Source organism: Pezoporus flaviventris, unplaced genomic scaffold (genome assembly GCF_033815535.1).
Source record: "Pezoporus flaviventris isolate CSIRO_AGI_PZ_B2104156 unplaced genomic scaffold, CSIRO_AGI_Pfla_v1 ptg000037l, whole genome shotgun sequence".
Classification (NCBI taxonomy): Eukaryota; Metazoa; Chordata; class Aves; order Psittaciformes; family Psittacidae; genus Pezoporus; species Pezoporus flaviventris.
In genome coordinates, this window is record NW_026892585.1 from 16351905 (window position 1) to 16496083 (window position 144179).

At 39.6% G+C, this 144179-nt stretch overlaps 2 protein-coding genes across 4 annotated transcripts in view; one reads left to right on the top strand and one right to left on the bottom strand.

The window, feature by feature from the left end:
- The first annotated feature begins 33621 nt into the window (after nucleotides 1-33621).
- On the top strand, nucleotides 33622-92876 carry TAX1BP1 (Tax1 binding protein 1). Of its 3 annotated transcripts, XM_061464837.1 has the most exons (18): nucleotides 33622-33738; nucleotides 36594-36777; nucleotides 51751-51853; nucleotides 55651-55838; nucleotides 57464-57622; nucleotides 68054-68202; nucleotides 68358-68448; nucleotides 70071-70256; nucleotides 72659-72886; nucleotides 73908-74054; nucleotides 75357-75450; nucleotides 76609-76727; nucleotides 78004-78129; nucleotides 79521-79592; nucleotides 82941-83115; nucleotides 83473-83621; nucleotides 91027-91112; nucleotides 91739-92876. In XM_061464837.1, exons 2-18 carry the CDS (start codon nucleotides 36601-36603, stop codon nucleotides 91938-91940), a joined length of 2451 nt encoding a protein of 816 aa, XP_061320821.1. In that variant the 5' UTR covers nucleotides 33622-33738; nucleotides 36594-36600; the 3' UTR covers nucleotides 91941-92876. The 3 variants fall into 3 exon arrangements, with proteins under 3 accessions (XP_061320821.1, XP_061320819.1, XP_061320820.1); XM_061464835.1 differs by lacking the exon at nucleotides 70071-70256; XM_061464836.1 differs by lacking the exons at nucleotides 70071-70256; nucleotides 75357-75450; nucleotides 76609-76727.
- Nucleotides 92877-94914: 2038 nt separating this feature from the next.
- Nucleotides 94915-144179, bottom strand: part of JAZF1 (JAZF zinc finger 1) — a 189308-nt gene continuing 140043 nt past the window's right edge. Inside the window, exons 3-5 of the mRNA XM_061464856.1 lie at nucleotides 124132-124328; nucleotides 103572-103741; nucleotides 94915-96066 (exon numbers count right to left, since the gene is read on the bottom strand). Coding sequence (XP_061320840.1) covers nucleotides 95890-96066; nucleotides 103572-103741; nucleotides 124132-124328 — 544 coding nt within the window. The 3' untranslated portion in view covers nucleotides 94915-95889. The remainder of the gene's footprint in view (nucleotides 96067-103571; nucleotides 103742-124131; nucleotides 124329-144179) is intronic.

The following is a 144179-nucleotide window of genomic DNA, read 5'->3' on the forward strand; positions in this document are numbered from 1 at the left end:
GGAGTTATGATTATCTCGAACTTTTGGTCACCTTGCTCTTTGGGTTACCTTGGAGTTTTGGTTACCTTAGACTTCAGGTTACCATAGATTTTTGGATACGTTAGACTTCTCGATACCTTAGAATTTAGTTTAGCTTAGACTTTTGCTTAGCTTAGGCTTCATCTTAGTTTAGACTTTACCGTAGATTAGACTTTTGGTTACCTTAGACTTTTGATTAGCTTGGACTTTTGTTTACCTTGGAGTTTTGGTTACCTTAGAGTTTTGGTTACCTCAGACATTCGGTTACCTTAGATTTTTGCTTAGTTCAGACTCTAGCATAGCTTAGACTTTTGGTTACCTTGTTCTTTTGGTTACCTTGGACTTTTGGATACCTTTGGTCTTTTGGTTACCTTGGACTTTTGGATACCTTTGGACTTTTGGTTACCTTAGACTTGAGGTTACCTTACACTTTGGTTGCCTTAGGCTTTGGTTTGGCTTAGTTTTTATCTTAGCTTAGAGTTTAGCTTGGCTTAGACTTCAGCTTAGCTCCAGACTTCAGTTTAGCTTAGAGTTTAGGCTTCATTACGATTTCAGCATAGCTTAGACTTTTGGTTACCTTGGACTTTTGTTTACCTTGAAGTTTTGGTTACCTTAGACTTTTGGTTACCTTGGACTTTTGGTTACCTTGTACTTCTGGTTACCTTAGGCTTTAGTTTAGCTTAGACTTTAGATTAGCTTAGACTTTAGCGTAGCATAGACATGAGTTTAGCTTAGAGTTTTGGTTACCTTACACTTTCAGCTTAGCTTAGACTTTTGGTTACCTTAGTGATTAGCTTAGCTTAGACTTTTGGTTACCTTAGGCTTTTGGTTACCTCAGACTTTTGGTTACCTTAGCCTTTGGGTCCCTTGGACTTCTGGTTACCTTGGACTTTAGGTTACCTTAGACCTTTGGTTACCTTGGACTTTAGGTTACCTTAGACCTTTGGTTACCTTGGACTTTAGGCTACCTTAGACCTTTGGTTACCTTAGACTTCTGGTTACCTTTGACATTTGGTTACCTTGGAGTTTTTGATACATTGGACTATTGATTATCTTGGACTTTTGGTTACCTTAGACTTGAGTTTACCTTAAACTTTTGGTTACCTTGGAATTTTGATTACCTTGTACTTTTGGTTACCTTAGAGTTTTGGTTACTTTAGACCTTTGATTACCTTAGGCTTTAGCTTAGCTCATACTTTTTTTTACCTTAGAATTTAGCTTAGCTTAGACTTTTGGTTAACTTAGACTTTGGTTACCTTAGACTTTCGGTTACCTTGGAGTTATGATTATCTCGAACTTTTGGTCACCTTGCTCTTTGGGTTACCTTGGAGTTTTGGTTACCTTAGACTTCAGGTTACCATAGACTTTTGGATACGTTAGACTTCTCAATACCTTAGAATTTAGTTTAGCTTAGACTTTTGCTTAGCTTAGGCTTCATCTTAGTTTAGACTTTACCGTAGATTAGACTTTTGATTAGCTTGGAGTTTTGGTTACCTTTTAATTTCGGTTACCTTGGAGTTTTGTTTACCTTAGAGTTTTGGTTACCTCAGACATTTGGTTACCTTAGATTTTTGCTTAGCTCAGACTCTAGCATAGCTTAGACTTTTGGTTACCTTCGAATTTGGTTACCTTAGACTTTTGGTTACCTTGGAGTTTTGGTTACATTGGATTTTTGCTTACTTTAGGCTTTACTTTAGCTTAGACTTTATCTTAGCTTAGACTTTTGCTTAGCTTAGACTTTAGCGTAGCACAGACTTGAGTTTAGCTTAGAGTTTTGGTTACCTTACACTTTCAGCTTAGCTTAGACTTTTGGTTACCTTAGACTTTTGGTTACCTCAGACTTTTGGTTACCACAGACTTTCGGTTACCTTGGACTTTTGGTTACCTTGTTGACGTTGGACATATGGATACTTTTGGACTTTCAGTTACCTTGGGATTTTGGTTACCTTAGAGTTGAGCTTAGCTCAGAATCTAGCTTAGCTTAGACTTTTGGTTACCTTCGAATTTGGTTACCTTAGACTTTTGGTTACCTTAGGCTTTAGTTTAGCTCAGACTTTTGTTTACCTTAGAATTTAGCTTAGATTAGACTTTTGGTTAACTTAGACTTTGGTTACCTTAGACTTTTGGTTACCTTGCAGTTATGATTATCTCGAACTTTTGGTCACCTTGCTCTTTGGGTTACCTTGGAGTTTTGGTTACCTTAGACTTCAGGTTACCATAGATTTTTGGATACGTTAGACTTCTCGATACCTTAGAATTTAGTTTAGCTTAGACTTTTGCTTAGCTTAGGCTTCAGCTTAGTTTAGACTTTACCGTGGATTAGACTTTTGGTTACCTTAGACTTTTGATTAGCTTGGACTTTTGTTTACCTTGGAGTTTTGTTTACCTTGGAGTTTTGGTTACCTTAGAGTTTTGGTTACCTCAGACATTCGGTTACCTTAGATTTTTGCTTAGTTCAGACTCTAGCATAGCTTAGACTTTTGGTTACCTTCGAATTTGGTTACCTTAGACTTTTGGTTACCTTGGAGTTTTGGTTACATTGGATTTTTGCTTACTTTAGGCTTTACTTTAGCTTAGACTTTAGCTTAGCTTAGCATAGACTTGAGTTTAGCTTAGAGTTTTGGTTACCTTACACTTTCAGCTTAGCTTAGACTTTTGGTTACCTTAGACTTTTGATTACCTCAGACTTTGGGTTACCTTGGACTTTTGGTTACCTTGGAGTTATGATTATCTCGGACTTTCAGTTACCTTGGTCTTAGGGTTACCTTGGACTTTTGGTTACCCTAGATATTTGGTTCCCTTTGAGTTTTGGTTTCCTTAGACTTTTGATTACCTTAGACATTTGATTACCTTGGACTTGAGGTTACCTTGATCTTTTGGCTGCCTTGGACATTTGGTTACCTTAGACTTTTGGTTACCTTGTATTTTTGGTTGTCTTTGTCTGTTGATTACCTTAGACTTTTGCTTACTTTGGATATTTGGTTACCTTGGACTTTTGTTTGCCTTACACTTTTCTTTAGCTTAGACTTTTGGTCACCTTGGTCTTTTGGTTACCTTGGACTTTTGGATACCTTTGGTCTTTTGGTTACCTTGGACTTTTGGATACCTTTGGACTTTTGGTTACCTTAGACTTGAGGTTATCTTACACTTTGGTTGCCTTAGGCTTTGGTTTGGCTTAGTTTTTATCTTAGCTTAGAGTTTAGCTTGGCTTAGACTTCAGCTTAGCTCCAGACTTCAGTTTAGCTTAGAGTTTAGGCTTCATTACGATTTCAGCTTAGCTGAGAATTTAGCTTAGCTTAGACTTTTGGTTACCTTGGACTTTTGTTTACCTTGAAGTTTTGGTTACCTTAGACTTTTGGTTACCTTGGACTTTTGTTTCCCTTGGACTTTTGTTTCCCTTGGAGTTTTGATTACCTTGGAGTTTTGATTACCTTGAACTTTTGGTTACCTTAGACTTTAGCTTAGCTTTTACTCTCAGTTACCTTAGATTTTGGTTATCTTGGACTTTTGGTTACCTTGGTCTTTTGGTTACCTTTGTCTTTTGGCTACCTTGTGCTTTTGATTACCTTAGACTTTAGCTTAGCTTAGAATTCAGTTTAGCTTATAGTTAAGGTTACCTTACATGTTCAGCTTAGCTGAGACTTTAGCTTAGCTTAGACTGTTGGTTACATTAGACTTCAGCTTCCCTTAGGCTTTTGGTTACCTTGGAGGTTTGTTTCCCTTGGAGTTTTGGTTACCTTGGACATTTGGTTACCTTATACTTTTGGTTACCTTGGACTTTTGGTTACCTTTGACTTTTGTTTCCCTTGGAGTTTTGTTTACTTTGAACTTTTGGTTACCTTAGACTTTAGCTTAGCTTTTTCTTTCGGTTACCTTAGATTTTGGTTACCTTAGACTTTTGGTTACCTTGGACTTTTGGTTACCTTGGTCTTTTGGTTACCTTTGTCTTTTGGCTACCTTGTGCTTTTGATTACCTCAGGCTTTAGCTTAGCTTAGAATTCAGTTTAGCTTATAGTTAAGGTTACCTTACATGTTCAGCTTAGCTAAGACTTTAGCTTAGCTTAGACTGTTGGTTACACTAGACTTCAGCTTACCTTAGGCTTTTGGTTACCTTGGAGTTTTGATTAACTTGGACTTTTGGTTACCTTGGTCTTTTAGTTACCTTGGAGATTTGTTCACCTTGGACTTTTGTATACCTTGGACTTTTATTTACCTTGGATATTTGGTTCCCTTGTTCTTTTGGTTACCTTAGACCTTTGGTTACCTTGGCCTTTTTGTTATCGTTGTCTTTTGTTTACCTGGGACTTTTGGTTGTCTTGGTGTTTTGGTTACCTTGGAGTTTTCGTTACCTTGGGCTTTAGTTTTGCTTCGACTTTAGCTTAGCTTATACTTTTGGTTAGCTTTGACTTTATATTAGCTTAGAATTGGGTTTAGCTTAGAGTTAAGTTTACCTTACATGTTCAGCTTAGCTGAGACTTTAGCTTAGCTTAGACTGTTGGTTACATTAGGCTTCAATTTACCTTAGGCTTTTGGTTACCTTGGAGGTTTGTTTACCTTGGACTTTTGGTTACCTTAGGGTTTATTTCAGCTTAGACTTGATGTTAGCTTAGTCTTTAGCTTAGCTTAGACTTTATCTTAGCTTTGACTTTAGCTTACCTTAGACTTTAGGTTAACTTAAACTATAGCTTAGCTTGTATTTTAGGTTACCTTGGGCTTCAGCTTGGCTTAGACTTCAGTTTCACTTAGACTTTTGGTTACTTTAGACTTTAGCTTTGGTTAGACTTCAGGTTACCTTAGACTTTAGCTTAGCTTACACATTTGGTTACCTTACACTTTATCTTAGCTTAGACTTTAGCACAGCTTAGAGTTTAGGTTACCTTAGAGTTTAGCTTAGCTTAGTCTTTAGCATAGGCTAGACTTTAGCTTAGCTTAGACTTTAGCATAGGTTAGATTTTATCTTTGCTTAGACATTAGCACAGGTTAGAATTTAGCTTAGCGTAGACTTTAGCATAGCTTAGACTTTAGGTTACCTTAGAGTTTAGCAGCGGTTAGACTTTATCTTAGCCTAAACTTTAGCTTACCTTAGACTCTGTTTTCTTTTTTCTACACCTTGCAGGGCTGATGCCCAGAAGCATTAACCCGATGCAGACATGTAGCCAGCAGCAGGCTGACCCGCCCTTCAGTTTAGCTGGAAAAGCCCTCCCTTGCAGCCCGAGAAAGGAAAGCTGGGGCAGTAGCGGTGCCATGGTGGGTCGAGAGTAGTGCAAGAACCCAGCCAGAATGGGCCAGGGAAGACCTGACAAGGGGGGTTGCTCAATGCAACAGAGGAGAAGCAGCAAGTCCTGGGACCACCCTGCGGCCACCCTGGGAGTGCAGAAGGCTTCCTCCCTCCCGCATGCGGGGCGTGAAGGCCACCTGCGTGGAGCACGAGCAGCTGCCTTTGGGCTACAATAGCCCAAAAGAGCCCCATGAAGGGGCTGTGCTCGGCTGCGGAGGAGGCAAAAAACCCTGGGGACACTTGCTAGTCCAGCCTGGGGACAAAAAAGCCTTCCCCCCCCAGCTGCAGGACACGAGGGGCCACCTTCGTGGTGCATGAGCACCAGGCGATAAGGCAGAGCAGCAGGACCAGAGGAGCCCTGACAAGTGGTCACGCTCAGTGCTCAGAGGAAGGCAAAAAACCCCCGGGGACCGGTGCCAATCTGCCCCGGGGGAAAATTCCTTCCTGACCCCAGTGCTGGCGATCGGCTACTCCCTGAGCACGTGAGCGAGACCTGCTCCCGGTCCCCGGGCTGGTTATGCCTCTGAGGGGACGAGGGGACGCTGGCGCTGCCTTTTCTGCCTGCACCTGGCGCCACCGCAGGGGCTTCCAAGAGCAGCAAAGTGCCGCTGGCCTGATCTAGCCTGGGAGCAAGAACCCTTCCGGTGCCTGGCACCGGAGCTCCAAAGCACTGGGGGAGAGCGCTGCTCTTATAGTGCCCCGGAGCATTGTGATGCTGCGTTGCCGGGTGCTGGCACTATGACACGGGGGTAGACGGGGCCCCCCCCGCAGCCCTGCTCACCCCACCCCAGCCCTGCTGCTGCTGCCCCTTCTCCCAGCACGTCTTGGAGAAAGGCCTTCGGGCTGCTGGCCCTGAGGCAGTGCCTGTGCCCAGGAGGCCCAGGGGGATGGCTCTGCCCGTGGTGGCCACGCACCGGGCACCGCTGCGGGGCGTCCCTGTAAACGCATCTGTGTGTTCAGAACTTCAGGAACCTCTTCTGCGTTTGTTACACGGGGTGCTTAGGTATTTGCTTGTGTTCAGTAACATTCACGTGTCCAGCTTGGGGGTTTACCTCTGGAATTACTACTAGAATGCAACACTTCACTGGCTGCTGCCTAATTCCATGTTCTCGATAGCTCAATAAAGTGTTTTGATCCCAATGTGGTTTGAGCTGCGTGGACTGAGCAGCTTTTCCCTGCAGCGCTCAGGCTAAACAAGTCACTGACTCAGTACTGTAGGACATTTAAGCATCACGTAAGGGCATTGTGTGGAGGGCAGAGATTGAGAGATTGGCAACAAATCCCCCCAGCACGTTTGTTCAGCTCCTCGACACGCAGAATGAGCGCTGGTCTCTCTCCCATGGTCTCATTTCTTGAGTGGTCTGTCGGGGTGGGAAAAGGGAAAGTCACCGAGATTGTTACTGGAGATGCCGGCGCAGGCTGCAGAAGGCAGCCCCAGCTGCGTTCCTGTCTGAAATGAGGGCATTTGGTGTCTTTTTGAGCAAACTGTTTTTTTAGGCAGAACACCTTTGTTTTTCACATGCACTAGTAGAAAATGCTGCTGCCTCTGCCCAGTTCTGGTAGAAAGTGAGCGTAAGCACCTCTTGGAAACAGCAAGGAAAACACAATATACACAAACACTCCCTTCTCTAGCTCTAGCTCTAGCTACAGCTAAAGCTATAGCATCTCTATCTCTACATCTCTACATCTGTATCGACATTTCTGTCTCTGTCTCCCTATCTCCTGGGCTAGTGCAAATAACTCCTCACATCACAGCCCTCCTGGTCAGTGCGATGGAGGGCGTGTGCTGAAGACACCGGTGTGAAACACCAGAGCTGCAGCCCAGGCAGAGGGAGACGAGCTGGAGGGAACTGCAGCAGCGATGCTGTTGCAAAAGCTTTCCTAAGCGAAGGCAGGAAACAGGAGAAGCTGTGCAGGGAGAGCTTGATGCCGGGTTACACGGTGTCCTGAGCTGGCATCAAACGTGTGCTCCGGAAGGAAAGCACCAAGAAATAGTGATCTCCCTAGACGGGAGAAGAGCAGGGCCATGGGGGAAAGGAGGCGATGGATTGAAATCTCTTCTCTGTGTTACAGCCACACATCACATGCTCGGTAAAGGGAAGCACTGACGAGTTTTGCTCTGACAGGCAAAGGACTCGTGTTCTTCTGCACAGGCTGGCACATCCATTCGTGGGCCCGTATGTCAGGCCTGTACCCATGGTCCTCTACAGAAAAAAATTCTCCAATCTAGTCTCACAAGTGTTTGTCTGTTAATGTCGATGGTAAGCAAATCCACTGAACACAGCACCCCAAATTACAGTGCAGTGCACTGTGGGTCCTGGCAGAATCATTAGTCCTCGCTTAGTTCATTGTAACATGCCCTTTAATGTGGAAGTGTAAAACTGACATGCAACTCACGGGTTCACACAGGGAAAGTCCTGTTTAGCTAACTCAAGCTCCTTCTGTGATAAGGTCACCAGCCTAGTGAGTGAAGGGATGGTGGTGGATATAATTTTTCCAGGTTTCAGTGAGGCTTTTGCTGCTGTCCCTCACGGCACCCTGCTGAACACATTGTCCAGCTGTGAGATGAACAGATATAAGGTGCACTGAGTGAAGAACTGGCAGAATGGCAGGGCTCAGAGGGTTGTAGCCAACAGGGCTACATCTGGCTGGCAACTGGTCACTGGTGGTGTTCCTCAGAGTTCAATACTAGTTCCAGTTCTGTTCAATGATCTGGATGCAGGAGTTGAATGCATCATTGGCAAGTTTGCTGCGAGGTGCTGTTGACTCTCTTGAGGGACAAGAAGTCTTGCAGAGGGATCTAGATAGACTGGAGCATTGGGCAATCACCAACGGCATGAAGCTGAACAAGAGCAGATGCTGAATCCTGCCCCTGGGATGCAGGAGTGCCAGCCACAAGTGTAAACTGGCAGAGGGGTGGCTGGAGAACAGCCCTGCAGAAAGGGATCTGGAGGTGCTGGTTGGCAGCAGGCTCAGTGCGAGTCAGCAATGTGCCCTGGCAGCCAAGAGGGCAAACGGCATCCTGGGGTGCATCGCACACAGCATGACCTGCCAGTCAGAAGAGGTGATTGTCCTGCTGTAATCAGTGCTGGTGCAGGCTCACCTTGAGCACTGGGTGCAGTTCTAGGGCCCACCATTTCAGAAGAACATGAAGGTCCTTGAATGCATCCAGGAGGGCAACAAAGCTGGTGACATGGCTGGAAGGCATGTCCTGTGAGGGGCGGCTGAGGACACTGCGTTTGTCTAGTTGGGAGAGAAGGAGGCTGAGGGCTGACCTCATTGCTCTCTACAGCTCTTCCCTATGGAGAGGGAGGTGCTGATTTCTTCTCGCTGGGATCCATTGATAGGACACATGGCAATGGTTCACAGCTGTGCCTGGGAAGGTTTAGAGTAGACAGCAGGAAGCATTTCTTTACCCAGAAGGTGGCCAAAAAGTGGACCAGGCTTCCTAGAGAGGTGACCAGTGCCCTGTGCCCATCAGTGTTTCAGAGGCATTTGGACAACACCCTTAATAACATGCTTTAAGTTTTGGCCAGCCCTGAAGTGGTTGAGCAGTTGCACTTGATGATCACTGTAGGTCTCTTCCAAGTTCCAGTCTTTTTCTCTCCACTTCCTTCTTTCCCTAAGAGTACCTGCTGGGGAAATACCAGAGGACATTTCTTCCCAGCCCTGCACTACTGAAAGGGATCAAATGGGTATCATGTCCCATCATAGGTTCTGTCACTTTGTGGGAAGGAGGCCTGTGCCTTCTGATGGGGGTGAGAGATGTCGATTGTCTCTCGACCATTTGAGCACCTGAAGAGGTTTGCAAAAAACCACGTGTGAACTGGTTTTTGAAACTCTTCTGTGCTCATCCAGTTTAATTGGTTTCCAGAGGGTAGCAAAAGACCACATCTCTGACCTCAGTGAGGCTCCAAGATCGAGCCCTCGGCCTGAAGCAGGGTGCGCTCCTGAACTCCGTGGTTGCAAATCTTCATTATGTGGGCAGTAGCTGCTCATTTCCTTGTGATTTCCCCCCACTCCCAACCCCACCCTTCCCCCAGATGCTGGGTTTTAAAAATGCCTGAGTTGTTTCTTTTGGAGAAACAGAACCAAGCACAAGAGCTTGAGAACAGCAGCGCTCCATAAGGAGTCCCTCTGGCCCAATACTCTCTCTCCAGTGGCACCCCATGCAAGTCTGAAGGAGAGCATTTGAGGAACGCTGGTCTACTTCTGTCAGGATCCAGAGGGTGCTCATAGGCCTAAGTGCCCGGGACCGGCCTTCCTTGGCACCTGCACTGCAGATAGCCCCTCAGACCTAGATCACAGCTTGTCATGCAGAACTATATGCATAACATATCATAGCTCTTCTGTTCTATTCTGCTCTCTTCCATCCAATTGCATCCCATCCCATTCCACCCCAACCCATCCCATTCCATTCTATTCCGTTCCATCCCATCCCATTCTATTCCGTTCCATCCCATCCCGTTCCATTCCATCCCATTCCATTACATCTCGTTCCATTCCATTCCATTCCATTCCATTCCATGCCATTCCATTCAAAACAAATACGGCACAAGTCAGGTTACAGGTGGAAAGAGTATTTTATTTATTTATAAATAAATTTCTTTTATCTTAGTTTATGTTAGTTTAGAGTTTAGCATAGCTTAGACTTTAGCTTAGCTTAGACTTGAGTTTAGCTTAGAGTTTAGGTTACCTTACACTTGCAGCTTAGCTTAGACTTTGGGTGACCTTGGACTTTTGGTTACCTTGTTGACGTTGGACATATGGATACTTTTGGACTTTCAGTTACCTTGGAATTTTGGTTACCTTAGTCTTTTGGTTACCTTAGGCTTTAGTTTAGCTCAGACTTTTGTTTACCTTAGAATTTAGCTTAGCTTAGACTTTTGGTTAACTTAAACTTTGGTTACCTTAGACTTTTGGTTACCTTGCAGTTATGATTATCTCGAACTTTTGGTCACCTTGCTCTTTGGGTTACCTTGGAGTTTTGGTTACCTTAGACTTCAGGTTACCATAGATTTTTGGATACGTTAGACTTCTCGATACCTTAGAATTTAGTTTAGCTTAGACTTTTGCTTAGCTTAGGCTTCATCTTAGTTTAGACTTTACCTTAGATTAGACTTTACCTTAGATTAGACTTTGGTTACCTTAGAGTTTTGGTTACCTTGGAGTTTTGTTTACCTTAGAGTTTTGGTTACCTCAGACATTCGGTTACCTTAGATTTTTGCTTAGTTCAGACTCTAGCATAGCTTAGACTTTTGGTTACCTTCGAATTTGGTCACCTTAGACTTTTGGTTACCTTGGACTTTTGGTTACCTTGGAGTTATGATTATCTCGGACTTTCAGTTACCTTGGTCTTTGGGTTACCTTGGACTTCTGGTTACCTTAGATTTTTAGTTCCCTTTGAGTTTTGGTTGCCTTAGACATTTGATTACCTTAGACATTTGATTACCTTGGACTTGAGGTTACCTTGGTCTTTTGGCTGCCTTGGACATTTGGTTACCTTAGACTTTTGGTGACCTTGTATTTTTGGTTATCTTTGTCTGTTGGTTACCTTAGACTTTTGCTTACTTTGGATATTTGGTTACCTTGGACTTTTGTTTGCCTTACACTTTTCTTTAGCTTAGACTTTTGGTCACCTTGGTCTTTTGGTTACCTTGGACTTTTGGATACCTTTGGTCTTTTGGTTACCTTGGACTTTTGGATACCTTTGGACTTTTGGTTACCTTAGACTTGAGGTTATCTTACACTTTGGTTGCCTTAGGCTTTGGTTTGGCTTAGTTTTTATCTTAGCTTAGAGTTTAGCTTGGCTTAGACTTCAGCTTAGCTCCAGACTTCAGTTTAGCTTAGAGTTTAGGCTTCATTACGATTTCAGCATAGCTTAGACTTTTGGTTACCTTGGACTTTTGTTTACCTTGAAGTTTTGGTTACCTTAGACTTTTGGTTACCTTGGACTTTTGGTTACCTTGTACTTCTGGTTACCTTAGGCTTTAGTTTAGCTTAGACTTTAGATTAGCTTAGACTTTAGCGTAGCATAGACATGAGTTTAGCTTAGAGTTTTGGTTATCTTACACTTTCAGCTTAGCTTAGACTTTTGGTTACCTTAGGCTTTTGGTTACCTCAGACTTTTGGTTACCTTAGCCTTTGGGTCCCTTGGACTTCTGGTTACCTTGGACTTTAGGTTACCTTAGACCTTTGGTTACCTTGGACTTTAGGTTACCTTAGACCTTTGGTTACCTTGGACTTTAGGCTACCTTAGACCTTTGGTTACCTTAGACTTCTGGTTACCTTTGACATTTGGTTACCTTGGAGATTTTGTTACATTGGACTATTGATTACCTTGGACTTTTGGTTACCTTGGAGTTTTGGTTACCTTAGACTTGAGTTTACCTTAAACTTTTGGTTACCTTGGAATTTTGATTACCTTGTGCTTTTGGTTACCTTAGAGTTTTGATTACCTTAGAGTTTTGGTTACCTTAGACTTTTGATTACCTTAGGCTTTAGTTTAGCTCAGACTTTTGTTTACCTTAGAATTTAGCTTAGATTAGACTTTTGGTTAACTTAAACTTTGGTTACCTTAGACTTTTGGTTACCTTGCAGTTATGATTATCTCGAACTTTTGGTCACCTTGCTCTTTGGGTTACCTTGGAGTTTTGGTTACCTTAGACTTCAGGTTACCATAGATTTTTTGATACGTTAGACTTCTCGATACCTTAGAATTTAGTTTAGCTTAGACTTTTGCTTAGCTTAGGCTTCATCTTAGTTTAGACTTTACCGTAGATTAGACTTTTGATTAGCTTGGAGTTTTGGTTACCTTTTAATTTCGGTTACCTTGGAGTTTTGTTTAGAGTTTTGGTTACCTCAGACATTTGGTTACCTTAGATTTTTGCTTAGCTCAGACTCTAGCATAGCTTAGACTTTTGGTTACCTTCGAATTTGGTTACCTTAGACTTTTGGTTACCTTGGAGTTTTGGTTACATTGGATTTTTGCTTACTTTAGGCTTTACTTTAGCTTAGACTTTATCTTAGCTTAGACTTTTGCTTAGCTTAGACTTTAGCGTAGCATAGACTTGAGTTTAGCTTAGAGTTTTGGTTACCTTACACTTTCAGCTTAGCTTAGACTTTTGGTTACCTCAGACTTTTGGTTACCACAGACTTTGGGTTACCTTGGACTTTTGGTTACCTTGGTGACGTTGGACATATGGATACTTTTGGACTTTCCGTTACCTTGGAATTTTGGTTACCTTAGAGTTGAGCTTAGCTCAGAATCTAGCTTAGCTGAGACTTTTGGTTACCTTCGAATTTGGTTACCTTAGACTTTTGGTTACCTTAGGCTTTAGTTTAGCTCAGACTTTTGTTTACCTTAGAATTTAGCTTAGCTTAGACTTTTGGTTAACTTAGACTTTGGTTACCTTAGACTTTTGATTACCTTGGAGTTATGATTATCTCGAACTTTTGGTCACCTTGCTCTTTGGGTTACCTTGGAGTTTTGGTTACCTTAGACTTCAGGTTACCATAGATTTTTGGATACGTTAGACTTCTCGATACCTTAGAATTTAGTTTAGCTTAGACTTTTGCTTAGCTTAGGCTTCATCTTAGTTTAGACTTTACCGTAGATTAGACTTTTGGTTACCTTAGACTTTTGATTAGCTTGGACTTTTGTTTACCTTGGAGTTTTGGTTACCTTAGAGTTTTGGTTACCTCAGACATTCGGTTACCTTAGATTTTTGCTTAGTTCAGACTCTAGCATAGCTTAGACTTTTGGTTACCTTGTTCTTTTGGTTACCTTGGACTTTTGGATACCTTTGGTCTTTTGGTTACCTTGGACTTTTGGATACCTTTGGACTTTTGGTTACCTTAGACTTGAGGTTACCTTACACTTTGGTTGCCTTAGGCTTTGGTTTGGCTTAGTTTTTATCTTAGCTTAGAGTTTAGCTTGGCTTAGACTTCAGCTTAGCTCCAGACTTCAGTTTAGCTTAGAGTTTAGGCTTCATTACGATTTCAGCATAGCTTAGACTTTTGGTTACCTTGGACTTTTGTTTACCTTGAAGTTTTGGTTACCTTAGACTTTTGGTTACCTTGGACTTTTGGTTACCTTGTACTTCTGGTTACCTTAGGCTTTAGTTTAGCTTAGACTTTAGATTAGCTTAGACTTTAGCGTAGCATAGACATGAGTTTAGCTTAGAGTTTTGGTTACCTTACACTTTCAGCTTAGCTTAGACTTTTGGTTACCTTAGTGATTAGCTTAGCTTAGACTTTTGGTTACCTTAGGCTTTTGGTTACCTCAGACTTTTGGTTACCTTAGCCTTTGGGTCCCTTGGACTTCTGGTTACCTTGGACTTTAGGTTACCTTAGACCTTTGGTTACCTTAGACCTTTGGTTACCTTGGACTTTAGGCTACCTTAGACCTTTGGTTACCTTAGACTTCTGGTTACCTTTGACATTTGGTTACCTTGGAGTTTTTGATACATTGGACCATAGATTATCTTGGACTTTTGGTTACCTTAGACTTGAGTTTACCTTAAACTTTTGGTTACCTTGGAATTTTGATTACCTTGTACTTTTGGTTACCTTAGAGTTTTGATTACCTTAGAGTTTTGGTTACTTTAGACCTTTGATTACCTTAGGCTTTAGCTTAGCTCATACGTTTTTTTACCTTAGAATTTAGCTTAGCTTAGACTTTTGGTTAACTTAGACTTTGGTTACCTTAGACTTTTGGTTACCTTGGAGTTATGATTATCTCGAACTTTTGGTCACCTTGCTCTTTGGGTTACCTTGGAGTTTTGGTTACCTTAGACTTCAGGTTACCATAGACTTTTGGATACGTTAGACTTCTCAATACCTTAGAATTTAGTTTAGCTTAGACTTTTGCTTAGCTTAGGCTTCATCTTAGTTTAGACTTTACCGTAGATTAGACTTTTGATTAGCTTGGACTTTTGGTTACCTTTTAATTTTGGTTACCTTGGAGTTTTGTTTACCTTAGAGTTTTGGTTACCTCAGACATTTGGTTACCTTAGATTTTTGCTTAGCTCAGACTCTAGCATAGCTTAGACTTTTGGTTACCTTCGAATTTGGTTACCTTAGACTTTTGGTTACCTTGGAGTTTTGGTTACATTGGATTTTTGCTTACTTTAGGCTTTACTTTAGCTTAGACTTTATCTTAGCTTAGACTTTTGCTTAGCTTAGACTTTAGCGTAGCATAGACTTGAGTTTAGCTTAGAGTTTTGGTTACCTTAGACTTCAGGTTACCATAGATTTTTGGATACGTTAGACTTCTCGATACCTTAGAATTTTGCTTAGCTTAGACTTTTGCTTAGCTTAGGCTTCATCTTAGTTTAGAATTTACCTTAGATTAGACTTTACCTTAGATTAGACTTTGGTTACCTTAGACTTTTGATTACCTTGGAGTTTTGGTTACCTTGGAGTTTTGTTTACCTTAGAGTTTTGGTTACCTCAGACATTCGGTTACCTTAGATTTTTGCTTAGTTCAGACTCTAGCATAGCTTAGACTTTTGGTTACCTTCGAATTTGGTCACCTTAGACTTTTGGTTACCTTGGAGTTATGATTATCTCGGACTTTCAGTTACCTTGGAGTTTTGGTTACATTGGATTTTTGCTTACTTTAGGCTTTACTTTAGCTTAGACTTTAGCTTAGCTTAGCATAGACTTGAGTTTAGGTTAGAGTTTTGGTTACCTTAAACTTTCAGCTTAGCTTAGACTTTTGGTTACCTTAGACTTTTGATTACCTCAGAGTTTGGGTTACCTTGGACTTTTGGTTACCTTGGAGTTATGATTATCTCGGACTTTCAGTTACCTTGGTCTTAGGGTTACCTTGGACTTTTGGTTACCCTAGATATTTGGTTCCCTTTGAGTTTTGGTTTCCTTAGACTTTTGATTACCTTAGACATTTGATTACCTTAGACGTTTGATTACCTTGGACTTGAGGTTACCTTGGTCTTTTGGCTGCCTTGGACATTTGGTTACCTTAGACTTTTGGTTACCTTGTATTTTTGGTTGTCTTTGTGTGTTGGTTACCTTAGACTTTTGCTTACTTTGGATATTTGGTTACCTTGGACTTTTGTTTGCCTTACACTTTTCTTTAGCTTAGACTTTTGGTTACCTTGGTCTTTCGGTTACCTTGGACTTTTGGATACCTTTGGTCTTTTGGTTACCTTGGACTTGAGGTTACCTTACACTTTTGGTTGCCTTAGGCTTTGGTTTGGCTTAGTTTTTATCTTCGCTTAGAGTTTAGCTTGGCTTAGACTTCAGCTTAGCTCCAGACTTCAGTTTAGCTTAGAGTTTAGGCTTCATTACGATTTCAGCTTAGCTGAGAATTTAGCTTAGCTTAGACTTTTGGTTACCTTGGACTTTTGTTTACCTTGAAGTTTTGGTTACCTTAGACTTTTGGTTACCTTGGACTTTTGTTTCCCTTGGACTTTTGTTTCCCTTGGAGTTTTGATTACCTTGGAGTTTTGATTACCTTGAACTTTTGGTTACCTTAGACTTTAGCTTAGCTTTTACTCTCAGTTACCTTAGATTTTGGTTATCTTGGACTTTTGGTTACCTTGGTCTTTTTGGTTACCTTTGTCTTTTGTCTACCTTGTGCTTTTGATTACCTTAGACTTTAGCTTAGCTTAGAATTCAGTTTAGCTTATAGTTAAGGTTACCTTATATGTTCAGCTTAGCTGAGACTTTAGCTTAGCTTAGACTGTTGGTTACATTAGACTTCAGCTTCCCTTAGGCTTTTGGTTACCTTGGAGGTTTGTTTCCCTTGGAGTTTTGGTTACCTTGGACATTTGGTTACCTTATACTTTTGGTTACCTTGGACTTCTGGTTACCTTTGACTTTTGTTTCCCTTGGAGTTTTGTTTACTTTGAACTTTTGGTTACCTTAGACTTTAGCTTAGCTTTTTCTTTCGGTTACCTTAGATTTTGGTTACCTTAGACATTTGGTTACCTTGGACATTTGGTTACCTTGGTCTTTTGGTTACCTTTGTCTTTTGGCTACCTTGTGCTTTTGATTACCTCAGGCTTTAGCTTAGCTTAGAATTCAGTTTAGGTTAGAGTTAAGGTTACCTTACATGTTCAGCTTAGCTAAGACTTTAGCTTAGCTTAGACTGTTGGTTACACTAGACTTCAGCTTACCTTAGGCTTTTGGTTACCTTGGAGTTTTGATTAACTTGGACTTTTGGTTACCTTGGTCTTTTAGTTACCTTGGAGATTTGTTCACCTTGGACTTTTGTATACCTTGGACTTTTATTTACCTTGGATATTTGGTTCCCTTGTTCTTTTGGTTACCTTAGTCCTTTGGTTACCTTGGCCTTTTTGTTATCGTTGTCTTTTGTTTACCTGGGACTTTTGGTTGTCTTGGTGTTTTGGTTACCTTGGAGTTTTCGTTACCTTGGGCTTTAGTTTTGCTTCGACTTTAGCTTAGCTTATACTTTTGGTTAGCTTTGACTTTATATTAGCTTAGAATTGGGTTTAGCTTAGAGTTAAGTTTACCTTACATGTTCAGCTTAGCTGAGACTTTAGCTTAGCTTAGACTGTTGGTTACATTAGGCTTCAATTTACCTTAGGCTTTTGGTTACCTTGGAGGTTTGTTTACCTTGGACTTTTGGTTACCTTAGGGTTTATTTCAGCTTAGACTTGATGTTAGCTTAGTCTTTAGCTTAGCTTAGACTTTATCTTAGCTTTGACTTTAGCTTACCTTAGACTTTAGGTTAACTTAAACTATAGCTTAGCTTGTATTTTAGGTTACCTTGGGCTTCAGCTTGGCTTAGACTTCAGTTTCACTTAGACTTTTGGTTACTTTAGACTTTAGCTTTGGTTAGACTTCAGGTTACCTTAGACTTTAGCTTAGCTTACACATTTGGTTACCTTACACTTTATCTTAGCTTAGACTTTAGCACAGCTTAGAGTTTAGGTTACCTTAGAGTTTAGCTTAGCTTAGTCTTTAGCATAGGCTAGACTTTAGCTTAGCTTAGACTTTAGCATAGGTTAGATTTTATCTTTGCTTAGACATTAGCACAGGTTAGAATTTAGCTTAGCGTAGACTTTAGCATAGCTTAGACTTTAGGTTACCTTAGAGTTTAGCAGCGGTTAGACTTTATCTTAGCCTAAACTTTAGCTTACCTTAGACTCTGTTTTCTTTTTTCTACACCTTGCAGGGCTGATGCCCAGAAGCATTAACCCGATGCAGACATGTAGCCAGCAGCAGGCTGACCCGCCCTTCAGTTTAGCTGGAAAAGCCCTCCCTTGCAGCCCGAGAAAGGAAAGCTGGGGCAGTAGCGGTGCCATGGTGGGTCGAGAGTAGTGCAAGAACCCAGCCAGAATGGGCCAGGGAAGACCTGACAAGGGGGGTTGCTCAATGCAACAGAGGAGAAGCAGCAAGTCCTGGGACCACCCTGCGGCCACCCTGGGAGTGCAGAAGGCTTCCTCCCTCCCGCATGCGGGGCGTGAAGGCCACCTGCGTGGAGCACGAGCAGCTGCCTTTGGGCTACAATAGCCCAAAAGAGCCCCATGAAGGGGCTGTGCTCGGCTGCGGAGGAGGCAAAAAACCCTGGGGACACTTGCTAGTCCAGCCTGGGGACAAAAAAGCCTTCCCCCCCCAGCTGCAGGACACGAGGGGCCACCTTCGTGGTGCATGAGCACCAGGCGATAAGGCAGAGCAGCAGGACCAGAGGAGCCCTGACAAGTGGTCACGCTCAGTGCTCAGAGGAAGGCAAAAAACCCCCGGGGACCGGTGCCAATCTGCCCCGGGGGAAAATTCCTTCCTGACCCCAGTGCTGGCGATCGGCTACTCCCTGAGCACGTGAGCGAGACCTGCTCCCGGTCCCCGGGCTGGTTATGCCTCTGAGGGGACGAGGGGACGCTGGCGCTGCCTTTTCTGCCTGCACCTGGCGCCACCGCAGGGGCTTCCAAGAGCAGCAAAGTGCCGCTGGCCTGATCTAGCCTGGGAGCAAGAACCCTTCCGGTGCCTGGCACCGGAGCTCCAAAGCACTGGGGGAGAGCGCTGCTCTTATAGTGCCCCGGAGCATTGTGATGCTGCGTTGCCGGGTGCTGGCACTATGACACGGGGGTAGACGGGGTCCCCCCCGCAGCCCTGCTCACCCCACCCCAGCCCTGCTGCTGCTGCCCCTTCTCCCAGCACGTCTTGGAGAAAGGCCTTCGGGCTGCTGGCCCTGAGGCAGTGCCTGTGCCCAGGAGGCCCAGGGGGATGGCTCTGCCCGTGGCGGCCGCGCACCGGGCACCGCTCCGGGGCGTCCCTGTAAATGCATCTGTGTGTTCAGAACTTCAGGAACCTCTTCTGCGTTTGTTACACGGGGTGCTTAGGTATTTGCTTGTGTTCAGTAACATTCACGTGTCCAGCTTGGGGGTTTACCTCTGGAATTACTACTAGAATGCAACACTTCACTGGCTGCTGCCTAATTCCATGTTCTCGATAGCTCAATAAAGTGTTTTGATCCCAGTGTGGTTTGAGCTGCGTGGACTGAGCAGCTTTTCCCTGCAGCGCTCAGGCTAAACAAGTCACTGACTCAGTACTGTAGGACATTTAAGCATCACGTAAGGGCATTGTGTGGAGGGCAGAGATTGGCAACAAATCCCCCCAGCACGTTTGTTCAGCTCCTCGACACGCAGAATGAGCGCTGGTCTCTCTCCCATGGTCTCATTTCTTGAGTGGTCTGTCGGGGTGGGAAAAGGGAAAGTCACCGAGATTGTTACTGGAGATGCCGGTGCAGGCTGCAGAAGGCAGCCCCAGCTGCGTTCCTGTCTGAAATGAGGGCATTTGGTGTCTTTTTGAGCAAACTGTTCTTTTAGGCAGAACACCTTTGTTTTTCACATGCACTAGTAGAAAATGCTGCTGCCTCTGCCCAGTTCTGGTAGAAAGTGAGCGTAAGCACCTCTTGGAAACAGCAAGGAAAACACAATATACACAAACACTCCCTTCTCTAGCTCTAGCTCTAGCTACAGCTAAAGCTCTAGCATCTCTATCTCTACATCTCTACATCTGTATCGACATTTCTGTCTCTGTCTCCCTATCTCCTGGGCTAGTGCAAATAACTCCTCACATCACAGCCCTCCTGGTCAGTGCAATGGAGGGCGTGTGCTGAAGACACCGGTGTGAAACACCAGAGCTGCAGCCCAGGCAGAGGGAGATGAGCTGGAGGGAACTGCAGCAACGATGCTGTTGCAAAAGCTTTCCTAAGCGAAGGCAGGAAACAGGAGAAGCTGTGCAGGGAGAGCTTGATGCCGCGTTACACGGTCTCCTTTGCTGGCACCAAACAGGAAGGGTGCGCTTCAGAAGGAAAGCATCAGGAAGTAGTGAAGCCCACGGTATCTATATATAGGTATAGCTATATCATTTATATCACTGTATCTGTATATGTACATTTCTGTTTACATCTCACCATGGGCTGCTCCATGTACTGCAAGGGAATATCTTCTCTAGCACCTCTGTGTTCTCCACTTCTTCCTCACTGATCTTGGTGCTTGCAGAGTTCTTTCTCTTACATACTGTCATTCTTTTCTCTTTTTGGAATTGCCATTGCACAGTTTTTTCCCCATTCTTAAGCATGTTATCCCAGGGGCAGTACCACTGTCACTGACAGGCAGTGGGTCTGTCTTGAGGCCGGCTGGCATTGGCTTTATTGGACACAGAGGAAGCATCTAGCAGCCTCTCACAGATGCCACCTCTGTAGCCCCACCGCTACCACAACCTTGTCACACAAACCCAATACCGTTGCGCTCAGAGTGCAGCTCACAAAGGCCTAATCACAGGGTTAACAACACTAGTTAAGATTTGTATTTGAACAAGCTAGCAAGAGCTGTGCAGCACACCCTGCAGCCCAGCATCTGCCAGGGCCTGGAGACCTTGATGGAATTCCAGGGAGAGCTTCAGGCCCTCACAGGGGTATGTGGGAGCAGGCCCAGTTCTAAGGGAGGGCATCCTGGTGGCCTGTGAATGCTGACTCCTTGGAGCAAGGTTTCAGCTCCAGTCCTGCAACTGCCACACTCAACTCTCTTAACAAAATAATTAATACCTTTCCATCACAGAAAAACTTGCCTTAGTTTGTTGTGGAGGAATGCTGGGTACCCCAGCAGCAGTCATTAGGTTACTATTGTTTGGTCAGAGTTGTGGTATAAATTACAGACTTTGAGGAGAATGTAGTCATCAGGAGTACAGCTCAAGTCTCACAAACTCAGCTATTCACTCAGTTACATATTAGCACAGAAGGAATAGGATCATATAGGATCTTTGCTCGTCTACCAGTACCATGATATATTTTTTTATATTTGCCCCTACAAAGCAATGGGTGATACACAGTTAAATTAACACCGCTCAACATAAAGGAATTTTGTGGGCACTGGAGGAGGCTGTGATGATGTAGTATTTTTACTCTGGCATGCATGAGTACAATCACTCAACTGGCTGTTCTCATACCTTCACCCAGTCGCTCTTCTCTCATTGCCTCTCAGCTCAGCAATGAGACAGAGTCTGACTTGAGAAGAAAAGTCAGATTCCATTGCCTTGCAGCCAAGGCAATGGAAAGAGATACACAAACCCAGAAACACTTTCATTTGTTAGCACTTTGCAAAACATCTGAAGTACCAGAGACTGATACATACCAACATTCTCATAAGCTTGCTTGTCTCTTCCACTTGTGCTGTTTGAAGAGTGCCAAGTAAATGAAGCTACTGAGCTATGTTTGCTTTTCTCCTCAATGAGGCTGATGAGGCTGACACCCACCTTGAGCACAAATTTTGTTGGGATGAGGTGTGATTCCTCATAGAGGCAGCTCTGCTCGCAGAAATCTGTACTGAGGTATAGCCCAAATAAGGTCTTTGGAGGTCATTAAAACATAATCTCACAGAACTTTGAAAACATGTTGGGTTTTTTTTGCCTTTCAGTCTGATCCTTCACTGCCTTACATCTTCAGCCATTGACCCTTTTCCAGCTGGCTATAGGCTGCTGTCAAGTCTGATCTGAGATAGAAAAGTGATTAATTTCATTTTGGTGGAGTTAGGAATAGATAAGTGGATCAAGTGGAGAGTCTAATGCAACACTCATTGTCGTCTCTGCTTTCGGATTTTTAACTCTCATTATAAGATGCAGCTTTACCTGCATAGCTTCTCTAGACCTTTATTATATCTAAGAGGATTTTAATTGTGTAGATATAAATAAAGTGTTCTTTGTTTAAAAGGTGTATAAGAAGAATTTAACTTTGTACCAGCATAATAAAAATACACTATAATCACTTTCAAGCAAAGCACAAGAAACTGAAAAGAGTCCTTTTGATAAAAATGTAGTAGACTTAGTGTTATATTATTTTGCCAATATATCTGTGAATAAACTCTACTGTTGCAGACATATTCACTGTTTTCTTACTATAGTTTTCACTATATGCTTTCATACAGACCATGCTTTTGCAGACAGATTAAATTTCTTGAGATTCAGTTAAATGGAATCTCTGCTCATGTAATGAACCCTGATACAACTGATATTGGTAGTTTAGTACTTCTAAGGTAGTCAGTATGAGATGGAAACATTTCTGGGACCAGATGGTGAAGGGCTACCATACTTCACAGTGTCTGCAGTAGGGAGAAAATGAAACTAATAATGTTGCTGTGTTTTTTATTTTCTCAAAAATGCCCTCTAGTGATGAACTTTTAGTAGCTTTACAGTAAAGTTAGCTCATTTTGTTAAAAATAATTTTGCGCTTTGTAAAAGTTTTATCTCACTATGAATTAAGCATTCCTAGTTACTAGTTAATTTTGTTTTGTGTGTTTCTTTGCCAACATAATCACATTCTTTCCACACAAAATGAAGAAAAAAGCTTTGTTAACTTCAAAATACTTCTGTTTTGATTAAACACACATGAAAGCTTTTACTTAGATTAAAACACAGGATTAAAATGTTGCCTTTTTTTTCAGCAAAGCAGCAGTATCACCTTACTTACACCCAGTAAGGTAGTGTTTCATAAAGATTTGCATGTGATGATTTCTGAAACTGGTAACTAGTTAAAATGCATTATATAGCTTGATTCTACAAATTATTATTTTTTCCTTGTGTTAAGAATGGAGATACATACCTCATTTGAGTGCATACAAGCTCTCCATTTTCAAGTAAAATGCTTTAAAGCAATGTGAGTAAAGTCTAAAATTGTCTATAAAAATAAATTCATTAGCTATTTTAAAATATCTTGAAGTGCCAAAAAAGCTTTCCAGAAATCAGTGATTACACTGCAAACATGCCACAAAGGTGAACTGTTAACAAGTGTGCCTTTGCTAGCGGTAGGAAGATTGCCAACATTTAATTGGCTTTAAAGTTTTGTTCTGTCAATGCTGTATTGTATCTTAGAAGCAGTAATGCCTACCTTATGATTTAGACATGAAATGGGACCTCAAAATATCTGACTGATTATGGCAGGAAGGAACTATTTTCTGAAGGAAACTTGCCAACCTAATTATTGCTTTAGTGTAGGTAGAGTTTGATTTGTACAACACATCAAAAAGAACAGTATAAAAATTGTATATGAGAATGACAAGTAATAAATATATAACTGGTACGTATCTGTTTTCATTGGTAGATCTGATAGTGCTTTATAAAAAAGAGTTGTAAGAACTGATCTTTTAGCTGCCAAACCCATTTAAATCGTTGTTCCTCCCCAAACCTAGGTATACCAGGAGCTGCCCCAGTCAATTCTGTCAGTTAAATTGCTTTTTGGCAGCTTTCTATACTGGACCTGTGAAATGAGCAAGGTCTAGAAAACCCCAAACCACTGCTTTTGTTACAGCTACTCATCCCCATCCTTGCATTACAATTTAGGGCCCTCTCAGGTATCCTGATATAACTGTTGTTAACACATGTCCTTTCACTCATCTCTTTTACAGTCTGCCCCAACAAATGCTTGCACTGCCACGCTGCTCCTCACTCTGGAGGGTCTGAATGGACCAAGCTGAAATGAACGAGTGGGACAAAACCCTTTAAAATCAGCTCCTAAACTACTGAGCATTGGAAATGTAAAATCAGATTCTTGGTAATGGGAAGGCTAATGAGGTTCCCAGTGTTGTACCTCTCATCAGTGACAGAAAAGGGAAAGAAAATACAACTTTCTTGACTCTCATTATCATATAACCATGTCATAACCGTTGTTACCATGTTCATTAAGCCACACTGTCTTGCTATTATTAATGCATAGTTACCATATCATCTTGCTTTGTAGACTGCTGCTACACAGTTCTGTAGGATCTGAGAAATGTGGGGGAAAAGATACAATACCTTTATACTGCATGGTCCTGTATACCTTTATCCCAGCTTGGTACATCATCAGAAACCTGTTTATATTGACTTATATCGTGCCCAATGGTGAATGCTTAGTGACGCTGTAAATCTAGACCTTTGTGTTTAAGTGACAGATTTATTTTCTTACCCTCTAAGAAGCATTGGTAGACCTTAGGGATGCTCCACATTTGTGATGTTGTAACATGAATGTTAAAACGCAAGAACTTGTCACAGAACTCATAATACAGAAAGCAGCTGCTGTTGATGTACTATAGTACATGCCTAAGTCACGTAGGATAGGACATCAATAGGTAAGTAGTTTTCTACCTGTTGGTACATTACACTCACTACCTTCAGAGTATGTAAAAAACCATAAACAAATATGTAAATAAACAGAAAATAATGTAAAGAAGGCTATTCTTCATTCTTGGTATGGAAAATGTGGCCATCTTAGTTTGCTCTAAAGGTCTCTTATAAAAAGGTAAAACAAAGAATTAAAAAAACCCCACCCCTACAACCACAGAATATTTATAGTATTTTTCGTCAATTTGTACTTTCCTAGATTTAATGATTTTTTTTTTTCCCTTTCTGAAATTAAAGGGAAATATATGCCTTGTGTCAAGTTTAACTAAAGATTCCTGGATTCACTTTCAGTGCTTGCCCCTGACTTTAACTCTACTGATGTAGGATAATTTTTAATTTTCCATTACTTCTGGGAGATGTCCTTTTCAGGACATAGAATTTTACAATCTGCCTTGATAACTAAGTACAATTTTCACTGAATTTATTGAGAGTTGCAGGCATATGACACCTATAAAATGGGACCTTCACTGCAGAATGATATTTAAATTCAACATTAACACTACTTAGTGTAGCCAAAAGAAACTACAGTGGATGCAAAAGCACATTTGAGACTTGAGTCAAAATGTCCTGGCAGCCAAGTCAACAATGTTTCATTCCTCCTAACCTTTCATCTTGCACTTGCTGAGTTTACTTCTCTTAATTGGAGAGCTTTCATAATGTTTGTAAAATGTGATAAAAGTGCAGTGGAGCTGCTCAGGAATCCCTAAGCTGCAAATAGTTGGAGCTGGGAGAGCATTCCAGAGAAATATCCCTGCATATTTCCTCTCTGACTGGTTACTGCCGGACACAGACTACAGGGCTAAAGGGACCTTGACTCCACATAGTATGACATTCTTCACTCTTGCAAATATTCGAGTTGGGATTCTCAGAGCAGTGTTCATTTCCAAGCTGTGTGCACTTTGCTAGCTAACTAACTGGAACGTATAAGCAGCAATGCCAGTGGTTATTTTTTGCTTATAGAAAAACCCCTTGTGCAATTGAACGTCTTTATGTCTTACTGAATCATATAATATATTCTGAAGCAGTACATTATTTAGTAATTAACCATGAACTGGGTATGTGTGATATTTGGAATAGTGCATATACTTAAGGGGAAGCAAATTCCAGGCTTCTGTGGGAGTGCAGGGCCCCAGGGGAACATAGAAACTGTTTTAGTATGAAGAGTTACTGTTTTGTCAGAAGCATTTGTACTATAGTTCTAAAAGTGGCTGCATCTAACTGGGACATCAGGTGAATGCAAGAACAGGCAGGTTACTGCAGGGTACCAGTGCATATATATTTGTACTAATTGATACCAAGTTCAGTTAAGCACTGAAGGTTTTGCCCTCTTTTTGGCTCTCATAAATCCCATTAGTTCAGGCTAGACTCTGCTGATAGGGTTTCTCAGAAGAGCTGAAAAGATTCAAGTACCTTGAATGGGTGGAATATTAAAGCATTATCTAGCTGAATTTGATGGATAATACTGTGGATTTCCTAAAGCCCCTGAAGAGATTTAATCCAAAGAACCAGTCCTTTTAATGACAGCACTCTGCTAAATAAAATGTGTTGCAGTTCTGGTCATGAGCAGCCTCAATCACTGCAATCTTTTACAAGGAAGTAGTGCGCTGTATGTGGGTGACTGCATATCGGTTGTACTATGAACAATATAAAGCTGTTCCATTTGGAGAATTCACACACACACACACACACACACACACACACACACACACACAAAAAGTAAGGGCCTGTATAGCAGCCCATAGCAATTTGGGGTTGTGTTTTAGCTAAAAAATATGTATTATTTTAATGGATTTAGAATATGTCAATATTTGTGTACAACAGCGTATTTTTACATGCTTATTTCACATGACATAGAAATGTAAAGAGAAAGATGACTTTGGTTCAGATTTAGGTGAACAGCTTTTGTAAAAGCAACTGAAGAAGGAGACAAATTCCAAAAGAAGTATTGCTACATATGGTAAATATTTGGTATCAGTCATGGTCATTTTATTTTTACTTCTACCTGCAATGTACTACATATAGAGCATACTGATTAGTGTGGGAATTGCACAAAACTGGCACTAAATGCCCTTCTGCCACTTACAGGGTAAAGAAAATTAACATGGTAGGGCAACAGGGAAAAGGAATGTGGGAAAGCTATGTGGTAAGGGAGAAAAGGGGGGAGATGCAGTAATTTGCTTTACCAAAATAAGATAAGGCTAACCTTTTGTAAATGTACAATTTAGTGAAGTTAAAAAGTAGTTTTATTTTTGCTGTCTGAGCTGGGAGATAATGCAAGAGCTTACATTATACACAAAAAGATGTTTTTTTACACTAAAAGTAACCAGTTAAATCTAATTAAGAAATACATTTAAGAGTCTCCCCTAAAAGCACACAATACTAAACTAAAACGTGGCAATGATTTTAAGCCTAATGCTACCAGTAATAATCATTCGTGCCACTAGTAATAATAAAAATAGCAATAGTAATGCCACTACTAATAGCAAATGAATTTACTCAGGACACCTTAAATAGAATTAAATATAACTGAAATACAAGTCTGGTGTGTTTTGCCTGCCTTTTGATATCTGACCAATTCTAGGAAAAACCACATGACTACCTTCCAAAATCCAGAGCTGTTGATTTAGGAGAAGCAGTTTTCTGAGTCAGACTTTCTCATCATTATTATTATTATTATTATGTAAAATCGGCATAGTGTGCCTGCTCATGTATACAAACTGGTGCTTTGATTTATAAATGAGATGAAATAAAAATATTTTCCATGAGAGATTTGTTTGAAAGAAAAATACTTTTTGAATGTTTATTCCCGCCCCTCCCCCTCCACACACACACAATCTTCATTGAACATGAAATCAAACCTTGGCTTGCTACTACTAAAAATCAACATAAATATATTGTTATCACTAGAGTAACATAATGCTATTATTATTTTATTAGATAGGAGTGACAGTTTTGTATTCGCAATAGCCTCCAGAGATACACTAAACCTAGCAGGGGAATGTCAGCCTGGTCCAAGACAGATTGAATGTAGAGAACTGGAATACAGTTCCCAGTAAACAAACACTTTGGGGTCAGGAGGTTGTACTTGCTCAGCTGTTCTTCATAAGCCATATTGGAAATAACTTTCATACCATCACCAAGTATATTTCATGCTACCTAATAATAGTGAGGGCCAAGTACAGTTGTGTTATAAATGATCTCTAAGTGAATTATTGAGTGTAAAGTGATCAAAAAGCAATATGTAAATGGCAAATCAGGATGATGTTAGCCATCCAATGTGTGCAATTCATAAGATCTGCTATTTTGTGGGGAAAAAAATCATCCCACCTGGAAGCTTGTGCAAATACCTGTTGAAAAATTAGCTGTTCTGGCCCTAGCAACCCTGAGATTAATACAACAAAAACTGGAGCTAACTATTTGAATTTAGAAGGGGACTAGGAAGAATATTCAGTCAATGAACTCTTGCTTGCTGGTTGACTAATTGCAGCAGAATGGGGACAGCAAGTCAAGAAAAGTCTGGGAAAGAGAGGGGGAACTAGAGATCAAATTTGGTTTTGGCATCTCTTCTAACAGGGAGAAAAATGTCTGGATTCTGGGAATGCTAAAATAAATATATATATCAATGTGTGGTTTATTATGGGTAGAGTTTTCAAAACTGTTAAGATAACTTAGTGGTTTTTAGACTCATACATCTCTATCACCCAATTTTCAGGAAAAGCTGCAGCTGCACTACTTACAGGCAGTATTAGTAACAGATACCGTTGACAAGCTCAGTCAGGTCTCAGTGGTAGCATTTACGCAGGCAATTTCATAATGACTTAAAAAGTCTGCTTCAGCACAAACATGGTATATTCAAAATATGCATAGATACAGACCAAATGCTGCCCACTGACACATCCTGGTAGAGGTAACAGAAATACACACTAAAAATAGATTTTAATCATGGTGTTTGTGTACAAAACACTTATTACAGGCCCAACAGATCCTTTGCCATGTAGTGAACTAAAGCCATATATCATGCTGTGACATTAACTGTGTTTTTAAAAGAGTTGTTACCCATATTAATGATGTAAATTATACTTTGATTGAAAGACTCCAGTTCTAAAACACAAGAACACACAGCCACACTTTGGACAATATTGCTGACTTGCTACCTTATAATATAAAGTATTTATTAGCAAAAGACAAAGCCATTTATTAAATATGTTTCTTTTTGTAGAAAGTTGTAGAAATGCAAGCACTGCAGTAGTTTGCCTTTTAAAAATATTCCTTATACAAAGAAATTCTTTTGTGAAATAAGAAAAAGTATGGAAACTTGAAAAAAATGATAGGATATGTGCAGTAAAAATATAGTTTGCATTTCTAAGTGGTGCTGTTCAAATAATATCTAAGACTGCATTACTTTTGGTATGTAAATTTGCACAACAAATCCAACGTACTCTTCTCTGCACAGTGTTAATAGAACAGAATGACAAATAATCATGGGGGTGGATTAAAAACAAATTTTAATTTTAGCACTGTGCTTCCTAGTGATTGATTTGCACTTAATGTATGTAACAAGATGGCTATTATTTTTCCATAGAATTTAAGAACTCGTAATATAGGCGTTTCAGAATGTGAGCAGTAGGAGAAAGTCGGAACCTACTCTCAAGACGTGCTGCCAGAGATGTTTTCTGTGCAAATAGAAACACAAAAAGTTCAGACCCCGTCCACGCTGAATGTGGGGCTATGGATAAAAGCCGTGTGAGTTGCTCTCTGTCTCCAGTCCCAGGCCAGGCACAACCTCTCACAAGTGCGCTGCATGACCCAACAGCTTTTATTCTGGGTGCTGAGTCACACATGAGCACAAACTCCTGCATCAGTGAGGTGGTATCAGCCTGAGCAGGGAACTATGGGCAGCATCAAGCTCCCCATTTTGAGCACAGCTGCTCAGGGAGCTAAGAAGCCAGAATAGTAAAGCAGTAGAGACACAAGAACTGCCAGAGCCAGGGTAGGAGTACAGGAGACAGCATTAGCATGAAGGCTCAGACATCTTTAGATCCTTTGAGAAAACACATACCATTATGAGAAAATAGGAAAGCTGCCAACTGCTTGCAGATACAGTATACAGACACTTCTCTGCTCTGTCAGCCCTGGCAGCAGTGCTGGAGGGGGACCCAGAAGGGGATACAAGAAGCATGCCTTAGGTAGCTATGGAAAGCTTCTTTCTACTCTCAGTCCCTCAGGGTTAAGCACTGTGCCCTGAGGTACAAGAACTTTGAAATCTCATTGCTTGTTTGTTTCCTGCCACATGCAGTTTTCCTGCCTCTGAAAACAAAATGTTGGTCATTTGGGAGCTTCCTATTACTTTCAGATAGCAAAGATAAAAGGCTGGGAGAAACAGTAAAGCTACCAAAGCATACCAAAAAAAGGTATTTACCTGTCCTATATCTGCTAAGATTTAAGTGACACCTACTCAGTGGTCATTTACATGCAGTTCTGTGTATGCCAGTAAGAGGTATGCTGGAAGGAAAAAAACCCCTTGCAAACATCATAAATAAGAAATGAAACACTCCCCCAGACCTGGGTCTCCAGTGCACATATATTAATTACACACCAGAGAGTAAAGCCTCAGTGTGTGCAAGCATTTAATTCATTACTGGCATTTATTAAAAACATTCCTTTTCACTTTAACAATACAGTAACCCAACAGTGAAATAACAGCAATTCAAATGCGGTCATTTACAGACATGTGGTTTCTTGTGCCCATTGTACAGTGCAGTGCTGCCAAGTCTCACACCTTTAGAGTCAGCTCTTGCTCTCTCCTCTGTCACACACGTACATGCACACACATACAAAATTTACATGTCTGCTCTCACACTCTTTTGGGAAAACCCACAAATTTCATCAATCTCACTCATACAGATTTAAAAATCCTGGCAGCTTTTGAATAGTTTTTCTTCATCAGCTGCAATTAAGTGTAGGAAAAGAAATCCAAAATATACAGGAGAGACTTTCTCCTTAATAGCAAATGTTAGCAATAGTATGTGATTTCTAATATGTTCCAAAGTTTTGCCACACCATCTTACTGTAAGGCAAAGCCTGCATGCCCTGTGATTAGATTTCCTTAAATGCTGGGCAATTCAGTGCTGTCAGCCATGATATAAAACATTATTTATAACTATTTAACTGTTTTAAGAGTATAGTTAATAGCTTTCTGTAACATGATCTTAAAGAAGTTGATTAAGTGTGCTTTACAATGTGACCAGAAAGAGCTTCCGATTAGTGACATCGATATGTTGGGAGTGTTGAAATAGGAGTCAAACCAAAATGAAATCAAATCATTAGAACTGAAGCATTTCCCCACCACACTTCATCAATATCATCATGTCACACCAATAGATTGAATATCCACAACATAAAGTACCTTTCTCTGGTAATAAAATCTAGAAACATAATTTTCCTGTCACTCAAACAAAGCAAAGATGGGTCTTGAGGGGAGAATTCAGGGCTGGATCCAAAACTCATCATGGCTTTGGTTCAGGCTGTAACACAGAAATTAAACAGAAAAAATGTTAGGCTCTGGATCTGAACAGAAGTTCAGATATATCCAAGGTTAAGCAGATGTGATGGGGACCCATGTCTAATTTCAAGGCTATGAATTGCCAGAGGAGCTCACAGGTTTAAAAAGATAGTGTAGTTATGAAAATAGTAAATGTTTTCCAAACATGCAAGAACCTGTTGCCTGGGAGCCCACAGCTGCCCCATACTTCCTTTTGCAGTTCTGGTTAGCTGCTTACTTAGTTCTTATTCAAATCTAATCTGAAGAAACTTTTCCTAAAATTGGAGTTTTTAACCACTGGAAGAGGTCTTCTAAGTGACAGTGGAATCTCCGTCCCTTGAGACATCCAAAACACAGCTGGGCAAGGCCCTGAGCAACATATTCTATTTTGACCTGCTCTAGAGAGGTCCCTTGCAGCCTCCATGGTTCTAATTCTATGACATATATACGGAGAATTGCATGAAAAAGATACTTGACATTCACCATTTTTTCCTTTAAAAAAACACCCAAATATTGGCTAAACACCAGTAGTACATGCTTAAGAGTACAATTTTGGTATACACGAGGAGTATGCCATTTGTCAAAAAATACTGGCTTGACTGAAAACAGTTTCCTGTTACTGCAGTCAGTGGGGTTGGAAAGCTGAAAATCTAGTCAGAAGGAGCTGGGATCATTGCCATCACACCTGTAATAAGCTTTTCCAATTGAATTAGTGTATTAGTGTTAGCGAGTCTCACAAGACTAAGGATTCACTACAAATGCTGATTATCAAACTTCTTTTTTTTTATTTTACAATTTTACATGTTTTGTGGAGAATGTAAGCAAAGATAGAGAAATAGTGTTTTTTTTTGTTTTTTTTTTTGTTTTTTTTCCTATTCAAGGGCAAGTTTCCCAAAAGATTTATATCACATGGATGAATTTTAGGAGATAGTATCTCATGATCCCTGCCTAGAAAATCCAGACCGATTAAGGCACTCAGCCATTAGTTCTCAGAGCAAGTGCAATTTTCACCAGTTCCAGTCACATTTTTCTTGATTCAAATCTTTGTTTGTAGCAGTACGAGCATATTGATTGTTGATCCTGGAATCACACTGCACAGCTTGTCCATTTGGGTGAAGTACTTCATTTCTCAAAGGGACAATAACAAAATGAAAAAAGGCTACGCACCATTTTCTGTAGCATAGCTATGAATTCTGGAGGGCTAAGACTGGTATTTAGGCTTAGAATACAAATACACATATGAGAACACTTGGTACATCACACACTTATTCCAGTAAGAAATGTTCTTGAGTAATTGAAATACTTGAATGTTATCTATATTATAACCACTATAAATATGTGGTTAAGATATAGAGTTTAAAAATCATTTTTTCTTTAAAATTGTTAACATAAATACAAAAAAAAGGCAAGATTATTCTAATTTGTCCTAATATTTATACAATATATATGACAACCAGCCTATGTAGTTTGTTTTACATCTTATATAGATATTAAGCGGTAGAAATAAATAACTGAATACTGAATTACAACTAAACCATAACTAACTCTTTTAATGGAATAAATATTTATGAACTGAGCATGGAAACACCTCAGGTTTCTTAAAAACCTCAGAACTGGGGTCAATTAGGTTGTTTTTTTAAATTGGGAAACAGGTTTTTTTTCCAGGCATTCACTATAAAAACTTTCTTGGTGGCCAATGAACCATTTCAAACTTCTCTTTATATTCCCATAAACTAGCATTATCATGGTGCTAAATGAAAGCAAAACTACTTAGTCTCACCAGCATTGTGCCCAGTCACTGCCCAGCTAGTGACTGTAACCTCCAGCTCATGTGAGAAGTGACTTGTGACTCTTATGACAGCATTTTATCATGTCATACAGAGCAAAGAGCAGAGAGGCACAGAAACAGAGGATAGAGATAAGAGGAAATAGCTCTCCCCACCTCCTTAGAAATATTTATTGCTTCTCTGATTAAGGTACTAGTTTCATTTTCCACTGCAAAAATTGATCTGGTCTTACAGGAGAGAGTGTTGCACATACACTTCTTGCATTTTCTAAAGTGATCTACTAGTACAATGCAGGGAATTTTTTGCTTTCCAGGGAAGATTAAATATATGGATGATATCAGAGATTATTCATTGTGTATACAAACAGAAAGATTACTTAGTAACCTGTGATACACGATGATCTAAGGTTGTTTTAGAAACAAGAAGCACAGACCAGAAGCAAGTACAATGAATAACCTCAATTTACTAAAAAGGCCAGTTTCTATGCTTTAATGTTTCTATGATTTCATTTCTTCTAGGACTCACCATGAAAAGCTGGTGAACTTGTCAAAAACCAAAATGAAGAATTCTAGTAATTAATGCTGCAATGTTCTATAATATTAATTCTAATAATGTCTCTCCACATAACCTGTTTGTTGAGAATATAGATAAAAACGTGATGAACAGTAGTAGCAGAGAGGTAAATGCGATCTTGAAGGCAGGTTGTGGTAGTACCCAAGGCTGGGTGTACCGGGACAAGTCCCCCATACCAGTAACAGTTACTCATCACCGTTGTTACTCAATCCCAATACTCTGGTAAGCGATCTATGACTCGACTTTGGATAAAAATCAAGTCGAGTCAGTGTATTTACGAGGTAGTGTACTCTCATGGCCATCTGCCGACGTATGCAAGCAGGAAAACTGTGTGTAAACATTTACTGCCACTCTTATCTCACCCCTCTGTTAGCCTGGGAAGACCTGCAAAGGCTGGGAGATTAATGGTGCCAATTTACAAGCTGCAAGCACGCCAGCGTTTTGGAAATAGGACCAAGGAGGAGCGCTTTGTCCCTGTCCATGGCAGGGGGGCTGCAACCAGCTGGTCTGTAAGGTTCCTTTCAACCCAAACCATTTTACGGTTAAATGAGGGTATTACAGAGGTAACGTTGTAATAACGGACATGAAGGGCAGTCAGTGCGATAGGGGGCAGATCCCCTTCATGGCGGTAACAGCCGCACGGCTCAAACACGCTGCGAATTCAGCGCCGGTTGCCCCTCTTGGCTCTCCTGAGCGCGGGAGGCTGTGGGAGAGCTCGAAGGCCTTGAAGGGCCTCACGCAGGGCGGGCCTGTACGGACGTACCTCCGCGGCCGCGGCTGCGGCCCGCCCCACACGGCCAGGGCCGGGCTGGAAGTGACGCAAGCGGGCGGGGTTGTGCGGCGCTGATGGTGGAGGCCCCATGTTGATGTCCCCGGCGCTCTCCGCGTCTGTCTAGGTAAGAGGCCTTCCTCGTCCCAGGCCTGGCTCGGTGGGACGGGTAAGCCTGGCACCCCGTTTCCTGCCGGCCTCCGGCGGCTCCTGGGGCGGGCGGGGCCGTTAGGCCGCGGCCTTCAGTTCTGCGCCACTGGGAAGCCGCCTCCCCGCCCCGCTCCTAGTTGTCTTGGGCCGGCCGTAGTCGGGAGGAGAAAAAGGGGGGGAGCGGCGGCCGTTGCGGGGGACCCGGGCGGCCGAGCTGTGGGAGGCGGTGGGGCTTCCCACCCAGCCGTGGCAGCGTGTGCACTGCGAAGGCCCGGAGCAAAGGTGATAGGCGGCGGGCAGCTGAGGCCGCGCCGGCCGCTGCGGAACAGTTTAGAGTAGGAAAGGGTCTAGGCTTCCCCGCGGGGCGGGGAGAGGCAGTGCACGTAGGGCCGGGGGTGTCAGGTGCGCTCTGTCCAGCTGGGGCCGCAGCTGGAGGAGCTGGCTAAGGCGGCGTGGCTCGTCCTGCGTTGCTTTTGTGTTTCCTGCCCGACGAGCTTTTCGTCCTCCCGTCCTTTGCGGTGCATAAAACTAAACGCGTCAGTCAGCTTCCCGGAGGGAATCGCTTGTCATGTCAGTAATGAAGCCAAATCGTAGCTCTTCCTCCTCCTGTCCTATTTGCCAACTGGGATCTGTGAGCTAAGTAAGCAAGCACCCAGCATCCCCTAAACTATCCTTGAACTGTAAGTAGATCTCAGCTTCACCTAAACCCCCCGGATTTTCCTGCCGGGGAACAGTAATCCCAGATGATTCTGCTGGTCTGCACAAGTTCATATTAGTGAATAGCTCTGCCTTGGGATTGGAAACCAGCCACCCTTTACTGGTTTCACTAAGGCCAGTACTCAGCTGTGGTAGCTGGCAACCAGTGTGCAGAGAGGAATGTTTGGGTCTTTTTTTTTTTTTGGTTTTTTTTTTTTTTTTTTGGTGGCTTTTCGGTAGTGTTTTTAATGTTTTTTCCTTTTTTTTTTTAATATGTTCTTAGAATAAACTATAATTTTTTAAAAAATACTCCTATTTAAAAAAGTTAAATTCAGTTGTTTTTGTTATTAACGCTTTATTTACTCTTTTTGTACTTACCGTGGGTAATGAAAACTGAAACTATTTCATGTTAATATTTGGCTTTATTTATTAAAAAATAAAGGGCTATTGTATTCCTTCTAGAATTGTAGAAACGGCTGCTTCATCGCAGTTATAGTTATGAGTGGATTGGAGAGATGTCTTAAATGTAATCCTCTGTTTTGAGAGGTGTGGGAGTTTTCAGGGTTTTACTATGCTGTAACATTTCCTACACTCTTCTGGACTCTGAAGCTGGATAACAGATGGGAATTGTGTGTACCCTGTTGCCTCTAAAAATCTGTCTCTTGGTCTTTATCCAGTTTCTGCCTCATGTAATTTCTTGGTTTTGTCCTTTATATATGTTAATTTTTACAACGTTGGCATTTTGTCATGTTGCTGGTGTTCAGGGCACAAAACTGCTTTCATCTAACATCTGATACATCAAAATAATATAATGACTGCCCATGTGTACTTCATGTGTTACACAAAATTGGGTAGTAGTAAGCTGAAAACATTGAGGGTCTAAACCTTACTTACCTTTTCTTTGTTTTGAATGATGTATACCTGTTTAATTCAGAGTGCATTTTATTTCAGAAAATATGAGCTCTTTGCTGCTTGCTTTTTAACTGGTGAAAAGAAACTTTAAAAGGCTACAGGAAATACCTGGACAGCCTTTAATCTTTGAACTTCTTGAGGCTTGCAGTGACCCTTTTTGGGATTGGTTTTCATGTGTATCTTTTAATGAAAATTATTATGTCACATACTTGGCAGTTCACTCATTCAAGGTGTGAATTTGCTTGGTCAGTATAAAATTACTTTTAATAGTAGATGCAAGAATAGGATGGCTTATCTTCCTAGAAATGTGTTAGATGTATAAGGCCCTGATCCTCCTAATACCAAACACATTGACAAACTTGTGATTGTACATTGAAATCAGATACTTGAAACTTCTCGGTTGCTTGTCTTGTATTTTTAGCAAATACTGCTGAATCCAGGGAAGGAGCGTTCTTGTTCTGCTTGTGAAGCGTTTTGCATTGCTGTAATTTTTAGCACGATGTATCCTGCATGAGGTGGTGAATGGAAAGCATGATTAAAAGCTTTTGCAGTCTGACTGATTAGTGTTAATCTGTCAAACTGCATTCATACCTAAATGTTCCCACTATCAATGAAGTCTGTTGTTTATGGTAAGGCAGCTAAACATGTGGGGCTGGGAGCATATGTATTACAGTGAGAACAGTAAAAGATGCCCACCACGGTCTGATAAACAGAAGTAAGAGAACTTTTTTTTTTTTAAGAAAAAACCTCTCTTATTGAGAGGGGAAGAAAGACTTTATGTATAAAAGTATTGTGAAAAGCACTGAGCCGTACAGATTCTGAGAAAAGTTTAAAGTAGGGAAACTGTGGAGCTTTATTTCTCCTTCCCTGCCACTTCCAGAAGCATTGAGAATATTTAATTAAGTTAGAACCCTGCTTTGTTTTCACACCACTGCTTTAATTTCCCACTGTATTTGAGGTATAATACTGAGGGCATTCAGCTAAGCAATGCTTTCTCTCCATCTTGATGTCATTGCTGAATGACTGCCCTTTTATTCTGAGAGGTCATTGTTTTGGAGTGATGCTGAGGCAGTGCACTTCGGAGGACTGAGTCTATGGCTATCTGTTTTCACAACAGAGGAACTAATTGTTAGGTTTCTTTGTCTTGTATATTTCAAATAGATTAATTTTTGTAACTTATTTTCACGCTATATTGAAGTATCAACTTCTATGATTTTGTTACAGATCAGTCATGTCATCCTTTCAAGAAGTGCCATCTTCAGCGAACACTTTGCAGACTTCCAATTTTGCGCATGTGATTTTTCAAAATGTTGCAAAAAGTTACCTTCCGAACACACACCTTGAATGTCACTACACGCTGACCCAGTTTATCCATCCTCATCAGAAAGACTGGGTTGGTATTTTCAAGGTAAGTCAAGCTTGTTCTGTTGCTGTTTCTCAAATATTTACTGTCTTCTCTATTACCAGTTAAAAAAAATTGAAGAAAAACCCCAAACCAGTAAAAGCTCTGTCATAAAATGAAGTGCAGCATCACTTAGGGGATGTATTATATTCCTGCTGTCAGACTGTGAGCTTTTGTAACAAAGCTCAGAACAGAGATCAAGATTAGAGGAATGCGAACACTTTAAGGCTGCTGAAGTTAAGGGAAAGTGTCATGCGGTGGTGTTGTGCAGAGTTAAATGGAGATGATTTGGGAAGATGTGGGCACAGATTGACTTGAGAACAGGACTATATGAAGAGTATGAGCTGCAGGAAGAGTGAAATGTGTGTGGAAGGAACAAAAGCTCATCTGGAGGTATCCTGACATAGGTCCCTGACTCATTTTTTATTGCTAGAACAGGCTGAACAGTATAAATGACTAAAATTATTCAAGACAGACCCTTGAAAAAAGGATGAGGGGTAAGACCACATCTGAGTTACTTGGAGTTATTTATAAAGGTTAATAAAGCTTCATTTATGGGAATACAAATTGATTAATTCTTAGAACAGCTTCTGTTTAGGGCCTTGATCCATGTTTCTTTGTCAGTATAGCTCCTAGTAGAAGATGCTTAAATTCCTTACTTGAATGGTTAATGGAAGTTTTGATTCAGGCTTTAAAGAAGTGGTGCTTTGGTAGTGGGGAGGGGAGAGAGGTAATGGACTATCTCAGTACTGAAGGACCTTTCTCTTTAGAACTCTCTACTGTTTTAAGAATGTAAATGTTTGACTTCATTGTAATCTGCAGGTTACCAATGGATTCTTAGTCTATATTCAAGATAAATTACTTTTCTGCAAAATAGAAGTACTCTATTCTATGTAACAAAGCAGAAGCATTTTCAATGCTATGTGCAATGACTGTACAGTCAGTAAATTGTATGGGGGAGGCTTTAACTCACAAACAGGAACATTGGTGGGAAGTTTTGAAAAGTGTGTGGATATATATCTTGATTATCTGCAAAGCTTTGACAAACAGTGTGAGCACACTTGAATGTTAATGACGTTAATGAAACTTAAAGTTTTGATGATTTTTTTTTAATGAGGGTGCTGCTCATATTGCATATAAGCATTTTGAAGTTATTTAAATTGAGAAGTAAGTGTTGTGGCTTTGTTTATCTCAGTGAGGGAGGCAGGACCCTAAAAATACCAATTAGGGAAATTTAGGAGCATAAAACAGTCTTTCAGTGACTATATGAAATGCTGTATACAATGGACAGGTATCTTTGATATAGTCTTGACTGTGATGATGGATTTGTTAAATTACTGAGGCCTGAGTTTTTATTCTGCTTTAGCAGTGGCAAGTAATGAAGCTTTGGCAGTTATTTGAGGATCATGCTGAGCCGGCATAAGGTAGTACTGTTGCTGAAAGAAACACCTTTTATGCAGAGTGGTTTAATTCCTGTGCTTCCTCTCCTTTATGTGAATCAAGCTCTTGTATGATGAATCAAATCAGGGAATTGATTGAGGTTAAGACCAGCATTTTGGAACTGGATGTTTTGGTTTTGTTTTTTTTTTTAAATGGAGTTCCCCAACTGAATTTCCAGTTCACTTGATTCTTGTCATCACAAGGGAAAGGAGCATTGCGAATTGAAAAAAGGATGAAAATTGTTTTCTTTCTGTGATGTCATCCTGAGAGTAAGCATTATGAATATACTGTCTTATTATAGTACAGTGAGTTAGATGGAGCCAGCTGTCCAGTTGCATCTGTGTCTGCAAATATGTGTATGAGTAATCTTTACAGTAAACTGAATTGTGAAAACGTAATCTTGGGATAGGCAATAGACAGAAGTTGTGCTATACGATCATCTGAGTGTAAAAATGAGTGGCTTCTAGAGAACTAATTGTTCCTGGGCAATCAACAAACCACCTGGAGGTGGTTGGAAAGCTGATGAAACAAGCATAGGTTTTATCATTTACCTTGGATGTGATGCATATTTAGTAAAGTGATTTTCAGCATTTACAAAAAAAAAAGTCTAATCTTTACTAATTGTGAGAACAGTAATTAATGGCTTCTGTGTTGGTGTAGTATGCAAGGAAAGCAAGGCTTCCATGAAAGAACTCAAAGCACCAATTCACTGACTGAAAGAATAGAAGTCCACCTTGTTTTTCTGAGGTGAAAACATTGCATAGAAAACAAACCTGTTTAACTTGGTGTCATTTAACCTTTGCCTGGAATTGCACAGAAAGTTACTAGTGTTGTAATAGAGAATACTGAACTGAGGGAAAAGGTGTCTAGTTTAAAAAGAAACAAAAAACTTCCAGCCAAAAAAATGCAGTGGTAATTCCAGATTGGTATAGAAAGTAAGTATAGAACAACTGATTCCCTCTCTGTACCCTTGCCTCTTTTCCCCTGGTGAACATTCTGTTGGTTTTGGTTCTGATGTTGACTTCTCTTCCATTTTAAGAGGCAGTGACTTCAACTGTATTCTGTCCTGTGTTTGCTCAGCTGGTTAGCTAAGAAATTTTTATTGAACTAACCAAAATTGATCGGTGCTTTTTTAAAGTGAATGGCTTTTATTTAGGTTGCAATTCTAAGTAAATTTCTTGAGCAGCAGTGATGTTTTGAGTAGATACAGATTATTTGTATCCTTGTATTACCCTGTTTGTTTCGGTAGTCTGGCTTCTTATGCAGCTGCACAGTGAAATGGATCAGGAAAGTGATCTGCCAGAAAAACAGAGTTCCTGCTCCTCCAGCTTTTACCACCTTACTTTACAACTGGGTTGGTTCCTCAGCTTGATCACTGTGTGTTGCAATGGGCAGCTCTGCTGGCATCACTGTGATGAAAACAAGTGAGCTAGCAAGGTGTGTGTGAGAAAGGCTACACCTGCTTTATTGGTGTGGCTGCTTAATGTGGGATGACAATTAAAGCTTTTTCAAATCTTTTAAGAATTCCATTCTGAAGAGCAGCTTTTAAAGGTTTGGTTTGTCAGTTTGTTTCCTTTGTAAGTGGAGCTAATAGTACCAGAAGCAAAACCCAATTTCATATATTGACTCCTAATTTCTAGTTTGTGAGTTTTAAAATGTTTATGTAGTATGTACTACATGTATAATAGAATCTTTTTATTCCATGTACATTTGCATTTGTGATTGTTGCAGTTGCTGTTAGTGTTGTGCAGCTTACATAGAAAAGATGTTAGAAGTTGAGTCCTTCGTAGGAGCCATAAACTGCTTTTAAGAGTTTCTTTCTATGTGTTTTACTGTTGTTATTTGTTCAGTTATGTATTTATTACAGAACTTCATTTTGCTTATCATTATATCAGTCTTTTTCACCTTCTGTACATTATTTTTTCACTTGATAGGCTTAATGGATTCAGTTTTTCTTTCCTCACTGGGAATGTTTCCAGTTTTCTGTATCTACTTAGTATGCCACTTTCATCACTGACTATTTTGTACTATGAAAAGGTAATGGCTTTAATGGATGGTACCAAAGCAGATTCCTTCATGTTTGCAGTTGTTTATTTACAGATACCTTCTTCTCAAGGGTATTTTACAAAGCAGCTGAAAATAAGGAGCTAAGGCAAGATAAAGCACTGCCTCTCTGTTCTACATCACAAGCATCAGGAAGGTCTTGTTGGGAGGTAGAACAGGTCTTGAAGTTCAGACCTGAGCTAAGGATTTGTAGCATACAGCATTATGACAAAGAACTGAATAAATTGACAAATAAATAGCAGTCATTGTAAAACTTAAGTTTCTACCAACTTCTCTGTGCATGCTGTTGATGAAATGCTTTATGTTGTTTCCCATGTGATTTAAGTCTCTAAATACTGTGGGTGTAAGGCATGTCATGGTGGTGGCAGCTGTAGGTTTAAAACTCTTACCAAGAAAGTAATTTTTCTACTGTGTCCTGGGCTGCATCACCAGCAGTATGACCAGCAGTTAGAGGGAGGTGATTCTCCTCCTCTACTCTGCTTTTGTGAGACCCCGCCTACAGTCCTGTGTTCAGTTCTGGGGCCCCCAACACAAGAGGGACATGGACCTGCTCAGGTGATTTCAGAGGAGGCCTTGAAGATCGTCAGAGAGCTGGAGCACCTCTGCTGTGAAGGCAGGCTGAGAGAATTGGTGCTTGTTCAGCCTGGAGAAGAGAAGGCTCAGGGGAGACCTTACAGCAGCTTCCAGTGCCTGAAGGGGACCTAAAGAAATCTGGAGAGGGACTTTTTACAAGGGCATGTCATGACAGAGTAATGTCTGAAAGAGGATAGGTTTAGATTAGGTATTAGGAAAAAAATTCTTCACTGTGAGGGTGGTGAGGCACTGACACAGATTGCCCAGAGAAGCTGTGGCTGCCCCATCCCTGGCGGTGTTCAAGGCCAATTTGGATGGGGCTTTGAGCAACCTGGTCTAGTGGAAGGTGTCCCTGCCCATGGCAAGGAGGGGTTGGAACTAGATGGTCTTTAAGGTCTCTTCCAATCTTAACCATTCTATGATTCTAGTTTTCTGTTGTTTAGAAAAATGCAGACCCAGAGTTCATCAACTGAAAGGGCAGTGTTGCATATAGGAGAGTTATTTTGGATATACTAGTTTTCTTACAAACAAGGTATCCAGATGCATACTCTACTTTTGGGATTGGACCTTTTGCAAAAGCTTGGAGGGGTGGGAAGTATAATAATGCAGGTTATATTACCTTTCACAACAGAAGTTCTGAATGTGCATTGTTTTTATTCTTTTTGTATATATTCATCTTTCATTTTCTTCATTGTCCCCTACAGGCGGCTTAAAACCAAGTTCTGACTTGGTCTTCAAATCTGTTGTCTTTCGTTGCTGCTATTTTTGCTTTTCTCACATTCTGGAGGTTCATGGGTAATCAAGTTCCAAAAGATCTTGATCAGTTATGTCCTTGCTTGTTACTAAGGAAAAAAAAAAGGCAGTTTTACAGATAAGTACGTGTCTAGTAGTTGGCATAGGTGTCCTGAGCCTGAGTCCCTCTTCATGCAGTTTTATGGGAACTAGAATATGAGATCAGCTTTCACTTTGGTGAGGGTTTCTGTGCAGAAAATCCTGACAGTTCCTAATTTGGAGTCAGAGGGGAGAAGGCTTATCATTTTTGATCGATTTCACAGGAGATCTGTACTCCAGAATGATTGAAGACCAGTGTCGCCTTTTTATTTTAATTTGCTTATCTCTGATTGATTAAAATCTGGAGAGACCCTTAGACTAATCCAAGTCTAAAACTTTGAAATGAGGAAAAATAATTAGTATGTGCATGACATCTGGTTGCAAAAAGGGTCTATCTGGTAGGTAAGCCTAATCTCCAGATGGGGAAATCTGCATCTTGTGACTTTTATTTCAAATAAAGTGAAATAATCATATGGCCATGTGCTTTGTTTTTTTTTTTTTTTCTTTCCATTATTAATGCATACTGTCCAGATTTGTGGAAGTGTTTGAAAAACCTGCTTGGCCTTTAAGCAGCAGTGCTTACCACTCTCTCTAGGGCATGTGTGTGCGAATAGGTGTGTCAGATCTTCAGTATGAAAGAGAGGCAGGTTTACTACATCTCAAAGGCAGAAGGAAAGAATGTTACAGGCATAGTAAAGATAATGGTTAAAGAGAGTAGTGTTAGAGGTGTGGGTGTTTGTGGGGGATGTCATAATACTTTCTGGTTTTCTGGAGATTTAATTTTGCTGAGGCCAGCATGCTGGAAAGACATGTGATACCAGCAGGTAATCTTGCATATGGGAAGCTAATGACTGGTCTTGCTGTGTAATTAGCTAACTGTTCCTCTGGAACTTTTCTGTTCCTTGGTTCTATTTGGTGTATTTCCCCAAGTAATCTGTACTGCCATTCTTCTAGGATGTTGTCAAGTTAGTACTGACTGCCTCAATATATCCTTAGAGAAGAAATCTTTTAATCTCTTAATGTCCACATTTATTATATTGACAACTTAAAAATCATGATCTGATGTTCCAGTAGCTTAACATTTGGAAAAACTGAATAACCACGGTTGGGAAGGTTCTTAGTAACTTACTTGAACACAAGAAGTGCCTGCTTGCCCTGAGAGAGTACTCAGTATTTAGGAGGTCACACCTGAGCCACTGTTTGTGCATTAGTGCAGTACCTGTATTTACATGCAACTTCATTTCTGACTTTTCAATGCACTGATTTATAGCAAACCTCAAAATTGTGTATGGGGAAAAATTAGTGTATTATAATTTAAGAGTGAATTTGATTCATATAAGAAATAGCTTGGTGGTTGTGCTTTATCAAGACAATATAAATATGTTTTTATATAGTACTCTGGGTTATTTAGTCTCCTTTGGACTGCAGATAACAGTACAACTTGAGTCTTTTCAGTATCCTGATTTTGTTGTAGATTATTTTCAGTTTTTTTCAAGATACCAATTACTTCCATATATGCAAATCATGTTATGAAGTACAGCACAAAAACTGGATTTGTTATTGACCACGTGCATATAGAATTACAGTTTTTCCGACATGGAATTATCACTCCACAGCAGGGCATGATAGAGGATTATGTACTGCACCGTACTTCCTGTTGTTAAAAGAGTTGGGAATACAATTATTGGAATTGGGAATGTTTTGAGAGTTGCCATCCACAAACTAGGGTGAGTCATGGGTTTCTGATTTACCTTCTTTGGAAAGACATGTCGCAAATAACTGAGGTAATCTTTTTCTTAAAAAAAGATAAATTCATGGCAGTGGTGTTCACTGTTTCTGTAGTAGGTGAAGAGAAGGATAATCTGGGTTTACGTGATGTTTCCTTTGAATGACCTATAATTCCAAGTGTAATTTTCTAAAAATAATTGCCATGGTAGATTTGTGGAGTCAGAGACAGAATTGGCATAACAAAGTCATCAGTAGCTGGTAAACAATTTTGAAGTAAAAGACTGTGCTAATTTATAGTTCTCATGTGATGGTAAACAAATATCTCGCTTAAATACCACCCACCCTTTTTTAATACATTTTCATGCTTATCTCTTAAAGGAAACAGTAAGTTTGTTGCTCTTTGATCTGTCATAATATTTCCTTGGACAATCATTTACATATGTAGCAGATTTTCTTTTAGAGAGTTCAGTTTCTATATTTATTTTGATTTATACCTCATAGGAGAGAAAGTTGATCCAATAGTCTAGGCACTCTGTCAATGTCATTTTGACATGTTCCTCTGAACTGTGAGATAGATAATACCTTGATATTGCAACAAATGCCATATGTTCTCAATAGCCCAAGTTAAAAGATTGCCTGTATGTGTTTGTAACATTCTGCAGAGATGGACTTCTTCAGGTCTGAGCACAAGAGAACATTTTAAGATTACAGCCTTTCATAAAGAGTCTAGAGTACCTTGTTCTACCCCAAAACATTGCAGCTTCAGGGCTTCTACTATATAACACATTTTTATCTCAGTGTGAATAGCGAGGTCATGTCTGAAGTGAAGTCTTAAATGGCTTGGACTGGGATAAGTCAAAGTTGCAAGTAATGTAAGGTGACTACAGGCATCCTAAAGAAAATGAGGTTGTAGCTTTGACGTTTTTTACTTCCTTTGAAATGTCTATGCCTTAGTGTTACTGAAGTGTACTTAATACTTTGAGTATTTTTCCTGATGCCCATGTTCTGATTTATTTTTTTTTTTAATAGTTTGGTTCTTTCAGAATTGGCATCTAGATAGTTATTTGATGACAGTGTATGCATTCAAAAGTGTATTGCATGAGTGGCATGTCAGTGTTAACAGTAAACTATGAGTAATTTTGCCCTGTATGAGCTTCTCTGCCCCTAGGTATTTATTTTTTCCATCTATTAACTGACTTAGAGGAACTTGTTACCTGTAGTTGCCTGTAGTAGGCTGTGATGGGCTACAGTAGCACTAGCACTACTGTGACTTTCAACTAATTTTACTTGGACTCAGGGTTATGGCACAAACCAAGCCTGCTGTCAAAAAATCACTTTGTAGGATACTGGGCCCAATTGCATTTTGCTTAGACACCTGTGTTTCCTGTGATTTGGGTCAAGGTAGCTGTTTCTTACCATGTGAAATATGTAAAAGCTGTTGACTTAACAGTAATTATATTGTGTAATGTATGTCCAAAGCCTTGTGTACTGTCTGTAATTTGCTTCTTTCAGAGTAGCTTATTGTCTTCATAGAATCATAGAGTAGTTAGAGTTGGAAAGGACCTTAAGATCATCTAGTTCCAACCCCCCTGCCATGGGCAGGGACACCTCACACTAAACCATGTCATCCAAGGCCTTGTCCAGCCTGGTCTTGAACACTGCCAGGGATGGAGCATTCACAACCTCCCTGGGTAACCTATTCAAGTGCCTCACCACCCTAACAGGAGAGAATTTTCTCCTTATATCTAAACTTCCCCTCTTTAAGTTTGAACCCATTACCCCTTGTCCTATCACTACAGTCCCTAATGAAGAGTCCCTCCCCAGCATTCCTATAGGCCCCCTTCAGATACTGGAAGGCTACTATGAGGTCTCCATGCAGCCTTCTCTTCTTCCTCAGCCCATCTTCATATGGGAGGTGCTCCAGTCCCCTGATCATCCTCGTGGCCCTTCTCTGGACTTGTTCCAACAGTTCCATGTCCTTTTTATGTTGAGGACACCAGAACTGCACACAATACTCCAAGTGAGGTCTCACGAGAGCAGAGTAAAGGGGCAGGATCACCACCTTTGACCTTCTGGTCGCACTCCTTTTGATGCAGCCCAGGATATGGTTGGCTTTCTGGGCTGCAAGTGCACACTGCCTGCTCATGTTCATTTTCTCATCAACGAACACCCCCAAGTCTTTCTCTGCAGGGCTGCTTCTTTGCCCAACCAGTAGCTGTGCCTGGGATTGCTCTGACCCAGGTGTAGGACCTTGCACTTGGCATGGTTAAACTTCATAAGGCTGGCACCAGCCCACCTCACAAGCGTGTCAAGGTCCCTCTGGATGGCATTCCTTCCCTTCAGCATATCAACCGAACCACACAGCTTGGTGTCATTGGCAAATTTGCTTGAGGGCACACTCAATCCCACTGTCCATGTCAGCGACAAAGATGTTGAACAAGACCGGTCCCAACACTGATCCCATGAGGGACACCACTCATTACTGGTCTCCAGCTGGACATTGAGCCATTGACCACAACTCTTTGTGTGCGGCCATCCAGCCAGTTCTTTATCCACCGAGTGGTCCATCCATCAAATTGATGTCTCTCCAATTTAGAGACAAGGATGTCGTGTGGGACAGTGTCGAACGCTTTACACAAGTCCAGGTAGATGACATCAACTGCTCTACCCCTGGCCATCAGTTCCCCATCATAGAAGGCCACCAAATTGGTCAGGCAGGATTTCCCCTTAGTGAAGCCATGCTGGCTGTCACCAAGCACCCTGTTGTTTTTCATGTACCTTAGCATGCCTTCCAGGAGAATCTCCTCCAAGATTTTGCCAGGCACAGAGGTGAGACTGGCTGGTCTGTAATTCCCCAGATCATCCGTTTTTCCCCTTCTTGAAAATGGGGGTTATATTTCCCTTTTTCCAGTCATCAGGAACTTCACCTGACTGCCATGATCTTTCAAATATGATGGACAGTGGCTTAGCAAGTTCATTCGCCAGCTCCTTCAGGACCCGTGGATGGATTTCGTCAGGACCCATGGACTTGTGCATGTTCAGATTTTTAAGATGGTCTCGAACCAGATCCTCTCCTACAGTGGGTGCAGGGTCTTCATTCTCACAGTTCCTGTGTCTGCCTTCCAAGACTTGGGTGGTTTGGTCAGAGCCTTTGCCAGTGAAGACTGAGGCAAAGAAGTCATTCAGAACCTCAGCCTTCTCCAAATCCTGTGTAGCCAGTTCTCCTGATAGCTTCCTGAGGGGGCCTACGCTGTCCCTAATTTGTCTTTTCTTTGCTATGTACGTATAGAAGCCCTTCCTGTTATCCTTTATATCCCTAACCAAGTTTAATTCTACCTGGGCCTTAGCTTTTCTAACCTGATCCCTAGCTTCCCAGACAGCATCCCTGTACTCTTCCCAGGCCGCCTGTCCTTGCTTCCACTTATTATAAGCCTCTTTTTTAATTTGAATTTTCCTCAGCACCTCCTTATCCATCCAAGAAGGTCTCCTGGCCCTCCTGCTGCACTTCCTTCTAGTTGGGATGGAACACTCCTGAGCTTGCAGCAGGTGATCCTTGAATATCAACCAAGAGTCTTGGCCCCCCCTGCTCTCTAGGGCTATATCCCATGGAACCTTACTAAGCAGGTTCCTAAAGAGGCCAAAGCCTGCTCTTTTGAAGTCCAGGGCAGTGAGCTTGCTGCAGGTTCTTCTCACTGTCCTGAGGATCTCAGATTTGACCATCTCATGATCGCTGCATCCAAGGCTGCCCTGGAGAGTCACATTTCCAACCAGCCCTTCCCTGTCGGTGAGCACGAGGTCAAGCATGGCACCTCTCCTTGTCGGCTCCTCTGTTAATTGCAGAAGGAAGTTGTCTTCCACGCAATTGAGGAACCTCCTGGATTGCTTGTGCCAGGCCGTACCATCCTTCCAACAGATGTCAGGGTGGTTGAAGTCACCCATGAGAACAAGGGCCTGTGAGTGTGAGGCTTTTCCTATCTGTCTATAGAGTGCTTCATCCACAGGTTCTCCTTGACCAGGCGGTCTGTAACAGATCCCCACAGTAATGTCTCCCATAGCTATATTCCCTTTAACCCTGACCCACAAACTCTCTTTGGACTGCTCACCTGTCCCCAGAGAGAGTTCCATACTCTCCAGCCTATCCCTAACATAAAGGGCAACTCCCCTTCCCCACCTGCCAGGCCTGTCTTTTCTAAAGAGCCTGTAACCTTTCATTCCAACCCTCCAGTCATAGGAGCCATCCCACCATGTTTCTGTGATGCCTATTATACCATACCCCCTGTAGACGTGCACACATCTCTAATTTCTCTTGCTTGTTCCCCATGCTATGGGCATTTGTATAGAGGCATCTGAGCTGAGCTCCAAATGAAGCTGGCTCATTGGCTGGAGTGGCTGGGATATCTCTACATTGCTCTGAGCATTTATTATAGGTTCTGGCAACTGACTGGGTGTGTTGGGATGGAATGACACCCCCCTCCCCCAACACATCTAGTTTAAAGCTTCCTTGACCAGTCTGGCAAGCCTCCTACCAAAACTGCTCAGACCAGCTTCACCAGCCCCCACTAGACCTGGCCTACAAACTTGGGTCCTGTGTTCAAGGCACCCAAACCCCTGACTATGACACCACCCTTTTAACCATTTATTAACCTGGCTAATCCTCCTTGCTTTTTTTAGGTCCTCCCCTGTATTCTGGAGAATTGATGAAAAGACATCTGAGCTCCAGAGCCCTTAACCACCTCCCCCAGGGCTCTGTAGTCCTTTGTTCCCCAGGCTACTGCTACCTATATCCCTAGCACCCACATGTATCACCAGGAGTGGGTAATAGTCCGTGGGACTAACTAGAGCAGGCAGCCTCTCTGCCACATCCCTGATCCATGCCCCCGCTAGGCAACACACCTCCCTTGAGACAGGGTCTGGCCAGCAGACGAGTGCTTCTGTCCCTTTCAGTGTAGAGTCCCCTACTGCTACGACTCTCCGCTTTTTCCTAGCAGCACCAGTAGAGATCTTCTTTACCAGGGCACCAGCCGGCTGTTTCTGGCTTGAGTGTGTTTCCTCATTAGCCCCATGCAGGACAGCAAAGCGGTTCTGCATGGGGGCAACAGATTTAGGGGGAAGCCCCTTGCTTTTGGTTGTCCTTTTCCTTCTTTTTTTGTTGTGGTTTTTTTTTTTTTTTTTTTTTTTTTGTCACTAATTCCCAGCTTCCCTGCTTAACGGCCCCCTTCATTCCTCCATGAGGTTTGGGCCAGGAGCAAGCATTCCTGCTTCCTCTCAGCTTCCGGGACATCTTGCAGTGTCTTGACAGTATCCCGCAGCTCAGCCACCTGCTGCAGGAGGACCTCCACCAGGGAGCACCGAGTGCAGCCCTGCCCATTGTGCACCCTCCCCTCACTAGACCAGTGCAGGCACTCTCTACACCCCGAGCTCTGCACTGCAGCCTCCCGTCCCCTCTCACCGGCTCTGTCTGGGTGCCTACGCTGCCACCGCCGGGGCAGCCAGTGCAGAGCTCCCGGACCAAGCCCTGGCCATCCGACGAGTGCTCACCACTGTGCTCACCACTGTGCTCACCACTGTGCTCACCACTGTGCTCACCACTGTGCTCACCACTGTGCTCACCACTGTGCTCACCACTGTGCTCACCACTGTGCTCACCACTGTGCTCACCACCCCGCTCGCCTGCCCCCACAAACTGCCTCCACCCGGTCTGGTCGCCGCGCTCCCTGGGGCAGGTTTTTAACCAATCAGGGCTGGTGCCGCTCCTCCTGGCTCCGCCCCCTTTGAGTCAGCTGCTCGCTCTCGTCAGCTGAGCTGCCGGTTCCTGGGCAGGTCCTGTCGAGGACTTGAGGCTCCCTCGGTGGGAGGCTCTTGTCGCTCTGAGTTGAGGCTCCTGGACGCTGATCTCCCCCCCCCGCTCCGGTGTTGAAGGCGTCCTCTCTCGAGCTGCTCACCTCAGCAGTACTTGCAGTCTTCTTGCAGTACTTGGGGTACTGTGCCAAATGATTTTCTAAACTGTAATTTACTTGCAGAATTGCAAAAAGGGCATGTTTTACTCTGCAGAGTTTTCTGGTTGGGTTGTGGTGTGGCTTTTTTATTCTTTTCTTTTTTTTAAATTGTGTCAGATGTTTACAATAAAGGCTCATTGGTTATGCCTCAGTTGGTTCAGCTAAACCAGTATTTCCTGGGTTTGCTTCTTTGATCTGCCAGTGTATGTGCTGTGTAGATAGGTGAAACCTGTTAATGCATCAGAATGAGCACTGCTGTTCTTCTAGTTGCATAATGGCTTTCTGAGGCCAAGGAAGAGGATGCCAAGTGAGCTCTCCTTACAGTGGTGGTTCTTTAAAGCACCCTCTCTTAAGGTTGAGTTGGCTTTACCGAGGCGTTACAGAAAGAAAGAAATGGAACAAAATAGAAAAATAGAAAAGTTTTCCATGTTCATCTCATACATGAAACTCAAGAAATTATTAAGTTTGAAATAATTTTCAGATTGTAAACACTCTGCAGTTGTAAGGCAGAGCTTTCTTCTTAGAAAAGCTTACATTCCTTTTAAGATGGACCAGATGAGAGTTTAAGGAGATACAGCAGAAGAAAATGTTTATTGTTTTTCCTCAGTAATGTATTTGATAACTCATTATTGGCATACAGACAGGCACGCAAATTGTATTCTTTCCGCTCCCCACCCTCCATTTATTTTTCTAGTCAGCTAATTCTAGTGATCTTATGGAACCATACTGTAAGTGAAATGCATGTATGGGGAAGCTAATTGCCCTGTGTGGCATTTTAGTAAGAAAGGGCTTGTATGTGTGGTGCAACAAAGAAGAAGAAGGAACTTTCATGACGGCTATATGCGTATTTATTAGTATCAGGTAAACCTGTCTGGTATGAGTGTTGAGGACAGTTGACTGTCCCTACATGCCCAGCCAAATTGCATACTACCTGGTCTTAGATATCTTAGATATCTTAGCCTTTACCAGACTTCATCATTTCCACTGTGGAGTTGGTTTATATGACTAAGAAATAATTCATGATGTCCTAATTGAAATAAACCTTTATGCTCAAAAGTAGGAAATAGGAATATCATGAATGGATTACTCTGTAATGGCCTATTAAAACTTTCTTTTTATGAAGGGACAATTAAATGAAGGGGGGGTGTTTGAGTAACACTTTGTACATAGTAGCAATCTGGATATGACATTTTTGTAGGAGACTTGATGTTTAATAATGTTTTTGGCTTAAAAATATGGGTTGAGAAGGTGAAGGTAGGACTTGGTTTCTGGATTATTAATCTGTTGGTTGACATCAGTGGAGTTCAGGAGAATTAAATGTAGGTAAATGGGGAAGAAGAAGAAGATTGCGATGAATACCAGGTTAGCAATGACTTTATTTCTTCTTCTTCTTATAACATGGGTTATTTTTTTTTTTTTTCTGTTGGTTTAGGGAAGTTGCATCATACAAGTTTTATGTGCTCTTTGTCTAAGAAATAAGGATGTTAACATTTCTTGTGTTTTTAACTCTGAGCAAAATGCTACTGGAGTTTTTTATTGCTTTACAGTAGTTGCTTTGGGTTTCAGGTTTGGATGTGTGTATTTCAAACTTGGAGTAAGTTTCTTCAGAGGATAGCATTTCTTATTGTACAGAACAGCACTCTTATGAAAAGTCTGAAAGTGTATGTTTACTGAAATCAGTGGGAGGACTGCACCAACTTAGCTCAGGTTTTCATGCAGTTTTTTTTCTCTTGCAGACACAGTGTATATGTAAGTAAGAGTTAGCATTCCAGTGAAATGGAGGTGTTCAGTATTGCAGAAGTTGTCCAAAAAGTGCTAGTTTAGCTTTGTCAGACTTGCCCTTTTCAGAAGAGAAAGCTGTGTATTTTTCATTCCTGCTCTGTGTTTTCTGATGGACCTGTTAGAGTGTGCATACAAAATAATCACCCTTGGCAAAACTTACAGTAAGAAAATCTCACTATAAACTTCAGAATTAATCTTTTTGATGTAGTAATGTGTATCTTTATAGAAAGAAAAAATGTACCAAATAGTAGTTTAATGTATAGTGAAAACTGTCTGCTGTTTTAATTTATATAGACCATTTTATTGCCTTAGACCCATTTATTGACTTAGGTAACAAGCTTAATAAAATTCGTGCTAAATCTTTGACATGCTTGTTAAAATATTCCTGATTTGTAAACATTAAGTATCTTTTTATTGCATGCTGAAGCAGAAATATGCATACTTGACTATGTTGTAAAGGGCAGACCATGGTATCTTAACTGCGTATAACAAATTCATCTGCTGAATGTTTTGTCTTTCCTTTTTTATTTTATTTTTTTTTTTTTGTTTGTTTATTTTACTTTAGGTTGGTTGGAATACTGCAAGAGATTATTACACATTTCTTTGGTCACCTATGCCGGAAAATTATGTGGAAGGATCAACTGTTAACTGTGTGCTGACTTTTCAAGGTGAATATAAAGCAGTATCTACCTGTATTTTCCAGCCTAACCAGCTTTTAAAATATTTATCTCTTCATTACAATGCTGAGGGTTGAGAGTTCTAGACTTTTAGAAACATAAATTGGAAGAGAATTTTCACACTTCACTGTGTGAAATTCAGTCTTATTTCAGATGCCAGAGAAGTTTTAAGGGAAAGTATGTGACTTAGTATGTTTTTTTACATAGTAATGAACAATATTCATGACTGATAGAGAAGTGTTGCTGGAAATTATTAAAATACAGAAGGTGACTTTAACAAACAGCAGGGCTTTTTAATCTCGGCATCTCTTATCACACTGTGTCTATGTTGTCTTTAGTCTTTGGACTTTAAAATCATCTTCATATAAAATAATAGTCATCAAAGAATAAATAATGTAGGTGATGGTTTGGTGAAAGCTCAGATTAGGCAGAGTTGCAGAGGACCTTTTGACAGTGAGGAATTGATGAAAATGAATCAAGTTTTTAAGAAAAGAATGAACAAAAAAAATGTTACACCACCGTACAAATCTATAGTATAACTACGTTTTCCACACTCTGTGGGAGATCAGAACCCCTCCTTTCCCCTCACAATCTCAAAAAAGGTCTAGTAAAATAAATGAACAAAGCGCAACAAGGAAGAGAAGAATTAGGAAATAGGTTCTGTGTAAAGGTGTGGAGTTGCCACGCTCTTCTTGTTAAATATAAGAAGAGGCAGTGGCCATGGATTGTGGCCTGGGAGGTTTATGTTTAACATTAGGAGCAACTTTTTTACTAAGGTAGAGGAGTGGAGCACTTGAACAGATATCCCTGGTTTGGAAGAATGGGAATTCCACACAGTTTCTTAGACACAACCACTGTAGTCTCAGGCTGGTGCTGACAAGAGCCTTTTGAATGGGAAACTGGACTAGGTGAACTTAGGAAATTCTGACAGATTTTTCAGCCTGGGAAAGGAAAATAATGGGAAATGACCAATATCTAAATTCAGTTACCTGTGGCATGAGTGCGTTATCTAGTGTTCATATTTAAAAATACAGGAACCATCAGTGTAGGCTACCAGTGACAGGTTCAAAACTGAGATAGAGATGATACTTGCATAACGGAACCAACATGCAGAACTTCTGCAACAGAGAGAACATTATGAGCTTTAGAAATCTATACGCATTTGAAGTTGAATGTAGAAAAAGCACCTCCATTAAACTTGCTTAATGCTTTTCTACTTACTAGCAGAATTTTATGTATGATCTTATGATCTTTTTTGCTTCCTGGTGTTGGCTTTATTCTTTGTGTGTATGTGTGTGTGTGTTTATTGCTTAAGATATATAGAAAAAATAGTAATTTAAGGCCTGAAATGAGTACTGTGTTAGCTTGTTGTCTTGTTAAAGCTGCATATACTAGCTGCAAATAGCAGTAGCTTGGATGAGTGCTCTGTTCCTTCTCTTATGCGAAGGTTTTTTTCTGTTACTTTCAATGATGATCATAATCTGGAGAAGTGAAGTTTCCAAGGAGATATTATAGCAGCTTTTCAGGGGGGAAAAGGAGGCTTACAAGACGGTTGGAGAGGGACTTTTTACAAGGGCATTTAGGGATAGGGCAAAGGTAATGGCTTCAAGCTGAAAGAAGGGAAGTTTAGATTAGGTAGCGGAAAGAAATTCTGTACTATGAGGGTGGTGAGGCACTGGCACAGGTTGCTCAGCGAAGCTGTGGCTGCCCCATCCCTGGCAGTGTTCAAGGCCAGGTTGGACGGGCCTTTGAGCAACCTGGTCTAGTGGAAGGTGTCCCTGTTCATGGCAGGGGGTTGGAACTGGATGATCTTTTAGGTCCCTTCCAACCCAAAATATTCTATGATATCCATGTGATCTGCCCATTTTGCAGTCTTGAAATCTGTGAAAAGTATGTGTGCTCTGTAGGAACTAGAAGGAGGCCATTAGTTTCTTTTACAGTTACTGAGATTCACTGAATGCATGAAATTAGGTTAGACTGAAACTAAAAAGTGACCTAGAAACCTAGAACTGTACATGCTGTTATCAGAACATTGTATTTTAAAGTTTTGCCACACATGAAGAGGGCAGGCAACTTTGTCCCATCTGTTACATTCCATGCTGACAGTCCTTCACTTTTATAGAGCTACCAGATTTAATCTCCATTCAGACAAGCTCCCAGTTGTGTTTGGCAAAGCATTTTAGTGCTGCTGAGATTGGCTCAGTAGAGTTTACAGGAGCTAATTAGCTGAGGTAAATAGTAAATGTTGTGCAGCATGCTTTAGATTTTTTTTTTTTTTTTTTAATGATAAGTAGGTATGCTGGAAGAAAATAATAAGGAATCTGTTCTCTGTAGTATATGTTATATACAAGAAAAAACCCTTTAAGTAGTTTGAAAATCAGATTGTCTGAACCAGTATTTAAACTTGCTGGAGCTGCAAAGTAGATTGTTCTGAACTTGTTTCTGTATAGCATCACCTTATTTATGCATTGAATTAGGTAAACTGAACTGCAGTGTTATTCAGGAAAGCGTAGTCAGGTCCAAAAGCAGAATCCTGAAGTTTTGAAATTAAGATACTATTCCTTATTAAACTACAGTTAATAAAGTATAAGACTTAGGGAAACATGAAGTGCTTGATACAGGTGCTGTAAAAGATTAGCATCCGTAATCTTTTACCATTTGTAGAAAACGTAGCTAAGAGTACTGGGAAGTCTTCCAGGAATCTGAAATAGAAGTTGGTGAATAGAAATTAATGATGAAGTTAGAAAGGGAGCAGATTGAATTGTAGTGAAATATGAACAGAAACGGGTGACATCACCTGTTGGATCGAACATTGGGTGAGGATTTATTGTGCTGGTATCAAATTCATTCTGGCTAGCATATCTGATAATTAAGTGTTCTGAATAAAGCCAGTTGGATTTCTTACCATTAAATGGGGTAAGGTGTAGTTTCTTGATTTTTATTAATAAAGGTAAAAGTTTCATTAGTTCTGGAAACAATTGTTTAACTTCCACAAATATTGCCACATGAATCCAGGTGATGTAAGAAGCTTAATGTTGAAGCTTTAGTGGGCAACAGTTCAGATTAATAGTCATGCAGAAATTTTTCTGCAGTAATTTGCTAGCATCATGCAGTATTACTTAGCTACAAGAAAGATGATTTATTTTTTACCTTCCATAGACTTGAAGATTTTTTTTTTTCAGTTATTAACAAATAAGTTTTTAGTTAAACTCTCCATACTACCCTCTACACTTGGCACTTATCCATTCAGAGCATGTACTTTGGCATTTAAAACCCGCAAAAGTAAATTGTGGCTACTCCACAAAAAACATGCAAAAAACGGAACCTGGTAAAGTTGCAGTTGTCTTGTCATTTCATGTTATTCTTTGTTGCCTTTGATGGTATAGGTATTCCAAGGCCCAGAATATTGCTTACTCTTTGTTCTGTAATTGTACAACAGTTACGTAATAATGCTGTCCTTATCCAGCTTCAGGGCATCTGATTGCTAATGATTCTGTTTCATAAATATATAAACAGCAGTTATTACCTAGTATATGTAAAGTCATGTGTACATAGAGCACCTGTTACCTGACACTGCTGTGGTGTTTGTCTTAAAAACCAGGAGCAATTATTGGGGGATGAAAGTTACTAAATAAGATTACTTTTCTCCTGTTTTAATGGTTTATCTGTGCCTTACTGAGGTAATGAGCATGAAATTCGCAATGCAGATATGATCTGATGATCTGTTTCCTGATAGAGAGTTGTATGTTGTGTTGAATGTTTCTTCAAATATGAATTTATTTTGATAGGATATTATCTACCAAATGACGATGGAGAATTTTACCAGTTTTGTTACGTGACTCATAAAGGAGAAATCCGTGGAGCAAGCACACCTTTCCAGTTCCGTACCTCTTCCCCTGTTGAAGAATTGCTAACTATGGAGGATGAAGGAAACTCTGATATGTTAGTGGTGACCACAAAAGCTGGACTTCTTGAGGTTTGATTCAACAATTCCTAAAATGTTTTCTTCTTTTTTTTTAATATACACATATACACACACATGCATACATTCACAGGTATTGAAGAGCAAACCAAGATGAAAAAATCTACGTATGTATGTGTAATGTACATATTTTTGCCTGGCTCTCTAGTATTTGATTGGAGTTCTGAACATTTGCAGGTTAAATGAGTAAAGATTTAAAACTGATTACAAGTATGGTATAGCACTAAGCAAAGACTGGGAAACCGTAAGAGGGTAGTTGCCCATCTCTCACATCTGTGCTCTCCAGCTCACTGAAGGAGCAAAGATAACCCTGTGAGGTAGTGCCTGTTTTGCGGACATACGTTACAGAACCTGTATACTTCTGTTTGTGCACAAGAGCCTTGGAAACAAAGCTGAATAATTGCACGTGCCTAAGTATATTAGAATAGCTCTTGTTTTGTTTAAAGCGGTGTTCTGTGTGTCGTGTTCTTTGCTAGATGGATGTGGTTAGGCTTGTATGCTTACATCCAGAGTCAAGATGTTTCCATTTGATATTTTGTGGGCTGAAAACTAATTAAACCTAAACAAACAAAAAAGCCTACACCAAACTAACTTGATTGTATCAGTTGCTTATTGGAAAATTGCTCAGTAGTTTCCTTGCCTTGCTCTCCGACCTTTTATCCTTTTTTCAGTTGTGTCTAGGCATATACATGCATTTTATTTACAGTTTTCAAAATTTAGGGATAAGAGACTTAGTATAGAGGTACATCTAGGATATTTTTGCTTTTCATATATGTACTCATAGTACTAAAATGAATGAAAAAGAATTTTTCAAGTGTTTTTGATTGTCTTGGTTGATAGAATTGCAGGGTGGTTTGGGTCAGAAGGGACCTTCAAAGGCCATCAAGTCCAACCTCCCTGTAATAAGGAGACATTTTCAACTAGATTAGGTTGACCAGAGCCCTGACCAGTGTGACCTTGTATGTTTCCAGGGGTGGGGCCTATGCCTCCTCTCTGGGCAACCTGTGTCAGTGTTTCACCACCCTTGTTGTAAAAAAGTACTTTCTTATATCCGGTCTAAACCTCCCCTCTTCTAGTTTAAAACCATTACCCCACATGTTGCCCATACTTGTGGCAACAAGTACTACTAAGAAGTCTCTACCCATCTTTCTTATAAGCCCTCTTTCAGTATTGCAAGGTGGCAGTTTATGTGCCGGTCTTTACTTTTGGCTATGTGTCTCTTCATGTTTTATTTTTTGTGAGATTCCCCAAACATCACTTGAGAGGGTGTGTTTGTCTCTACACTCAGCAACCATTTTTTCACCAAGCTGTCATAATTATAATTAGCTCTTCCATAGTTGCTGTCACTTGGGAACAGTAAAGGCACTTCACTTAAGGAGCTAAAACCTGACTATAAATTAAAACACAGCAAATTGTGCTATCTAATGGTAATGTAGTACTGTTCAGTTAAAGGAATGAAACTTCAAGAATTTGGGAATAATGGGAAAACAGTAAAATAGCTGAGCCAGAGGACACATATTTTGTGCTTCTACTTAAACACTGGAGTACTTTGTTGCCACTTAATGCATAGGAGTGAAAGGGAGAAAAATTACCAAACCCCAATGTTTTTGTTTTTACAGTTTAAAATTGAAAAAATAATAAAAGAAAAAGAAGAACTATTAAAGGTAACTTCTGTTCTGGAAAAGGAAACAGCACAACTCAGAGATCAAGTTGAAAGACTGGAAAAAGAACTTAACCATGAAAAGCAGAGATATGACCAACTGCAAACAGAGCAAAAGGTTAGTTAACTGATTAAAGCTGACTCATAATGTCTGTAATCCTCCTTTTTCAAGAACCAGTTAAACTGTGTGAAAATTGGCTATCAAAACCCCTCAGTAGTTAGATAGACATTTACACTAGAATAGGTCAGTTCCTATTAACCTCCTGCCACTATTCCTTTTATGTCGTAAAATGGTTAAAATATTTAAGGCTTTTGGTACCAGGCTTGGTAAGATAATTGATGACAACTGTTACAAGATGTTTGACATTTAACTGTGGAATTCATAGTGGAATTCGTTGATAGTTTAAAATTCGTTTACATTAACTTAAAATGGAGGAAGGCTTTTCAAAAACCTCCCATTAAGGGTATTGAAAATGGTAAAAAACTCTGGTATTAAAATCAAAGATCAAGGCTTAACAAAGAATGCTGCTGCCAGAGTATACCGTGAGTGAAAAGTAGCTAGTCGTGTCTCTCAAAGGCTTCACAAGTTCTGAAGGTTTTCAAAGGGAAAAGAAGAACAAACCTAAAAATCAGTTTACAGTGTTAATTGATAGAGAAAATTTAAATCTAGTCTAAACCAAAGCAAACCTAATTTGCAGCTCTACATATGGTAAGGAGGAAACTCAAATATAATAAAAAAGACACAAAAAAGTTGGACCAAATCTATTTTTAAACTGCTGCTTTTTAAAAAAACAACTTTTAGGAGAAAATTAAAAACATGTGGGAGGGAGGTGGTGACATGGACAAATTTGAAGTAATGAAGCCTATATAATTTAGCTGTGGACAGCAGTTAATAGGCTATTTCTGAGTACTAGTATGTATATGTCAACAGTTCTGCGTGATATACCTTTAATAGGAATTTGTTGAGGGAATTTGAAACTGTTGAAACTTTGTAGTTTATTTTTGAGCAGTCATAGTGAAATGAACTAGAAAGTTGGGTAAGGAAAAAAGAAAGGATAAGGTCTTGTTCAGAAAAAAGATTTTCCTATAAAAGAATGATTTTAATGTCAAGTACGTGGGAGAACTAGCTTAAATCAATGAGACAAAAATTGTATACTTAAAAGCATGCATTTTATGGATTTGCAGAATCATAAGCTTGGTGAATAAATCTGAGCTACAGATATCTTTCATTGTCACTAGAGGTTCTTATTAAAAAAATGTTTTAATTTGATGAATACATTTAGACTGTATAGGAACAAAAATGTCGTGATACTTTCTCACATTTTACCGTGGATTTAAATAATCAAAAATAGTTTTGCCTTTAAGATACTAGATCTTAGCAATTAGAATTAATTTTCAGGAATGTTCGGGGGTTTTTTGTTTGTTTGTTTTGGCCTTGTATTTTGTTGAAGTGATGATGCAGTGTGAAAAACTTCTCAATTATATTTAGTGGAGCTATATGTAGGTACCTAATCTGAGGCTGATGCAGATCTACACATGTCTGGAATACTGTGGAAGTTTTCTAGCTAATGCAATTATTTTTTGTCTTGTAAAACTAATCAGTCAAAAGTTTAAGTCTTGTATGTTCTATTCTCTAATCTTGTTTTAAAAAAAAGAAACCAGTCTTCTGAATTGAAAAAATCTAATTTGTTTATATGTATAAGCAGAATGTAAATTGAGTGTTACTCTTGAAAATTACACAAGCATCTACTAAATCAGGTGCAGTAAGTTAGCTTTTTCATCATTAGAAAGTTCAGTAAACAATACTTTGTCGCTTTCTCTAACCTTTCCAATCTTAAAGATCCCTTCTGTCTTCTTGCCTCCCTACCCCAACACATGGAATACAGTGGGGGCTCAGGGATTATATGATTTATCTTTGTTGGAAATGCATACAGTGTGTTAATGGATTGATTTAAAGATTCCTGAGCAGCATTTATGCAGTGCACAGTTGGATTACAGTAACTAGGTTTTATTTTCCTTGTGTTTATTTAAAAAAGAAATAAAAACCCCCAGAAAACCCCTCCCCCCACAACCAACCAGCAGAACAAACTCTCCAAAACTACTCTCTGCAACCCCCCCAGCTAATCTAGTTGGTTCCATGTGATGTGAATAATTGTTATTGGCAATAAGCCTAAACAATGCATTAACTTGGATTTTTTTTTTTAGTATATATTAGACTATAAGGGATAACCTTGAAATGCTAAGTAATCAATATATATATATTTATTTAATTTAACAGCTTACTTACTGTGAGCTAGGTTGATTTGGCTTGGTTTGTTGAGTTTTGTTGCCTTCAAGTTCCAGAATGGTTATTTTAACTAAATATTTCTATGGGCTTTTATTTCTGCTCTTTTGTCACTAAACTTTTGATACAGAAATAGATAAAAAGTGGAGGTGATAAATTAAAAATCTGTATCTTAAAAAATGTTTAACTTGGGCAAAGGTTTAAGTATTTGGAGTTATGTTAAAAAAAATCTTTCAATGTACTTTAGAGCATATTAGGCTAAAGAAAAAGCACTAAACCAAAATAGCTCATATGAGAAAATACAGTTATTGTAAACACTATATATCATTACCTTTGTAGTTTGAGGAAGCTGTAAATGATAGCAATCTTTATTTCTGTCAAAGATAATGCTAAGCTACATTTAACCTATGTACAATTTCTTAACAACATACTTAGTTTTTTTCTTTTTGCAAGTACTTCCATCATGAAATGCACAGAAAAGAGCCCTCTAAAACCACAATAGTACAAAATACTGTATTTAAAAAGCAGCAATTGTATGAGCGAAGGAAGTGGATATGTCTGTATTACACACGTGCATTTGATTCTCATGGAGTACAGAGCTGCTTAGGCTGCTGATGTACTGGCAACTACTATTTGGTTATTACCATTTGTATTGTGGTAAGGGGGCCCTGGATTTATGAACCCCTTCATACAAACTGCTCATCAGTCTCCCCCTTTTCTAAAAATCTTACACAGTTTCTTTGGAGCAAATAATACGGGTATCTCAGCTCATGTCTTTATCTTTTGATCAAATACATTATTAACCTAACTTGTATTTTTATCATAGAACTGAACAGAATGTGGATGGTGTGGTTAGAAGTCATAGTACTTTGGTTATCTTATTGTGTAGTGTAACATTTAGAAGGTAGATTAGTTTTGAGTTTATGATACGAAAATGTTTTGCTAAAAAAAATATCTTAAATCCCTTAAATCCCCCTTTTTATTGATGCTTATTCCTATGCCTTTAGGCTACATTCATCTTTGTATTGATTTTTATCAGTCCTTTGCTTTCATAAATAGATCAGGAGTAGTTTGGATCATTGAGAAATACCTGTAGCAACATTGATTTCTTAATGTAGACAGGATAGTTGTTGACAGTGTCCCAGCTGTATCACAATTAGTCTTTCCCTCCCACTCTTGATTACTTGATATCTCTTCCCTACCTAGTTATTCTCATGGAATTCTGGGCAGCAGAACTGTTGTCTTTGTCTGCTTTTTGCCTAGTTGGGATGTTTTGAAAGTGGTCCTTTAGAGGCTCTTTAGGAAAAATACTAGGAAACAATTGATGTACTTTTAGCTTTTCTCTTCAAAATACAGCAGTCTATTAAAAAAAAAAAAACCAACAAATTTTAATTTGTGTTCAACACATAAATGGCTCTGCAGGCATAGTTTTACCAGGTTGTCATCACAATCACAGAAAAGAGTACATGCAAGACACACAGCTCTTTGCTAGTCAGTGTTTGTGCTCAGATGGGATGTGCTCTCCAGCTCCACTGTTTATAATGCACACTCGTATGCTATGATTATTACCATTAACTTGTGTTAATCACTCCACCTCGGCAAAGCATAAGATACTGTAGAACCTGGGACAAATTCAGTCTTTATTTCTTTTAGCTTATCTTTTCTCATAGCCAGTGGCTGCTTAATACAGAATGTAGTTCTTCTGAGAAGACCAGGTTAGGGAGAGGGTAAGTGAATCTTTCCCATTCTCCAGCTCCCCAGTATGCACACTCTTTTTAGTTTTCTGAAAAGGTCTGTAGTTTCAGTTGAAGGAAAACAGTCGCAATATTCCTCTGCAGGAATATTTTCATGCTTGCTAAACCATTCCTAGACTTTTATTTTTTTTCCTTCCCAGATGACACTGAATTAGCTCTTACATGGTGTGAAGGTTTAATGTGCCACTGCTCTGTGTAGGAATTCAGAGTAAATGTGAAATTATTGGGACTGTTTCAGAAATGTCACATCTTTTTCTTACAACCTTCTGTTTAGTGTTTCCGAGTTAATTTAACTAGGATGATGTTCCTTGATAGCATACTTTGAGTCATGCTGTACATACAGCTTGCAACTCTACTAATATAACTGTTAAAATAATGATGTAATTACTCACTATGACGATTTTACCTAAGAAGGTGACATTTTGTACACGGTCACCAAAATTGTTCCAAGTTGTTTTCAACATTTCAACTTTTCGTTTGGTTTCCTACTGAGATAACTTGTTCAATGGTACATCCTCAAGTATGTTGAATCACATTAGTAAGCTGCTTTTACCTGAATATATTTTATTTAAAAAAAAACCCAGAACATTGACTAACAAAACCTTAGCCTGTTTTTATCTAGAAAATAATAATACAAATACTTCTAATCACATCTTTGTACATTATGAATCTAAAAATACATACCTTGGGGATGTGGTTTAGTGGTGGACTTGGCCATGATAAGTTAACGGTTGGACTTGATCTTAAAGGTCTTTTCCAACTCAAATGATTCTGTGATTCTATGAAATAAAAAGAATTCATACTTCTTGCTGTTGTGTTCCCAGTTTTGCATGTTCTTGAACTGTGTATAAGCTCTCTGGCAGCAGCGCACTTGCCTGCTGCTTTAAGATACAGTATTACTGTGCTGAACAAGGGAAACGTGCCATAGTTATTGTGTCAGTCTTTCATCAGTCACTCCTTCAACACTCTGCAACCCTTCAGTTTTGTGAACACAGGGTTTGTAGGTTTCTGTAGAGAGCAGGGCTTGCAAATGATACTTTTGCAATCATTTGTCTCCCTCTAGTGGGTTGAGAGCACTTCTGAACTGGTTTCTTTAATGTTACAGTGCTAACAAGTCTTACCCTTGTGGCAGTAGTTTCCATAAATGTTTGAGTCAGAAGCAACAGATTGCAGATTACCTGCTCATTCTTTGATTCTGTGAACATTTGAATAGTGTTTCTGTTATGACGTTGCAGAAATGGAGGCAGAAATGAATTTACTGACTAGATAAACTTGTTCTTTCATGCTTTTAGAAAAGTTAAATGGTGAATTTAACTTTCAAAAGTGGGCTGATTCATCTATTTGATAAGTAGTTTTAATAGACAGCCATCAAGATCCACATTCTGCTGACAGGCTCTACATGCAGAGTAGCTGTATTCATTGAAAAGTTTTATTTAAATATCAGGGATTAATTTAAATTGGCTTTTGATGCCATTTTATAAGGAGAGTTTCTCTGCTTAGATAGTGATGGAGTGCTGTAGTGAAGTGTGATATGTTAGCAGTGCAAGCAAGTGCCCGGTTCAGGCTGCATGCATCAAAGTGAATCGGGTACTTTTTCAGTGCCTCTTTAAATCAAGCTGTATTGATACTCTTTGTATGCTGAATGTGTGAAAATCGGATGGTCAGAGAGAGGCATTGTTTTAAGAAAAACCAAACTACCCAAAAAGCAATACGTCAAACATCAACCAAAAATCTGTACCCCAAACAAAAAACCAATCCCTCCACCAGACTGTGTAAATGATTTAAAGATACAAATTAAATACTTGGAATTGTTCAGGTTGGCACCAGCAATTACAGCACCCAAAGGTGCTGTAAACATCATATGAAGAGAAATGCCTGTTTTATTTTAGTGACTGTTCTATGTATGAATATTTCTTAAACTGGTTAATTGAAATTTCACTGGGTGATTAACCAAATTCATTTGAGATGTTCTGCACTTCACATTATGCCTTCATGAGAATGACTCTTTGCAAAAGCAATAGCACATAGTGGAATTAGAAGACATTTTAAGAAATTAACCTTGTGAAATATAAATGCATGCTGCAAAATCAGTGTCTATAAATACTTCAGCTGCCTCCTGCAAAAACTTGTGTGTCAGTGGTCTTCAGGGCAGTAACTGAGTGATGTGACCTCGATGAGCTTTTACTGAGATAGGCCTTAGTTTTGTAGAGCTGTGATCTGTTTAACAATGTTAGTTGGAGAGATGTAACACACATTAGTGTAATATCCTAGGTTTTTGAAGTAGAGTATCTTTGGTGTGTTTAGAGCAGTCAGTCATAGTCACAAAGATAAAAGCTTAATATATTTGAGCTTACTTAGAATGAGTTTACAGTTTTACTGAATGCTTACAACTTTATTTTAGAAAATAAAAATTGCAGCTTCAGTTTTCCATACAGAACATTCAGGTCCTGTGTCATGAGCACACTCGGATTTTGCAGCGGCTGCAATGGTACTATGTTGTGTTCATCATCTCTGTTTAAAGGACCTCTGAGGAGAGTATGATGCCAGCCAGGTGTTTTACACCATTCTGTTGGAGCTGCTATGATGTCAATGGGATAAACAGAAGGCTCCTGCAGATAATCCATCTAGATCCCCAAAATTCTCTGCAGGGTATGAAGCATAATGGTTTCTCTGGCAGTAAATTACATCCAGATAAATCAGTCCAGCTGAAAGGTGCTGCTGCCTTTTTTTATTTTTTAATTTAATAAATAGCCTTTTATTTGGTGAATTACCTCTTTGACATCAGTGTTGCAGAGCTCCTTCTTAACCTCTCATTCTTCTTCATTGCTATGTATGAATTCTGTAGAAAGTAAACTGAAGTTATTAGTCATTAATCAAAGGTGGATGCTTTAGGTGTGGAATGGCTTAAAAAAAGTAGGTAGGGAGTTTTTACATGTTTTGAAAAGGGAAGATGAAGCGTAAAAACCCCACGGTGCCAGTTGACATCCTGCAAGATGTCACAACTAGAAATAGTCTTGAGTTGTATTTTTTCAAGTATCTTATTCTGTCTGTTGGGTTAAGTATGCCTTAAGTATGCTTGAGAAAATGTATCTGTTGATTCACAGAAAGGGATGTCTATGCTGCTTTGCTTCCTTTAACTGGACTGTACTATGAAATATTTTACTGGTTGTGCAAAAATCCGTTAGAAGTAAGAAATAAGTAGGGAAAGCGTGTTATTCTTCATTGTTGAGCGCAAAGATTTTTGTCATAGTTCAGTGTTATAAAAATGGTAATCTAGGAACTTTATGGTTGTTCCATTCTCAAATGGAAATTAGTAGTAAATTTGCAGTAGAAGTTAAATAGATTTTAAACGTGTCAGGGAAGAGCACAGGCATGATCTTCACATATCCTTTTGATAGATCTTATAATAGCTGTAAGAGGTTTCAGTTGGTGTATTTATGATTAGTTACACAAGCCTAAAGCAACTGATCTGTAATTTAGAACTTTTTGATATAAAGACTGTTCTTTCAGCAGCTGTTCATAATGTATTAATAACCAAATCATGTTATGTGTAATAGCAGTTCTTTGCAGGGGGAGGACAGTGTTTTATGGGATTACAATAAATTATTTTAAAAATAATAAATATTGAATCTTCTGCCATTTTAGAATAGCATTAAAGATTTTGGTGCCCCCATCTGACTTCTCATTCCTTATCTGAAGGTACATAAAAAATGTCAGAGTGGAATTATGATTATGGGGAACATAAATTCAGTGGACAACTACATCAGATTTTCTTTGTTTCATTTCACTAGTGAGTTTCCTATTAGTTACAGGAATTTCTGGTTTGGTAGCTTTGTTTTGCAGCAGTGAAACTGGCATAAGTAATTTCTGACTACTTATTCTGACTCTTGTGCAGTTTGCATCCCCTTCTAACCATAAGGCTTCTGCAACTCTAGGGAGGAGGGATGGGGAGAACTGTATTCGTAACTACATTAAAAATACTATCCAGAGTAAAAATAACTTTTAAAATTGAGTTTTAAAACCAGTTCATTAAAATGATTCATGCTCTTGCTGTGTTTTATTTTCAGTTAAGAAAGTGGAGGAAAAGGTATAATATTTGGAGATGTACCAGATAAATAAAGTAAATAATAATTACAGAAAGTAATTATCTTTTTTGTAGTAGAGGTGGTACATGTAGTTGCTCTGTTTATTATATTTTTCCCTTTTAGACTCCTTCTAAACCAGTCAACTTTTACCTGTAAAATAGCCTAAGAGCACTCATTTTAAGTTTTACAGGCACTGAAACCACTGTAACCAGAGCATATGTGATTAGAATTGCAGCATCTAAGTTGAATTGCTAAAAATTCTGTAAAATAACAAGTCGTTTCTAAAAATTAATGCTTTTTTTTTCCTTTCAAAACTGTAGGCTTTGGTTGTATCTAAACAAGTTTATTAGGTGAGAATCTGTTAAGTATGGAACTTTTACATTTTAATACCATGTCCCCTTAGAATAACTAGCAAAGCAGCATCAATTGTAATGCTGTTTGTGGAGTGAATTTTTTTCAGGCTATTAATTCCTTTTAATATATGTTACATTTGGCTGCCTGTTTGAACTGTTTGTACTGTTTGTATATGTAATGTATCAGATTAAATTCTTTTGAAGGCACTTGGGTTACAACAGTTACAGTTATGCCAAAGTGGTGTTTAGAGAAAACACAGATATGCATTGAAATAGACTTTTTACTATGCTAGGCTTTCAAAACAGGGGCAAGTAATTAGTCTCCACTGCACTAGGAAAGGACAAGCAGTTATAATGTGTGGTGGTGCTGCTGGTTACATAGCAAGTTTTACTTGAAATACTAACTTTAATTAAAATATCCTGGCTTCATTACACCAAGTATATGTATATTTTTGTTCAAAAATAAAGACCTTATGAAAATTGTGTGTAGTCATCTCCAATGCTGTTTTCAAAAAAGATGATATATTTGTGATCACTTGAAATTCTTTATTATATTAAGGCATATAATAAAGTAATTCAGAGTTTAGATCTAATGTATTAGCTCTTTTTTTTTTAATAGCATATATAACAACAAAAAAATCTACTTTATGTGCTGGTGTAGTGTTTAAGAAGTGATTGAGTCGTCAGTTATATTTGCCCCCCTTCACAATTCAGCACCCCCTACCTCCCCCAAAAAATCATAATGCCCAAACTTCTGTTTAGTTGCTTGTAAAAGTGGGGCTTAATTACACTTGTGAACAGTGTATTTTGACAATTAATGAGTAAAAGCAGTCCTCATTATATTTTATTGTACTTAAAACATTGTTAGTTAGGTTGGCATCTGGCCAGTAGGGGTTCTTTGTAAACTCTGGCTGATGTGTTTCTCTTGATGGAACAGTACAGTCTTGTTGTTTCAGGACATTAAGTTTTGTTTAACAATGAATAGATGAACTGGTGCTTTAATCTTCCAAATGTAGAGCAGAAAGGCAACTTGTACCTTAGGATCTGTACAAACACTGTAAGTCATGCTGTAGTTAGGCATGTTGGTCGGTTTGTCTTGACCTTGTTTACAGTTTGGTTCATACCACTGTCATGGTTGATACTAAGCTGAGCTTTATTTCAGTTTGATATCAGAAATGGTAGAAAATTACCTCAATATGTGTGTTCTGCTTTAGTGTTACTAATTAATTTGCTCAAGAAAATAGTATTATATTGAAAATAATGTTTTTCTGAGTTATTTAAGATGAGCTGACTTTAAATGGCCATTTTGCTGTGGTGGAGGTGATATTTAGCTGTCCACTGCCTTAGAACATCTTGGACATTCCTGTAATTAGATAATGTGATACTTAACAGTGGCTTCCCATTTTGCATCTGTCAGTTCTCTGACAAAGGAATCTGGTTTGGGTATTGCCATCATTCTCTGTCTCAGCTTCTAATATGCAAGAAATAAATCCTTCGATTGTTTCATGAGCTTCCATGAGATTTGTGATACCTTCCACGTGTTTTAGCTAGGAGAATGTAGAGTGGTAACTAGCTCTAAATCAGAAGTTCTTCTGTTTTTCTTCCCCCCCCCCTTTTCCTGCAGTTATCTTTATTGTGGCTTGTTTGAGTGGTGTAACTGGTCAAATGCAAGCTCTCCTTTTCAAGTAAAAGCAAGTAAACAGAGAAATAGAAATTCTTTGTTTTCTAAGCTAGGCAGTTGATGGTTAGTTTGCAGAAAGGAGATGGGCAAAAGATACGAAATATAGCTTTGTTCGTCCTATACTCTGAAGTCTTTGGTAGTCTCTGTGTAACTGAATGCTTGTGCCAAAACAAGCATTCATTTATTGACTCCTTATTAATATATTAACTGTGCATAGCAAGTTTAATATGTTTTTATATAGTCTGTCTATTTATATATACTTGAAGTGCGCTTGTACGTTTTAAGGAAGAGAAGAAATCTAAGAACTATATTTTAGCACTAATTCAGGTAGCATGTTGTAGTTTTGAAGATATGCACTCTTAAATGACATCTATTTGCAATTTTTTTTAAAGAATAATATTCAAGCATCGGAAGCTCTTAAAACTGAAATTGATGATATGAAGAAGAAGCATGATGAGGCTGCTTCAAAAGTTCTCCAGCTTGAGGAAGATATCATGACTGTTACTCAAAAAGCCATTGCAAAAGAAACTGAGTTAGACAGGTATTTAGTCATTTTGGTCCATACCTTCCTCATTTTGCTGTTTTTTTTTTCCATAGGTGTGGTGGTTTGTTTTTTTTTTAAAACTAACAGTTTTTACTGTATGCATTGATTTTCTGTATTAATAGCTCTATACTGTTAATTTGTCAATGTCTTAGTCTGAAGCACAAACTGAAGAAAGTGATGCTTGAGAAGGAGCAACTTGAATGCGTGTTAAAGACAGAAAAGGATGAAAAAGAACTTTATAAGGTAACTTTATTCCTTGTACCTGTAAAAACTGAAATGAAGTGGTTTGAAATTAATTATGTTTTATGGTTAAGTCGAATAAATTGAATTTGTTAAGGAAGAAAGGAAATGGGTAGCTTCCGTGAACATATTTTTAAGGCAGTTATAGATGTTCTCATATAAAAGTGAATGAGGAAAATAACATCTGAATTCATCTCATGGTATAAAAAGGTCTCTAAGAAGCAGAATGAATCACAAATTTGTTAAAAAGCAGGCATAGTAACAAAAAATAATAGTGACTAGTGAGGAAGTTCTGTAGTTATACAGTACATCACCCAGTAACTAATTTTCTTAACACAGTTTTTCACAAGTAAATTACATTTTACTCTTTGAAGTTCTCTCTCCAGACTGTTTCCTAGATCCCTGTTCTTAAGTCTTGTGCATAACTCTGAGAAGCTTTAGGAGGATCTGTATCTATGACCTCATAGCAGCCTTCCAGTATCTGAAGGGGGCCTATAGGGATGCTGGAGAGGGACTCTTCATTAGAGACTGTAGTGACAGGACAAGGGGTAACGGGTTAAAACTTAAGCAGGGGAAGTTTAGGTTGGATATAAGAAGGAAATTCTTTCCTGTTAGGGTGGTGAGGCACTGGAATGGGTTGCCCAGGGAGGTTGTGAATGCTCCATCCCTGGCAGTGTTCAAGGCCAGGCTGGACGAGGCCTTGGGTGATATGATTTAGCATTAGGTGTTAGGTGTCCCTGCCCATGGCAGGGGGGTTGGAACTAGATGATCTTAAGGTCCTTTCCAACCTTAACGATTCTATGATTCTATGATTCTATTTTTAGTAGCCTGTCTGCTTTCTTTTGCTGGTATTGTGACACCATACTAAAATAAAATATAGTGCCTCCTTCCCCAAAAGGCAAAAAAAATTTATATGCCAAAATAATGAAACACTTAGCTTGTATGAAGCAAATCAAGTGTATTTAAAGGGTTATTTCTGTTCATAGGAAAATGTCAGTACGTGGCACATATGTACCAGAAGTCATTAAACCTCAAAACACCTTTCACAAGGATGGAATCCCTTTTTTAAATGAGCAACAAAAATCTTCTAGTCTTTGGATAGAGAACACCTGAGTGCAACAGTTATCCTTTATTAGGCATAATCTGATAAACTTTATGACATTTTATAATGTCATCAACAGTTCTAGAGTTGTTAAAGCAGTTTTTTGGCTTTGGAAATCAATGTTGCTGAGGCAGACCTGTTTGCTTAGATGATTGCAAGTACATACTACCAGAAGTTTAATTTCTCTTTAATTTTCTTGAGGTCATTTCTTTTTTGTTTGTCCTTAGTTGTACAATATTTATGAAGAGAGGAGTGAATTTGGGATAGTTTCATTTGTTGTGGACAGAAATCAGGGCCTTAATTTCTAGGTATAGAGTGGAGCTGTTGTAGGTGATCTTGCTGAAGGAATTCCAGGCAGAAACTTTGTTCTGGAGGGCAGTGGTAGCAAGTATTTACTTCTATATTTAGCTGTTGTAATCTGTCTTGGAGATGAGTTAGAATTTAGTGAACACTTAAATGGGCAGGTGACCAGTAGATTTCATAACATGGAAGAAGAGTTTGACATTTTTTAGCATCATTACAGATACACTTGAAGAATACAGAAATAGAAAACACCAAACTAGTAAAAGAAATCCAGACGTTTAAGAATTTGGATGCAAACAAAGAAAGCATGATATCGTATTATAAAGAGGAGGTTGACAAATTACAGCTAGTCATAGCTGAAAGAGAAAACAGGAAGAAAGCTTTTTTGCTCTCCTCATCCAACAAGGTAAGCGTTTAAAATAAATGTATCTAAGGTTGTATGTGTTTCACAAGAGAAAGAAGTTGAAGATGCCACGAGTGGTACAGAATGAAAGGCAAGAGGATTAATAGTATTCTCAGTAGATGCAGAAAATGAGCAAAGGAGTGAATTCTGTTTTATTTCTGCACATTCTGAGCTTGTCTCTCACATGATGAACTGTGAGGTGAACTATGTGTGGAAGAAGTAGTTTGTAAATTCAGTAAAAGTGCATCAGTAAAAGTACTACACTCTAAGTTGCTTTTTTAACTTCATGAGAGAGGAAGGAGGTTGAGGGGAAAAGTTAATCATGGTGCTATGTTGAGACTGCAGAGAGTGATGGAGGAGAAAAGAGGAGATGGGCTGAAGGACTTGTTAGGTGAACATGCTGTCAAGATACAATGACACAAAACATGAGGAAGAACAAGGTAGCATATAAATGGACTAAATTTATGAGAACCCGTAGTGCCCATAGGACCTCTAAGGAAGCGGTGACTTTTGCTGTGTGGTGTGGTAGCATTGTGGTTAGCAGTGTGGTATAGTAGGAGAGTGAAACTGCTGAAGAACTGGTACCTGTGCTGTTCATGGTCCAGGTGAGTTTACTTCAGACTAGTTTTAGCATGGTACTATGAATAGCTGTATTGGGTTTGTGTGGTAAGGTTTTGGTAGCTGGAGGACTATATGGGTGTCTTTGTTAGACGCTGCTAGAAGCTTCCCCTATGTCCAGTAGAGCCAATTCCAACAGGTCCGAGATGGATTGTGGTAGTGCCTCTGGGATAATGTATTTAAGAAAGGGGAGGAAAATAAAAAGAAGCAGCACAACCTCCAAAAGACAAACCAAAAAAGTGGGCAGGAGCAGCTGCAGCAGGAGTGAGAATATGTGACAGAATCCAAGGTCAGTGAAGGAGAGAAGGAGGTGCTTCAGGCACTGAAGCAGAGATTTCTGTGCAGACTATGGTGAGGGAGATTGTCCCATTCCAGTCTATGGAGGAAACCATGCTGGATGCCTGAAGGAGTCTGTGACCCTGTGGGAAGCCTGCGCTGGAGCAGGTTCCTGGCAGGACCTGTGGCCCTGTGGAGAGAGGAGCCCATGCTGGAGCAGGCTCCTTGCAGAACTTTCAACCCCACGGGGGACCCATGCTGAAGCAGTTTGTTCCTGAAGGACTGCACCCTGTGGAAGGGACCCACATTGGAGCAGTTTGTGAAGAACTGCAGCCTGTGGGAAGGATGCACATTGGAGAAGTGCTGTAAAAATAGCTAAGGGACAGGACTACATGGCATTTGGGAGCCCATCCCTCTTTGCTTACAAAATGAGTATTAGTATTCCTCTGGACTTGTTATGCTAAATGATTATTCAGAAATTACCAAATAATGAACTAGAAATGCCTGAACTTGTGTCTAGACTGAAGAAAATGAGAACATTATACCTTCAGGAAGCCTAGAGGCTGCAAGCAACTTATAGTAGCTTTGAATATATTATAATAATATATGATCTCTATTATATATTACATATATTATAGAATATATACATATATATTACATATATAATATTACGTATCATATAATAATATATACTATTATATAATAATATATACTGTAATATATATGTTGTGTCTTATATGTATTATCTTGTATGATATTTATTATAAATTGTATATTATTATTAATATATTATGCATTTTAAAAATTATTAATACTAATTTTTATAATTTCTATCATTATTATTGATCCTGGGCTTTTCAGAGGAATGAGAAGCCAGTAGTGGAGGTTGGTCAGTTGGCCCTTGGCCTGTCCTGTGGAATTGCAGCAGTGCTGACAGTCTCAGTGCCACATGCTGCAGCTTGCTCTTCATCATTTTTATTCTCAGTTCCTCCTGAAAAAACTTGTTATGCAAGATCTTGGGAAATGGAGCTATGAGGAAAACATCCCAAAGCTGCTTTACTGTGTTTTACATCAACCAGTTATAGGCATTGTAAGACCTCTTACTCTGTTACCTGCAGTAGCTTACTGTGGGATGAACTTGGGTTTTGAAGCTGGATGGCCATTTGTTCTTGTTAAGACTTCTGTGATGATACGAACAAAGATATTCTGGAAGACAGACTTTTTTGCATGTTTGTTTAAAACTAAAGCTGAAAGTACAGCAAAAATCCGGTGTAGATAAAATAATATTTAAATGTGCTTATATGTCATAGTGAAATATGTTTTCACACTATTGTTATCAAAGAAGGCAAATGGAGAAAGTAGAGCTTGGGTGCTAACCTCTTGATTTAGTTGTTTTGCTAAAGCCACCAGGAAAATCTCATTTTTCTCTTAAATGTTTCCAATTCCTATGCCAACCTTTAAGGTTTGAATTAAAAAATGATGTATTCTATTCTCTATCTTCTCTTTCCTAGGAGGATGCAAGTATTTTAAAAGAACAGCTTCGGAAAGCCGAAGATCAAATTCAGGCTAGCAAACAAGAAGCTGTCCTAATGTCAAAAGAGCTGAGCGATGCAGTAAACGTGCGAGATAAGACGATGGCAGATCTTCACAGTGCACGCCTGGAAAATGAAAAATGCAAAAAGCAGCTTGCTGATGCTTTAGCTGAACTTAAAAAAATCACAGCTTTGAAAAATGATCAGGTAAATTGTCAGTATTTAGTACTGAAGTTTATCTGTGTTTACAAAATCTGTTGGAGCTAGCTTTGCTGAAGTTGGGGAATAAAATTTTTATGGATGATTAGTACAAATTATTATCAAATTCTCTTTTGACACTCAAGATACTACCTTAAATCAAGCGCATGTTAGCTGATTTGGAAGGTTGTTAATAAAGGAGGTTTTGGCTACTACTTACAGCAACTCCTTTCCATCCCCCCCCCCGTATTTTCACAGAATAATACAGTATTTCTGTATATATTATTTTGAATCCTGTCCCTGTCTGAATTCTTTTATGTGAGCCACAATAGCAATGTGACTGCAACTGCATTGGATTATTTTGCTACTAGGATTACTGTAATGATGTAGCAGTTTTTAAAAATACATTGTGCTGAACAGTAATTAAAATAGTGCAGTAAATACAAAGTGAATAATACAACCCTCAAAAGAACTATTAAAATATCCAAGAATTACATGGTGGTTTTTTTTTTAAGAATTTCAGTAATATACAATGTTTTTGAATTGCATCCTGAAAAAAGTAGCAGATCATCTGAATGATTCATGTTACCAGTTGGTAAACATAGTTTGCATCGCTCATGTATCAGTGTTACAGCTCAACTGAATCTTTTCTAGTAAAAATATAGTGAGTGTGATAGAATATAGTTGTGGTCTGTCCATGTTTGCTATAGCTGTCTATAACATAGCTAGAACACCTTCTGGAAGGTGTTCAGACTTCTGATATACATTAGTCAGTCCACAGAATAAGAATCCTCTTCACCTGCCTCTGGTATTATACCAGTGCCTGTTTACTCCCTCAGTGTATCTTGACTGGAGTGAAGTTCAGCACAGCTGCTTTTCTCTCTGCTGTACTACTCTCCTTTCCTTCCCACAAAGAAAATAGGAACTTCTTCTGCACATACATAGAGTATTATGCTTTTTTTAATTGAAAAAAGGCTCTTTGGGAAATAGTGGTATTCAAACAAAAAAGGAGAACTTTTTTTTATTTAAGGAAACTTCAAACACAGTGGAGCAGGAGCTGCGCAGAGAAGTTGAAGATCTGAAGCTTCGTCTGCAAATGGCAGCTGATCATTACAAGGAAAAATTCAAGGAATGTCAAAAACTTCAAAAACAAGTAAACAAATTTACAGAACAGGCAGTAAGTAGAATGGGAGAAACTGCTCTTGCTTTTTTTAACTTTTCAGCAACTAATTAATTTCCTTCTGCAAAACCCAGTGCTTTTTAAAAAATTAAAGCATGTGGTAAGCAATGGCTCTTTAGTTTACCATTTTCTTCTATAATGCTATGTTATTTCTATGATTCTTTTTAGGTAGTTGTTGAAACCCAGTATAGGATTTATAGTAACTGGTGTATGTAGAAAGCTAACTGAACCTATAAACATAACATTGTTCAAAGAAGAATTTTGAAACTGAAGCAGGAAAAAAACCCGTAATTACTACTGTTCAGTAACATCATTACCACAAAAACCTCCCCAAAAAACACCAGAAAACCCCAAATGAAAATACCCACAACAAAACTCCCCAAAACCCACAAAACAAACGCAAATCCAGAAGTGGGGAAAGTGGAGAGCCTGGAGGGGGATTTCAAAGTGCAGCTGGGAGAGGTTCCACAATGCAGTGTATAATTGTATTCCATATGTATTTTGTATTCTTATCACTCGTCTAAGGTTTGTTCCATAAATGAGGCTTTTGCAATGATTGTGTGAGTCTTACGCCACCTGGTAATGGAACTTCTCAGTGAATATTCAAGCAGATTTGAGGGAGAGTTCTTCAGAATTCTGTGAAAATTAGCGACTGAGTTGAAGAGCAGCTTAAATGGGGAAAAATCGTAAGAGCAGTGGCAAGATACACAAATATGAGTTCTTAAGAGAAACAATAATTATTTCTGCTTTCCACAAAACAAATGGGGTAGTTACCTAGCTTTGATCTACTACAGATTGAAGAGTTGTCTTCTCATCCAGAAGGTCAATGGTGAATGAGGTGTGATATTAGAACACGTGTAGCTTTTCCTAAAAAATCTTCCGCATCTTTGGCTGTCTTGTACATCTGATAGCAAGTACCAGGTTTCACTACTTGGACACCAGAAGTCCAGCACTCATTACTAATACAGACTCCATTTTCTAATGTAATACTAGATTTAAGTTGATGGATTTATGTGTAACTGTTTCTCTAGAAAATGAGATTTTTCTAATAATTTGCTTAGAAATGACTGTTTCTAGAAAAAAAAAAAACCCTTTGATTTTTATAATCTTACTTTATAGCCTGAGGCAGTTTCAGTTTTAATAGAATTAAATGTGTTTCCATATTTATTATTACCTCCTGTTTCAATGAGCAATTCCATCTAGTCCAATTTTGGAGGAGATTATAGTGCAAGATACATGTTACTTTGTGCTTTGGCTTTCACTTAATTAAATACCAAACCAAAATTTCTTTTCACAAAGAAAATTGCAGGGCATCAACAGAAACTGACAAATGCGTCTAACATTGAGACAGCTACTGCCGTCGTTACAGACAAAAGGTTTTCTGCATCTCCAGGTATCAACAGCTTAAATCTTGTCTGTTTGTCTCAGCTTGAAAGTGTTGTCTATGTGGAGTAGTGCCTAATAGTGTTTATTGTAAGAAGTAGGTGGGCTTGTTCTTTTTTAATTAAAGCAATGATTAGAAATATGAAAATTCATCTAAAAATTCTGTCTTTAAGTGGCAACATTCATAAATTACTCCATTTATATTTTCAAAACAGTTGATATTTGTTAATACCTGTAGGACTGAATTTCTACTTGATAGTTAACACAGAGATGGTTTTGTCAAGCTAATAATTCATGTAAAAAAATCCAAACAAAAACCCAACCCAAAAAACACCCCCAAAAACTTACCAGATTTTGCAGTCATGTATAAGGATTCTCCACTGTACCATTCTACTGTAAACTCAAATTTACTGAAAAGTTCTGTTTATGTGATGGCAAGGTCAAGTCTATAGAGTATTCTCATGACTTAAAGGCAGTAGTGGTTTCTTGGAAAATGTTTAAGTAGGCTTTGGTTTTTATGAACTATGAAGTTCTGGGAAAGCTAATCTTCTAAAACATAAATATATAATAATATATTTAATAATTCTTCTAAGGAAGAAATTCTTCACCATGGGCATGGTGAGGCACTGGCACAAGTTGTCCAGAGTTGTGGCTGCCCCATCCCTGGCAGTGTTCAAGGCCAGGCTGAATAGGCCTTTGAGCAACCTAGTTGAAGGTGTCCCTGCCCATGGCAGGGGGTTGGAACTGGATGAGCTTTAAGGTCCCTTCCAACTCTATCCATTCTATGAAGTAGATTGCTGAGGCACTCTATGTTTTTATGGAAGAATAAAATACTTAGCATTATATCATATGTATTCTGGTGTTTACTTTCTTGGGAGCTAAAGGGAGAGGTGTCTGTTTTTAATGTTCGTCTTTGTCGTATGTATACGTATATTTACGTTCCATTTTCAGTGTATGAGAGAACTGAACATAGACATGTTGATATCACTGCTGATCTTGCGTATTACTAGCCACATGATACTGATTGCCTCTGATTAACTATTTGCTTGGATAACATGGAGCACTGTTCTTGATGCACTGTCAAATTTGGCCTGTCATCTCTCTTATACAGACTTTATTTATGGAGCAAAAAAAATCAATGTCTTTGTTTTTTCTTCAATGTTCACAGTTAGCCCTATTTCATCTGACATAGTTTCGGAATTCATCGTAAAGGAGCAAGTACGTGAAATGAATAAAGAAATTGCTGAGAAAACAGAGAAGTATAAGAAATGCAAGCAAATGTTGGCAGTAAGTGAATGGCTGCTTCGGAAAGCTGAACAGAAAGTAGCTATAGGTGCTAAGTCTTAAAACCACAAAGCCTACACAGCTGAGTTGCCTTGCTTCTGTGATGCATTAGTGGTGTTCAAGGCCAGGTTGGACAGAGCCTTGGGTAGCATGGTTTAGTGTGAGGTGTCCCTGCCCATGGCAGGGGGGTTGGAACTAGATCATCTTAAGGTCCTTTCCAACCCTAACTATTTTATGATTCTGTAAAGAAACACATTCTGATTGAGTCAGCTCTTGCTTACATGTTGTGTTAGAAAATCCAGATGAGGACTCTTCAGGAAAACAAGTGAACAAAAAATATTCCTATGTCTAAGGTTTTGAATAACTTCTTTTCCTTGTATTTGAAGTGTAATTGCTTTTATAAATCAAACACAGCATATGGCTATAAGCCACCTGATGTGTGGAGCAAGTATAGTAATGTTCAGGTATAATAACTCCTCCAGATCTGACTGTCTGGGGCTTTGATGTGTGAGTGAATGCTGCCTACTAGCTTTGGCTCAGTCATACATAAAGGCATTTATGTGGTTCTCTGGGCCAAATTTGGCACCAGTAGTGCTGTAGCCACAGAAATAATGCCCTTCAAATATTAATACCTGTCCTGACTTGATTTTCATTTAACCAGTTTGGATGTATGCATGTATGTATGATGGAGTACTGCAACAGTGATGCTGGTTGTAGAATTAAGAAATGCTTTCTGGGTGTTGTCTCTGTTCATCTTGTTTCTCTTATTTATCACAATGAGATTATTCTATTTTAATGTGCTCTCCAGGATGTAACAACTGTCTGTAATTCTGCTCATTACCCTATCTATGGAGAGCCTGTTTTAACTTCTGCTGGCTATTTCTTCTGTAATTATACTTGGGGAAAGCTTTGCCTTTGACCTTCTGGATGAAAGATATTTAAGTTGCAAAAGTTGCATGGGGAAAGGTTTTGTATTGAAGTGAGACTCCTAAAAGGATAATCACGATTGCAGTGTAGTGTTAGGATAGAAAGAAAAGTGAAACAGTGAAGCTAAAGACAATACCAGCTTCTTGAACACTCAGGCACGGAAAAGAATGTATTGAACGTCATTTATGCAGTCTTCACTGGTCCTGTCATTTTCAAAGTCTTGAGTCAGGCTTGATTACTTGGGGAAGTCATTCATAAATGGTCTTGTAAAAGCATGGAATTAGTGTCATTGTTGGGGTGGGAGGGGAAAAGTCTCAAAATTGTAAATATTTCATATCATGGTATAAACTAGGAGGAGAAGATGAAATGCAGTGTTTATGCTGATGAGCTAGCTAAACTGGAGCTGAAGTGGAAAGAACAAGTGAAAATCAATGAGGGTATAAAATTACAGCTGGCAGCAATGGAAGATCAGTATAAAGTAAGTTACTTTTTTTTTTTTTTATGAATGGTACCATGTTCTTAACATACTTGATTTCTAGTGTCTCAAGTAATGATGAGGTTTAATGGGGAAAAAACACTAAATGTATTTTTGCTGTAAATAGAAATTCTGTTTTGCACTTGTAGAAAGAACAGAGTCTTGTAATGTTTCTTTTGAAGTAAGACAGACCTAAGTATACTACCAAATGGCTGTCAGTCTTTTAATATTGTGGATTTAGACAAACCTCTAAATAATGCTGTATTACAGGAAGAAAAGGGCTAGAAAGTTCCAATTTCCCATTGCTTACTAGAGTACTAACAGGACTACTGATTGGTGTATTTGTCTAAAATCTTTATGTTGCATGCTGCATCACCAGTGTGGTGATGTCTAATACATTTTATCTGAACTAACTAGAGAGATACAATATACTGTTTTTGAAATCATCATGAGAGAATTACTTAATGTGGAGAGTTTCAACTGTAGTCTTAGAGTGATGCAACACAAACACCAGAAAGTAAAGCATAATGGGCAGCTTTAGCTTACAAGGTGCCTTAATCTTTGAGTTTATGTGATAGTAATACATATATTGAAGTGTTTTTTTTTAATGTATTGAAGTGTTTTTTTTTTATGTCAACAACAACGTTAAGAGCAGCAAATTTCCGTAAGACCAGCTTTTATGCTTTTTCGTAGTCTGATGGTGGTAGTGTAGATGACAGAGTAGAATACTGTTGTAAATTTTTGCCCATTGTGATGAACAAGGATTAAATTGAACTGCTACCACATCAGTTGTAGTCGGAATCCCCTTCCACTAGAAATGACAGGACTTTTTCTTTATAAAATGCTGAATTACTCTACAGCTTACATCAGCCCTTTGTAGGCTGACCTTTCTGTGACACTTTTCAAAGCTCTAATTTCAGTTTTATAAAATACATTACTCTTTCCAATTTTTGAAATGTTATTAACCAGTAGTGATAGGTTGCCATTCATAATTGAATGTAAATTAAGTTTGTTTTTTTTTAACTTCTCAACAGCTGGAATAATAAATAATTTGTTCCAAAATTGAAATAATTTGGACTGCAATTCAAAACTTACTGTCATTCGGGAGGGTGCAAGTGGTGGAGAAAAAGTAGGGTTTTCTTCCCAGTCAGTTGATTTTGGTTCCACAACTTTTTGCTGAAAACTGGCAAGAAAAGGCTGCTAACATTCTGCTCTTATCCAGTAGATAAACTTAAGAGAATAGTTGGTTTTGATCTAGTAGTACTAGAGGTTGCATGTAACTGTAGTAGACAAAATGATTTCCATCTGAAAGATGAACTTGGTTTTTATAATATAACATGCAGGGAAATAGTTTCTGTTCACTAATAAGGAACCTTAAACTTCTTTTCATATAGGTTCAGCTGGCAGAAAAAGAGAGACGAATAAAGGAACTGGCATCACAGTTGGAACTCTTTACCAGTGAGAAGGTATTGTCAGGATTCCTGTTAAATTTTGTAGATTAACACTTGTGAGGCTCTTTAGTTTGAGGAATTGCAGCTTATTTTTAAGTGAGAATTTGTTTACTCTTTAAACATTTCCATATTGGGATATTTTGCCAAAGTGAGTTAGCATTTTAAACTACAAGTTCTGTTAGTACTACTTATACATTAAAAATAAAATGTAGACTATAATACAGCAAAACTGACTCAGCCTTTGAAAATATTGTCATTTATTGTTCCGTAATAGTGTTCTAGAATATTTTCTATCTATGATTTAACAGTAATGCTACAGTGTCAAAAATGATTTCTTTTTTTCCTGTCTAGAATGCTGTTCCATCCAGGACCTAAAATAATTTTTTTTTGTTTGCAGATAGGAATTACTCTGCGTAAATTAATAATCTGAGCAGCTAGTTGTACAGTTCACAGCATGTAGCAATTCCTACACGTTTTTGTCCTGTACTTCATTCTCGTATCAGCAGCATCACTGTTTTTCAACAAGTTTTTGGTGGACTTCCAGCCTCCTTCCTGCATTGCTTCTCTTTATCTCGTGGTTGAAGAGGTTCAGCCCTGTTGCATCTAGAGGCTAATACTGGTTTAGTGCATGTGCTGCTTGGCCAAATAGAAAAGGTTATCATCAAGCTCATACTGCAGCCTTTCTGGCCTCTAAGGGAGCATCATTTAACAAAAGTTGCAGGAATTTATTTTGCTTGAGACAGACTCTCTCCCTGATGCTTTCGGGAGTTACTGGCTGACGGGCAGTACAATTAGTAAATGTTATTCCCTTTGGAATCCTGGCATAAGATGTGAACACTTATACCTAGTGTGACAGTTTATTTTTTCCATCACTGGTTAGGACTATTGTTGCTTTTATCCAGTGCTGTCCTATAGCTAAAGATGTAGACATTTCAGCAGTATAATCTCCAGGTTTTTCATGATGTGTGCATACAACCAAATCCTTTTGACATCTGCAGTTCTCTTACTGACTGCTTGTAATAGTAAGAGCAGCTTGACATGTGACAGTAGTGACTTTGGTAAACTACAGCCAGAAAAATATCTTTATTAGAAAAGAACAGTACACAAACAGTACTCTGATTTTTAAATATGTGCTAGAAAATGGACTGCTACTTTTGAAGAGTTCACTGTCTCATCAGATTAATTACCATTACTGTTAAATCCTTTGTTCTGTAATACTAATGCTGGAAGTACCTCTAAGGTACTATATGGCAATTAATCAAAGCTAGGTTTTACTGAAAAGTGAAATAATAAAATGTCTTTATTACGTTCAGATAGTATTGGATGACATAGTGAAAATGTTGGGATTACTTTAAAAATCCAGGATGAACAGAGACATGGTAACAACAGGAATTTGCATACTGTTAAATTGAAATGAAATGAATTTCAGATTAAGCTAGTTAAGTGTTCTGTAAAATTCTAGATTCTCGAGTAGCTGGTATTTGTTCATTTTTTTTTTTTCTAATGAAAGATGCAATTTTTAATAGATCACCCATGTTTTTCTAACTCAAAAGAAAGCAAGATAAAAGTAGAGTTCTGATGAACCTAGTTTAGCTGGAGGGAGTAACTTTAAACACCCCACATAAGAAGAACAAACGTAGTAATAATGTATGGAGTTTATAAAAGCTTAGAACTTCGTCTACGAAATTTATAGATATTTACATTACAAACAAGAATCAAAGTGCCTTGCTAGACTGGAACCATGATTTAAAGGTTAAGCACGGTACAGTAAACAGCTTTTCAATTTATACTCCATTATCAGTGTTTGTTTATAAATGTCACCAAACAGAGCATGCTAAAAATGTTCATTTGTTGTCTCTTCAAACCTATAAAATGACTTGGTTTCTATTTTATTTACATACTTATATGGCCTTTTTTTTAAAATAAGTCTTAATCCGTGCTATCCAGCTTCTGACTAAGGCTGCTTTACCTTTTTACAGTTACTTTGATCTACGTTCTGTTTTACTCTTATGTGATGCTAAAATTAAAATATTAATGCTGCTGCCTCTCAGTCCAAACTGTTTTCATATTGCAGAATAAATTGGATTTAGAAAGGAAAATCTTAATTTCACTGATAATTAATTGTTCCTGCTTTGTATGGAGTGAAGGTGAACTATTTAGATTTTACATGCTCACTAAAACTTTAGGATGTAATCCTAACCATTTAACACTAATCATTTAAATCATATATACGATTTAGTCTGTAAATCTAAATTAACGCTAACATAGTTTTATATCGTATCTGCAGGAGGATATTTTACTTGGAGGGTGTTATTAGAAGGGTTTTCTATAAGAAATATTACTGTCTTTATGGCCGGTGCTCCAAAACTTTCTGTAAGCTGCCTTGCCATTTGTAGATACTGCTTTTTTTCCTGTTTGAATATGCCTTTGTGATGATACTATTGGAGTCTAAACCTTTTATGTCTGAAACCTGATAGTACATACAGAGCAAGAAATGTGTAATTTCAGTCTTTTTTCGTTTGAGTGGTGTTTTGTTTTCAGATTAGCTGTTGCTACTTGATTTTTGCATTTTTGTGTTCTAGAGTTTGGGATGAAGTTTACCTGTTTCCTAAGAAAAACATATTTTTGTTGCTTTGAATAATTGAGACATTTTACTTCCCATGTAGTTGAAGTCTTGGCTTTTAGTTTCACTTTAAAGTCTTGAGGAAAAGTCACACTTCCATGTTTGAGGTTTCTGTTAACATTACATTAGCAAATACCTGAACCAAGAGAACCCAAAAGAAAATGCTAACCAGAAATAACAAGATGATTGGAAAGCATCTCTCTCTTCACAATCTCTATTTTTAAATTATTATTTTCATTTCAACATCTCAGAATGTTTTGCTTGGTTCTGGTAAATGGTATATTCCTTTGGCTGTTCTTGGCATACATGATCTCCTTCCCTTAATCTGTGTTATTCAACAGGAGGATGAGAGACTTCTTTGGATCAATTACAGCTGGTGTGGTGATCACACTGAAGTCACTTTAATTACTGTCTTTTAGCATATATATTGGCTTAGACTTACAATGGTTTGTAAGTTGTAAAAACCCTTTAGCAGTTTATAATAGTTATTATAATCTTTATGGGTTATATGCAAGAACCTAGAGTTTTAAGTATACTAATTTTTGGAAGAGTTACATTTTCAATTGTGCATACTTGTGGCCTTTCTGCCATGCTATTTTGTTTTTTGAGGGAGATTTCCACTGAGTAACAGTATTTTCTTCGGAGTGCTCCTGCAAACTAGCCTTTCTCTCATGCTCACTAAGAAGAAACTTTACTAGGACTCTCTAGGTTAATTACATCTTAAACTTTGCATTATTTAGGAACTTGATAGGACACCAGGAAATCAAGCTGGAAGGATGATGGAAGGACAGATTTCACAACAGACATTACATTTTCGCAACCCATATTCAGAGGAAAATGGACCAGTTCCTGCAGTGCCAAGTAGACTACCAGTATTGCAATATGGAAACCCCTATGCAATTCAGGAGAGAAGAGGTAAGTAAATTACCCTGCACTCCTCACCCCCCATATAATTTCTCTCTTACTGTTTCAAAAGCAATGGCTTGTTTAATGCAGGTTGAGTATCAGCAATCTTTGTACTGATATACAGAGCCTTTATTGATTGATGAGAATCAATAAAATGCCTTTATTTTACTGATGAGAATCAGTAAGATAAACAAAGTTTTAAAGAAGCACCGTTTGAAAGAGGTGATTTCTATTATTTAATCTTATCTAAACTGAAAATGTGTAAGTCTTGATTTTTAAATGTAAGGAAGCACATCTGTAATCTCAAAGCACAAACTCTACTGAAAAAAATGCTCTTAATTATTTGTTTTTTTTTTTTTCCTTCAGATGGAGCAGATGGTGCTTTCAATCCTGATGAGATCCAAAGACCACCTGTTAGAACTTCCTTTTGGGAGCTAGAAGATGATGTAGTGTGTAGTCAGCCTTCACGCAATCTTAGTCGGCCTGATGGTTTAGAAGATCCTGAGGATAGCAATGCAAGTTACCTTTTTATTATTTTTTTTCCTCGATATATTTACTACTGAGTAATCAAGAGTTGCACATTGGTTTTCAGTGTCTGAGAAGCCTGTTCTTACGTAAATCCACGTTGGTTTTTTATTTCTTTTCCCTGAAGAATGTTTTAGATGAATTTTTGCTTGCTTTGAAGGAGAAAACTCTGCATCAAGTGATAATAATATACTTGTTCCTCCAGTCTCTTGGGTAACTGACAGCTTGTTTGGTATTAGGACAGTAGCATCTGCTTTATCTTTTTAAATACTAAAGTTGAAGAATCCAAGTAATCTCAACTGATTCTGATTTTTCTCTCCTGTGTGGTAGAATGAGGGCTCAAAATGTAGCCACCTCTTACTCATTTTATAATTTGTATATAGGAACTAAATTGTAAGAGAACAAATACAAATGAAAATGGTTCTGATACTAGCATTTTCAGCTGAATGCTGAATGAAAATCAGTTCTTTATCCGAATCTCCTTCTAATGTATTAATCTTTTGTTCTCTTTTGCTAATATGCATATACTAATCTACATTTTGAATGGTTTTTACTATTAGACATGGACTTGGAAGAACTAATTGACCGTTACCTAAAGTTGATTTAGCTGAAGGTGACAGATTCTCACTGATTCCCTTTTTAGGGCTTTATGTTTTAAGTAGAAACTGGTTAGCTTTTTAGTACAGTTAACTTGCTTGTTCTGGTATAAAAAATTGTCTTCTGTTGTACACTGGACTGTATGTCTTCATTTGAACAGGAACAGACTTATTACTCTTTCTTTTTCCAAGTACTCTTGCACCTTCAAAAATATTAAACAAGGAATACCTTTCTGCAAAGTATTGTGCTCTTTGCAAGTACAGTGGTATCATGACCCATTTCTCATTTAGTCTAGTTTGCCACTTTTAATTGCTATTAACCTTTGCAGAAGCTGATCAGTGTTCAGAGAGGCATGATTTTAGCCCTGGTGCTCAGCACCTATAATGGAGAAAAATGTGTTTCTCCCTCCTACCTTTTGGCCCCAGTGTCCATTACTGTGAATAATTAGAGAAACTGTCAGAACTTTTGCAGCCTGTTCAAGATCTAGAATGCGAGATTAATGCTGTTCCCCACCTTTACTTCACATTTTGCATATTTAATCTGATCATTCTTGACGTAGATATTACATATGACAAGCTCTTCTTTAGTCATCTGCTTCAGTTTAATTAGCAGGGTGTTCTTTCTGATCTATGTGCTTTGCCCTCTTGCAAACCCAGGAGAAACAGTGCTCGAGTCTTGTGCTCATTTGCAGACACAGCTTGGAATTTTGTAATGAGATGGACTATAACAGGCTTAAATAAAGTTCAGCTTGAGAAAAGGTGCTTTTAAATCAAATAATTTAGGTCTTTATTTTTTGCTTTCAGATAAGATTCAGTTGCTTGCTCCTACCAAAAAAAAATAGTATGTGTAGTGTTCAGATTTACTTGGAAATGGATAGTTACAGGAATCTTTCCAGAGAGACTTAATAATATGTCAAAGATAAACCAGCTCTAGTGCAGTGTTTAAAGACATAACCAAGGGGAAATTGTCTTCAGTTACTGAGTTGTAGACTGAGAAAGGATACATATGCAAACACATCAGAATTTTTTTTTAATGTTGCTGTTGTGTTCCAATCCTTGTTTCTCATGAAATTTTGTTTCTTGGGAATGGGAACTGCCATGCATTTGGTTGATGAGAAAAAACATCAGTTTTGTGTGACTCTAAGACTCCAGAATTCTTTGTAGCTTTAGCTTTTTGAACTCTTAGGCCAGTTGAACTGTGATTTTTGAGAGGGATAAGCTGGTCTGTGTTAATCATGCCAGATGAGCACACACACAGTGGCAATTTTGTGTAGAAATTGCCACAAGTTCCTGCCATCGTCTACTCAGCACTAGCTTTCCATTTGCTCATGCTCCCATAATTGACCAAAATGTAATCATTTGGAGCAAATAATTTCTAGAAGCAGTTATGTACGGGAGAAATCCATAAACAAAACTTACATATATGAAAGTGAGAGTTTGAGAAAAGTGGTCCTGATTACAGTTGGCAGTAAGCCCAGAATAATTATCCTGAGACCTTTAAACAATGCTGTTAGTCACAGTAAGCTTGTGGGGGATGAAAAGCGTGACTTCTGGGCACTGACAACCAGGACAGGAATCCAAAATGGCCTTCTAGCAAAAAACCCTCACTCCACTTCATTAGCCTGATCTTACCCTGGCAGCCAATTACTATCTCCCATATAGGGTAGACATAAAAGGAGCAGTTGGTATCTGGGTACTTCTTCGGAGACCAGACTGCTTGCAGAGAGGATTGGTTTCACTCCCACAGCAGAGCTGAATCACAGACAGAAAACATATGTGCTACTCTTTCCACTTTGCCCATAATATGCATCAGCAGCGTGTCTGTTCATTTACTGTTTAAATCTTAAGATGGGTATCAGTTCACTTAGTTGTGGCATGTTAAAATGCTCTGTAGAAATCACAGATGCGGATTGTTTAAATCTGTGGGTTTTGTACAGTATCACATGGCTTTGTTTCTAATTCTGTTTGGCAGTCTTGGAACTGCTTGCAGTTGCGATTATGAAAGCAGTGCTTGAGACAAAATTGGTTAGTTTTGGTAAAACTAGGTGAGTTGTGCTTGTTTCTGACAGGCAGTGTCTGGCTTTCCCTTCTCCCTCTTTGAGTGACAAACCTCCTCTTTTTTTTTCATGCTTTATTGTGGAATGCAGATATTTATCTTTGATACATATAATCTGTGGAACTCATTGTGGTTAAAGAGTCAGAGTTACAGTCTAGTGATAATAGGTAAGTCGCGATGTTAAAGGCATCCTTTATAATTTGTTAACCTCATTATCCAAACTTTGGAACTTGGAAGGCCTGGCACTTGTCATGCTACATAACCACAGTGCCAGGTGGTGGGTGCCTGATAGCAGACTTTTTGGAAGGAGCTGAGGCCATGTACCTACTGTGTTACATCACTGCAGGGCACCGTAGGGGTCCTGGACCAAGTATGTGCAGCTATGTCTCTAGTCACCAGACTGTAGTGCGAGAAAGCTGGCTCCGGGCGTGTGCAAAGGGCAGCTTAAGCTGTCTCTCTCTCAGAATATGAAGCATGGGCTTCTGTCCAAATAACTTGGGTGACTTGACCGTGGGGTCTTGAGAGTAAGCTGATGCCTATTAAAATACAGCATAGGCCAAGCCATTGAGGCCTGGTGTCCTAGCAGTTGCTGTCTGACTCTTCCTGTAAAGCAGCTTCAGCTAATGCCTTCTCATTCCGGCTTATGAGTCGTTAGGGGGTGGCTTGTTTTACCATGGGAGAGTGACTGGTTTTTAAGTGTCAGGTTGAAAAGCATATGCTTTACAACCTCATTAGAATAAATACTGTATCATTGGTTATACTAGCTGGAAGAAACCGGGCACCTAAGTGATTGTGGACCAGGATGAGTAGGACCCCTCCTCCCTTCATAGAGTTCTCTGTGTTACACTGTGCACTTCAGGAGTTTTGTCCATCTGAAATGGACAAAAAATGGATTGAAAAGTAGCTGTCAGAGCCCAATACAATGGGAGGTGGTGTGTGTTTTCCACAAGTTCCAAGTTGCCCCAGGGCAGTGAATTAGAATTTTAGTTATTGGTGCTTGTATACTGTTTACTGTAACTTGTAATTAGAATGGCTGTGAAATACTTTCAGACTAAGGTAAGGTTCTCACTGTTACTGTTTGACCATTCTTTGATTATAGAGTAATCTCCACAATAAGCACCTCGATCTATGCTTAATGTAGATTTCTGTTGTTCCTGTTTGGATTAAGCATAACTAAAGAAGGGATCTTTCTTTATATACTTGGTGAAGAGCAAAAGTACACTGAAGAAACAGACTTTCCCTATCTTAACAGGGTAGTATGAATTTAGTGTTGTCATTTTCACATGGTGCACATGTCAGAAGCCACTACATAAAGAACCCACTGTATGGTTTGTAAAAGTTAACTGTAAAGTTAATTGAACTGGGTCATGAGAAAGCTGTATCCCTAGGGCATACCAAAGTTTTTAAAAAAAGCCTTTTCTGATGTCAGTAACTTGTGCTTGCCTTTGGTTGAAGCACATGCCAACAAGGTAGCAGTGTGGGATAGTGCCCATGTAGGGGAAAGCATCATACTCTTGGTTCAAATCAGTTCCTCTGAAAGGAACGAGGAGGAATGTTATATTGTACCTGGTAGGGCATCACACTTGCCAGATGCTGAAGGAAAGGACAAATGATGTAAATCATTTTATCTTACCAGGTGACTAGCAGTAACCCAAATGTGTTCTTTTGAGTTTAACAAAAGGGGGGGCAAAATTCTGACTAGTAGCTAAATGAACTAGAGTAAGTAATATGAAACACCTACCCAGAACAGACTAACCCCCCCCCCCCAGCCTAGTAACCTGTTGTATAAAGTGAACAGGCAGGGCTGACTTCTTTTTAAATAAGCTTTTTAAATGGCAGACTTTTGCATAAATCCATAAACCCATCCAAGGATTTTAACTGGAATCCACAAGACTGAATCCACAAGACTCTGAATTCTAATTAAAATCATGGGTTTCCCATGGACTGTGGTAGTAGAGCAGGAACATGCCTGTGGGGCGGCTGATGCTAAAGCAGTCTGTTTCTGCTGACACCGCTGATACAGATGGAGGATGGCATTGGTGAGAGCACTTCCAGTTGTGTAATGTGAACATCTTTCACTTGCTGCTCAGAACATTTTAATCTCTGTGTGATGCCTGCATAAAGACAGGTTTGCTTTTCTGGTGGGGAAACGGAAGTATCTGTGGTGCTCTAAGACTTGTGTGGAGGGCAGCTCACCGCAGGGGTGATGAGTTCTGGGGTTGTTACAGCTTAGGTCAGCAGTTCCTTTCAGGTTTGTGCAAAGAACCTTTCCAAAAGTTGGGGTTTATTGAATGGCTTAATAATTTTGAATGGGAAAAGAGACCCATCTGCATCATGCTAGCCACAGAATTTGGGTTAATGCCCTTATATACTAAATGAATATATAACTTAAGGAATTTGAGGCTGAAAAGCCCTTTTGCTGAAGAAACAGTTCATATACCTTGTAATTTGTAACCAGGTATTAGTAAGCGCTGTGATAAAACTGCCCTGTGTTTTGAGTGACAAACAGTAAAGATGTATAAGAAAGTATTTTGTAAGGATGTAAATGTTAGGTAGGCCCTTGTTTGTAGTGGAACTGTTTTTGGTTTTGGAGGAAGATACACATTTGTTTTTGCAGAGAAGTCCTGATGTGCTTAGTCTGGTATTCAGCATATTTGTTGTGGTTTTGGTGCTATATAAGCTGTAGCATTGTAACACTTGGAATAGTTTTTCTTCTTCTGTACATAGGTCCCATCTCTTTTGTGCCCAAAGGAACAAATAATACTTTAAACCCCATATGCCTTTTTTACTGCAGGTGCAAAGCAAGCAAGTTAGACAGGAAATACGTCTGTTGCTAGCATCTGTCACTGTAAGCCCCACTCTGCTTAATGGAAATGTTAAATGGTTGAAACTAACCAGCTGTTGTCAGGAGAACAGAAATATTGAGGGAATCTCTCCATCCTGCCCTTTTTCCATTAACTCTTCATAAGGACAAAGCATGTTAGCCTAAAAATGACCTATATTTGAGTGCACATATTAGTTACATGTAGAAAACATGCAGCATGTCTGCTGGAATAGATGGTCCCATGCACATTCAGTTTTGAAGATCAGCTAAGTAATTCTTAATTCCTGCATGTGAGGTGTCTTTGAGATGAAAAGGAAAACGATCCAGGACTTGGAGTTCCAAAAATCTTGCTGGATTTACCTGTATTCCCACCCTGAGTAGGTTTTGTGCTGTGTTATCATTGGCAGAACCAGACCCAAGGTGCTGTGCAATGAGTAGGTTGATACTGCATACAGAATGGGTTTACAAACACAGTTCTGATTTTGTAACTCCTCCTTCAGTTTATTTTCCTCTTGTGCTGATTTCTTCCCCTCACAATGTCTGTGTGCATCACTGTGGTTACTTAAATCTTCATTTCTACTGATGTCATCACAGAATAAAACCCCATCCCCCAAACCTGCAAACCCCAAGTACTCTGACCGTTGCTTGTCAGAGGGTAGCTCTCAGAATCCCATTTCCGGAGGTGTTCTTCACTTTCCTGCCTGAGAATTTCCTGTTGCTGGCAGCTCTCTTTCTCCTTCTGAAAGATGTGAGGAGCAGCATGTTCCCTAGAGCCTGACCTGCCTTCCTGCCCTGAGAGGCAAACCTGCTTGTCCATCAGTGGGGCCACCCTGCTCAGTGCAGCTGCAGCAGCAGGTTCTGTGGTGTTAGAGGGAGCAGACAAACAGCACAGTTGAGCTGATGGGCCAGTGGTAGTGTGAAGCCTATGATGTGTTTGGCTGGTGGGAGCAGCGTAGGAAGATCGCTGGGAACTGACTGGCAGGAGGCCACCATGTGGATGAGTATCAGCATCTTTTCCCTTTGCTGAAATCCACATTGACAGATTTTTAAAGCCTGACATGATTGTGTAGGGCTTGAGTTTTAGCTCTTGATAAATCACAGAATGGTTTGGGTTGGAAGGGACCTTAAAGTTCCAACCCCCTGCCATGGGCAGGGACACCTTCCACTAGATTGTTCCTCAAGGCCTTAACCAACCTGGCTTTGAACACTGCCAGGGATGGGGCAGCCACAGCTTCTGTGGGCACCCTGTGCCAGTGCCTCACCACCCTCACAAGGAAGAATTTTTTTCCTAATGCCTGATCTCAGTCTCCCCTGTGGCAGGTTAAAGCCATTCCCCCTTGTCCTGTCCCTACAGACTCTTGTAAAAAGTCCCTCTCCAGGTTTCTCCAGTCCTCCTTTTCCAGGCTGAACAAGCCCAACTCTCTCGGCCTGTTTCCATAGGAGAGGTGCTCCAGCCCTCTGATTGTATTCGTGGCCTGGTCTTGCCTGAGCAGGTCCATGTCCCTCTTATGTTGGGGCCCCCAGAGCTGGATGCAGGACTGCAGGTGGGGTTCTCAGTGTGATGAGCTTGTAGCATGGTGCCCTGCATCCAGTTCAGCACAGGTTTTCCTGCTCTGCCTGTACCCTGGGTTCTGCAGCAAGGTGACCTGTGTTCCCACAGCTGCCCTGTGAGCAGCAGTGTTTGGGCCCTGCCAGCACCAGTGTCTGCTCTGGGTACCTGGCAAAAGGCAGCTTGGGTTTAGCTTTTCATGTACATTAACCGCATCCCCCGTTTGTACAGCAGAGTAAAACTACTGCTGCAGAGATGATGAGAGGTAGATTTCATCTGTGTTTATAACGAAAAACTATGAGGAGGAGTTAAAAAAACCTGTTTCTAGTACGTGTTATTTAAAATACTACTGCTTTTTTTTTTTTAATAGGATGATGACAACAATGCACCTTCTGCTCCTGATCCCCCAGGTCTCCTCCTGCATGAACGGGGAGCGGGTTTCTGCTTTGATTCCAGGTAAATGTTATCTTTGATTTTAATGGTGTGGGTGGGTTCCTCTGTAACTAGATCCTTTCTCAGTGGAGATGATGGAACTGAAAAGCAATTTCAGTGCATGTTTGGGTTACAGCTAAGAGAGAATATGCTGTGCGGCTGGGTAGGCTGCTTGTGCTGCACCTCATTTTGACAGAATTTAGATAACTTTTGTAGTGAATGAATGAATAACTTCTGTTTCTTTGCAACCTAATTGTGAACCCAAGTTTAGAGCTTTTATAAAGTGTTATGTTTGCTAAGAGAAAGCATTTATGAGCAGGGAGAGTGGTTTCCCATGAATCTGCGCTGCCATTAAGACTTTCAATAGATTTGTATTCAGCAGTAGCTGGAGTTAGGTCAAAATTGTGTCACTTTTAAAATGCCAGGTTATTCTGGAATTCCTGTGTAAAACTACTGGAACTGCACGGAGGATTTTCGGCAAAGACACTTAAATTAACAGTGTGATCCTTGCTTGGTTATAAAGTCTGAGTGGAGTTAGGTTTCTAGTAAAGCTGTTCATGGTGGCAGCAGCAAGGTCCTGCTTCTGTGTTTTGTTTTGCAATAACAGATTAAATAACCGTGTCCTCCTTTCCCTCCGCCTCCTCCTGCAGCTTTTACCTCCACAAGAAGTGCCCTCTCTGTGATGTGATGTTTCCACCCAACTACGATCAGAGCAAGTTTGAGGAACACGTGGAGAGCCACTGGAAGGTGTGCCCCATGTGCAGCGAGCAGTTCCCACCCGACTATGACCAGCAGGGCTTTGAGCGGCACGTCCAGACGCACTTCGATCAGAACGTACTGAATTTTGACTAAATACTCGTGTTTTGCCGTGTAGCTTTAACCCACCTCCCCCGAGTAGTCCATCGATGGAGCAAAACCAGTGCAGCTTTTATGTAACAGGGCAAACTTCTGAGTCAAAGCAGATACACTCTAAGGGGAGCCGGGATAGATGGGGGCTGTGAGCCGCCGTTGGGTATCTCCTCTCTCTACCTAAGATGATACTAAAAACTCCACAACCCCCCTCCCCCCATGTTGTGGCTGTAGCTTATTTATTCCCCTGTTTAGCAAAGTTTGCAAGGACATGGGAATGGTTTAGCCTCAGAGAAGACGAGACTGGCTTCATGATGCTCTTCAGCTCCTTAAAATGAAGTCACCAAACCATCCGTGGTTTCTCTTGACCATGGTGACTGAAGCACGATTAAAAATGGAATTAACAGGTGTTTCTCCTACCAAACCCATGTAGTTTTATTTTGAGTAACAATTAAATCAGAAAGTTCCATGACTTACTCTACCAAAATACAGTTTTCTAGTATGTTTCTGAAGCATAGGTGCATGTACTGTGAGGCGACATGCTTGCAGCAAAAGGAATAGCAAATACTTCAGGCTTACATATAGAATGTTTGCCCTAAGGGACAGCGTTCAATTAATTTGTACCTTAGGGTGGTATCTCTGAGTTGGAAGAAACAGCTGTGCTTAAATGCCTACAAGTAATTGTTTAATAAAAGTCATCGCTGTTACAGTGCAACTGCTGTCAGTAGGAAATATCGTTCTGTTTTCACCAGTGACTTGTGTTCCTTTTGGCTTAGGACTTTTAAACCCTCCTGCGTTTTAACTTCATGTATTTCTTTGCAGGAAGTAAACCCATGTGTGTATATCTCAACATTTTAAATTTACTTTAACTGTATTAAGTAAATTTGCTTTCCACTTGTTGTACAGTAGTCTTGTTACATTAAAAGCAAAATTAATTCATGGAGGTGGCGGTCCCTTCTTTTTCCCACTGCTTGTTTTGAACTAAAATAGGAGTTTGGCCTTTACCTTGACCTGTAGTAAATGATGTTTGAGCTTTGCATGGCAAAGAAACTGTTGCTCATGTCTATTTATATTCTTTGTTTGAGAGACTCGGGGTTGGAGGCTGTGCGTAGGATCTGTTGCCTCCAGTGCTCCTGTGAACACATGCGCTATCCTGGCTTGATGCAGGGGCTATTGAAAACTGCCTGATAAGGATAAATCGCAGTGTCTCGGGCAACAACTACTGCGTCACTCCTTCTGTCCCACTGTAAACCTTAGGGGTTTGTAGCTGTGAACTTCATGTCGAGAGACGGTCTGAGGTAAGGTGTGGAGGGCTTGAGAGACTTTTTTTTTCTCTGTAACTCGGCAGTATATGGAAGCCCTTAGAACAGGCTCTAAACCCAAACTACTGTTAATCATCGTATTAAAGACTTCAGGAAATCTCGGGTTGGGGTCCCTCAGTGGGCTGTGCCAAAGTGGGGCCTTCTCTTACGAGATGCGTGTGTGTGTACAGGGTGCTACTTCAAAAGCTTCCCCATGAAACAGCTGCCCTGATGTGTTTGCTTGTACTAACTTACCCAGGGAGGCTGCAGGTACATGGCAGAAGCCAAAAGCCTCTGGCCCAGCCTCCCCCAACTACAATGTTAATGATCCTCCTTTCACAGTGACAGCTGCTTCATTGCTGATGAACCTCCAGGAGAAAAGCAGCCTGTATTCTACCCTTAGGAGGTGACCTGTGCCATCCCTACACAATCTCAGGTAACCAGGGCCCTGGTGGTGTTTAATGCTACCAAAGCAAAATACACAAAGACTATGCACAGCCCAAGAACTCTTTAATAATGTTAAGAATGAGTGCAGAGCAGGCTTCTTAGGTCAGAGGCAGTTTATTTTAAATGTGATTTGATTTACATTTATAAGCAGCTTTCCTGACAGGAATTCTTTAAGTTGCCTTCAGTTCTAAAACAAACCTCTGTCACTTTCAAACTTAAAGTACTTTGTCCCCAACAAAACATATGAAAATATAATTTAAAGCACACTTTTCACAGACACGGTACAATACATTCACTATACACAGTATAACAAAATAGTCCCATCTTTACCTGTTTAATAATACTGTCACAATGAGTAGGTAAATAGAAACTGGAATTTCGTTTTATAGTCGAAAGGAATTTACATGCAACAAGGACATTTTACGACTGTTCAGCTGTTGGAGGAACTTACCCAGCCTGTGGTTTCTTGCGCCAGGAGCAGAGCTGAGGCTGAGCTGTTGGCCAGAGCTGCAGAAGGTAGAAGCAGCTGCCCAGGGCCTCACATGTCTGGATCACCCCTTGAACGTGTCTCACAGCCCTGCACGATGCAACCACAGTCACCTCTCCGGGGTTTGACAAAGTGATGGTCTGTTTCAATTAGAGTGTTCCACATGCTTGGGCATTAGGCTGATGCCAAAGTGTTTTAATGAGACTTCCACTCTGCAGGAGAACAGGTAATTATCATCCTGACAGAGTTTTCATTTAACTTTGGGGAAAAAGGGAGGGGAAAGCTCATTCCTCCTTCATTTGAGCTTGCGTTTGCACTTAACAGGAACTGAGCAAAGGCAATCCCTGTGGTTAATGCCGTGAGCTGGTCCTGTTCCGTGCTGGGGGATGCCCACCTCAGCTCTGGGGCAGCTCCATGGCAGGAACCATGTGTGTGAGAGTGGAATGCTAGGGGCAGGCTGGTGAGCAGCATGTGCTCAGGCGTGGTCCAGACACGAAGTGCTCACTTTTGTTTTAAGTCAGTCTCTGACCACCTGCTGCAAGAAGCACTTAATCTTTCAGTAAGGCTCATATGTCATAGTTCAGCAAAATAACAGTAAAGCTAAACAGACACTTCCAACGGGAATGCAGCAACCTATGATGAGAAGCAAAAAAAACCCACACAAAATCTCAAATACAATGAGCATGAGGGAGCGGCTTTAGGAACTCCCTTGCACAAGTAATGGACCTCCTTAAACCAGGCATAGGCTTTGTAATTTTTATTTGCAACCACAGGCACATGCTCGTACAGTAGTTGCAAGAATTGGCAACACATAAAACATTAAATCTGTTGGCAATAGAGAACTACAAAGTGCTTTAAAACTTCATCTGGGATGAAGATAATTGTTTCTCACACACACATAAATTTGCACTTAAGTATTTCCAAGTGTCTTTCTAATAGATAGTTCATGGGTATTTTGTTGGACTGGGATATTGGTCCTCAAAAGTTGGATGGGCGTGAACGTAAGATGAATCTTGTCCAAAAGAAAAGGAGCAATTTCTAATGCTAAAGTGATTGTTTACTAGTTGGAATGGCAAAGGGTGTCCGCACTTCATAGAGGGAGAAAAGAAAAGAGATTTGCAAGATAATATAAAATACAGCAAGCACACCTTCGTATGTATGTTATTTAAGTATGAAAATATTTTTAGCATATTATGTTAAACATTCTTTCTTATTTATATTCCCGTTACCTAAAAGACTTGCTACTCCACGCTAGCTCCGTTACGTAAGGCATGTTAGCGCTAGTCTGATGCGGGTGGTGTCAGTTTGGTTTTGCACGCATTGGAAGTCTCTGTCACGGTACAATCATCTCCAACGGGTGCCAATGCCAAGCTCCCCTCACCTCCTCTTGCACCGATTCCCGCCTCAGGACAACTCAATAGGCAACCCACCCCCCTTCCTCTGGGTTTTGTTTTGGAGAAAAGTGTTCTGGAGAACCTCTAGCTTTGATAGCACCTTATCTCAAAGTAATGAACATGGGTATGATGATTACATGTGCAAATGTACAAAATCATTAACTCTACAAAGATACATCATTCCAAAATTACAGAAAATTTTAAAGCATGCATTTAATTTTTGTTTTTGAAAGGGTTGCTGAATGCTTCCCCTGAAAAAGGTGGCTGTTCTCAAAATCAGCAACTGCTGGTGAGGATTTCTTGGCACGTTTGTGACCAGCATGTTATTGCTGCATCTTCCTGATAATCTCAGCAGACACGGGGGGATGGAAATTGATTGTGTGGTGCCGCAGGCCCTGAGCTGTCTTGTAACTCTTTCCGCAGCGACATTTGAATGGTTTACGTACGCGGATTTGCGTTCTGTGGCCATTCTTGGCATGGTACTTTATACCATTCACATTCTGTGAGCGAGAAAGGAAAACGTTAGTGGTCATGTGGGCAGGGAACAGCTGAGCTTCCGATTAAAAAGCAAGAACTTGTTAATGGCACAGGCAGCATCACACAAACGACTTGGAACTCCTGCGGGGTGTTGTGCACGTGTTGTGCTTTCAAGATAGATACGAGATGGGACAGGAAGGAAAACAATTTATGTGGTTCTAATGTACTGAACTTGCCTGCCTAATTCTGACTTCTATTTCACTGAATCATCACAGAATGGTTTGGGTTGGAAAGGACCTTAAAGACCATATAATTCCAACCCCCTACCACAGGCAGGTACACCTTCCACTAGATCAGGTTGCTCAAGGCTCTGTCCAACCTGGCCTTGAACACTGCCAGGGATGGGACAGCCACAGCTTCTCTGAGCACCCTGTGCCACCTTTACAGTGAAGAATTTCTTCCTTATATCTAACCTAAATCTCCCCTCTGCCAGTTTAAAGCCATTCCCCCATGTCCTGTCCCTACATGCCCTTGTAAAAATCCCCTCTCCAGATTTCTTATAGGCCACCTTTAAATACTGGAACCGCTGAGGTCTCCCCAAAGCCTTTTCTTCTCCAGGCTGAAAAGCCCAACTCTCAGCCTGTCTCCGTAGCAGAGGTGCTTCAGCCCTCTGATCATCATCTCATAATGTATTTTCCAAAAAACCACTGTTTAATGGCCTCGTATATGGATGTTTTTTTGCCTTCCTGACATTTTTTCCCTATAGCACTGACAAATTTTATTCAGAGGTTCATTTACAAGCAAACAAAGAATTGGCATGAAGACTCAAGTCACACTTCTTCAAAAAGCTGCAGCTCCCCCCATGGTGTGTTTGTTCCGTTCTGTGTCATTGTTTTGAGATATGTCTTTAGGCACCAGCAAATTCTGATAGTTTGCACATTGTCTCCAAAGAATTAACTGCAGGGAACACTCAGCCCAAAGAGTTACACAGGGCACTCAAAACAATCCAGAAAAGCCATCTGCAAAACAGCTATTGTTTGGGAATATTCTACAGCCACAACTTCAGAACTGATCTCCACTGGTTTGAGGACAAAGAGCAAGAGATGGCACCGCAACACACTGGTACACTGGCAAGGTCATCAAACAGGCAGCACCTCTGCTACAGTAATGAAACATCTTGCTAACACATAAACCAAAATCACAGCCCTGTCCTCCTTTACACCTATTTCTGGCCAAAACTGGGGAAGCTGTTGTGCTCTCAATAGCTGTCGTGATACTGCCTGATGTAGGAGTTGTCTTCCTGTGGTCTCTCACTGCTTCCACTAAAAGGTTGGAGTTTTAGAGAAATAAAGCAAAATGCCTCTCGTTACAGCTTCTCCTAGGAAGAAACCAAAGATGCCAAGACCATTTGTGACAAAAAGATACAGTTCTGAGGCCCTATTGTGTTCCCTTCAAAGTTTTTAGCTATGTATCTCAGGGTTCTTTTAAACTATTAAAAAAAAGGAAAGAGCTAAAATTAATTAACAGCCTGGGTACGAATTAACCCACTGAGTTAAGTTTTAGGGAGTTTGTCTTTGCTGAACCACTGCCTCGTATTACACATAATAAGTCTCCTGCTTTGGCTCTTTAAGCAACAAGTTTGGTTTTGTCAATGCGCATCTTACAGTAAGCGCAAACTCCAGGTTGGAGTTTACAGCAATTACACACATTAGACAATCTGGTTTGAAAAACAAAGGAAAGAGAAAAAGCCCTCAGTAAACAGAACAGAGCCACAACTCCCAAGACTCTGGATACATCAGAAAGCAAACCCCAACAAGGCACAAGTCTGACACCTTCAATACCACCCTCCTGCCAATGTGTCCCCTTCTCCTCCCCTACTTCCTAAACCAATTAATTCCAAGTCAGAACCTCAACTATTCTGTCCCACTCCTTAGAGGAAGTCCCCCTGTGTGCCCCTCTCCACAGCCCTGTTCTAACCACAGCTCGCAACGGTGAGCAAAAGCAGTGTAAGGCACTTGCAGCTCCCACTGGGCAAGCAGGGAGGACTGTAATGGCAAGAGAAACCACCCGTCTCCCAGACAGCTGCAATGTTCTCATCTTACTGTGTAAAATGCTGGTCCTTAGTTACTGCACGTTAACCTCGCCCCAGCAGTGATGTGTTTTAATCTTTAAGCAAAACCAGTTCCTTGCTTTCACTCATGATGTTGAGCGTGGTACTGTTCTTGCCACAACTCACCATGCCCAGTGTAGTCTGTACTGTTGAAATGGCATTTTAGGGCAGCCTGGGTGTCTGGAGAGGTTCATTTGTTGAAATCCTTTAAGAAGAAAAACTTAGCATACAACATCCACCCTGGAAAAAGGGCATAGTGCAAGACTGCAAGTGACTGATCTGCCCACATGTTTCTCTTCTCTAGAGAATCCAGGCACAATTCAGTGCACTTGCTTTGTTAAAGTTCTCAAACTGTCCTTTACACCCTTAAAAATACTCTCACACAGCTGTCATCTGAGATCCGGGAGATGAGAGTCTTCAGTCTCCAATACAAAGCAGACACAAATACAAGCCTTTAGTGCAGGTTACTTCTGGGTGAAGAGCACTCAAAGAAGGTCAAATGCTGTACCACCAAGACAGACAAGAGCAAATCAAAGCTACAAACCATCCTCAAGAGCACTCGAGTTCTCTGCAAGTAACTTGAGATCCTGAGGCACCTTTGAGATGGCTTTGCACATAGTTACAACCTTCAGCACCCCCAGGACTGCTGGGGTGAGGGAGCCAGAATGCCAGTGGGTGGCATGAGGGCTGTCATAAGACATCTGTCAACATCTAAGTACTGTTAAGGAGGGCCTGTGCCTTCAAAGGAGAGAAAATCCTGAAGTGACCTGCTAAACTTTTGCTAATGCAGTAGAATTTGAAAAGCAAAACTATCCCCAAACCCTATATAATATGCATTGGAAACTACAGAAACCTGTCTAGACTTTATTTTTTGTCAGAAATCAATTTAAGATACTTTCAAACCAGTATCAATTTAAATCAGATGCTCTAAACCTGCAATCACAGATATCCTCACTGTTCCATGCCAAGGGCACTCTTTCTCCTGATCCAGCTTTTTCAATGACCTGCTCAGCCTCAAGTACACCATGTGCTTTGGTGAAGGTGGAAAAGTACTTTCAGGCAGAAAAATTTAAGCAAATGCTAAACCAGAAACCTACATGGAATGAATTGGACCATGGAAGGTTTGAGGAGCTAGTATGACATGAAACTGGATCTGCACTCCCGGCTAAAAGAAAACTGTTGTTAGAATTACAGTCAACTCTTCAGCACTTTTTCCACTGCTGTAATGTAAACACTTTGTTGTATGTGTGGGCTGACATTACTGAGGTATGGCAAAACCCACTGCCAAATTCATACATCACTTTTATTGCTCTGGTTACTTAGGTTGCTCATTCCTTACTCTCACAAATGATTGAGGAAGAAGATGGTAGTGTAGAAGGGCACTCTAAAATCTTAAACAGGAGAAAACAATTATTAACCTGGGACCAGATCAGGACCAGATAGAGAAGTTTAGACTGGCACTACCTGGTTTCATGGACACAAGAGCAGTTGCTGGGCAGGGCCACTTGCACTGCAGTAGTCATGAAGCCACTACACTGCAGAGAGCTTGCCACTCCCTTCAAAAAGGAAAAGACACCAAGGATGGTTTGGGAGGATTTCTTGTTTCAGACTTGCACACTCATGTGTATTTTTGTATCTCCTGGCTCTTCCTCCTGAAATTTTCTTTGTGGGTCTGGTTCCTCTTTGCTCAACTTGCAAGCTCTGGCTTGCTCCCTTCTTTCAATCAAATTCCTTTATTTTCCCTCTCACATCAGTGTTCTCCCTCCCTTAGCTCTGCTGCATCTCACTGTTCTTAGATCAGCCTTCCTGGGCTTTGCCCCACCTGAGAGGCCTAGAACCCTCATCCTGCTGCCTGCCAGAAAGACAAGCCCAATGCCTCAATGCCTCTGCATTCTTGGAAGGTGCCATTTCTCCTCTTGCCATAGCCAAAAAGTGGTCATGCATATAAGCTACATCTTGGATGCACAGAAATCTATTGCTCTTTTATTTATTTGTGCAAACTAGAAAAGTTGTGACAAATTTGTGGTTTTTTGTATCTATCCATTTTGTATCAAACTTCATTTGCTGTTTGGAATAAGTTTACCTATATCACATACACACTTTGAATGGTTCTTCTCCAGAGCTACAGACCAAATAACTGGCACACATAGGTGGCATTGAATAAAAGGAAAACTAACTGTCATGTTGATAAATGCATGCTTTAGCTCCTACAGGTGGCATTTTGCAAAGCAGGGTAACTGCTCATTACCCACACACTCTGGATAGGGCAGATGTAAATCCAGAATCTGGTGAGTGTGAACTCCATGAAAACAAGGCCAACATCTCTGGGTTCCATTGATTCATGCAGATGATTTTTTAAAAATCAAAATTAAGGCATCAAATACAAATCATATGAAGAAAATATCCATAAATGGCAACTATAAAATACTTGTAATTTGTTCTCTAGGTCAGTAACTGTAAATGGAGAAGAAGAAAGCAAGCTTCAGAAATTAGTTCAGAGGTTTGTTTTAAGCTTCCAGAAGTCAGTATGCTCCTGATCCACTTCACTGTTTCTGACTATCCTACAAACACATTTACATATCACTAAAAAAAAGTTGTTTTTTTTTTTTCTCCAGAACCTTCAGCTCCTCAAGAAAACCTAAGCCATGCTACACAGAGTAACAATATGAAGTATAAGCGAGCAAATTTATTTCTTCAAAAAATAAAGTTCCTGAAGACCTAGATGTTTTATGACTCACTTCTACTGCACTGCCTATGGGAAAGCATCAAGAGATAGCAGCTGGGCAGGAGGCCAGCAGGGTCTTCTGATACTCATCCGGGCTTGTGTATAAACATGTTCTTGTTACAGTTTCCATTGTCTGCCCCAGCCCATTCCTTGGGCGTATTTGTTTTTCTCATTCTGGTCTTATTTACCTTTCCATAATGACTTTTCAGTGCAGAGGCCATCTTTTATCCTTGTACATTGTTTGCAAAAAGGAGCCCCATCCCTACTGGGTCCTTTAAGCACTACTGTAATACAAATAACGTACCTAAAAATAACACTTCTGCTACTCAAATGTACGTCACCTAAGGCCAGACAAAAGAAAACTGTGTATATCATCCTTTCCTCATCACTCCCTGAAGGAATGCATCCTTTCTCAGCCGTAAAGTGAGCCTGGCAATTACTGTATGTACATGTCCGTGTTCCTGTTTGGAGCACAATAATTGTTTTACAGCCCTGACTGTGATTATCCAGTACCCACCACAAAATCCCGATGCTTTGATCACAGGACTCCCTGCCTGGACTCTGCAAATAATTCATCAGAGGAGGGGGTTAAGCAGAAGGAAGATGAAGAGGAAACCAGAAACACAGCTGACAGAAAGCTAAAAGGAAGGAAACAAAGATAAAAATGTAAAAAGAAAAAATTAGGCTGAAAAGAAAAAAGGGAGGAAACGAAGACCACGGAAAAGAGAAATGAGGTGAGGCAGAGTTTAAGGAAATGTGCTTTCCTATCAGGACTAAACAGAGGTGAGTCTCTTAAGAAAACGTCATACTTTTTTATTTGCTGCTGCTCTCTGTCAGCCTCTCTATAGGTCATTAATTTGTCCCCTGTCCAACTGTGCTAACATTAATGGTGTACAAGATATCCCTTAGACAGTCCTCATACATTTGAGATGAAGGCAGTGAGATAGCAGAAGCAGGCAGAAACAGCTTGCTTATTTGAGCAATAAAAAGACAGAGGGCTGGCAGTCAAACAGAGAACAGACAGGATATAGCAAATTACAGGGTTCTCCTTCTAGCCTTTGCTATTAAGTGAATGTTTTCTGCAATGCATAGATGCCCTGTGGGCACTGTGACTTCTAACAATCACCACGGCTTGTTTGCTTCCTGAGCTAGGGATTTAGCTTTTATATTATACCCTTCATCTGGCACAGCTTCTACCACGCACAAGAAGAGTATTAATCTTGAATAATGCGTACATCTGCAAAGTAATACTTGCAAATTGTCTGAAAACATCTTTTCCTCTGCCCTGCCCCTGGAGATGGTGTTCTTTTTTTCCTGTAACCAAAGAGAGGAATAACCATGACAGAGTACAGGCTAATCTCTGCAAAAAAAGACTTGTATGTTACTAAGGAATAAGGAAGCACATTGCTTTGTTGCTCGTATTTTAAGAAGGTATGGTCAGTATTAACTGATCTGTGTAGGAATCTGAGTCTTGATTTGCTGTACAGGAGCTGCCACAGTCCAGAACAGCTGCAGTGTCAGTGAAGCATGTTTTTATCCTCTACACAGTTTCATGCATGGTTTATTCATTCTTGTCACAACTGTTTTATCTCAAATGTTATTGGTCTTCCTCTATTTCTCTTTCATATTTCTGTTCTCTTTTAAGTCCCTACTTGCCAGTTATTTAAAGGAGAAGCCATAAAGTAAAACTAATATAAAACCAACCCAACCCCCACTGATTTTTCTAGGGTATAGGTCAGTGGTTGAGCTTTCCAGTAGTTCCTGCAAAAACTTCAGAAAGTGATTTAGGAGAACTGTGCCAACACATTATTTCTGTTCGCAAATGTCAATAGCTACAGTATACCATACTGAAGTCCAAGTTGTTCAACAGTTTCATCTGTCTCTGCACTGGTTCATGTGAAGCAATACTACTGTCCTCACAACAGCTCAACATGTTCTGTTCTGGCCAGCTCAAGATTCAAAGTTAAAGATGTTTCACTCCCACAAACAGACAAAAATTTCTCATGTCGGAAAGCAACTGAAAAAAGGGGGAGGAGAACCATTTCCCAGTATGTCACGCAGAGGGAGGGATGGATGCAAGCCCTGCACGTGAGGCTAGACACACTGACAGCTGTGCAGACATAGGGCTCGGACCCAGGACACAATAATGAGGGAATTTCTCTGAGGCTCTGTCTTTCCAAGATGACCGCTGACTTGCAAAACATAAACCACCACCTTCTGCACATCACCTTGTCCAGGAAAAGTACCCTGGGCACAGCCTCACTAAAGGAGAGGCAGCATCTCTAGCAGTTAAGCAGAAGGAATTAATTCTGGCACTGATGGGCAGAAGCTCTCTATTCAGTGTTTGTGAAAGGCACCCCAGAGATTATTTCACTGGTAGTACCTCCTGCATTCTGTAGTTAATTTGTCTAATTAACAGAAAGCTAGTTAAAACGTTAAAAGACAGTCACTATATATAATGTCTCTTGACATTATATACAGGGATACAGAAGGCTACACATCCTTTGTAAAACTGGTATCTTGGCTGTGTTTGAGAGGAAACCAGTAAATAAAGTAAGTACTCTGCTAAAATACCACATACATAAATGTGAAAAGTCTATCAAACATGAAAGGTACAAACTGATTTTAGAGGCTTTTTCCCCCTCTCCTCACTACACCAGCAGGAAATAAGGTAGGTCTGCACTACTGCTTACCTTGTATCTTTTTTTACATCCAGGAACAGGACAGGCAAAAGGTTTCTCATCCCCTCCATTCATGCACATTGAACTAAGAATAGCTTCAGAGCTGATAGCACTTTCTGTAGTCCAGGACTCATCACTGTCTGATTCTTCATAATCTACTTCCTCTTCATCATATTCACTACCTAGAAAAGCAGGGACGTGAGATAAAACAAAAATAAATAAGAGCACAGCAAGATAACCCATTCTGCATTTATTACATCAGTTACAATGACTTGTAATTTCCCCACTTTTGCCTTTGCTGGAAGACAGTTATTTTTAATTTTATAAACCTATCTTTCTTATAGCTATTTATTCCTTCATAAAGACACCAGTGGTTCTTTTTCTAATAACCAGGACAGGCATTATTAATATATCTTCATAAACTGTTAACTGCGTGGCACAGAAAGTTCAAAAAACTGATTTTAAAATGCAGTTTCATTCCTCCTTGAATACCAGGATCCTTCTGTCTTTCCCAGTGCCTGAACAGAATATGTGGTTTCACCCCCTGCAATTAAAGCTAATTTTAACGCTTTTCTTTATGCAATACAACACTGAAGAGCGTAATTCTACAGATCATAAACAGTGTAAAATAATATGTTGACAAGTCCTAATGCATTTACTAGCCCTTTGGAATTAATAGGAATTATAGCACAACATTAATAAGAATTATATTGTAGCAATTATAGTTGTGAAATTCATTCCCTCAGGTGTGGGGATAAATTGCATTGTGTGGCTGCCCTGAACAGACCGCATTATGTTCCAGATATACTACGACAGCCGTTTGAGCAGCTGGTGCTGAGTTTATTTATTATTTTTAATTGCAATAACTATCAATGAAATCCTCTGAAGAAGTTAAATGTGAAACGAGAGAAATTAGGAAAGCAGAATTCCAACTATAAAAATACCGTTTTAAATAAATAATAATCTAAAAAAGAAGCCAGGGAGGGAAGAGCCCCAGCTGATTAAAAAGAAAATATATGCACAGAGGGAGGGAGAGGGAAAGCTGAAAGAAACTTCTGTGGTGTCAGCAGGAGGTGGTGCTGTGTTTCCCCTCCCCTTCCCTTTCCCAGCTCTGCTAAATTTCATCCTTTCTGCTGAAAGCCGATTTGGCTCTGAGCGCTGGAACAGCTCCTGTTGTTAAAGACAGTTATGTGACACTTGCATGGCTCTATTTGCTTTCCTCATATGCCCTTTAAATGCATGCCTCCAGGCAGCTTTATGTGCCAAGAAGAAAATGCAGCCAGATGCCTCGCGGCACTTTAAAAAAGCAGCATCTTGACCTCACAGAGAAAACCCATGCTGCAATGTACAGAGGGGTCTTTGGTGTTTTTTTTTTTTTTCCCTTCTGGTGAAGCTAAATACATACCTATGGTCTCTCAAATTTTTCCCTTTGGATTTCCCCTCCCCTGGTACTCTCACTCAGACTCCGTACCTCTCCATCACTGAGTAGAAACGCATGTCAACTGGTAGCTGCAAGTACTCAGGGCTCCTGAGCGTTAATCAGATACTGTAAGTTCGCTTACAGATGTCAGGCCATTCATGTTCCTTTCCTGTGGTTTCCATCCGTACAGGGTGGTGCACAGATGAGGAAAGATGGATGGTTTCCCACCATCAACAACTGTTGACATGTGCGCACGCACACACGCTCTGCAGCACATCTGCAGAACTCTGCCTTGTTGACTGTGCCTCCTCATCCCGCACCCAATGAGTGAAAGCCAAAGAAAGCATTATTGACCTCTTAAAAGATTCCTGAACTCTAGGAAAACAGTTAACCTAAAATGAAGTTAAGACTTGTTATAGTTTAATTAACTAATAAAAAAATGGAGGCAAAGCCGTAACTCTGCATCTACGATTTCCTGCCCTTGATTGTATCTTGATGGAAAAAAATCCTCAAGCTGTTCCTTTCAAACTTTTCAGCTCAGTAGTTTTTTTTAAGCAAACGCAACAGAAAACCCTATTGTAAATACACACATGCACTCATAGGATGAGAAAATATACATCAGTTCTAAACACCGATACCAACAATTTCTGCCAGTATAATCACCCCCTTGTAAGTCCCCTTCAGAGGGGGTGATTTCCTCCCTTACAGGATTTTGTCCACCTAAAGAAAACATCATGTGAGACTGTATGACATCTACTAAAGATATCACTACTTTTAGTGATAACAAGGAGCATGCTTTTATAAAACAACAATCAGAGCTCTATAAAATGTAATATGCAATACAGTATATAAAAGATATACAGTACAGTGCAGGGAAGAAACAAACATTGCAGTGATACATTTCCATACATTTTCCTGTACATCCTTTGAATTTTTCTAATAACTTTGTATAATAAGACCCAATTCTGTAACAACTTTTTCCTGTACTTTACTTGCAGGTAGACTCACTGAAGGAGAGAGATAGCAGAGACCAAACCACATGTGTAAGCATCTGTGAGGTCAGACAAGCCTTATGGTTTTATTTTAATTAGCTTACCTGCACAAAAATGCAAGATTTTGTCTAGTGTAGTCAAAAGAGTTGTCAGAACAGTAGAAGCAAATGCTCCATTGTCTTAAGTTTCTGAATCCAGGCTTGTCACTACAGATTTCACATATGATGAGCTTTTTCAAGCATGAATAAGCATATAAAGATGTATTTCTTACATAAAATGGTCATACTAATGGTGCCAAGTACCTGAAAGGCATATCACTTTATACAAAGCTGGAATTGCAGTTTATCATTGTTCTTATCTGACAGCAGTTTATCTTTCCTACTGAACTCAATTGCTTGTACTCTCTTAAAAAAAATCTTAAAAAAACCAAACAACCCAAATGTATTTAAGGGGGTGCTGGTATAAACAACATGTACAAAACCCCAATGTCTTGAAAAAAAAATTAGCAATTAATATCTACCCTTTCAATAACTATGTTGTTTCAGTTGTCATAGAAAAACAACACTGATTTAGTCAGGCTTTTAATTGATTCCGCTTCAGAATTTAATTTCCTCAGTTGTCAGTGTCTAAGAGCAGCAACCCATGTGGTGCCTCACTGATTGCATGCAACACATCAGAGGCGGGGGAAGCAAAAAGCACAACACACAGGTTGGCGCTGCCATAATAAACAGCCCCTGGATGAGGTATTTTAATTAAGTACTTTGAGGCTGAGGATGGTGGCTCTGTGGCGCGTTTCCCACGCTGAGCAGGAGCCCCTGGCCCTCAGTACGCATCAGGTGTACAAACTGCAACCTGAGGCACCGGCTGCTGTGGGCTCCTTCAGGCAGCTTGCCAGGGCACCAGCAGCGCACCGAAGGGGAAGTGCACAGCAGTGCATTTTGATCAAGATGTAGCTTGCTTGTTCTGCTTCATTTAACCTTGGTTGGTGTTTCACAATAATAACTGTAAATATTTACTTTTTAAAAGGAAAAATAAAAATTAAGCACCTTTGCATCTAACCTACAGCCTGTTCCATGGTGTAACAACTGCGTGACTTGGAGAAGTATTTGTAACAACTCTGAACAGAACTCCAAGGGAGCTAGCTCACTGATCACCGCCTGGACGTTGCCATGCACATGGAAAACAGGATGCTCTGCTGGGGCACGCTGCCCTTCTGGGGGACAGAGTGGAGCCAGTCCCTGTAGCACACGTGCTAATGGCTTTACCATTTCACGCAATGCTTGGAAGGCTCACTGATCATTCCCCCCATCAGTACTCAAGAAAAAATATCAGAATTAGGAATCAGAAGTCCAAACAGCAAAACCCTCCCCCAAAACTCTACAACATACATTTCTCTATGATGAAGCATCTAAACACTTGGAGGGGAAAGGCTCACAGAGAAGCCCATGCTTTCAGCAAGACAGTGTACAAATACACAATATTATTATTGTAACTGAATACTACTTCTGTAATAGCAAGAAAACTGTGTTTTCCACCTCTCTCCTCTGCCAATGGTCTTTCTGAGGCTCATTGCTTTGTACCATATCCAATTTCATCATCTGGCTTTCATTCAGAGAGCCTACATAGTTCTACCTCAGCCTAACCTAAACCCACTGCTTTATGGTCCAAATGACTCAGTAACATCTTCCTAACATTGCTCCCACCCTTGCATACAATATTCTCTCAGTCCTGGCCCACAAAACCATTTCCCCTCTCTTCACTCCAGCGGCCTTGCCAAAAAGCTCACTTCATCTGTGCTGCCCCCAGCAGCATAAAACATTAAACAAATCAAAACAGAGGCAAGGAAAGAATGATAGTTTTTTGGTTTTGTTCTCCTGGAATTTTACATGCTGAAATAACACTACTGCTTCTCAAAAAGGAGATGGACTCCACTGATGGAGCAGGGACTTGAGGGGGACACCAGTAGGCAAATCTCACAGAGTATGCCACAGTATTACAGGCAATTACTAGTTATGAAACACACATGGTCACAGAGTTTTCCATCAAGTCATTCTCTCTCAATTTTTATGCAGCATTTAAACACAACCCATCACAAGTGAGAAAGCTGTCTGCATCACAGCAGTGTATCTGTCAAAAGTAAATACATGCATGAAAAGGGATTATGATTACTGCCCATGTAGTAAGGCTAAAAAGTCTTTGTAGTGTAATGAAAAGCAAAGTTGCACCATAAAGACTTGCTCTATCTCTTCTTCATGTCAGTTTTCCTATCAAAATCAGCAAGAATATCACTTAAACCTACAGCAAAGATCTCTTCTCTTGAACGCTCATCTACTAAATTTTCTTTTTTCCAGTAGGTGAAGTCAGTAAATAAATCAGAAACATCTCACAAAGAGTTAATCATCTGACAGTCTGGCATTGACAACATCCCAGCTACACTGCTGAAAATCTGGAGCCTTATCTTTTATGTTTCTGGGGATTATTTGCTATTCACACCACTGAAGCCAAGATAAATTCTGTCTTTTGCGTGAGTGAATTCATTCCACCATGAGATTTACACAAAGGATTTTTTTCCCCTCAACTAGCAGGTGCATATCACTTGTAGTTATGTCCTGAAATATAAAAAAAGACCAAGCTGATTAAAACCAGCACAATCTGTGTGTGCCATTGCAATGAATTCGATCTATCTTTACCTCTGATCAAGAACAAGTTCTTCCTTTCTCCTCCCATGAAGAAAAACAAACCCAAAATGTCCTTGCCAATTATTTTTGTGACCAGAAAGCATGTATTAAGTATACAATGAATAACCATAAGTAAATAGCTTACTGCAGTGGGAACCAACATTGCTAATGTCACTGAAAGTTCATGGTAATGCCAATGATCTCTCTCATAAATTCAACTTCACACTTTGTCCCATGTGGGACTTGCAGTTTGTATTTCATAGAAGCAGTTTCGTGAGAGCACTTTTGTTAAGAAGTCTGTGTTCCCATGTACTGTGACAGCTTCTCTGCACACAGCCTCCTCCATGCTCACTATCAGGGGGAATGTTCACACAGCTGATACTCATTGCTTATCTAAAGACATATCAAGTCATTCAAAGTGAAATGTTCTTCCTTTATAATAAAGCACAGGAAATAAATGCTAGAGGCAATAAAATACAAAACAGTTAAATACCATGCATCATGGCTGATACGCAAGTCTTCAGTCTAGGAGCTATAGCAGGAGTCAGAGCTGTGAGCTGGTGCAGGTGGCAGAATGCACTGGTTCGGCAAACTCAGGCAAGAAATTTCACATGCTTGATCAACCAAACAGACTAAGCCAGGGTTTTTCCTTTGCTTGCTTGCTTGTTTTGGGTACTGGGGGAAAAGACAGCTCAAGAGGAGAGAAAGTGGATTTCAGACATTGTGGAAGGTCCATTCAGAGTAACTTCTTGTATTTGCAAAAAACCTTTTATCTTTCATGTCCAGAGAGATGATGTAAACACATATGTTACAGAACTAAAGAAAACTGAGGGTAGCTTAAACAGAGTACTGTGTAGTGCTACAGATGCTGGCATTTTAGACTGCAAGTGCAATTCCAGAGTTTAGATTAAGCTCCTCCATAAAGCGAGCACTAGGTGCAACACGGTTCTTCAGCCAACAGGCTTAAGCACATGCAGTATAAAGTTTCCTCTTAACCCAGTAAATATCTCTGAGCCTCATTCCTGGGAGAGGAGAGGCAAAATTGTTCTCAAAGCCAACTGCATGCTTGGCAGCTCTGCTGTCACTCGAGGGAGCTGCTTGAGATGGTTATGGTTTGTCAAATGGGCACTTGCCAAGGCTGGCAGAGACCTCCATCCCTCTGCTCGATCACAAAAGAGCCATCAAAATAGCAATTACAACTCATTACTGACTTGGCCTTGCACTGAGTGGAGCAGCGGGTCCTGCAGGCTGTGTGGTCTGTGGCGGTCGCTGCCGGGCTGCTCACACACACACTCATGCCAGGAGCATGTCCTTCATCTTGCACTTCAGCCGTTGCTGCTGCCCGCATCCTACTCTTCCCCATGACACTAGTCAGAGCAGGATTTGGCCAGAAAAATGTCTTCTCGAGAAACCACCCTCCCTTCCAGTCCTCTCCTAGCCCAGATCAAGTATCAAGTGCTAAATAACAAGCTGTTTAGGAACTATTACTGCTCAGAAACACTATTTTTCTATTGTCACTGGCTGAAGCAAGACTCAGTGAGCAAATAAGCACCAAGAGACTTTTAAAAAAATGCACCTCATGTAGTAAGGTGAATATGGATTCAAAGAGTGATAGGTTTTTTTAACACTAGAGAAGTTAGACAAGAAATACTTTTTCTTGGGTTTTTGCGTCATTTAAAGAGTGGCTTTCAGCCAATAGAGCCTGCTATACTGAGGAAGGGAAACGTTTAAAAGCAAGCAAGGATGTAGGTACATGTTTCTGGACATCCTCCACACAATCTCACAGTCACAGAAATGGCAAGTGTAACTTCCACAGTCCTGGAGACAGTCTGAAAAGATACTTTATCAAGTTATTTTGAAGGGTGGTACCTCAACAGGATGAACCCACAAGTAACCCTGCACCCAGCCCATGGATGGGTACATAGTTTTATACCTGGCGCTCTAAATATAACACTACATAGGTCCAGTCAACATTTTAAATCACGCCTAGTTTTCATTGAAATGCTCAGTGTAAGCTCATGCTGAAATTTAAGTGACTGAAAATGTATTCAATTGCAAGGTTTGAGTCCACTTTGGAAAGCATACAAACACTGCAGACCCTATAGGTAAAACACAGAACCAAATACAGTGTATTTTGGTATGGAATGATTTTGGATGAACTAACCTATATGGGAAATCACCCTAAAATCCTGGAGGTAAAGCTAAAATGATAAAGGTACAAAATAAACATAAATGTTTTTATTTAAAGTACTATTAGTGTGACATATTCTTATTCACTGTCAGTAAAATTTGGAACTATTTACACACAAGATCTGCTCACCATTTTGGGTTACAAGAGAAACAGAACTAGTAACACTGAGGTTAAGAAAGAAACAGTCCTCCAGAGCTGTGGGACAGCTGGACTCTATCTGGCCTTAGCAGCAACGGTGTGCCATTTTCTATCTTGATCTATCTGAATCTTGATATTAGTATATCAAAGAACTCTCTAATCCACAAAAAATCCCACTCTAGAGATTACAAATGCACTAAAAGGAACTTGCAGATACACTACAGAGAGTATAAATTTATACAAATAAAACATGCATGTAATGAGCTAAATAAGAACAAAAAAATCTCCACTTCCAATTCCTTGTGAAACAGCAACTAATCACAAAAACATGCATGTAAAGAACTGATCCTGGAAAAAAACCAGTCAACTGATACCACGGCATGTGTTCTGTAGAACAGGACTTTTCTGAGAGTGCTGCAGAGGTGCTAAAGCAAATTGTTATAATGTCACTGCACAATGTGCTGTTGAGGTTTTATGGTCACACTGCGCCAATAGTCTCGGGAAGTTATTTTGCATTCTTATATAAACTTTTTTTCCCAATCCTGTTTTCCACAAAAAAGGGCTTTCAATAATGTACAAACTTCTGTTTATACACAGCACAGGAAAAACACGATAAACCCAAGAACACAGTCTCTACTTTAAACATATTTTAAAATGCGTTTTCTACAATTTCATGTGAACAAGAATAAGCTGTTAAAGGCTCCCCCCAAAAGAGCATAACCTTCCTGTAATTAAATGGCCGTGTTTTACATGGCACTTTTTTAAAATAATGAAAATAAAAAGAGCAAATAAATAAATCAATCCAGCAGACCCCTCCCAACTTGAGCCTTAACCTGCAAATTAATGTAACGGTAATAAAAGCCATGCCAGCTGGAATCCAATTCTTTCTCCGGCTTTGGCATGAGCAGCAAGAGCAGGTATATGTTTGAAGAAAAACAAAGTAGGACATTTTCCACCTTTAGTCACAGGATGTTAACTGAACTCTGGCAAACGTTTAAAGCTATTCTCAAAATGTTCAAGAAAGAATTAAAACCAGTTGGGGCTAAGAAACAACCCATCCTTCCTCCCCCCTCTTCTCCCTCCAGACATCTGTTCCAAAATTATACTCCAAAAACCACAGCGAAGAACAGTCATAATTAATGTTATTTTGGCTTTTTAGTTGCTAGGCCTGCATTCTGAGGTTAGAAGTACAAAAATGCAAGTTCAGGGCACTATTACTGTACTTAAGGACTCTCCTGATGCATGTAACAAAAAAGGCAGCTTTCCTTTTCTTCCCCCCCTTTTTCATAAAAGAGAAGAACTAGAAACAGTATCAGGAAATAGTTTCATGTTTAAGATAAAGGATTACAATAAAAAGTACCTACATAAATGAACTAGAGTTTATGAAGCTATGAAAATACATTTGAGACATGCTTTATAACATTGAGTTAAACATGCTTTACAGCTGTACAAAAGCTATTCAGCCACTTACAGTGCAGGCCATAAAGCTGCTAATGCGCATAGTCCTTACCCACCCTGACTGCCGTGTGCTGTGCCTTCATCCCTGCACAAACCCAGCAAGATTGCACCGAGCTACGACCAGGCTCCCATCCAAGGAACTGCTATCATTGTGCCTGTAGCACTCACTACGTGAAAAATGCCACTAATTTCAGTGGGATTCAGTCACACGGGGATTTCCAAGATGCTCCTGGGCTGGACCTTAGACCTGATGTGTTAACGGGCTGAATCATGCCAACAGGTTCCAATAGCAGGCTGTCCATGGAGGACCAAGGAGTTGCAGAGATCCAGGGCAGCTCAAAGCTCTTCCAGCAGCTTTGGGCTGAGGGAATTTCATGTTTATGAGCCCCGGGAGGGTTACAAATCCCTGACCAGCAACGAGGGAGGCAATGGCAGATTCTCCACTTCAGTGCACTTAAGGGTAGGAGTATTTATTTTGCATGAAGAGATATGTGATGCTTCTCTCTATCTGCTTTTAAATGCCCTGACCCACCTATACTTAAAAAACTCCATCAGTATAATTTGAAAGATAGCACTAGTAACAATACTCAGTATTACTAGTAAGAACTAAAATGCCTATTGGTTACTGAGCCAGAATCAAGGATTTTCTCATCCTGCCTATACACAATATCTACAGAAAACATGTTTTTTAATTAATCCTACTCTGTATTTCTAAGAAAGAAACACATTTGTAGCACTCAAACATAACACATTCAGTGGGGAGTCGTGTCTCCTCTCCTTTTTTTAAAAAAACAAAGATTCTGATAAAATCTGCAGTGTGCCTGGTATGCTGTCACAAACCTTTCTTTGAGGCTATCACTGGTCCAATCAGGTGTACAAAATGTATGTTACCAGGTGTGAGTTGTTTCAGACGATGTATCACTGGGCTGAAGTTGAAATGAAAATACTTCTCAAGTTGTTATTTTCCATTGCTCCTTGGCTTCTTGTATCCTTTGGCATTAGAGGCAAAAGTGCTGAGAAACTGCCATGAATGATGCTGTCTGACTATATATGGCAAAACCTTACAAGAGGGAGCCCATGCTAGCATTGACAAAGCACCAGCCTTCATCTTCAGCAAGAATTAGGGTGGTATCTTTTACTTGCCAGGCCACAAATGTTAAAAAGACAAGGGAAAATGTAATTCTGGGGGTCAACAATATTTCATAGCCTTCAGCTCTCTTGGTAATACACAAGAGCTACAAACAACCCTGGGTTTCATGTAATTTTACATCATTTTGATGATCGTGTACTGGCTAACATCAACTCACAATACAGCATTTCCCCTGTGAAATAAACCTCTCTGTGTTTTAAGCTGTCAAGTGTGAAATGGTACATTAGTCCTTGCCTTTTTCTGCTTCTGATGTCCTCTGGCTACACTGCAAGGAAAACTCAAACATTTGCTTAAGTTTCACCATCTTCAGCACACTGAAGCACTGGCCTGAATACGTATGTTTTTTTTCTCTGCTAGGCACTGTAAAACCTCTTTGAAAACTGTAACTACCTTCAGTATGAAGATACACAGCACTAATATAGCTAGTGATTTTTTTCAGTCCTTGAGGCACTACACTGGTACAAGTAAATCCTGTTCAATCTTGCAGTGTACTCTTTATATATAGATATGTTTATATATGTGCAAATCCATACACACAATTTAAATAAGCCCCTAGAAGTTCCATGTGCCCAGCTACAGTTTCCAGCTTTCTAAACCACATTTGTGTTCTGGTTAGTAATTTTCAACATAATTAGCAGATTATTTATAAAGTTAAAAAGAATATAATAAAGAAATCCTTCGACCAACTGGCCCTTGCAGTGTAAACATACAAACATGAATGCTGTCATTGTTACCAGAACCGCTGAAGTTCCTTTTGACTGTCACACACTATTTCTGCATTAAAGCAGGTATTATTCCACAAGCTGTGAAAGGCAGGCACAATGTGCCCGCTACAAAATGTCTCATTTTTACACATTTGGAATAAGAAAGGGTGCGCTTCTATGCTAAAAAAAAACCTATCACAAATTAACACAGAGATAATCTTTATTTTAAGCTTATTGTATATTTTCTGTTCTCCACTCTGTTAAAAAAGGGTTTGCCAGGTTAGACTACTATGATGGGGATTATAAAACAGTTCCTGTGCTTGGAAGTACTTTAAATCTACAAGCCATGTTTCTATTGCTGCTTTGTAGCTCAAACCCCAAAACTAGCGATGATTTTATGAGTTGCTATAGTCTAGACAACTCGGTTACTTTTCAATGAAATTGCTCCTTGGGGAGGGTACTGTGAAAATTCCCATACAATTAATTACAGGTATGTGCAATTAAAATACAATTCTACAGCACAGTAGCTTTACAATTGCCAGTGCAATTTATGTCTGTATCAAACACAAATGCTCTGAAGGGGCTGGGAAGAGAAAGTACAACAAACAGGAGGTTACATGTAAAGTTACCTGCAGTGAGTGAGATAAGTAAGATGCAATGTTAAACTTCTGATGTGCCGCCTTCTCTGGCAAGATTCAAAGTCCTACTGGAAAGCACAAAATCTAACAACTGAGTCAATCGTCCCAGAATGTACTTTTATGGCAAATGGGGCTCAACACATTTTTACTGCCAAATTAAAGAGCAAATGAGAAATTTAACAGAATTATAAGGGAAATGCACCCATAAAGCAGGAAAAGAAAGATAACCAGAAAATACAGATGAAAGCTATGAGAAGGATTGTGATTAAAAAAAAAAAAAAAAGCCTTCGTGTATTTTTCCCTGATAGCATAGCTCTATTTTCCCCCATCAGCTATCAGTATCTTTCCTCTATATACACTTAGAAATGTCTTTTTAACTTTAAAAGCAATTTCAACTGTTTTAGCACCACTTTAAAATAATTTCATTTTTGAATGTAGTATAGACCTTTTTGCACTTAGTTTAGGATGGAGTTAAAAGAAGGACTAAGCAGGGGAGGTTATTGTGGCATGTGTCCTTGTGAAAACCATAGAAAAGGTTAATTACAGGAGAATCCCTATCATTTTGCTCTATATTTATAAGGTACAGTCTATATTTATAAGAGACAGTCTTGGATCAGTGGGAACCCCAAACCTCTGAAAAAGCAAGATGCTCACAGGTTGTGTTGGACTGTCTAGCACAGCTCTCCAGAAATACTCCAGGATCTGTACTACAAAGCTACAGGACTTTGAAAGAACCATAGTCACATTACTGGAGCCCTGTGCTCAGAATTCCATGAAAAACTGATCAAGAAAATAGGAGCAACAGGAGTTACAGTAGTCTGCTGCTGGTCCCTCAGCAGAAGAGACCTCCAGCCACTTTGGGGCATCAAGATACAGTTACTTCCATACAATCTAGGAGTACTTGGAAATCGCTGAAACACCAATTTGTTCAGGCTTGACTAAGATAATGCCCTCGGTCCTCATGGTAATTTCAAGGCGTTTGATCTAGGGCTGCAAGTTAGTAACTATTACTTGCCATGTATTCACACCCAAGACACAACAACAGCACTGTTGCTGTGCATGCAGTACAAGAACATCTCTGTTCCAAAGATCCTCCAAGATGGAGTTTCAGAGTGTTCTGGGAATGTAATTCTTTGGTTCAGCTTTGTCAATGAGTAACCAGTATAATGCATATTCTTGCTTCTCTAAGGCTCCTGGACACCACCTGAGAGCAGATGTCTTCTAGAAAAAAAAAAAAAAAAATCAATTTCTGAAGCACTTCGCCAAGCACAGTGATAAACACGCATTTTTCACTCTGGAAAAAAGAGCTGAATACATACAAGGTTAAAGCCTGGCTCCCTAGGAAGGGAATGTGGTATATAGTGCTGAAAAAACCCAGCATCTTTTAACTATTGCTGGGAACAAATCCCACCTGTGCTAAGAAAACCCCTACAGGAAATAATTGCACTTTTACTTACTATTTTCCATTGTTGTTGGAAACCTCCTACTACAGCTTTATTCCTTAAGGCAAAACCTAGAAACTAGCACAGATTATACTTATTATTCATGCTCAGTCACGACCTCAGCCAAAAGTTTGTGTTAAAATCTCATACCACGTCTAAGCACACACATATATTATAGTTAAGTCATCTGTTGATCAACTGTTTTGCACAATGCCATTCATTATTTTCATTATTATTTATGTATTTATTTTTTACAAGAACACCCATAAGACTCTGTTAGAATAGGTGCCTCAGACTGCTGAATGCTAGGCAAACATATGCATATATTAATTAGCGTGCAGGATTCATATAGGCCCCCAAACCTGCAATTAGATGGGCCTGCTCTGGCTCCAGAAATTATAAAGTTCTCTTTCATCATTTGAACTGAAATGTGAAATCCTGGCACCAGTGAAGTCCCTCAGAGGGAAGTTTTGCCACAGACCACAATACAGTTCCCTCAAGATATTTTATCATAGATTTTATCGTAACTTGCAGTCCTGAAATATCAACTGCATTCAAACTTTCATTATGTTGGAGAACAGATTTTGGTCTTCATTTTGTTAAGTATGGCTTAGTTATTTGCCCATACTGTTTATACAAGAGTGGGTCTATATATCTAATTTTTAATAAAAACACAGCGTACAAGTTCTTCAGGCTCTGAACAGGCAATTAAGCAAGTAGAAACTTCTGTCAATCTGAACAACTAATGAGAGGGTTCCTCAGACATCTGAAATGTGTTTTTTCAAGCTGCAGTAGAACTTGCTACACACCCCATAAGTCAAACACACAAAAATGTAGCACTCTCAGCCCACTTCTCTGCAATGATTTAATGCAAGAGCCCTGGGATTTGATCTCGTATTTCTACTTTTCATTATTTTTTCAATTACATCTCCATGATACTACATTGCATTAATGTAAGGTGTAATAATTAAACCTGAGCATTTATATTATGCTAACGCAGGTGAAGAGTTTTTGAAGTGAATGGCTAAAGTTAGGCTTTTGTGCCTACATTAAACTCTTGAGCTTGCAACTCTGCAAGAGCAGAATACTTCATTCCAGTCTGACAAAACACTTGCTATGTGCTCAAAGTCAAGCATTCACCTCCTCGGTATTAATTGCTTCACATTAATCATGTCTCAAGTACATGTAACCTGCATTTGTAGCCTGATTTTCAAAAGGCCATCGTGTACTTGTTTCCACTGACTTCTCCTAACTCTCAAGTCTAATTCAAAGCAACTTTAAAATCTTCATCAAAGAATATTTTGCAGTGCACTAGCCTTAAAGAAAGAAGCCCACCACAAAAGAACAAGCTCTTTCCAGCTGTAGCAGTATTAAGCCAGTCTGCACTGCCCAAAGGAAAAGCTGCTGCAGATTATCAAATGAATAGTGCGTTTAATGGCTCGCAGTCTGCTCTGATTCAACCTAACATGGAGTTCAGAAATGCCACCTGCTGACAGAAATCAAAAACGTTCTGATATAAATTGCAGTTCTGCTATAAATTCAGATTAATTTGGCTACATATTAATAGCACATCCATAAACAAAAGAAGTCTGAGCACCTAACTCCTTCTCTCAGTCCTCAGTTCATTTTGGGGGGAGGCACAACCCTCTTGCTTTACATTTGTACTATCCACTTGAAACTTACAAAATAGCTTAGCAGAGCATATTTTTTTTGTCGCTGGATTCTGTTTAAGGTGCTGTTATAGCACTCTGTGTAACAGCTGTCTGTGCCATATGATTACTTCATTGTTGAAAGTGTAACATATGGAAACTACACTGAAATGTTACCTGCTTTGATACCTATGAAGAGGAATGAGCTTTTGCATTACAAGACAGCATATTTTTTAAACAACTTAAAGTAACAAAAAAGAAACACACATTTAGAGTCTAAACCATATTAGTTTTCACCATGCCTGTTACTCTGTTTCAATGCCCAATTCCAATAGCTGGTTACTACTGTGTTTTTGATTGCTATTGCCAGTAAACAGTAGGTGGTTTTTCTTCAGCTTTTGCATTCCTGGGAAAGAAAAAGGAACAGATTGAAGAGGATGCCCTTGGGATTCCTTCATGAGTTATCCATGAAGGCAAATGCTATACAAGTGGAATTATAGGAATGGTATCTTATGCCATTGACATAACATTACTTGAAATAACAAGGTTTATTGGGAAAACTCATGAACTGCCACACAGTGCTTTGCTTCTCAAAATCAAAGCTCCCACAACAGACAAGTGCTTAATGGACCAGAAGCAAGGTGGATCCTTACAGATTCGTTTCTAAATCCCAACTGCCTCTGGCAGGAGGAGAAAGGAAATATTTAGTTGTAGTACACAGACTTTCCTCCCCTGTAAATTAGTCACCCATAAGAGGGAACAATAAAGCTCTAAATTATTTCATCAGGAGCAAGAACACTCGTTAACACAAGAAGGAAGCTGTAATCTTTTGCTCAGTTTTGCCAGCAGTTGCATTTGAATCCTGAACAAAATCCAGCTGAATAAGAAGAAAGATTGTCTTGAGTGGTAAGAATCTATTGATTTTACTGAATAAAAGTTTATACATACACTATTTTAATCTTAGAAAATAGTCCCTAATGATGTAAATGGGACCCAATTCTATTCAATTTAGTTTGTTAGCCAAACCTACAAACCCAAACATAATTAAAGTCATTGTAGATATTTCACAATGCAGTCAAAACAGGTATCATAATTACTTTTAATTGCACCAGGCTCTGAAAATACATCCTAGGGGAAGATAGATTTTTTTTTTTTAATTGGAAACATATTTGATTTACTTTCTGTCTTTAAATCACATATTAAATAAAGTCATGGTTCACTAGCATGATTTATTAATAATATTATATTAATATATTAATAATATATTAAAAAATGGCCCATTTCACATGATAGGTTCTAACTGGCTGAAACAGTGCAGCTTTAGGATTATTGACACAGCTATAATGCCATCTTGACTTCAGTTTAAGAATATGCTCTATATACCTATACAGTTACTATAGGTCTACTAAATCATCATTCAAATAATACCCTCAGATGGTAAATGTAATGGTTTCTACGTCAATAGTACTAACTTGGAAGCCTCAGTCATAGGGTTTTTTTAGTATTAAAATATTCCTGTACTGAAATTTTAGGCATATATGATTACAATATCACTGTTTAGATCTCAGATTCCTTAAAGGCTATGGTCGATCCTACAACATGTTTTTTTACTCTAAATTAAAACTCATTATTGCTTTCACGTTTTACTAGAAGGAAAAAGAAAAAAAGAGGCTGAGAAATTAGGTTATTTTCTGTGAGCAGCAAATGGGGTCACTTCCGCAAATACTGAGATTGGGCTAGTAGAAATTACAAGGAAGTTTGCCATATTAAGGAAAGGTAAGATCTTTCAGATGTAGTCAAATGACTGCACAAATATGACTCCCCAGAAAGGCATTTGTCCTAATTAATAATAGTCACCTACTTAACTGACAGTTGCAAATCAAAATGGGACTGGCTAGTTCTCTCATGGGCTCAGCTATGACCACCCATGAAAACTCTCTTCTTTCATCTGCTTTACAAGAGGAAGGACTGACCGACAGCTGCAGCTGTTCCAGCCAACCATAGCATCCTCAATGCTCACTGCCAGGACTGGCTGCCACCCGCTGCCCAAGACGATCAGGCAGTAAGTAGGTCTATAAACCTGTTAAACCAGCATAAATATTATAACTTGTCATCTATTAAAATCAAAATAAACAGGAAAGGAGGTCTGAAAGCCAGTTTCTTCAGAGCAACATGTAATGCTAACTATGAGGTTTTCAAATATCCCAGCTTTTTTCTGGGAGTGGGCAAAACTTAGGGTTGAGCCATTAAAAAGCCAGTTGGTAGTATTAAACTCTTGCTTTAGGATTTATAAGAAGGCCAAAAATTCACTCCAGGCTGAAATTTACTATCCCAGGTCTGGAATCGTTTAAATAATAATAAAAATAACAATAATTAAAAAAAAAAAAGTTAAAAACCAGAGAAATAAAAAAGTCATAAATATGGAAGAAAAACCGAACAAACACAATCCAGTGGTTTCAGAGGATTTTTGGCACCCCTTCAATGCAAAAATGGCTTTATTTTTTAAAGACGTCTGAGAGTCATTACTACGAATTACTTTTATAACTAAGACTGGGACCAGGTTATTTTAATAATTGATTACTATTAAGTTACTATCACAGAATCTCTTTTAAAGCTTTTCAGTATGAGGAGATATCATAGTTTTCAAAGGAATGTCAATGCTCTGACTTACACTCCAAAGCCAGGAAGTTGGGGCAGGAAATCTCATCTGTGAGCCACACTGATGTATGAGAACATTTAAAAAATTAACAGCGTATGTTAAAGATGCAATGTCAGCCCCAGTTTTATCCATAACTAGACTTCATTAGTTTTGTGGGTTTAAAATTGACATTTAAATATAAAGGCAACATAAGTTTTTGCGACTTAATTGAGCGCTCCTTAAATAAAGAGATATTTCAATGTTTGCAGACCATTAACATCTTTCCAAAATAAGCTGTGTGCTGGTGCTACTTAGCAATATTTCCCTATCACCCTAAGGAGCCTATATAGCTAATAGAAGCCATTTGTTTTGCTAAATTCTGCCTGAAAACTCTAAAGAAAGCATTTAAGCTTACTCCTGGGAGACAGTATTGTTAAAACAAAAACTGGAACAAGCTTTTCAAGTGAACTTTCTGCAATCATGAGAGGACACAGGTCTTAAGAAGAGGAAAAAACCTGTTATAGGGGAGGGAATAAAAAGCCAAATGTAAGCAGAGTGTACATGCCCGTCACCCCGAGGGAACAGAGGGGAGGACAGTAAAATTAACTGCTGCACATTTCTACTACCCACCAAAACCACAAATGGGCCATTCTGGGGGACTAACACATACAGAGTCTGCAGATAAATACATGTCTGACTCATTACTTGAGAAGAGCCTTAAAGAGAACACTCCTCTGATGAATATTTCTGCTTCTACATGACTGTTCTCATTTGTACAGAAGAAGGTGCCATACATATGCATGCAATGTCTGCAACATGTATGTGTGTCAGCTTGGAAGCTGCTCAGCTCTGTCTGTGAATTTGGTCTATAGTCTTTTGGCAGGGATTTTTACTGCAAAACTTAACAAACATTCCCCATAGCCAAACCACCTTGAACAGTTTCTTATCAAATTTCACAAGCTAAGTGGTTCACATCTGGTTAATATGTGGATGAGAGATCACTATATGAAATTATGCTTTGTTGAAAAATGGCAACAGTAGCTTAACAGCATCAGGAAATGGCAGGATTTAGCTGTAAGCATGTCCACAAAGATGACTGGGATTCAGGTAGCTGCTGGCTTCACCCAAGATAAGACTACCATACCTAGGAAAGCCAAGATGAGCAGCATACCTAAAGGGAGGACAGTATGTGGAAAATGGGACATAGAAGATGAGTGAGGTTTCTGCTTTCTACCTGAAGCAAGAATGGCAAACAGCCACGAAGGACACTCTGCTGAATGACATGCGTATGTATATGCCATCTCACCAGTTGGCAAGGCATGCTTTCTCTATGGCATCTGAAGCAGCACCAGCTTTGAGTTACGCCTTGTGCAGTAACAGTAATCCCAGGCATGCTGCTGAAGTCTGGTATCCTAACACAGTATCAAACAACTGAGATGGAAGATAATAGAAGAGAAACTGCCATTCTGAATTTCTCACTAATAGCTTGGCAAAGTATAGGTCTAGAGGAGGATGAGGACAAGAATTATATTTGGATTATAACAAATACTTAACATCAACCCAGATGATGCCCTTTTAGGCAACCTACAGAAAAATATTCTATTTTCTTAAGTCACCGCAACATACATGTTTACTTGTATTCAAAGATGAGTTAACAAGAGTTTGCTCGGAGTACAAATCAAACAGGATCTCACGGAAGGAATACAGCCGTATTCTTCATTCTGACTGGATGCAGTGGAAGGTATGCCTGTAGGGCTTGGAAGTTGTGTAGGCACTGCGAAGCTGAAATGCAGGACAATTTACATACTCCAAATTGTTTCCCTGAAACAGATCTTGCCTAACTATCCTTGGTTTTATCACCTCGCTAGTTAATTGCCATACACACTTGCACTTGAGGGAAAAAGATTTGCATCAGCCAACAACAGACATGTGAGCTGCCTATTTAAAATTAGTCTGCTGGCCCTCCTGGGCTCCCTCTACAGGCACTGCACGAACAACGAGAAACTCAGCCACAGCATGATTCTGAGCACCTACCTCACCTATGTAGGTTAGAACCACTGCGGAGACCAAAATCCTACGCCAAGCAAACACTGGGAAAAAATTTGTACTTATCAGAAAAAATATCAATGCTTATTTTAGACCCATAAAAGCTTTTAAGATGATAAAAATAGAAATTCTGGGCAGAGACTGCTGAAATGCAATTTAGTTGATAGTTACTTTAAAAACCCCAAATCCTTCAATAAATAATACTTATTTTTTTTCTACCAGGCTATTAAAAGCCCTAACTTTGCAACAGGGCTCTAATGGGGAACTCGGAACAGAGGCTGAAGAAAGTGGAAGGTGGTATTACTTTAACCTGGCAGGCAGGACTCTAGAAACTCAGCCATGAGAAGCTGAGTCTCTTATCTAAAGGTAAAACAACATTGAGTAACTTAAAAGGTTTGAAAAATATAAAAAAAAAATAAAAAGTACTTCAGTAGACAGATGTTGCCTTTTTTCTTTAGTATTTGATGGAACATGTTTCAAATAGTACATTGCTAACCAGTGTTCCTGACAGATGTGCAGTTATACTACCTGACCACATCATGAATTAGCCTTCTCAGGAAGAGCTATGCAAAAGCAAAACAGAAGAAAGCAGAAATTCCTTGACATCTGTAGGATGTCAAGGAAAAAAATCAGATTGTTTCAAATAGGAGATAATTAAGAAAATCTATTAAAATTTTCTGAATTACATTAGGAATTTATCATTGAGCTATTCTCAACATGCTCCCCTTTTCCATATCCAGGGACATAATGCACAACCAATTAATTTCAGAACTTCCAGAAAGAGTGTTATGAGGAACGCTTCAACTTTTCCATTCAATCACTGATACTAAAACATTAAATCACTTCTACAAAACACATGGCATAACCCTTTATCAAGGCAGGGATGCTCGTATGATTTCCTATAAAGAAGAATATGTTGAGCCTACTTATTACAGAAGAGAACAGATGTATTACATACATAGCTTTTTAGAAGGAAATAATTGGTACTTAATCTGAAGTGTATCAAAATTATCTGACAAGATCTCTACCTAATATAAACCAGACTGACTTGGGCCATGAATCTGGTTCAGCACAGCAAGCGATTTTCAGTTTCTCCAAGTAGTGTAAAAAACTTGTACCTTAAACAGGCAGTGTATACCACATGCATAGCTCTCCTACTGATATATCAGGGGTCTTCTGAAACATTTGGTGTTTCTGGTGAGGTTAGGTTTTTAGTGTAATAATTCCAGTAAAAGTATCCTTCTCGGCTTTAGCAAAGAAAAAACACATTTTAGAGACTGCAAACCAAATGCAAATGAAAGAGCCCAAAGCTATTCTGTTTAATTTTAGGGGTTTTCTTCCCAGTGCCTCAGTATGTCTATTTTTCTCCAAACGCCATGTAGCAAAATTGCCGTCTTATCTGGGATAAAACAAATGCTAGGGGCTTACCTGTAGGAGTACTACTGCGAAATGAAGAGGAGGGAGTAATTGGAGGAGTGACTGGAGGAGTAAGGCTTCCACTGCTGTGGCGAGGTGGAGTAGATACATTCCCACGGGACACTGTGCTTGACAAAGTCAAAGAGAGTTTCGGCTGAATCTTTTTCTTCAAAGACTCCTGCTCACGTCGAGCTGCATCGGTCATAAATCTAGAATAAGGACAATCATGAGGATGAGAGGCTTGAAACACTGTCCACAAGCAAGCTGTAGGTGAAGTATTTTTCACCCTCAGTGACCAAACAGAGCTCCAGATTCAGCCACAACAAGTTCCTCTGCAACACACAGATTTCAAGAATACAGACTTTTTCATCAATGGCTTTATTTCTGTGTTCAAGGTCTGCGTCATTTCCTTCAGATTTCAACAGAACTTACATAAGATATTTGCACCATGTGCAAACACACAGGTTTTTTCAAAACTCCAACCAGAGATCAGCATTGCAGACAATATTATAATACCTATACTCAATACTTTAAAATAACTACATTCAATCCTTCTGTGAAAAAGTAGCAGAGAGAAAAATGTCAGGGGCAAATGTATTGAATCTGAAGGCTAAAGGGATAGTACGAATTACACTGTATATGTAATTTCCAACTTAGGATAATCACATTCTTTTTCTACAGGTTTTAGACAACGTTGCTTCACGTAGAAGATGTCCAATTGAACTGCAACTCCTCAAGCCAGAATTCACAACTCTTGAAAACCAAATGAGATATCTCTGTGGAGCTTTGGTACATGCTGCTGAAGGCCTAATGCAACTCAGGGTTCATCTCTGTGGGATATTGAGCAGTATTTTAATCCTCTGTCTTCCCCCTCCAATGCCTAAGGAGCCATTTTGAAGGATTCCTAAGAACACAGACTAAGGTAGACCACCTTGTCCACACAGTCCTCTGTCCTTCATGCTAAAGTACAAATAACACCTGTCAGCAAATAAACCAATATTTGCTAGCATGCAATACAGAATAAAAAGTTGTTACACCCAGACACCCGTCTGACCAGCTTAGACAGAGTAAACCACGTTTTAGCCAAGACACAATCTTTACATGATCAGCTCTTGCAGCCTTAGCAAATCATGCATTCAGAGACATGAGGATGTGGTGCAGCCAGTACATTGCACTAGCCTTGGAGCCAGCTGTCACCTAGACACTCACATTTCCAAACCAGTAAGGAAACAGAATGACAAAAATTGCCAACCATTATTTGTATTGGACTGAGGGTGATCTGGCTTGCTTTCAAGAGTCACACTCTCCTCAGAGGAGCCTAGAAGAGAATGAGACGGACGTGGAGACAGAAGCAGCCACAGAAAACAAACCTGTGGAGGAAATAATGAAGATACTGAGTTGTTTTTTGGGGGTAGGTGGCAAAAGTTTGGTAGTGGTGACAAACAAGGAGAAGCAGAGAGAAACTGACACAACCGGACATCAACCCCTGCACCACTTGTTCCCTCACCGAAGGGACTGAGTGTGGTCTGCAGCAATAGGAGGGGAGGAGTGACATCTGGAGTGAAGTGAGCCTAGGAAAGGGAGTGGAAAGCGGGAGGAAAGGTGACTTTCCCCCCAAAGTGTTTTACGGTTTTTCTTTTGTTTCTCAATAACCAATACTTGATTCAGTAATTATATATTTATGCTACTGGCAAAATTAAACTTAAGTTAAATTCCCCAGGCTGAGTCTGTTTTGCCTGAGATATTACTTCGTAAATGATTACCTTTATTTCAGCCTATGAGTTTTCTTGTTCCTGCTTCTCCTATTTTGCCCCCCCCCCCCCCCCAGCTGGGGCTGTGGGGGTGAGTGAGCAAATGGCTATGCGGCTACTTAGCTGCTAGCCATGGATAACCCACCACCCTACACACAGCAACAACTGCATTTGCTGTGCAACCAATGTGACTTATGTTTCTCATCATATGAGAAGATATGGAAGCAGCCCTCATGTATGCCCAGAATCCAACAGAGGACTGGAAGATCCACCTTGAGCTCCTGAGGAAGAGCAGCAGAACCTGACGAGAGGGAGGCAGAGGGAATAATGCCACACCAATCATCTGGTTCATGTTTTATATCCTGATATTGTATGAAAGATAAGGCCACAGGCTGGCTGGACAAACTAATTCTGCAGACCACAGTACCAAAAGAACTGCTCTGAACATGGCCACCACATCACATAAGGTCTTGCAACAACACATAATACCTGCCACAGCACCTGTAACATGGTGCTGTAGGATCGTCCAGCTCTTCTCTCACCAACGGTTTAAATTGATATGAACCACTATATTCATTTAGACTCTACAGAAACTCAACGCTTTGTGACTGTTAGCAACATATGGGCAGTTTGGATGCAAGCTGGCTTTGAGTCCAAACCTGACTGCAGTTATGGACAGATCTGAGGAAAACCAGCTCTTGTGGAACAGTAAGGGATGCATAGGGAATGGGAAAGGAGAAAGGAAAACAAAACCAAAACCAACCAAACAAAAAACCAAAAAGGAGATTTTAGAAATTTGTGCCAAATATGAAAGAAAAACCTGGCCTAGATATAAAAAGCCAGCTCTTTTTCAAGAGATTTGTGTACTTAAACACAGCCTCAAAAGACTGTGGCATAAAATTTTAAGTACCATCAGAGCAATAAAGATGTATCCTGCCTATCTATACCACAAAGGCATTAATAAGGGAACCTTTTGCCATGATATGTAACATCAGCACAGAATCCGCAGACATTAATAAACAGGTATATGACATGACAGCTTATCTTCGCTGAACAGAGCCAATACATCATGTCAAACCCAGGCATGACATTTTTATGAAGTTAATATTTAAAAAGCACATATCTATAGTAACAGTTCAGTTTTAAATTTCTCTAAACAAGGGTGCAGATATTACTGACAAATGGGTCCCTAAAGTCTAAATTTCATTAAAGAAAAAGAAGTAAAAGGATCTCAGTAAAATGGGCATTCAGTACACATTTGCTTTTCTCTAACTAGGAAACATCTAATTCACTGTTTTTGGAATTTGTACCATGATGTATGCTTGCTTCTGGATGGGAAGCCTTATTCCTTAAGAAAATGTTATGGCAACATTATAAATCCTTGAAAACTTGGAAGATAACCTCAACTGTGAGATATTAAAAGCAGCAGCATGAACGCTGCTATTTAATAAACTCAGCCACAAATAACAATGTTAAAATAATATTGAAGTATAACCACTCTGGCTGAAGTCCATAAAAATCAGGAAAATTTGAAGTTATAGCTGAAACTTCTCTCTGTCCTGTGAACTCGCTCCCATTTGGGCTAAGCATGTTGGCTATATTCCAAAATGTCATTTGTTGTCTACACTGTGAACCTGAGAGAGATGGAAGGCAGAGTCCGCTGCGAAGTTCAGCACTTGATATCTCAAATACGGAATTAACCTTTTCAGAGCCAAAAAGTCCCGTACATTTTTGCTGGAGCACTGGCAGTGCTAGGGTTTTGAAAAAGAAACCCATCTAAGTGGATAAAAATAAAACATTTTTCACTATTTTAACTGAAATGCAGTATTATACTTGTGCCTAACTATCGTGGTGTTCTTCAAAGCTCACAATACAAGCATTTTAATGATGGGTATAGAATGACATTTGCAACAAAGGCTTTAATTTTCATGTTGAAAGTACATTATGGTTGCAACATCAAGTGCTCAGGAATGAACTATGCTGGAATTAACACAGAATACTGGTCTCTAAATTACACAGTTGCACACAATTTTCCCTGCCTCATTTAGATCCACAAGATACGTGGGAAACAGAGTATGAACTATAACCAACAAAGGCTTCTGTAAGACCACTTTGGTTAAATCCCACCCTCCCTACTTATAGTTCTCCTACCACCTTCAGATCCACCTCCTTGCTGAGCAGATCTACCTCTGCTGTTTTCAGCTGTTAACTATATAACCCCATCCCTCCAGTTCCACCACAACGCAGATTTTACTCATCTTCCCTGCTGCATAGGATTGTGTTTACACCTCATAAACCTCTCTCTCCAAATCCAATATACCACATAGGTGCAGTGAAACAAGGAGATTCACTCAGTTCCCAGCCATCCCCTGACTCTGTTTCGAAAGGTATAGATAGTGTTTGGGTGCTTTCTTGTAGATGGTTCATAACATCAGGGAGGAGCCCACTCCTTGGAAAGAAATTGCTTCTTCCCCCATTTTTCCTTTCCTTGCCCTTTCACCTTCTTAATAATTCAACTCCCTGCTGCAAAACACGTAGGTGCATTGATTTCTGAACCAAGTGCTTGCTGCAACTTTAATAAACATGACCAAAATACAGTATTTCCCCCTCCTCTCATTCCCTGGAATGGTTCAAGTATTTTTATTGAAACTTTCCCAAGAAATTCAGCCTGAAGGAGACACCCAGCATGGAACATTTCAGCCCAAACAGCTGAATGTTGGCAACATAATAAGCAACTGAAACACTCTTATAATGGAAAGTGTTGCACAACCTTCCATATAGGTGGCAATATAATACAAACAGCGTTAGCTGTTACCAGCATAAAAAGTCACAAAAAAAAAGCACAGTTGTTGTTCAAATAAAAGAAAAAGCCTTTTACAAACCAAACCTTTGCAGTATTTGTAAGTCTAGTTACCCCCAAAAGCTTTGGGATCGAGAATGAACAGAAGCAGAATATAATCTGACAGAAATCTCCTATTTGCTATTAGCATGCACTGATTGTTTCAGGATTGTGCCCCAATGTGACTCACATAAGGATGTCAGAGTTAGTTTATCATAAAACTCTTACTACACACAATCCTAAAGACAGTTTAAGAGTTCTGGGCTAACACATCCAGATTGAGGGTGATGGTACTTACAAAAGTGAGTTGCAAATAAACAAAGATTTTACTTGAGATCTCACTTAACAGAAAACAGACAAAACCAAAACAGGTTGCTACTTGGAATGTATCTTGCTAATAATGGCCTTCAGGGTTATGAGGTGCCCTTTCCTCTTTCTCCTCGCTGTTCCAGCTTGCTGATGCAGGAAGTTAGCCCTGCTTGGACTAGATCCGTTTCTGTGTCCACAGGCATTCATACTCACAGTGAAGAAGGTGCATCACAGCTACCCTGCTGGATCTCAGTATTAACCTGCTACATTTGGTTTCTTCATGATCTACTCTAAAACATAGACCAACAGAGGAGACGGTGCAAATCACAAGTCTGTCATTCTCCAGTTACTGCATACACACACGAGAGAGCAGGGGGATTATTCTAAGCTTGCAAAACAAGCAGATTACACTACAGAGATGCTCAAACCCAGGACTGCTCCACAGCACTGTCTGGTTGCCCATATGCTCAAAACCACAGCTATGCTACCTGACAGTAATACATATATCCTGTTCTGTGCCTCACCATTGGCCACAATGGAGAATAAAATTAGTTCTGACCTTCTCTCATTATCACACAGATAATGATGGAAGAACATTCATAGTAACATTCAGTTCATATTCATGTTTGCCTCATTTGGCTAATCTGTACTGGGAAAAGCCCATCACCTTCACTAGAACATGAGAAATGCTGCTCAGCTTCCACCACTCATACTGCAGCAGACTGCTCCTTAACCCAACACCTGGTCAACTTCAAGACTGACTGGAAAGAGAATAATAAATCCATAGTGTGCGGCATCTGTGTGGCTTGCAGGTCCCACATCGTGTTATCTTCTGGCTGTATTATATTTAGATCAAAAGTGGTGGAACTTGCTTGGCAGACTGGACATACACTACCTTAACTACATCCCACATACTTAATCACATACATAGATGAAAGCCACACATTAATTCCCCTGTTACGCTTTACACCTATCAGAGCAAGGTGCTGGTTATATCGGCTTTTCCCACTTTTGTTTCAAGGTGTTTGTACAATTCTTTGTCAGTGTTGCACCAAGAGAAATAAGGAGGTAGGGACAGCAATTTTAGCTCCCCATCTTCCTCATCACATTATCAGTGCTCAGGGAAAAAAACACCAAGCAGGCTATGATGGAAGGCACCTCTAGCTGTGCAGTATCTTAAAACTTCAGACCACCACTACTTTGAAGAGGGACTCGGAGGATCCCCTTCTCAAGGCAGGACCCCATTTCAGTATGGTAGGACCCTGTGGACCCTGACATGCACTAGTGAACCCCTCAGGAACTGTCCTCCACACTTTTTGCTGCTTCTGCAAGCAAGGACAAAGCAACACGGTTTGGTTCAGCTAATGCTGGGAAGAGAAGACAACTGTTAAGTTGAACTGTTATTAGGTTCAGGAGAAATCTGGTGAAATCTAAATGGTAGGAGTTCAGCAGCAGGCTGTCTTGTCCCCTGGGAGGGATGAAAGGCTTTTCTCAGTTGGAGTTCACAAAACTGGGCCAAAGTAAAGCCAATCCATGTCCCCAGTAACGCCTTGCCACACTCTTTATGTGATAATGAGGGAAGAAATATAAAAGCAAGTTTCATACCATCCATTAACTCCAATTATTTGATGAGCACCCTTGAGCACTTTCACATTCCATTCTTTGTAGTGTGGGGGAAACAGAAGCATTCTGCAGTTCTGTACAGACCAATCTTGCCTCACAGAAGCTATCAAGCATTTTTTCCTTAGAGAGCTTCCATTACAATTTTAACAAAACCCCAAGAAGCACTGTCAGTGTGAAAAAGCCACATTAGGATGCATCCATAATCACACACATGCCCACGCTACTTAGACTAGAGAGTATTTGCATAATGCTAAAACATATGATTTATACAAAACTCCCTTTTGTTATCTTATTTTTTTTCTGATTTCACAAAAAAGCATTAAAAATGTGGGAGAAACAGCACAAAAGAATAATCCCCTCTCAATTATTCCCCTGAACCTGTATCCCATTTCACAACAGGCACTAACCTGATAAAACAAACCAGTAAAGAGCATTTTTAAGCTTCTGGAAAGAATTCTTCCAGCCCAACACCCATTGCAGAAACGCCACTCATCTAAGCTGGCCTTCAACATGGAAACCCATCTGAAATCAGGTCTCACAAATTCAGTGTTCACTCTCAGTGCCAGTACTCAGGCTCATCTATTGAAAGCTTTCCCTATGTCCTAAATAAGGAGTATTTATGACAAACTGATGAGTATCTTGGAGAGACAGGACAGAATCAGATTTCTTTTTATTAGTCATCCTTGGGATAATTTATTGCTGGTACAGTTGTTTCATTTCCATTATTCAACCTGTTTTCTCAAGATGTAAAAATATCACCACAAAATCAGATACAGTGTAATACCCACTTTTCTGAATATGTGCTTCTTTGACAGATGTAGTAGAGATTATTAGGATGCACATTACCTTAAAATAAGTAGTTTAAAGCAGACTTCACATGGAGTTTCTGCCTCATCGCTGAAAAAGACTGGAACACAACGTGCAGTTGTACTCATATTGCTGACAGCAGACTCAAGGCTGCAGCCTTATCAAAACTGTTCAATACGAGCAAGAGTTCAGTGGGTTTACTCTAATTGTCTGCTCTTCACACATTCTTACAAGATACAATATGGCACAATAAAATAGCCACCAAGTAGATATTTTGCGCTTTTTGCACAGAAAATTGATTCAGAAGGCTGAGTAATTTCATAGTTAAACATATGTAAGTGGATTTAAAGGATGGTGATATGCCAAATAATCTATTAATACTCAAACAGAATAAAACCAAAGCAGCAATTGCCTAACCATACCAAACAATACATTTGCTTGCAGTGGAACATGTGTGTTCATTCACTGTTGATCAATACAAGCAGAATTAAAAGTACTAGAAAGGAATTCAGTATCCCTCTTGATCTCAGAAATATACAGACAAAAACATCAGCGTGAATTACACTTCTTTGTAATAGATCGCAAACACTGGATATAAGACCTACCTTCCCATTTCATATTATTTAATGGATTATATACCTATACATATTTAATACATTTATTTTAAATTTTCTGAGAAAGAGTTTTTTTTTTTTAAATACTGTGTTCCATCCCTGACCCCTCATTCTGTTAGCACCATGCCTACATTTATTTTACTATGCCTACTTTTCACGGAGCACCAACTGTAACCTTTACAGTTTAACTGTAATCTTTAATTTACAATTAAAAAAATAAAGAACAATTAGATCAGTGTTGTATGTTCTCCCCACCATAAAACTAGCTATTTACTTAGAAATGAATGTTCTGTTCTGAATCTTCCAAAGAAGGAATTTTTTTGTTTTTTAGGTTTTTGTCTGTTTAAACAACAAAGTCATTTGGCCTTTTCTTTCTTCAATTTGTGTAGGTCATGCAGCAAATGCAAAAACCCAGGACTGCATTTTATAATTCTTTTTAAATTGACAGAAAACATGCACATTGGATAGACAACATCAGAACAATAATGTGATCAGGACAGATCTTATTTTAGATCTTTCACTCAGAATGAAAAGTCATTACTTACCCCTAGACTCATAACTGGGACTCAAGGAGAAGCCCACATCGTCTTTCTATCATTGTTAAAATAAACAAATGACATTTCTGTGTTTAAAAGGAATAAAATTAGAGCTCACCCAAATCAACTTGAGAGCAACATTCATTTCCAAAGCATTAGAAACATACTGCTAGTTCTCTTCCTTTCCCCTCCCATTCCTTCCCCAGTTTTTTCTACCCTATTTTGAAGTAAATGAGTGAGTTTCAGAAAGGAGCTACAACTTATCTGTGACTTCATGTAACTTCCATGGAGTGAGAGGCAAGAGTTAAGCAAAAGACAAACAGACCACTGTTTGGCATGATGTTGTCACCTCTCTAACAAATAAATAAGAGTTTAAGAAGCTGCGATAAGCTTCTCAAGCACATCTGACCAAAGTGCTCAATGTGCTGTGCTCTGCCACATCAGCTTATTTCTCATCCAATTAATTTCAGAGTTTTGCTACTGGCGTAAAAAAGAAGCACTCAGATGGTGCCAAACACACACTTGCAGACTATATTTTCAAATGCTGCAGCAAACCCTTTACTGCAACGGAGCAATCCTCGGCTCAGACACCATCCTCCCCGCATTTACTAATGGGCTTATTAGGACATGCATCAGCCGTGGCTTCAGGTACAGCCATTAGCAAACACACCAGTCATCGCCCTGCTAACAACAGATACTTTATGGGTTATTGCTTAATTAATTCTTGAAGATAACTTCATGAATCCTTACATTTCAGTTCATATCCTACAGGAATATTGCAATGTCACACAGCCATAAAATGTTAGAGATCAAAATGAGAATCTTAGCAGGCATTGGTAACATGAAACACAAAGGAGTATTTGTACATTTAAAGTATTTTTAACACATGATTCTAAAAGTGCACGGTGACAGTTTTTGAATTTGCATCACATATACAACCCCGCCCAATTAATCTTAGTATGAAGTTACTATAATGAGTAAAGGGGGTCTCACATGAAAGTGTACCGATGGTATCTTTTTAGTAATACGCTAATTTAACGTATCAGTTATTCAGCTGAAAAAATAAAATATTCTTATTTCTCACTATATGACTTATTAGACTACTCTAGGCTTCCACAGGAATGAACTGCAAAATTGTTGAAGGCAAAGTAAAAATTTATCTTTTATTTTAATGGGAGGAAAGTGTGGTGAGAGTTAAACTGTATTTGCCTTTTTATTTGTAGCAACTGTGAACTTAAATAAATTTCCAATCTCCTTGGAGAAGATGGAATTAAGCTGCTCACAGAATAAAAATAAGGGGTCTGTATCTCCTAAGTTTGACTTGAATCTCAAAATAGTTCCTGTGTGAGACTAAGTAGTGTACCAGCCCTGCTCTGGCTCCCTGCACAGGCTCCAGTATTGTCAAACTGCCTAGTTCCAGTACGATGTTTTACTTTCAGATGTGCTTAACCTAAAATATCGTATTTTTTTCCACTACTGGTCCACCCTCTTTCCTTCTTGAAGAGCTTATTATAACTATTTATGCAAAAACAATTTATTGCAGTCAGCCTTACATAGAAATAGATCTATGTACGCATGACATGCAGTTTTACTGTTGGACTTGGTTTGGTTTTATTGATGCCTCAAGGACTTTCAGCTTTAAGAAGCAGGGAGCTGAAATGTCAGATATTTTATTCCTGTAACATTCCACTTAAGTCCGGGTATTCTTGTGTTGTTTCATACCGAGTTCTTCAGAGAATTCAAGTCAACACCCAGAGACAGTTTCATCAAGCAAGAATTTAAAAACAGATATTATCACCAAACATTGATACTAGCTATAAGGAAGTCTAATGTCAATCTGCATAAATAAGCTAATCTTTGGTATTTTACACAGCAGTAGTCAAACACATTAACAAATAAATTTTTCAGTCTTTCAAAAATGTATCACGTACTGCCTGCAGTGGCTCCTCCAGCAGCATCAGTACAGTGAGCAATCCAGAATACCTGTTCAGTAAAAAGGTAGTAAAAGAAAATGGTAACAGCCTGCATAATACATTAATTCCTAAAACCTATAGATGCTGATTTTCTTTCGAATAGAGACACCAATGTCCCTTTCAATGCAGTCTCTGATTTTTAAAGAAAGAGTAAATTTGCTTCAGGGAACACCAATACAAAATATGGTCCTCCCATTGAGAAAGAGCATTCAACTGAAACGATGCTTTCCCGAGCTTCAGATCTAAGTGAAGATTTAGACGAAGAAGCACTTTAAAAAACTGATTTAAAAATCTGTATTCAGAGGACTGGGTGGGGTAAAGCTTATAATGGAAAACTGCAGCAATCTTAGCATTAGGAATGTGAAATGTCTGGTCTTAATAAACCAAATTTTCAGGCATCGCGAGTTGTTTGGAAGGAAGATAGCAACTTGCAAACAACCCAGCCCCACTAAAACGGCGAACTGAACATTCCCAATCCTTCAGTCCCTGCTGCAACGAGTCACATGTCCAGAAAATAGCTGATACAAAAGATTCCTCCTAAAGGCAAATATTTCAGGTGAAGATAGGCAAGAGAAAGTGGAAAAGGAAGACAATAACCATACAGTGGTTTTGCTCTTTCATGCAGAAAGAATGAACTCTTGTTTCTGTAATGACATGCTATTTTAAAAATGTACCTTTCTACACTTTAAGTTGATTTGCCTGGAGGAACAAATGACTGACGAAGTTAGCAGTTCATTACATAATCACTGTATTAGTAGTTTGGGAAGGGGAGGAGGGGAAGCACCTAAGACTCAAGAATAACTCCCAAGGCCCCATTATTCATCTGTGAGGTATAAAAGCAGAACACCAATTTGCATTTTGAATTTTTGCCCCCGTTAATTTCTGGGTGCGCTACTGTACTAGACGCAGGCAAAATGTATGTGAGAGCACTAAATCCTCCAGTTTTGCTCAGTCTAACCAAAACCATACCCTCGCGGCCCTTGCCGGCAGGCACCCTCCCACCTCCAGCTCAGAGCAATCTGATGAAACCAGTGAAACCCTGCTAGGATGCGGAAGAAAAGGACTGACATCCGAATAACTAACAATGCACTGCCTCTCAGGCAGACAGCAGGGAAGTTCCTTCAGCACTGTTTAATCTGCTTCACTGGCATTATTGCAGAAAGCCAGTTTTTCATTAGGTAAGGGAAAAAATAACCCAAACCCAAAGTTGTGATGCAGCCTGCTAAGTGAGATTACAAATGCACTGTAACACAATGATTGAAGAGAAAATAGATGGTGTAATACAGAAAGGCTCAAGACTTGCAAGTGGAAAAAAGTATAAATGACTATTTTAATTAATTTCCTAATGTAAAACACAGCTGTAGTAATGTCGGCAAATATCACCTACCTGTTTTAAGTTTGTTAAATGAAATCATGCTCTTTAATTGGGTCTTAATGCACAAAATTTACTTTTTATTACAATATCAGTATTTTTAACTTTCAGTTTGCTTGTGCAAAAGCTTTATAAATTACTTGAATCACTTAAATCTGAATACTATAATCTGCAGTTACAATGTACCAGTTTGAGTTTCAACAATTAAATGCCTTTTTTGTGGACTCCCGCTGCTATGTGAACTAGCTGTAGGCTATTAAAATAATGAGTCCGCACTGAGTCATCTGATCTCAGTCTTGGTGCAAAGCCTGAGGAAAAGGACTTAGCCCACAATTCCTAGTCTGTTTACCAGACTAAGACCAGACTGTTGGAAGCATGATCCCCGCGCTCCCTTCCCCCGCCGCCGACTGCACTTAGCTGGGGAATACGCGGTGTCACAGAGCCCTCTGCAGGCGGCGGCGCCCCGCCGCCGGCCCGCCTCGCCTCAAGAGCACTGGCCCCAAGCCCGCTACCAACTCACTCACCGTTCGTTAAGAGTTGCCTCTTTCAGAAAGGGCGATAGGCCAGCAGAGGTCTAAAGTGCGTGTCAATAGTATCTGTGAATTCGGGATGCCCCAATGATCTCACTTTTTCTACGTATGGTGATGTAACTAAAAGGGACTTGGTGCTTGAGGAGAGCCCCGACAGGCTCCTCACACCATGGGTACTAACCACAATCAGCCTGCATGCCACAAAAGTACCATGGTAAATTTGGACACCCCAAGGATAATTTAGATAATCTGGCCTCATGCAAGTCTGTAATGTGAAACAGTAACGAGGAAGAAACCCTAAAATCTTCACCTACTTTACCTTCAGAAACATCACCAGCAGCACCCATCACAGAGGGAAGAGCAAAGCCACCTGAACTCTCATATCCTCTAGAGGAATCCAAAAGCACCAGCACCCACATTTTATTTTCAACAACACAAAGTATGTCTTCCTACAATGTCACATGTATAAAATACATATACACACGCATATGGCATGTGCACATGGTGTTGCCTGAAGCAATGTCTACCTCAGCTCAAACACCAGCTGGTAACCAGGGACTGCTATATTCTATATTATTTTAGTTTGTGTGCCAGAATGTACAATTCATCTACTTCCTTGATCTTTCTGCAGTTTCTGATGCTGTATGAATATGTAAAGAGAAAAATAATTAAACGGAGAACTTTCTTTAATGAATCTCCACCATCATCATTTCCATTTACCAGTCTTCTGGAAAAGATCAGAGCTCAACCTTTTACCCTTCTTTCTTTACACTCCAATCACGTTTAGATATATTATTAATCCATACTTGCATTTCTGCCCTGTTCTCCAACAACTCTGCTCCACCCAAGTGATGTGCATACTCTGCGTTATCAGTATCATTTCATCACTCTTTTTGACTTAGGGTACTTTTGATCTCAGCCCTCTCTGTTTCACACCTCTGCTCTGGGTTAGGTCTTCTGTCCTGATTAAGAATTCATGTCCTGAATTTAAGTAGCACTGTACTATTGCTTGTACATGTGTTCCTATATACACACACATGCACATATATATATGCACATGTATATACACAGAGACTTTATTATATGTATATGCATGAATTAAACATATGCATCTATATTAAACATGCATATCCTTGTTTTCATCTTAACAACCAAGTGAAACCACTGCTTTTGAGGATCAAAACAATTTAATAATGAAGCTTACAAAGTTTGCGGCAAATGTAATATGGCTTTTGGAGAGCTCTTAGCAGCACATACCTAACCAGATTCAGCACACACAAAGGAGTTATCAATTTGTTTGATTCCTGATGGTTCTCTAAGGTAAGCCCTGATAAAACAATCTGTTTACAGAAGAGGACTGCAGCATTTATATGAAGAAGGGAAATGTTCTAAGCCCCGTAAGCTTTTAATGTGGTTTAAACTCCAGAAAAGTTTGCAAATGCACTTTGAGAACATCTTTAAAGCTCACAAAACAGAAAGTAAGACAAGCAAAACTGAACTATGACTCAAATTCTGTAATACCACAATAAATTGTGATGAGGCCTGACATAACTTTTTAATTTCTGAGGTTGTTAATAATGAAACATGACACCATGCATGCAAAACATTTCCCTGCAACCTCTTCTGCTTCTGGAAAGGCTGGCAAACAGAGGGGAATGTGGCAGTGAAAATTCAGAAAACAGCCTCAAAACATTGCTACCACTATCTTAATTCTTCAGTCAGTGCTCTGGTATCTTGTAATACATATCCAAATTCCTGTTTTATTTCAACTAGTTGCAAAAAGCTAGTCTAATAAAATGGTTTAAATGCAAATTACTGTTCATCCTATGTAAATCCTAAACCACACCAACAACCTGTGTGCAAACATTAGCCATGTTTAATAACTGAGCTGACCAGCAGCAGGACTTGAAACCTCTGTCCCTCTCAGCTTGCACAGTGGTTCCCACAAGCGTATGCTTAGTGGTTCCTTGAAGGTTTACAAAATTACATTAAACATTAGCTCATTAGAAGCCAGAGGGTAAAATACGGTGCACTGGTCTGAGAAAATACTGATGTTGACTCTGGCCTGCTGAACTGTTCCACTGGAGAATCACTGTCCTGGCTGAAAGGCACAGGGCCAGGGTTTGCTCCTGCTTCAGCCCCCAGCATCATACATGGACCTCTGCAAGGATATTTCTTAGCTGCTAGTCTCACCCAAAGCCTAACCTGGGCCAAGCGAACCTTTGGTGAGGGGCAGTCCTCTCATGTTAGCAACATCACATACAAAGAGAGAGTGGTAAAAGGCAGACAATGAAATAGCTTCTTGTTGGTTGCTTGTCACAAGTATTTCACAAACTTCGTTTTACACATTAACATAATATTATTTTTTAAAAGCTCCCGAATCTCTGGGATATGGATTTTCAGACTTAATTTTGTTCACTGGGGCTAAAAGTCTATTAAACCTTCCTGCTCCCCTTCCTGGTCTTTCTACCTTCCAATCCGCCTTGGCACATCTTGCCACATAAACTACCCACCAAATATCAAAAGGCTACAGAGATGCACGTCCTGTTCTTTTTTCCTCAAAATCTCTGTCAAGCACCAGAGGAGTCATTTTACAACCTACAGACCTGAAAAAGAACTTGTGGTAGAACCACCTATGGACTGCTGTCAATGTAAATCAGTAATAGCTGCCTCTAATGCTTTTCATCCATCAATCAACATCTACGGTAAAAACCATGTTTAGTATAGTGCACTGACACAAAAATCTTTGATTCTTGCACCTCTTTAAGAAAGAGCCTTTGATCAAAAAATAATTTAATCAATTCCTCAAAAATATTTTAGCTATTTCCTTAAAATGTTTTTTTCCACTTCTGTATTTATCAATCAAAACAATTCTACAGGCTGTTCTATTTAAAGGATCAAGGTAGAGCTAAGAACATGGTTTGGAATGGAATTTTAAAACCTAATTTCTACACAAATGATGAAATACAATGATAATATTTCACATTTTTTCTTGGAGCTGACTTCCCAGAAACTCCAAAAGACAGTTCTCATCAGTCTTTCAGAAGTAGAGGGGGACAAAGAAACAGTTCAAAGAAGGAAGAAGGATTATTTTCAACACCTGCAAATGCAAAAGTTGTGTGATGAACTGTATCCCCATAATCATTATCTTTTTCCTTCAATGTCAGTGTCCTTTCTTCTGTACCAACTATATAAACCAGGTTTTAATTCATGGAAGCCAGTTTTTATTTAAACTGACCCTTATAATAGGCATTCAGCATGACTAAACAATACAGGGACAGTACTTTGCCAACAAATTTTACTCAAATCTTCTAAAGCTACTGGGATTTTCTGGATCACTCACCAGTCTGCAACACTTTGATGCAGACCCTTTTCTATAAAGGGAAGAATTCTGAAATTGCCTTTATAGTATTTTCCTGGGTAAACTGTATGTGAACACTCACATATAATCAACTAGAACACTTAACCTCCTCTCTACCACTCCCCAGTAAATCATGTCTATTGTGCTGCATAACTGAGAGGAAGTGACAACAAAATCCTAGAGGCAGGTCCATACCTTTTTTTAAAGAGAAGGCTCATAAAGGTCTTGTTTCTTCAAGGCAAAATATGATTTTAATAAAAAATTAATGACAACTATGAAAATATGAGTTATTAATTTAAATGAAAACCAAAACCAACTTCCCATGGATTTTGTTATTTTACCGAAAGCCCTATTTGTTCCTTGAAAACAGATTGAGCGAATTCTTCATAGCTATGGAGTAATTACTACAAAGCTGTCAAACACTTGACCCTACTTTGATAACCCTAAATGAGATTTTCAGATTAAATGCATCAGAATAAGTGGGATATTGCTGAACATACTCCCAAGTAGGAGCAGTCTTTACCCTACCCGCATCAAGACTAAACAGATAAAGTATTTTTATTTGGTTTTGCTGCAAATGATTATAAAGCACTGTAGTCTACCAAAATGAAAAGCAAAAAAAAAGTGAGAAATACTGTATTTGTGGTACAACCTGTGTCACTTAACACTCCCCCCCCGGCCAATTTAACCCCTTCCCTCTTAGGTAATAAACTTCACAGTGACATTGGCTGATCTGTTTTTGGGGGTGACATAGCAACACCTTGCTGGAACTACTCAGCACCTTTTTTATCTTCCTCTCCCACTGACACTGGAGCAATTGAAAACACTTGAACAAGAGGCTCAGCAACATGCAAAATCAAATACAAACACCAGCAAGCTTCAGCACTGCTCAAATCCTGCAATGCAGCACAATGAAACCATCAGGGTCACTACAGCGCTTGATTGGGAGCCAAGCTAAGCAGAGTGAATAGCAGCGCTACCATGGAAGGACTCAATACTGGGGGTGTTTACATTCTTGCCAGCAGTGACTCAAAACAGCATATGGCAACCTGACAGGACAAGATGCTTCAGAGATGAATTAAAATGTGCATAACTGGAAAGGATACAGAAAACTTAGGAGAATTAAGGTGGGTGTTTCACTTACAATACCTTCACGATACCAGAAAAGGAGGGTTGGTTAAAACTCAGCTACCACAATGGAAGCTCAGTGTTAAGAAATAAATAGATAAAATGACATTCTTATTCCAAACAGCTACCCTCATTTAACTGTCCCTAAATCATCAAGATTAGGAAGATGTTGCCCAATTCTCTAGTTAAAAGCAACAGTGTATCCATGTAAGCCCAGGAAACTCACTGAGAAAACTCTTTAAGTGAGGATCATCTCTTCCAGGAATTTCCCAACTGGAAGGGAGCATCACCCTTGCCTAGTCTAATCCGACACTGCACAACTGGAGAAAGGCTTTAGTACACCATATGCCGCAGTGTATCAGACTGCTGAGAGAATGGGAGCTGCATAAGAGCTGGCACAGTTTATGGGGTTAAAGACCCAGCTACATCACAGACTGCTCTCACATCCTCCCAGAGGTATTGCCGCTAATTCTTATGTGCCAGAGTGTAATTTCAACAACACCAATGCATTCAGAATATGGGAGAGGACAGGTGATGAGGATTAAGAGTAAATAAAATTTGAGTATCTTCAGCATAGCAGAGGAAACCCACACCACAGTGTCATGATTTAATGGCAGAAACATGAACACAAACAGCATAAAATTTAAAGCAAACTGGCAGAAAATGACCAACCCCCCTGAACACTAACCCTCCTGTCCCCAAATCCACACTACTGATGTTGGAGTGGAGGAGGGCAGCTACTCAGAGTAATATTGGCAGCGATGAGGAGATGAGAACTAATGGAAGAAACAGAACAGTTCAATCAGCCATTACATCAAGCTATCAAAAACAATCTGGACATTATCACATTAAAAATCTATTCAAGTAAACAAAACAAAAATAGAGATGAGAACAGAAAGCTCAAGACTCACTTTACCAATAGATTAATGACTATCATTAGCTGGGAACACTCTAAAAAACAATCTATACAATCTAAACATTATTAACCGTATTAATCGGTTTAAATGCTGCGTCTCTGCCAAAATCTGGTGCTAAACCAGATAGACATGTTCGGCTGATTTCCTTTCCAAGAGCTGATGCAGTGGTTGACTTGTCTTCTTAAGCCTTTGGCTATCACAGTAAGTTAGAAAATAACTCTTCATAATTTTTACCCATTAAAAAAGGAGTCTTCTCCAGAGCATTCAAACACCACAACAGCCACAGAACAGTCTGAAAATTTATTTTAGATGAGCATCTTAAAAAGCTTTTAATTTTTTAAAGAGTAACTTAATGATGCATTCACTGTGGATTCTAAACATGCATAAAACCCCTTACTTGTTAATAAAAAGAGGGATACCATTATCTAATGAATGGGAGTTGGAAACATTCTGACTTCAAATTTAAAAAACCCAACACTTAGTTAGCAGTAAGGAAGATTTAGCAACTGAAACCAAGTTTGTCATTTGACTACAAACCAATATTGCATGTTTTTCTAAAATGTGTGCTCTACTTCAAATCACAAGTTACACAAGTTTGGGCTATGCTTACATCGCAAAAGAGTACAACTCTGCAGAAGTAGTAAGGGAACCTCATTGCCTGTGTTACACCTGAAGTAAGGCTAGGTAACTATAAGCATTCATCCTGTACTATCAAAAGCTTTGTAAACCTTGCTACAGGATAACAGATACAGGGCTTGCTCACAGCTTTTAATTTTATCTATCTAGAGCCATTTCAGAGAGCTGCTGCTCCATAAGACAAGCAGGCAACCATTGTTGTGTGGTTGGGAAGAACCTCCTTCCCTTAGTTACTAAGATATCTTAATCTTTCTAAGTTCCCAACAGCTCATTTCCATGCAATACACATAAACCTCCTGATCTACCTCTCCAGCCCCCTGTACTTCACTCACCTAATCTTGCTGGTTTACACCACTGATACTGCCTTTGATGCAGAGAGATGGGCTTCATGTGGCTAATCCAAACTACCTTCTTGAGAAGCGTCTCTCTCCTCTACTGATTGATGAGGAAGGCAGTTCAGTCTTCTCTGGGGAATCTAATCCCTAGTTTCTGTGAACCCCTCCTCAATGTCAACTACTGGATATTGTTCCAGAAGATACCACTGACCAGATTAGCAATCTTTTATATCACAGTTCATCTTACCCTCGACATTAGCAGTTGTTTCCCCCCTCTCCAGTTTTTATTATTAAACTCTGAGTCAATTTGCCAGGGAAACTACGCAGAAGAGGAAAGGTAGAAAAGAGGAACCCAAAGCTCCCAAACAATACATAAGAAAAATAAGTCACTGTCACCACTCTTAAGAGTCTACAGAGCTGGCCTTTAAACTATATGTTCCTTGAATACAGCTTATCTCATGAGGCCAGAAGTAAAAATTGCCTTCCTGCTATCAGGTACTTAGGAAAAAGTACACAATAGCTGTAAAAGATGAGGCCACATGCTTTTCACTTCAGGCAAATTTCAGAATGCTTCTTCTAACATGGAAGACATACACTAAAAGCTTTTGTTCCAAAATGGCACATTACAAACAGTAAAAGACATATAATATCAATACTACAGTTGTCTTCACATGGTGGTTTTCTAGTGTTATTATAAGACTCTGTTGTCATCATACGGACTTAATTTAACAGGTGAACAGAAGAGAAGTTTTGATGTACAAAAGGTAGCCTTTTAAGAAACACAAAGAATAGTTGCTTCTGCGGTGGGTTTGTTTCACTTTTATCTTTTTTTAACTGAAAACCTGAGGATAATCAAGACAATCAGCATGAAGAACCATAAAGATTTAGCTCTCTACATGTCTTTATATTTCCACTTTGGAATAAAGTGCTTTCAAATATTCTGGCTATTTCACCACTGTTGTTCGTGGTTTTGCAATTCTTAGTCAAGGAAACGAACATCACTAAGAAACTAGTAACTACATGTGGGAATAAACAGCTGAATCAGAACGTACTTTTCCCATTCCTCTATCATCATCATCCAAGAACTGACGAAAGAGCTCGCAACTGGTTTCTCTGTTGGGAAAATCATCACTTCTGCATTCATAAGATAGTATCTCACTGCCTTCTTTTAAAAATAAAAAAACATCAAATAATTAAAACCAGGACATGTAGGACTATGATGAGAGAAGGGGATCAGGGGGTGGGGGCGTTAAGGACTAGTTTGAAATTTGGTATAAAGGTTAAGCTGAATCTGGGAAATTCTGAGTTTCATCTCACATGCAATTCTGC

What these genes read in the sequence shown, in the direction of transcription:
- TAX1BP1 (XM_061464837.1), top strand. Translation starts at nt 36,601, where the DNA reads ATGTCATCCTTTCAAGAAGTGCCATCTTCAGCGAACACTTTGCAGACT. An exon ending in CAAAAGCTGGACTTCTTGAG is followed by an intron (nt 55,839 to 57,463) that starts GTTTGATTCAAC and finishes TTGTTTTTACAG; the next exon opens with TTTAAAATTGAAAAAATAAT. An exon ending in AACTCTTTACCAGTGAGAAG is followed by an intron (nt 79,593 to 82,940) that starts GTATTGTCAGGA and finishes TGCATTATTTAG; the next exon opens with GAACTTGATAGGACACCAGG.